Source organism: Ranitomeya imitator, chromosome 5, assembly GCF_032444005.1.
Source record: "Ranitomeya imitator isolate aRanImi1 chromosome 5, aRanImi1.pri, whole genome shotgun sequence".
NCBI classification, from domain to species: Eukaryota; Metazoa; Chordata; class Amphibia; order Anura; family Dendrobatidae; genus Ranitomeya; species Ranitomeya imitator.
Genome location: NC_091286.1, coordinates 558,546,683 through 558,690,861, shown reverse-complemented (window position 1 = coordinate 558,690,861; position 144,179 = coordinate 558,546,683). Strand labels below are relative to the sequence as shown.

Here is a 144,179-nt window from a genome sequence, read left to right as displayed (position 1 = left end):
GTGGTGGACCCCAAGGCCCACAGGAGAGGAGAGAACAGCTAGGCCGCGAGGCAGCCGCAGTTACCGAACCCCAACAGTCCTACAGGGGGAGCTGGGCCTACTGGCACTACAGAACCAGCCTTGACTACCAGTTCACGCAGCCCACATAGGAAGCTCCTAAACTGGAGGCACCCTGGAGTTGGCTAACTCGACCGCCCCACGACGGGGCAAGCATAGGCGTCTCAGTGAAGTTGACACAACCCGGAAACAGCTGACGGTGCTGAAACCAGGCTTGGCACGAGGGAGTACCTGTGACAAGAACACTGCCGAGAACCAGCTGGCGGTGCTGGAACCCGGATGCGTTGCCCCAGTGTGCAAGAGCCAATGGCACGACCGAGGACCAGCTGACGGTGCTGGAACCCGGTTACTAAGCTGTAGGTGCCCGCGCTTAAAAGCACTACCAAGGACCGCCTGGCGTTGGCGGAACTCGGCTACCCAGGAGGAGGCACCTAAGCCAAAGGCTCGGCCCGGAACCAGCTGACGGTGCTGGAACCAGGTGGTGGACCCCAAGGCCCACAGGAGAGGAGAGAACAGCTAGGCCGCGAGGCAGCCGCAGTTACCGAACCCCAACAGTCCTACAGGGGGAGCTGGGCCTACTGGCACTACAGAACCAGCCTTGACTACCAGTTCACGCAGCCCACATAGGAAGCTCCTAAACTGGAGGCACCCTGGAGTTGGCTAACTCGACCGCCCCACGACGGGGCAAGCATAGGCGTCTCAGTGAAGTTGACACAACCCGGAAACAGCTGACGGTGCTGAAACCAGGCTTGGCACGAGGGAGTACCTGTGACAAAAACACTGCCGAGAACCAGCTGGCGGTGCTGGAACCCAGATGCGTTGCCCCAGTGTGCAAGAGCCAATGGCACGACCGAGGACCAGCTGACGGTGCTGGAACCCGGTTACTAAGCTGTAGGTGCCCGCGCTTAAAAGCACTACCAAGGACCGCCTAACGTTGGCGGAACTCGGCTACCCAGGAGGAGGCACCTAAGCCAAAGGCTCGGCCCGGAACCAGCTGACGGTGCTGGAACCAGGTGGTGGACCCCAAGGCCCACAGGAGAGGAGAGAACAGCTAGGCCGCGAGGCAGCCGCAGTTACCGAACCCCAACAGTCCTACAGGGGGAGCTGGGCCTACTGGCACTACAGAACCAGCCTTGACTACCAGTTCACGCAGCCCACATAGGAAGCTCCTAAACTGGAGGCACCCTGGAGTTGGCTAACTCGACCGCCCCACGACGGGGCAAGCATAGGCGTCTCAGTGAAGTTGACACAACCCGGAAACAGCTGACGGTGCTGAAACCAGGCTTGGCACGAGGGAGTACCTGTGACAAGAACACTGCCGAGAACCAGCTGGCGGTGCTGGAACCCAGATGCGTTGCCCCAGTGTGCAAGAGCCAATGGCACGACCGAGGACCAGCTGACGGTGCTGGAACCCGGTTACTAAGCTGTAGGTGCCCGCGCTTAAAAGCACTACCAAGGACCGCCTGGCGTTGGCGGAACTCGGCTACCCAGGAGGAGGCACCTAAGCCAAAGGCTCGGCCCGGAACCAGCTGACGGTGCTGGAACCAGGTGGTGGACCCCAAGGCCCACAGGAGAGGAGAGAACAGCTAGGCCGCGAGGCAGCCGCAGTTACCGAACCCCAACAGTCCTACAGGGGGAGCTGGGCCTACTGGCACTACAGAACCAGCCTTGACTACCAGTTCACGCAGCCCACATAGGAAGCTCCTAAACTGGAGGCACCCTGGAGTTGGCTAACTCGACCGCCCCACGACGGGGCAAGCATAGGCGTCTCAGTGAAGTTGACACAACCCGGAAACAGCTGACGGTGCTGAAACCAGGCTTGGCACGAGGGAGTACCTGTGACAAAAACACTGCCGAGAACCAGCTGGCGGTGCTGGAACCCAGATGCGTTGCCCCAGTGTGCAAGAGCCAATGGCACGACCGAGGACCAGCTGACGGTGCTGGAACCCGGTTACTAAGCTGTAGGTGCCCGCGCTTAAAAGCACTACCAAGGACCGCCTAACGTTGGCGGAACTCGGCTACCCAGGAGGAGGCACCTAAGCCAAAGGCTCGGCCCGGAACCAGCTGACGGTGCTGGAACCAGGTGGTGGACCCCAAGGCCCACAGGAGAGGAGAGAACAGCTAGGCCGCGAGGCAGCCGCAGTTACCGAACCCCAACAGTCCTACAGGGGGAGCTGGGCCTACTGGCACTACAGAACCAGCCTTGACTACCAGTTCACGCAGCCCACATAGGAAGCTCCTAAACTGGAGGCACCCTGGAGTTGGCTAACTCGACCGCCCCACGACGGGGCAAGCATAGGCGTCTCAGTGAAGTTGACACAACCCGGAAACAGCTGACGGTGCTGAAACCAGGCTTGGCACGAGGGAGTACCTGTGACAAAAACACTGCCGAGAACCAGCTGGCGGTGCTGGAACCCAGATGCGTTGCCCCAGTGTGCAAGAGCCAATGGCACGACCGAGGACCAGCTGACGGTGCTGGAACCCGGTTACTAAGCTGTAGGTGCCCGCGCTTAAAAGCACTACCAAGGACCGCCTAACGTTGGCGGAACTCGGCTACCCAGGAGGAGGCACCTAAGCCAAAGGCTCGGCCCGGAACCAGCTGACGGTGCTGGAACCAGGTGGTGGACCCCAAGGCCCACAGGAGAGGAGAGAACAGCTAGGCCGCGAGGCAGCCGCAGTTACCGAACCCCAACAGTCCTACAGGGGGAGCTGGGCCTACTGGCACTACAGAACCAGCCTTGACTACCAGTTCACGCAGCCCACATAGGAAGCTCCTAAACTGGAGGCACCCTGGAGTTGGCTAACTCGACCGCCCCACGACGGGGCAAGCATAGGCGTCTCAGTGAAGTTGACACAACCCGGAAACAGCTGACGGTGCTGAAACCAGGCTTGGCACGAGGGAGTACCTGTGACAAGAACACTGCCGAGAACCAGCTGGCGGTGCTGGAACCCGGATGCGTTGCCTTGCCTATTAAAGATTGTCTTCCTAGAGCCCCAACTAGCGGTGTTGGAGCAAAGGGTAAGCAGGGGGAGATGAGTGTAGGCCGAAGCCTGCACTGGAGGCAGCTTTGTGTCTGCGTTGCGTTTGCAGGACACTTTGCCGGCTACACACTGGGGGAACAGCTGGCGTTGCTGAACCCCACTAACACAATGGCGTGTGTTTTTATCTGTGCAGCTAGCACTTGCGGGCAAAAACTTGCGATGTTAGAGCCCGTGTTGAAGCAGGAGGAGGAGGAGAGGAGCAGAGTGTAGGCCGAAGCCTAGTTGAACCAATTTCAAAGGAAACCTTTAACCCCCCCCTCAGGTGTTACAAAGTACAAGAGACACACCTTGTGCAGTATTAATGCTGCACAAGTGAAAGGTTGCTCTATTAATTTGTCTACTTGCACACGCTGAATGAAAGACATACACAATTTACCCCATTCTACAGTCAAACTGTAGTGGATGCGTGACTTGGTTTTTTGATGAGACGCAGCACAGGTGTCCAAAATAACGCCTTGGTGCTTGGCGCAGCTTCCTGAGCGTTGTTATTTGCTGTACAGGAGTCTGCGCTCTTGTGTTATCCCTTGGCAATGCCCTGTTAGCGCTGCCCATCTTATGACCTCATTTCATGTTGGCCGGTGCGGTTAACGATGGCCATAAATCCCAGACCCACAGTGTCTTTTCATAAAGCCACACTGCGGTGCTGGGATTCGTGGCCTTGAGCAGTAAATATTTTGGCCGCTCACACACGTCCTTACACCTGCTTCAGACTGGGCGGCCTCTGCTGATCCCTTCTCGCATGCCGCGGCCATGAGGCTGCACAGTCTGAAGAAGGCGGAAGGAGATGAGTTAAGACAGGCGAAGATATGCACTGCTCGTGCCCATCAATCACACCCTCGCAGTCAAAATAATTAAGACAACGAGGAGCATTTTATTCAGGCAGGGCGGACGAACAGGCGCAAGTAGCCAACCAATGATGTCAGAAGACGGGAAGCGCTACCAAGGGGGGTGCTGCGTATCATTAGAAAGGAAAGTCACACCTCAGGGACAGTGGAATGGTCTCAAAGAGACACATTTTGTACGTGTTGAGTTCCACGTGGGCAAGGAGAAAACGTCAGCCACCTTGTACAAATGCAGCAGTACTGCTGTACAAGGTGGCTGTTATACATAGAAACACCTGGGGGTGGTGGCCAGGCTCCCTTCAATTTCAGTTCATGTGCCTGCGTGGCGTTTGCAGGTCACGTTGCAAGCTGCACAGCAGGGGAACAGCTGGCGGTGCTGAACCCCACTAACACATTGGCTGGTGTTTTTCTCTGTGCAGCTAGCATGTCCGGGCATAAACTGGCGTTGTTTGAGCCCAGGGTCAGCAGGAGGAGGAGAGGAGCAAAGTGTAGGCCGAAGCCTGCACTGGTGGCAGCTTTTGTTCTGTTGTGCCAGCGTGGCTTGTGCTGGACACGTTGCCGACTACACAGCAGGGGAACAGCTGGCGGTGCTGAACCCCACTAACACATTGGCTGGTGTTTTTCTCTGTGCAGCTAGCATTTCCGGGCAAAAACTAGCGGTGTTTGAGCCCAGGGTCAGCAGGAGGAGTAGAGGAGCAGAGTGTTGGCCAAAGCCTAGTTGAACCAATTTCAAAGGTTACCTTTAACCCCCCCTCAGGTGTTGCAAGGTACAAGAGCCACACCTTGAACAGCATTATTGATGCACAAGTCAAAGGTTGCTCTATTTAATTTTGCTCCTTGCACACGCTGAATTAAACACGTACACTATTTAGCCCATTATACTGTCAAACAGTAGTGGAGGCGTGACTACTAGTCTTTTTAAGGAGACGCAGCACAGGTGTCAAAATTTGCACCTAGGTACTGGGCGCAGATTCCTGAGCGTTGTTATTTGCTGTACAGGAGTCTGCGCTCTTGTGTTATCCCTTGGCAATACCCTGTTAGTGCAGTCCGTCTCATGACCTCATTTCATGTTGGCCGGTGCGGTTAACGATGGCCATAAATCCCAGACCCACAGTGGCTTTTCCTAAAGTCACACTGCGGTGCTGGGATTCGTGGCCTTGTGCAGTAAATATGTTCGCCGCTCACACATGTCCTTACACCTGCTTCAGACTGGGCGGCCTCAGCTGATCCCTTATCGCATGCCGCGGCCATGAGGCCGCACAGTCAGAAGAAGGCGGAAGGAGGGGAGTGAAAACAGGGGAACATATGCACTGCTCGTGCCCATCAATCACACCCTCGCAGTCAAAATATATGAGACAACGGGGGGCGTTGTGTCGGGCAGGGGGGACGCACAGGCACAGCCAGCCAACCAATGATGTCAGGAGACGGGCAGCGCTAACAATGGGGGTGCTGCGTGTCATTAAAAAGGAAAGTCACACCTCAGGGACATTGTAATGGTCTGTAATGAGACACATTTTGTACTTGTTGAGTTCCACGTGTGCAAGGAGAAAAAGTCAGCCACCTTGTACAAATGCAGCAGTACTGCTGTACAAGGTGGCTGTTATACATAGAAACACCTGGGGGGGTGGGGGGCAGGCTCCCTTCAATTTCAGTTCATGTGCCTGCGTGGCGTTTGCAGGTCACGTTGCAAGCTACACAGCAGGGGAACAGCTGGCGTTGCTGAACCCCACTGACACATTGACTGGTGTTTTTCTCTGTGCACATTGCATGTCCGGGCAAAAACTAGCGGTGTTAGAGCCCAGGGTCAGCAGGAGGAGGAGGAGAGGAGCAAAGTGTAGGCCGAAGCCTGCACTGGTGGCAGCTTTTGGTCGGTTGTGCCAGCGTGGCTTGTGCTGGACACGATGCCGGCTACACAGCGGGGGAACAGCTGGCGGTGCTGAACCCCACTAACACATTGGCTGGTGTTTTTCTCTGTGCAGCTAGCATGTCCGGGCAGAAACTGGCGTTGTTTGAGCCCAGGGTCAGCAGGAGGAGGAGAGGAGCAAAGTGTAGGCCGAAGCCTGCACTGGTGGCAGCTTTTGTTCTGTTGTGCCAGCGTGGCTTGTGCTGGACACGTTGCCGACTACACAGCAGGGGAACAGCTGGCGGTGCTGAACCCCACTAACACATTGGCTGGTGTTTTTCTCTGTGCAGCTAGCATTTCCGGGCAAAAACTAGCGGTGTTTGAGCCCAGGGTCAGCAGGAGGAGTAGAGGAGCAGAGTGTAGGCCGAAGCCTAGTTGAACCAATTTCAAAGGTTACCTTTAACCCCCCCCTCAGGTGTTGCAAGGTACAAGAGCCACACCTTGAACAGCATTAATGATGCACAAGTCAAAGGTTGCTCTATTTAATTTTGCTCCTTGCACACGCTGAATTAAACACGTACACTATTTAGCCCATTATACTGTCAAACAGTTGTGGAGGCGTGACTTGTCTTTTTAAGGAGACGCAGCACAGGTGTCAAAATTTGCACCTAGGTACTGGGCGCAGATTCCTGAGCGTTGTTATTTGCTGTACAGGAGTCTGCGCTCTTGTGTTATCCCTTGGCAATACCCTGTTAGTGCAGGCCGTCTCATGACCTCATTTCATGTTGGCCGGTGCGGTTAACGATGGCCATAAATCCCAGACCCACAGTGGCTTTTCCTAAAGTCACACTGCGGTGCTGGGATTCGTGGCCTTGTGCAGTAAATATGTTCGCCGCTCACACATGTCCTTACACCTGCTTCAGACTGGGCGGCCTCAGCTGATCCCTTATCGCATGCCGCGGCCATGAGGCCGCACAGTCAGAAGAAGGCGGAAGGAGGGGAGTGAAAACAGGGGAACATATGCACTGCTCGTGCCCATCAATCACACCCTCGCAGTCAAAATATATGAGACAACGGGGGGCGTTGTGTCGGGCAGGGGGGACGCACAGGCACAGCCAGCCAACCAATGATGTCAGGAGACGGGCAGCGCTAACAATGGGGGTGCTGCGTGTCATTAAAAAGGAAAGTCACACCTCAGGGACATTGTAATGGTCTGTAATGAGACACATTTTGTACTTGTTGAGTTCCACGTGTGCAAGGAGAAAAAGTCAGCCACCTTGTACAAATGCAGCAGTACTGCTGTACAAGGTGGCTGTTATACATAGAAACACCTGGGGGGGTGGGGGGCAGGCTCCCTTCAATTTCAGTTCATGTGCCTGCGTGGCGTTTGCAGGTCACGTTGCAAGCTACACAGCAGGGGAACAGCTGGCGTTGCTGAACCCCACTGACACATTGACTGGTGTTTTTCTCTGTGCACATTGCATGTCCGGGCAAAAACTAGCGGTGTTAGAGCCCAGGGTCAGCAGGAGGAGGAGGAGAGGAGCAAAGTGTAGGCCGAAGCCTGCACTGGTGGCAGCTTTTGGTCGGTTGTGCCAGCGTGGCTTGTGCTGGACACGATGCCGGCTACACAGCGGGGGAACAGCTGGCGGTGCTGAACCCCACTAACACATTGGCTGGTGTTTTTCTCTGTGCAGCTAGCATGTCCGGGCAGAAACTGGCGTTGTTTGAGCCCAGGGTCAGCAGGAGGAGGAGAGGAGCAAAGTGTAGGCCGAAGCCTGCACTGGTGGCAGCTTTTGTTCTGTTGTGCCAGCGTGGCTTGTGCTGGACACGTTGCCGACTACACAGCAGGGGAACAGCTGGCGGTGCTGAACCCCACTAACACATTGGCTGGTGTTTTTCTCTGTGCAGCTAGCATTTCCGGGCAAAAACTAGCGGTGTTTGAGCCCAGGGTCAGCAGGAGGAGTAGAGGAGCAGAGTGTAGGCCGAAGCCTAGTTGAACCAATTTCAAAGGTTACCTTTAACCCCCCCCTCAGGTGTTGCAAGGTACAAGAGCCACACCTTGAACAGCATTAATGATGCACAAGTCAAAGGTTGCTCTATTTAATTTTGCTCCTTGCACACGCTGAATTAAACACGTACACTATTTAGCCCATTATACTGTCAAACAGTTGTGGAGGCGTGACTTGTCTTTTTAAGGAGACGCAGCACAGGTGTCAAAATTTGCACCTAGGTACTGGGCGCAGATTCCTGAGCGTTGTTATTTGCTGTACAGGAGTCTGCGCTCTTGTGTTATCCCTTGGCAATACCCTGTTAGTGCAGGCCGTCTCATGACCTCATTTCATGTTGGCCGGTGCGGTTAACGATGGCCATAAATCCCAGACCCACAGTGGCTTTTCCTAAAGTCACACTGCGGTGCTGGGATTCGTGGCCTTGTGCAGTAAATATGTTCGCCGCTCACACATGTCCTTACACCTGCTTCAGACTGGGCGGCCTCAGCTGATCCCTTATCGCATGCCGCGGCCATGAGGCCGCACAGTCAGAAGAAGGCGGAAGGAGGGGAGTGAAAACAGGGGAACATATGCACTGCTCGTGCCCATCAATCACACCCTCGCAGTCAAAATATATGAGACAACGGGGGGCGTTGTGTCGGGCAGGGGGGACGCACAGGCACAGCCAGCCAACCAATGATGTCAGGAGACGGGCAGCGCTAACAATGGGGGTGCTGCGTGTCATTAAAAAGGAAAGTCACACCTCAGGGACATTGTAATGGTCTGTAATGAGACACATTTTGTACTTGTTGAGTTCCACGTGTGCAAGGAGAAAAAGTCAGCCACCTTGTACAAATGCAGCAGTACTGCTGTACAAGGTGGCTGTTATACATAGAAACACCTGGGGGGGTGGGGGGCAGGCTCCCTTCAATTTCAGTTCATGTGCCTGCGTGGCGTTTGCAGGTCACGTTGCAAGCTACACAGCAGGGGAACAGCTGGCGTTGCTGAACCCCACTGACACATTGACTGGTGTTTTTCTCTGTGCACATTGCATGTCCGGGCAAAAACTAGCGGTGTTAGAGCCCAGGGTCAGCAGGAGGAGGAGGAGAGGAGCAAAGTGTAGGCCGAAGCCTGCACTGGTGGCAGCTTTTGGTCGGTTGTGCCAGCGTGGCTTGTGCTGGACACGATGCCGGCTACACAGCGGGGGAACAGCTGGCGGTGCTGAACCCCACTAACACATTGGCTGGTGTTTTTCTCTGTGCAGCTAGCATGTCCGGGCAGAAACTGGCGTTGTTTGAGCCCAGGGTCAGCAGGAGGAGGAGAGGAGCAAAGTGTAGGCCGAAGCCTGCACTGGTGGCAGCTTTTGTTCTGTTGTGCCAGCGTGGCTTGTGCTGGACACGTTGCCGACTACACAGCAGGGGAACAGCTGGCGGTGCTGAACCCCACTAACACATTGGCTGGTGTTTTTCTCTGTGCAGCTAGCATTTCCGGGCAAAAACTAGCGGTGTTTGAGCCCAGGGTCAGCAGGAGGAGTAGAGGAGCAGAGTGTAGGCCGAAGCCTAGTTGAACCAATTTCAAAGGTTACCTTTAACCCCCCCCTCAGGTGTTGCAAGGTACAAGAGCCACACCTTGAACAGCATTAATGATGCACAAGTCAAAGGTTGCTCTATTTAATTTTGCTCCTTGCACACGCTGAATTAAACACGTACACTATTTAGCCCATTATACTGTCAAACAGTTGTGGAGGCGTGACTTGTCTTTTTAAGGAGACGCAGCACAGGTGTCAAAATTTGCACCTAGGTACTGGGCGCAGATTCCTGAGCGTTGTTATTTGCTGTACAGGAGTCTGCGCTATTGTGATCCCTTGGCCATGCGCTGTGAGCGCTTCCTGTCTTCTGACCTCATTTCATGTCGGCCGTTGCGGTTAGCGATGGACATGAATCCCAGACCCACAGTGTGTTTTTAAAAAATCACACTGCGGTGCTGGGATTTGTGCCCTGGTGCACTAAATATGTTTGCCGCTCACACATGTCCTTACACCTGCTTCAGACTGGGCGGCCTCATCTGATCCCTTATCGCCTGCCGCGGCCATGAGGACACCCAGTCTGAAGAAGGCGGAAGGAGATGAGTGAACACAGGCAAACATATGCACTGCACATGCCCATCAATCACACCCTCGCTGTCCAAAAAAATAAGACACCGAGGGCCGTTGTTTCGAGCAGGGGAGATGCACAGGCGCAGCCAGCTAACCAATGATGTCAAAAGACGGGAAGCGCTAACAAGGGTGGTGCTGCGTGTCATTACAAAGGAAAGTCACACCTCAGGGACATTGTAATGGTCTCTAATGAGACACATTTTGTACGTGTTGAGTTCCACGTGGGCAAGGAGAAAAAGTCAGCCACCTCGTACAAATGCAGCAGTACTGCTGTACAAGGTGGCTGATATACATAGAAACACCTGTGGGTGGGGGGCAGGCTCCCTTCAATTTCAGTTCATGTGCCTGCGTGGCGTTTGCAGGTCACGTTGCAAGCTACACAGCAGGGGAACAGCTGGCGTTGCTGAACCCCACTGACACATTGACTGGTGTTTTTCTCTGTGCACATTGCATGTCCGGGCAAAAACTAGCGGTGTTAGAGCCCAGGGTCAGCAGGAGGAGGAGGAGAGGAGCAAAGTGTAGGCCGAAGCCTGCACTGGTGGCAGCTTTTGGTCGGTTGTGCCAGCGTGGCTTGTGCTGGACACGATGCCGACTACACAGCAGGGGAACAGCTGGCGGTGCTGAAACCCACTAACACATTGGCTGGTGTTTTTCTCTGTGCAGCTAGCATTTCCGGGCAAAAACTAGCGGTGTTTGAGCCCAGGGTCAGCAGGAGGAGTAGAGGAGCAGAGTGTAGGCCGAAGCCTAGTTGAACCAATTTCAAAGGTTACCTTTAACCCCCCCCTCAGGTGTTGCAAGGTACAAGAGCCACACCTTGAACAGCATTAATGATGCACAAGTCAAAGGTTGCTCTATTTAATTTTGCTCCTTGCACACGCTGAATTAAACACGTACACTATTTAGCCCATTATACTGTCAAACAGTTGTGGAGGCGTGACTTGTCTTTTTAACGAGACGCAGCACAGGTGTCAAAATTTGCACCTAGGTACTGGGCGCAGATTCCTGAGCGTTGTTATTTGCTGTACAGGAGTCTGCGCTATTGTGATCCCTTGGCCATGCGCTGTGAGCGCTTCCTGTCTTCTGACCTCATTTCATGTCGGCCGTTGCGGTTAGCGATGGACATGAATCCCAGACCCACAGTGTGTTTTCAAAAAATCACACTGCGTGGCTGGGATTCGTGGCCTTGTGCAGTAAATATGTTTGCCGCTCACACATGTCCTTACACCTGCTTCAGACTGGGCGGCCTCATCTGATCCCTTATCGCCTGCCGCGGCCATGAGGACACCCAGTCTGAAGAAGGCGGAAGGAGATGAGTGAACACAGGCAAACATATGCACTGCACATGCCCATCAATCACACCCTCGCTGTCCAAAAAAATAAGACACCGAGGGCCGTTGTTTCGAGCAGGGGAGATGCACAGGCGCAGCCAGCTAACCAATGATGTCAAAAGACGGGAAGCGCTAACAAGGGTGGTGCTGCGTGTCATTACAAAGGAAAGTCACACCTCAGGGACATTGTAATGGTCTCTAATGAGACACATTTTGTACGTGTTGAGTTCCACGTGGGCAAGGAGAAAAAGTCAGCCACCTCGTACAAATGCAGCAGTACTGCTGTACAAGGTGGCTGATATACATAGAAACACCTGTGGGTGGGGGGCAGGCTCCCTTCAATTTCAGTTCATGTGCCTGCGTGGCGTTTGCAGGTCACGTTGCAAGCTACACAGCAGGGGAACAGCTGGCGTTGCTGAACCCCACTGACACATTGACTGGTGTTTTTCTCTGTGCACATTGCATGTCCGGGCAAAAACTAGCGGTGTTAGAGCCCAGGGTCAGCAGGAGGAGGAGGAGAGGAGCAAAGTGTAGGCCGAAGCCTGCACTGGTGGCAGCTTTTGGTCGGTTGTGCCAGCGTGGCTTGTGCTGGACACGATGCCGACTACACAGCAGGGGAACAGCTGGCGGTGCTGAACCCCACTAACACATTGGCTGGTGTTTTTCTCTGTGCAGCTAGCATTTCCGGGCAAAAACTAGCGGTGTTTGAGCCCAGGGTCAGCAGGAGGAGTAGAGGAGCAGAGTGTAGGCCGAAGCCTAGTTGAACCAATTTCAAAGGTTACCTTTAACCCCCCCCTCAGGTGTTGCAAGGTACAAGAGCCACACCTTGTGCAGCATTAATGCTGCACAAGTAAAAGGTTGCTCTATTTGTTTTGCTCCTTGCACACGCTGACTAAAACACGTACACTATTTAGCCCATTATACTGTCAAACAGTTGTGGAGGCGTGACTTGTCTTTTTAACGAGACGCAGCACAGGTGTAAAAATTTGCACCTAGGTACTGGGCGCAGATTCCTGAGCGTTGTTATTTGCTGTACAGGAGTCTGCGCTATTGTGATCCCTTGGCCATGCGCTGTGAGCGCTTCCTGTCTTCTGACCTCATTTCATGTCGGCCGTTGCGGTTAGCGATGGACATGAATCCCAGACCCACAGTGTGTTTTCAAAAAATCACACTGCGTGGCTGGGATTCGTGGCCTTGTGCAGTAAATAGGTTTGCCGCTTACACATGTCCTTACACCTGCTCCAGACTGGGCGGCCTCAGCTGATCCCTTATCGCCTACCACGGCCAGGAGGCCGCACAGTCTGAAGAAGGCGGAAGGAGATGAGTTAAGACAGGCGAACATATGCACTGCTCGTGCCCATAAACCACACCCTCGCTGACAAAATAAATATGACAACGAGGGGCGTTGTTTCTAGCAGGGCGGATGCACAGGCGCAGCCAGCTAACCATGATGACAAAAGACGGGAAACGCTACCAAGGGGGGTGCTGCGTATCATTACAAAGGAAAGTCACACCTCAGGGACAGTGGAATGGTCTCAATGAGACACATTTTGTACGTGTTGAGTTCCACGTGGGCAAGGAGAAAAAGTCAGCCACCTTGTACAAATGCAGCAGTACTGCTGTACTAGGTGGCTGTTATACATAGAAACACCTGGGGGGGTGGGGCCAGGTTCCCTTTAATTTCAGTTCATGTGCCTGCGTGGCGTTTGCAGGTCACGTTGCCGGCTACACAGCAGGGGAACAGCTGGCGTTGCTGAACCCCACTAACACATTGGCTGGTGTTTTTCTCTGTGCAGCTAGCACTTCCGGGCAAAAACTAGCGGTGTTTGAGCCCAGGGTCAGCAGGAGGAGGAGAGGAGCAGAGTGTAGGCCGAAGCCTGCACTGGTGGCAGCTTTTGTTCTGTTGTGCCAGCGTGGCTTGTGCTGGACACGTTGCCGACTACACAGCAGGGGAACAGCTGGCGGTGCTGAACCCCACTGACACATCACCTAGTCTTTTTTTCTGTGTAGACAACACTTCCAGGTGGCAACTGACAGTGTTGAAACCCAGGGAATCAAAGAGGAGCAGAGTGTAGGCCGAAGCCTGCAGTGGAGCAAGTTGAAAGGGAACCTTTAACCCCCCCCCCCAGGCATTTGTTGCTGAAAGAGCCATCTTGTACAGCAGTAATACTGCACATGGAAAATGGTGGCTCCGAAAATTATGCTCCTTGCAAACGCTGAAGTACACACTCATATAATGTGTCCCCTCACACCGTCAAACCATCCCGGAAGTGGGACTTTCCTTTGTAATGTGACACAGCACAGCCGTCATTCCAACCCCCTTGGTGCCGGGCACCACCTCCTCAACGTTGTTTGGTTCTGTCACGGAGCCCGCACTGTAATGTTATCCCTTGGCCATGCACAGTTAGCGGTGCCCGTCTTCTGACATCATGTAGGTGTCAGGCTGGCAGTGCCTGTGCGTCCAAGCTGCCCGAGATCCAACCTTGCAGTGTCATCTAATGTAGTCCCACTGCGGGCCAGGGATCCATGGGCATGCGCAGTGCATATCATCGCCTCTCACTCACCTCCTTCCTGCTTCTTCAGACTGTGCGGCGTCACGGCCGTGGCATGCTATTAGGGATCAGCTGACGCCGCCTAGTCTGAAGAAGCGTGAAGAAGGGGAGTGAGAGGCTAGTATATGCACTGCGCATGGCCATGGATACCAGGCCCACTGTGGGATCACATTAGACGACACTGCGAGGTGTGATTTCGGGCAGCGTGGACGCACAGGCGCAGCCAGGACGACAACAAATGATGTCAGAGGACGGGCAGCGCAAACTGTGCATGGCCAAGGGATAACATAACAGCGCAGGGTCCATGACGGAATCAAACAACGCTAAGGAGGCAGCGCACGGTGCCAAGGGGGTAGCAATGACGGCTGTGCTGCGTCACATTACAAAGGAAAGTCCCACCTCCGGGACGGTTGGACGGTGTGAGGGGACACATTACATGAGTGTGTAGTTCAGCGTTTGCAAGGAGCATAATTTCAAGAGCGACCTTTCCCTTGTGCAGTATTAGTGCTGCACATGGTGGCTCTTTCAGTAACAAACGCCTAGGGGGGGGGGGGGACAGGTCCCCTTACATTTTAGTTGTGCCAGCGTGGCGGTCGCATGACACGTTGCCGGATACACAGCTGGGGATCAGCTGACGTTACTGAACCCCAATAACAGAGGAGCGACTGTTGACTGTGCACACAGCACTTCCAGGCACCAACTGGCGGTGTTAGAGCCCAGGGACAGCAGGAGGAGCAGATTGGAGGTATTGCCGCACACACAGCTGGGGATCAGCTGACGTTACTGAACCCCAATAACAGAGGAGCGACTGTTGACTGTGCACACAGCACTTCCAGGCACCAACTGGCGGTGTTAGAGCCCAGGGACAGCAGGAGGAGCAGAGGAACAGAGTGTAGGCCGAAGCCTGATTGGAGCAAGTTGAAAGGAAACCTTTAACCCCCCCCCCCAAGACGTTTGTAGCTGAAAGAGCCATGTTGTGCAGCACTAAGGATGCAAAAGGAAAAGGTTGCTCTTTTAATTATGCTCCTTGCAAACACCGAAGTAAACACTAAAAATGTGTCCCTTTATACCGTTAAACCGTTCCGGAGGTGCGAATTTCCTTCGTAATGGGACACAGCACAGCTGTCATTCCTATCCCCTTGATGCCGTGCGCTGCCTCCTCAGCGTTGTTTTAAGCTGCCACGGAGCCTGCGCTGTTCTGTTAGCCCTTGGCCATGCCCAATTAGCGCTGCCTGTCTTCTGACATAATTTGGTGTCAGGCTGTCAGTGCCTGTGCGTCCACGCTGCTCCAGATCCCACCTCGCAGTCTCATCTAACGTAATCCCACTGCGGGCCTTGGAACCATGGGCATGCACAGTGCATAACCTCGACTCTCACTCCCCTCCTTCCCTCTTCTTCAGACTGTGCGGTGTCACGGCCGTGGCATGCTAGGGATCAGCTGACGGCGCACAGTCTAAAGAAGGCGGAGGGAAATGAGCGAGAGCCCGAGGGGAAGATATGCACTGCGCATGCCCATGGATCCCAGGCCCGCAGTGTGACTCAATCAGAAGACACTGCGAGGCGGGATCTCGGGCACCGCGGCCGCACAGGCGCAGCCAGCCTGACACCAAATTATGTCAGAAGACAGGCAGCACAAATAGGGCATGCCCAAGGGATAACAGAACAGCGCAGGCTCCGTGACAGCTTAAAACAACGCTGAGGAGGCAGCGCATGGCACCAAGGGGGTAGGAATGACGGCTGTGCTGCGTCACATTACGAAGGAAAGTCCCAGCTCCGGGACGGTATAACGGTATCAGTGAACACATTTTATAAGTGTTAAGTTCTGCGTGTGCAAAGAGCTAAAAAAAAAGAGCTACCTTTTCCTTGTGCAGCATTACTGCTGCACAAGATGGCTCTTTCAGTAACAAACGACGGGGGGGGGGGGGGACAGGTTCCCTTACATTTAGGTTGTTGTGCCAGCGTGGCGGTCGCAGGACACATTGCCGGCTACACAGCTGGGGATCAGCTGACGTTACTGAAACCCAATAACACTGGGTCGTATGTTTTTACTGTGCAGCCTGCACTTCTGAGCCGCAACTGGCGGTGTTGGAGCCCAGGAATAGCAGTTCAGGTGGTAGAAAGATGAACACAGCAGGAGACCTGGATGACACCCAATTACTTAATCAGGCAGAGGAGTGGCAAATTCCTGCGAGATCCAGGCCTGGTTCATTTTCAGGAAAGTAAGCCGGTCAACGTTATCGGAGGATAGTCGCATGCGACGGTCTGTTAGTACACCACCTGCGGCACTAAAGACACGTTCCGATAAGACACTAGCCGCAGGGCAAGCCAGCACCTCCAATGCATACTGGCTTAGCTCTGGCCATGTATCCAGCTTAGAGACCCAAAACTTGAACGGGGAAGAGCCGTCTGGGAGTACAGTAAGAGGGCAAGCCATGTAGTCTGTCACCATCTGACGGAACCGTTGCCTCCTGCTGACTGGAGCCGCCGGTGATGGTGTAGACATTTGGGGCGGGCACACAAAAGTGTGCCAGAGTTGTGCCATACTGGGCTTGCCTTGGGCAGAGGCACTGCTTCTGCTCCCTCTTTGGGCAGAGCCTCCCCCACTGCCTCGACGCACTGAGCTGCTTTGTAAAGCACTAGCAGCACTCCTCTCAGTTGGACAGGAGAAGATGATGGAATTCACCAGTGTGTCGTGGTACTCCCGCAATTTACGCTCCCGGGTCAACGCAGGGATGAGGTTTTGGACGTTGTCCCGGTAGCGAGGATCGAGGAGGGTGAACACCCAATAATCAGGCATGTTGAGAATGTGGTCGATGCGGCGGTCGTTTCTCAGGCACTGCAGCATGAAATCCACCATGTGCTGCAGAGTGCCAACCGGCCCAGAAACGCTGTCCCCTGCTTGAGACATGATCTCTGCCCGCTCGTCATCACCCCACCCTCGCTGTACACACTGACCACTGGACAATTGTGTCGCTCCCTCCTCTGGACGGAGCTCTTCCTCCTCCATTGACTCCTCCTCATCCTCCTCACAAATTGGCCCCTGCGTACCCCTTTGTGAGGAACCACGTGGCGCTGACTCTCCAGAAGCTGATGGAAAAGGTGACTCCTCATCCTCCACCTCTTCCACCACATCATCCCTTAACCCTTGCAAAGTTTGCTGAAGCAGGCAGATAAGGGGGACAGTCATGCTGACTAGTGCATCATCTGCACTTGCCATCCGCGTGGAATAATCAAAAGGACGCAAAACCTGGCAGACGTCCTTCATAGTGGCCCACTCTGTGGTTGTGAAGTCTGATCGGCGCTGACTGCGACTTCTTTGCGCCTGATGCAGCTGGTACTCCATAACTGCTTGCTGCTGCTCACACAACCGCTCCAACATATGTAACGTGGAATTCCACCGGGTAGGTAGGTCACATATGATGCGGTGTTCCGGAAGGCGGAATCGGCGCTGCAGAGCAGCAATGCGGGATCTGGCCAAGCTGGAACGCCGCAAGTGAGCACACTCTAGGCGGACCTTGTGCAGCAGGGCATCAAGATCCGGATAGTCCCTCAGAAAACTCTGCACAACCAAATTGAGCACATGTGCCAGACATGGGATGTGAGTGAGGTTGCCAAGGGCCAAAGCTGCCACCAGATTTCGGCCATTGTCACACACTACCATGCCTGGCTGGAGATTCGCTGGCAGTAACCACACATCGCTCTCCTGCTTTATGGCATTCCAGAGCTCCTGCGCTGTGTGGCTTCGATGCCCCAATGAAACTAGTTTCAAGACGGCCTGCTGACGTTTGGCCACGGCTGTGCTCATGTCGGTCATAGGTAAACGTTCACGGGTCCATGTGGGGGTGGACTGTGACGGATCCTGCAGAGAGGAATCAGAGGAACTGGTGTAAGAGGAGGAGTCGATGCGTACAGACTGGATTCCTGCAATCCTTGGAGTGGGCAGGACACGTCCTGCGCCACTCGCACGATCTGTACCTGGCTCAACAACATTAACCCAATGGGCAGTGAGGGAAACATATCGCCCCTGTCCATGCTGACTGGTCCACGCATCGGTGGTGAGGTGGACCTTGCTACTGACGGCGTTCAGTAGCGCATGTTTTATGTTTGCCTCAACATGCCTGTGCAGGGCAGGGACAGCCTGCCTGCTGAAGTAAAAGCGGCTGGGCACCTTGTACTGTGGGACTGCCAATGCCATCAAGTCACGGAAGCTGTCAGTCTCCACCAGCCTGAACGAGAGCATTTCCAGGGACAACAGTTTGGCAATGCCTGCATTCAGAGCCTGTGCTCGGGGGTGGTTGGCCGAGAATGCCCGCCTTTTCTCCCATGCCTGTACTACCGATGGCTGTAGAGTAGACTGGGAGTGTGAGGATGACTGGGAAGGTGGTGCTGTGGGTGGAATTACACAAGGTCTCTGGGAGGAAGCCAAACCAGCTGTGCGTGAGCTGGAGGAAGAGGCAACACGAGCTGAAGAGGTGGTAGCTGCCGCTGTTGGTTGGCCTACATCTTCAGTGTGTTTCTGTAACTCCACCGCGTGCCTGGTCCGCACATGTTTCCACATATTTGTGGTATTGAGGTTGCTGACATTTTTCCCTCTTTTTACTTTATGATGACACAGCTTGCATTTGACAAAACAAATGTCATCTGCAACTGTGTCAAAAAAGGACCAGGCACTGCAAGTCTTGGGAGCGCCCTTTTTGGCTTTGGAAAGAGACAGGCTCCTAACGGGTGCCAAAGTGGAGGCTACAGGCTCCGCAGTCTTCCCCCTCCCTCTCCCTCTTTGGCCCGTAAGAGGAAGCTCTTCCTCTGAGCTGCTCCCACCACCTTCCTGTTCCTCACGCCACGATGGGTCAAGGACCTCATCATCTCCACTACCCTCTGCCACCAACTGCTCCTCCTGGGTAGTCTCAGCAGCACAGTACGCACGAGAAAGCGGCACCTGAGTTTCATCATCAGATGCGTACTGCGCTGTGGTCACCGGAGGCACTGGCCCACCTGCCTCTTCAGAGTCAGAGAGATAAAGCTTTTGGGCATCACTGCACACTGCCTCTTCTTCCATTTCTCCAATGCTGCTTGGCTGGCCCCCTGTTTCCAAGCCAAGAGATTCAGAGAACAGAAGTAGAGACGGCTCCTGTCCTGGGCTCTCTGACTGCCTGGCCAATTTGGCAGGTGGTGAAGAGACAGATGGCTGCTCTCCAGTGCTCTGTGCCTGAGAGGATGTGGCACTAACTGAAGTCGATGCCGAGGCGTTAGCTGCCATCCACCCGACAACGGCTTCAATTTGGTCTTCACGCAGCAGCGGTGCACGGCGCTCTCCGACAAAGCTGCGCATGAAGGACTGTTCCCTGCTGAAACTGAGTGACGACGAGTCACCGGCGCCCGCAGCAGGCACAGAATCACCACGTCCTCTCCCTGCTCCTCTCCCTGCTCCGCGCCCACGCCCACGTGCCTTACTCCCTGCCCTCTTCATCTTGGTTGACAGATAAAGATAAGCAGAAAAGTACTAAGGCCTTAGTGTGCTTATTCCTGTAATGCTCCTCCTAACAGGTGTAAGAAACACTAATGTTGTAAATTGTGGACTAAACTTTATTATTTTTCAAATGTGGCCTACACAAGTGTAAGTTGTGTTTGGTGAACTTAACCTTTTTTTTGGTGCAGATCGGGCTACAGAGCTAGTTTAAATCACACGGAGACCGTGCAGACAGCCGTAAACGGCGCTGCAAGGCCAAGAAACCCTCCTCTAGGTTATCCTATATAGTGTTTTTCCACTATTTAGCTGGATACAAGTGGAAAGACACTAATAGGAATTTTTTTTTTCAAATTTTAAACTGGCTGCACTATTTGAAAAAAAGGAAATTGTTTTTCAAGGTATGAGGCAGTAACGCACCCTGAGCTGAATCCAACCGGCTATGGCTGCACACAGACTACAGGGCGAGCTGCGCTCACACAGAGACCGTGCAGACAGCCGTAAACGGCGCTGCAAGGCCCCCAAAAAAACCTCTAGGTTATCCTATGTAGTGTTTTTCCACAATTGAGCTGGAGACTGGTGGAAAGACACTAATAGGAATTTTTTTTTTTTTCAAATTTTAAACAGGCTGCACTATTTGAAAAAAAGGAAAATTTTTCTCAAGGTATGAGCCAGTAACGAACCCTGAGCTGAATCCAACCGGCTATGGCTGCACACAGACTACAGGGCGAGCTGGGCTCACACGGAGACCGTGCAGACAGCCGTAAACGGCGCTGCAAGGCCAAAAAACCCTCCTCTAGGTTATCCTATATAGTGTTTTTCCACTATTTAGCTGGATACGAGTGGAAAGACACTAATAGGAATTTTTTTTTTCAAATTTTAAACAGGCTGCACTATTTGAAAAAAAGGAAAATTTTTCTCAAGGTATGAGCCAGTAACGAACCCTGAGCTGAATCCAACCGGCTATGGCTGCACACAGACTACAGGGCGAGCTGGGCTCACACGGAGACCGTGCAGACAGCCGTAAACGGCGCTGCAAGGCCCAAAAACCCCCCTCTAGGTTATCCTATGTAGTGTTTTTCCACAATAGAGCTGGAGACTGGTGGAAAAACACTAATAGGAAATTTGAGAAAAAATGTGCAGCAGGCTGCACTAAGAGCAAAAAAGAACAACTGTGTGAGGCAGTGTGAACCCCCCCTGAGCTGAATACAACCGGGTATATGGCTGCACACAGACTACAGAGTGAGCTGCACACACACACACACACAGAGACCTTGCAGAACGCTGTTAAAACAGCGCTGCAAGGCAAGAGCAAGGTGAACAGTGAAGAACACACAGCGTTTTGCTAAATTAGCCTTTGGAAAGGAAAATAAAGCAATTAGCTAGCTCAACTGGCCCTCAGTTAGAACACAGCGTCCTGTCCCTAACTGAAATCACAGCAGAGTGAGCGCAAAATGGCGGCAGCGCTTTTTTATAGTGCAGAGTGACATCATTTCAGCAGCCAATCCCAGCCTTGCCAGTACTTACATGCCCACCATGCTAAACAGGATGTGCCCACACTTTCATTCATTCCTCATTGGCTGCTGCGTTCAATTTGAATTCTGGGAACTTCCGATTCCGGTATCCGATACGCGGGAAGTATCGGAATTCAGTATCGGAATTCCGATACCGCAAATATCGGCCGATACCCGATACTTGCGGTATCGGAATGCTCAACACTAGTGCCTGGATTATACTTACACTATGCACATTTGGGGCAGTTTTGCAGATACAGATTGCCTATTCCTGAATACTAATGCTCCCCAGATTCTGTCCTTGAAGGATTGCAGGTAGTTCGTTCAGTGGGAGCTTCAGTCCTAATTGTTACAAATGACTTCTACGATGAAATGTTACCTTGGGGCATCGCTTCCTGTTTACATTGTACAAGGTAGTACTAAATACCGCCACTTACGTCCATTAAACATTTCATTGATATTCTACCCTCATACCCATTAAAATTGCACAGTAGTGAAAAAAAAAAACTTAAGGAAACTGTCCAGACCTGTGTTTTATTGACCCGAATTGTTGAGCGCTCATTGTTTTACAGCCCATGTGAGGAAGAAGGTTACACAAATGGCAGGTTATTTCTAAATATCTTATGGAGCTCGGCCTTCGTTTCATGTGTTTTATTTGTGATTTTCACATATGGAAAAATAAATAAATTAGAAAGCTTCTCATATTCACCGAGCAGCACGGTGGCTCAGTGGTTAGCACCGCAGCGCTGGGGTCCTGGGTTCTAATCCCACCAAGGACAATATCTGTACAGAGTTTGTGTGTTCTCCCCATGTTTGTGTGGGTTTCCTCCGGGTTCTCCGGTTTACTCCCACACTCCAAAGACATACTGATAGGGAATGTAGATTGTGAGCCCCGATGGGGACAGTGATGATAATGTGTGTAAACTGCTGTGGAATTAATGGATCGACAAAAGCAAGTAATAAGTATAAATACAATATATATTCATTACAATGTTAAGCACAGACACCACATGGATTGTACCCTGACACCTTCCATCTGCTGTCCATGATTACTGTAGACTTGTATGAGTAATTTTGTTCCGTGACTTCAATCAAAAATGGACGTCTCTATGATTTTTCTATAGATTAAAAAAAGAAAGCAGGGACATGTGAACAGCTCCTTATATTATTATGATTATTTGCTCTAAACATGGAAAACAATTATTCAACATGTAAGTGATACACACACGTCTAAGGTAACGTTCACATTTGCGTTGCTGGGCGCAGCGTCGGTGATGCAACCAACAACGCATGTACACAACGCAGCGTTTTGCCACGCATGCGTTGTCATAAGATCGTACAGAGCAGGAATTTCGGCGCAGGGAAAATGCTACAAGTAGCGTCCTCTGCGCCCTGTCTGTGCGTCAATATGACATATGCGTCGTAAAACGCAATACAACGCAACGTTCCCCTATGTAAAGTAAAAACAGTCTGTTCCCTTCTCCTGTGCCGGCGTCAGGTCTTCTGGGGCTTGTGTGACTTTCTTATGCCACGTTATCGCTTTACTCTTGCTTCCATAAGACGTAAGTGCAGTCTGAGAGCAGCAGCCACTTTCACCTCTTCCGGATGTCCGTTTCATCAGAAGGAAGTGAGCATGACGCGGCCTCTGGTTCTGTGATATAAAAAAGTCTTGTGTGTCCCGGGCACCAACGTCACTAGGACCGCCCAACCACCGGAGGTGAATATTGCCCGTATTTATTTGACACATAGCAGTTGAGAAGGGGTTGTCTGACCAGTAGATAACCCCTTTAAGACCTTAACTATTAAATTCCTGTTGGCAGGTTTTAAGGCCACCTAACCCTGACTTCTTCCAAGTGTGATCACTGACAAACTATTACATATTTGTTTTGCGCAAAACACGAGCGTAACCCCTGTAATATATAAGGTAATAATGTATTTAATTTTTAACAGCCTACTTTTGCTGTGAATCACTCTTTTAATGAGAACGCGCTCACCCACGACACCTACGTTCTGAACCACCCTTAATGTTTTACAGCCCAAATTATATTTAACAGTGTTGTGTGAGCGGGGCCAGAAAGTCACCCACGGATCAATAGGACCGGATCTGGAAGAAAAGACTTTCTGGATAAAAAAAAAAGAATGTCCTGATTCTATGCATTGATATTGATAAGAGTTCTCCGTCTTTTCACTCATTAATTGAAATAATAGAATGAAACATGAAATAATACAAGTGCTTGTAATGAAATAGTGTAAAACATAATGTAAATATTTAAATCTTTTTTTTACTTTTGATCATAACAATAAATTACTATGACAGATGTCACCTTAAGGGATCTCCCCATTAGTTATGCCAGCAATTGCCTTGTTGGACAGTCTAGGGCTAGGACTTTTCTATGTGAGAGGGATAATCCGCCGCTGATTATGATCGTCTCTGGTGGGAATCTCTGTAATAGAGCATGAATTATTATTTTACATCAAGTTTCCGGAATATATTGTCTTTTAGGCTTGGTTCACTCTGGGTTCCATTTTTAAAGGTAAATATAGGAGACATGGAATATATTTTGCAATAAATCTGGAAAATTATTTTTATATTATTATTAACCTTATTAATGTATAAATAAAGAGATTTACGGTAATTTATAAAAGATGAATCGAGTTCCCCTTCTATTTCTTTAAACTTGGAAGAATATGCCATTTCAGGATAGCATATAGACTATCATATATGGACAGGACCTGTAACTTTTAATAGATAATATACTTGTCCAACAATATTCAAAAATCGGAAATTTTAGTAATTTCACTCCAAAAATAAAACAGAAGCCACACAGCTCACTAATGTGGATAATATAATGAAATATTGTAGTACAAGGGGGTTATTCTCTCTAAATTTAGGCCATTTTTGGAATAAATTCAATTTAAAATGTGATTGGGATGATCAATGGATAAATGTCTGAGGATGTGATTGAGATTGAAATTGTTTCTTTTGGACATGTATGCGGTGTCGGTCTACATTTCTCCCTCCGCTGGGTCAATAACAGTGATGATATTGTCTTGAGAATTTGACTGCTTTCCTAGTTTGGTGCTTTTGAGTTGTTTTTTTTCCACAATTTTTCCTTATTTCTTACATTGCTCACTAGGTGGCGCTCTTGCTTCATGTAGTGAGAGCTCTGCATTTCTAGAAAGTCCCATGACACTGTTTAAATCATTGTTCAGCTTGCAGCTCGCCACATGAAGGTAGAAAAGGCTTTAAATTGCCACTTTCTGCACCGCAAACACTGTTAACAACCAAATTCATTAACAGAGCCATCCATTTTTCACTGACAATTGCACTGCGCTCGCCGAGTAGCCTGGAGCCATGCACACTGCTGCTTGTATGGAGATGATGTGGAATATGCAAACGAATATGCTGTACAGGGCTTACGCCGTATTGTCATGGAGTGATTGAGCCACGTACACTGCGCCATCCACACCACGGTACGAGGCTTCCACTACCGGCATCACAAGAGTTAAACACGGGCGCTCAACGATGGCCTACTAGAAATAAGCGACAATGTAAATGTGCTGAATACATTGCATGGAAACCTGTCATAGTTTTAATATCTGGAAATGATGTTTTGCAGATTATATAGGCCATCTCCCAGTTCTTGTACTGGTGGCTTCATTTCGAGGACGATACCGCGCATTCTACTGTCACGTTACTGTCTGTGCAATTAATGTGGACTTTATATACATCCATTGTATAGAAATACTATATAGGGGTGGTCCGGATGCCAGAGCTGGCATAAATTTGGGCGCCACAGGGATGGTTACATTTGATGCAAAATTTTTAACAGAGGAATTAAAAAAAAGGAAAAAAAGCAGTACGAATAAGGAGTGGCGCCACTATCTGTGGCAGAGCACATGCACCGGACTTTTGGCCGTGACAGGGCACCACTTTGAGCTGTATCGGTGACGACATGATGCTCGTTGCCCCCCGCTCTCCACCCTGGCTCACAAGACGTCAGAGTCACACCGGCCATGTCACTGTATTGTCCAAGTCTCAGTGGTTTGTATTCGATGAGTATAAGCTTAATGTTTGTGAGGGTGGTGGCACAAAAATGGCCTTACTACTTTTAGAGGGAACATCAATAATCAATCTAGGGGGCATGACTTTAATGAGACATGGTTTTAAGGGGGCAATATCACTGGCTTAGGGGGCTCAATACTTGCTTTGCCATTGGCGCTGACCACGCATGCTAAGCCAATGCCGGCCCGCTGTTTATGACGGCGATAGCTACTGTGATCATCTGAGATCGGCAGAAAAGGTTCAATGTAAATTTTTGTTTTCCTCCATCACACAAGCAATATTTAGGGAGAAAAACCGGTCCGGACATAGCAAAAAAACGTGAAAAAATGTTTATTCCATGCCAAGGGTACTCAAAGTTCCGGCTCAAATAATGAGACTTTCTCAAGTGCTTCAAGAACAAGGAACAGATGCCTACAACCTCCTTAATCACTGGATGGGAAATAAGTCCACAAGCCCTAATAGGAGAAGTGGGGGGTAAGGGGAGACCCCTACGAGAATGGCTGCCATGTCCTCATTCATGGGCCCGGTGGTCATGTTCTGCTGACAGCTACAAGCCTAAATAGTTAATGGGCAAATCGTGGTGATCGCTCCCCAGAACCATCTGCCTCACAGTGAGTGTGCCGTCCTAGCTGCCTGTGTGGCATCTGTAATGAGCGTCCTGCGCGCCATAATGACACACTGTACGTGCTGTGTTTAATAATTACCTGAGAACTTTCCCATACCTTCATAACAATGGGATAATTATAAGTGTGCACGATGTAGATGAACCCATCATTACAAGATACACATCTCTAAACACGATAATATATCATAACTGTAGTTATATATTTATTAAATCCATACACTAGTATTAGAGAATGGAAACCTCAGCACCGTGCGGGGGAGGGGAGAGGCGTAACGAAAATTCAATATTACTATCTTGACAGCGCTGATTTCTTACTCTGAACTGTTATTTTTTATATAATATTTATATCAATTCATTATTATAGTCTATTATTATAGCGCCATCCAGTGTCACTGGCCCTTCCAGCACTTCGAGACCATCCATGTTTCACGGTCTAGGTACGGACCGCCATGTAAGGACTGGCTGCAGGATGCCAGACCCCAACGCAGCAGGCTTATAGGCATACATGCCAGTCCGCACATCGCTGTTCGTCCTCGGCTGTGACACGCAAATGTGTGAACCCTGCCTAATGCAAACAAGATACCATCGGCAGGGCTAGATCATAGCAAGTGAAGAACTGTACAATTGTCAATGAGCTGCGGTATTATTTAGGCGCTAGATAGTGGTATTATCTGGGCTTTATTAATCAGCTATGTCACTGGATGGCTATAGAACGCAGGCACTGTATGATGGCATCACTTACATAATATAGAGCACTAGTATTGTGGCAGTATAATGTAATCACTCTATGGCACCACTATAGGAGATATTTGTTAATATCTGATGGTAATACTTTCATAATATATAGCACTATTATTTTTGCAGTCTTGCGGCAATATAATGTATTATTATAGGGGATATTTGACAATGTGCGATGGTATTTTCGACAATACACAGTACTATGATTTTTGCAGTCTTGTGGCAGTATAATATAGGCACTCTATGTCAGCATTATTTGTGTTATTTGACACTGTATTACTGAGACAATATTTTGCAGCAATATGGCGGTATTATGTATGTACTTTGTGGCAGCATTATTTGCGTTATTTGACACTGTATTACTGAGACAATATTTTGCAGCATTATGGCGGCATTATGTATTTACTCTGTGGCAGAATTATTTGCGTTATTTGACACTGTATTACTGAGACAATATTTTGCAGCATTATGGCGGCATTATGTATGTACTCTGTGGCAGCATTATTTGCGTTATTTGACACAGTATTACTGAGACAATATTTTGCAGCATTATGGCGGTATTATGTATGTACTCTATGGCAGCATTATCAGGGTTTTATGGCATTGTATGATGGTATTATTTATGACAATATATAGCACTATTATTTATGCAGTTCTATTGCAGTATTTTAGTGTCCATTTCCACCCTCAATCAAAGTGATTTGTTGTGGCCTAGGCAGGATTTACATAGACATTTGCAATCTCCAACTTTAGTCCTGCTGACGGATCTTTGATGCTGCTGTGGTTTCCATTCTGAGCAGGAAGATTATTCGGCTTTTTTTATTTTACCTTTATAACCGTATCTTAATTGAAGCTGAGGTTTGGAATAAAGGACAAGATGTGGAAGGAGAGGGGTCATGGAAAGCGACGGGTTTACATTTCCTATGGTGCAGTGCAGTTCTGCATCAGAGGCTGAAATAAGTGAGATGCTGCAGATTCAGATCCAAGGGGGATTATGTTTTAATAGCAAAATGATTGCTCGCAGAAAAGGCGAGGAGTGAGGCAGGAAGCACTGAGGTGCTGTGTGCATGCCTGTAATACTTCACATGAGTGGGGAGCGAGGCTGTGTGAAGAGCAAGGTGAATGACTGAGGACATAGGAAATGGCTGCACTTGGGTGACGTGCTGGGGCAATGCTACAACCTGGGGAAGCACAGGTGTGAACGGCATGGCACATTGCTGGTTTATCCTACACTTCCCCTAGCACTGCGGAGCTATCACGCTAATGTCTAGACACCTGGGGTGGGGGGTCATCTACAAAGACCCCATACACAGAAAAGGTTTTCTGTGTTCGGCTCCAAAAACTGCAATAAGTATTGGCACAAGAACGTGTAGTGTGATCCCAGCCCAGGGGCAGGTCACCGGTCACCGCAGATCTGACGGATAGTTCCACAGAAGAAATCTGAGGTTTCTGCCACAAATCTGCATGAGATTCCTAACCAAAATCCATGCAGAAATTGTTGTTGCATGTGAAACAGTTGTGTAAAATGATAACGTGCTGATTTTAGTATGAATTTAGATAGTAAAGTAGACTATAGATATGAAAATGAGCTATCGACACAGTGGAGCAGTGTCTCTACATCGTACACACTACTATATGTACAGCTCTGAGACCACTGCAAAATGTTCAGTTTGTCTGATTTTTCCCTTTATAGGTATATTTTGAGTAAAATGTAAATTGTTCTTTTATTCTATAAACTTCTGACAACATGTCTCCAAAGTTCCAAGCAATAAATTTTGTAATTTTTTTGTTTTAACTCAGGAAGGGTTCAGAAATCAATATTTTGTGGAATAACCATGATTTTTAATCACAGCTTTCATGCGTCTTGGCATGCTTTCCACCAGTCTTTCACACTGCTCCTTGTGCAATAATGTAAGCAGTTCTTCTTTGTTTGACGGCTTGTGACAATCCATCATCCTCTTGATTACATTCCAGAGGTTTTCAGTGGGGTTCAGGGCTGGAGATTGGGCTGCACATGACAGGGTTTTGATGTGGTGGTCTCTTAATTTTTGCCAGAGCTGTATATATACACACATGCTACTGTTAACGACCACTTTATAAATATTAATCTTGTCATTAATATTTTTAGAGCACCGTTGATCCATGGTGCTATACATGTGGAAAGTGGTTACATAAAAATACAGCTATGAATTACAGTACAATGAAATAAAAATGGCAGACTATAGGTACACAAAAATTACTATATATTCTCTCCACACACGGTACTACATATCATATTTCCTCGAACTACTAGTATACACAGTACTATCTATGTACACCCACTATATATGCACACAGAGTATTATATACACACAGTGCTAATATATATATATATATATATATATATATATTTTTTTTTTTTTTTATATATACATGTACACACAGACAGACTGTGCCTACACTGTGACCTGGAGGCCCTGGAGGCACCAAATACTCAGCAGTGAGGGACACTCACTTCAGGAGACTATCCGATCTCTTCCCGGATTTCAGCTCCATGAAGGAGAAAGAGAAAACATGTATCCTGCTGGGGGAAGAAGAGAGCGCGGTGGAGATAGCAGCGCAGTATGTGAGCACGTGCCATATAGGCTGCAAGAAAGACAACCATGGTATGCCATGGACTTCCTTAGCCCCCACCCTGTGCCCCATCCATCCTTCCCACAGTCCTCGCCCTTTATCCTCCACAGTCCCTACTGTACTCATGCTTTGGCAAAACTAATATTTGGTCCTGCCAATAAAGTTTCTTTGAATTACAGTACAGACCAAAAGTTTGGACACACCTTCTCATTTAAAGATTTTTCTGTATTTTCATGACTATGAAAATTGTACATTCACACTGAAGGCATCAAAACTATGAATTAACACATGTGGCATTATATACTTAACAAAAAAGTGTGAAACAAGTGAAATTATGTCTTATTTTCTAGGTTCTTCAAAATAGCCACCTTTTGCTTTGATGACTGCTTTGCACACTCTTGGCATTCTCTTGATGAGCTTCAAGAAGTAGTCACCGAGAGTGGTTTTCACTTCACAGGTGTGCCCTATCAGGTTTAATAAGTGGGATTTCTTGCCTTATAAATGGGGTTGGGACCATCAGTTGTATTGAGCAGAAGTCTGGTGCACGTGTTCACATTAGGAGTGCTGGTTGTTGTTTTTTTCTTCTCTATTTGATGTATGGATGCGGCTGCATCCCCACTGATCGTGCACTCCTCCCATTGACCTTGCAGGTGGTGGTAATCAACTCTACCTGCCCATAAATTGTAGGTTTAGCCCAGAGTGACATGTTTTGTCCAGAGTTGTAGGCTGGTGGCCCAAAAGTGGCATGTATGATAGAGTAGGACCCATCAGAGGGAGATCACCTTGCCGTGGTTGATGGGCACACATGAATTGGCCAATTTATGCGCTAAGAATGTTCATTTTATCTATAACTGTAAGTTTTATGCAAAAAAAATTTTTGAAATTTTTTTTTATGAAAAAATATTTGTGAGAAGTATAATTCGTATTGAATATTTGTCTGTGTTTTCACATGGCCTTGATTCATGTACATGTGCTGCTGTGTTCTTCTTTATCTATCTATCTATCTATCTATCTATCTATCTAATCTATCTATCTATCTATCCAGTACAGACCAAAAGTTTGGACACACCTTCTCATTTAAAGATTTTGCTGTATTTTCATGACTATTGCTGTATTCTTCAAAGTAGCCACCTTTTGCTTTGATGACTGCTTTGCACACTCTTGGCATTCTCTTGATTCTTGATAAGCTTCAAGAGGTAGTCACCAGGAATGGTTTTCACTTCACAGGTGTGCCCTGTCAGGTTTAATAAGTGGGATTTCTTGCCTCATAAATGGGGTTGGAACCATCAGTTGTGTTGAGCAGAAGTCTGGTGGATACACAGCTGATAGTCCTACTGAATAGACTGTTAGAATTTGTATTATGGCAGGAAAAAAGCAGCTAAATAAAGAAAAACGAGTGGCCATCATTACTTTAAGAAATGAAGGTCAGTCAGGCTGAAAAATTGGGCAAACTTTGAAAGTATCCCCACGTGCAGTGGCAAAAACCATAAAGCACTGCAAAGAAACTGGCTCACACGAAGACCACCCCAGGGAAGGAAGACCAAGAGACACCTCTGCTTCTGAGGATAAGTTTATCCGAGTCACCAGCCTCAGAAATCGCAGGTTAACAGCAGCTCAGATGAAAGACCAGGTCAATGCCACACAGAGATCTAGCAGCAGACACATCTCTACAACAACTGTTAAGAGGAGACTTTGTGCAGCAGGCCTTCATGGTAAAATAGCTGCTAGGAAACCACTGCTAAGGACAGGCAACAAGCAGAAGAGACTTGTTTGGGTTAAAGAACACAAGGAATGGACATTAGACCAGTGGGAATCTGTGCTTTGGTCTGATGAGTCCAAATTTGAGATTTTTGGTTCCAACCACCGTGTCTTTGTGCGACACAGAAAAGGTGAACAGATGGACTCTACATGCCTGGTTCCCACCATGAAGCGTGGAGGAGGACGTGTGATGTTTGCTGGTGACACTGTTGGGGGTTTATTCAAAATTTAAGGCATACTGAACCAGCATGGCTACCACAGCATCTTGCAGCGGCATGCTATTCCATCCGGTTTGCGTTTAGTTGGACCATCATTTATTTTTCAACAGGACAATGACCCCAAGCACACCTCCAGGGTGTGTAAGTGCTATTTGACCAAGAAGGAGAGTGATGGGGTGCTACGCCAGATGACATGGCCTCCACATTCACCAGACCTGAACCCAATCAAGATGGTTTGGGGTGAGCTGGACCGCAGAGTGAAGGCAAAAGTGCCATCAAGTGCTAAGCATCTCTGGGAACTCCTTCAAGATTGTTGGAAGACCATTCCCGGTGAATACCTCTGGAAGCTCATCAAGAGAATGGCAAGAGTGTGCAAAGCAGTCATCAAAGCAAAAGGTGGCTACTTTGAAGAACCTAGAATATAAGACACTAGATGGTGGCTCGATTCTAATGCATCGGGTATTCTAGAATACGCATGTCCACGTAGTATATTGTCCAGCCACGTAGTATATAGTCCAGCCACGTAGTATATTGCCCAGCGACGTATTATATTGCCCAGTGACGTAGTATATTGCCCAGCCACGTAGTATATTGTCCAGCCACGTAGTATATTGCCCATCGACGTAGTATATTGCCCAGTGACATAGTATATTGCCCAGTGACGTAGTATATTGCCCAGTCACGTAGTATATTGCCCAGTGACGTAGTATATTGCCCAGCCACGTAGCATATTGCCCAGCCACGTAGTATATTGCCCAGCCACGTAATATATTGCCCAGCCACATAATATATTGCCCAGTCACGTAGTATATTGCCCAGTCACGTAGTATATTGCCCATTTACGTAGTATATTGCCAAGCCACGTAGTATACAGCACAGAGCCACCTAGTATATTGTCCAGCCACGTAGTCTACAGCAGAGAGCCACGTAATATATTGCACAGCGACGTAGTATAATGCCCAGCCTTGTAGTATACAGCACAGAGCCACGTAGAATATTGGCCAGTGACATAGTATATTACCGAGCCACGTATGTCATAGGTTAAAAAAATAAAAAATAAACATACTCACCTAACAATCCGAGGGCCCCTTGTAGTTGAACATACTCACCATTCTGGTCGCTGCTCCTCAGTGTCCCGTCTCTCCGCTTCCTGGGATCCAACGGCGCTGTGCAGATGGGCGCGCGGCTGCCGCCATCTTGCGTTCCCAGGATGCTTTGTGAAATTACCCATATGACTTAGCGGTCTCGTGAGACCGCTAGGTCTTATGGGTAATTTCGCAAAGCATCGCTGGGAAAGGAAGATGGCGGCAGGCGCGAGCGGCTTAGCGGACAACGAGGGTAAGTATAGCAGGTTTTTTGTTTTTGTACTATTTTTAACATTACTTTCTTTTACTATTGATGCCGCATAGGCAGCATCAATAGTAAATGGTTGGGGACACATAGGGTTAATAGCTATTCCGTTACCGCCGGAATTAACCCTGTGTTAGCGGTGACCGGAGGGGACTATGGAGCGGGCGGCGGGGACACTGAGTGCGGGGAGTAAGCAGTGGAGCGCCGGGGACGCTGACTGCGGGGAGCGGAGCACCAGGGACACACTGTGGGGAGCGGAGCGCCGGGGACACTGACTATGGGGAGCGGAGCGCCGGGGACACTGACTATGGGGAGCAGAGCGCCGGGGACACTGACTGCGGGGAGCGGAGCACCGGGGACACTGACTGCGGGGAGCGGAGCGCCGGGGACACTGACTGCGGGGAGCGGAGCATCGGGGACACTGACTATGGGGAGCGGAGCGCCGGGGACACTGACTGCGGGGAGCGGAGCACCGGGAACACTGAGCATGGAGCGGGCGCCGGCCACTGACTGCCGGAAGTATAGAGTGGCCATTTTCTTCCGGACTGTGCCCGTCGCTGATTGGTCGTGGGTGTTTTGCGGCGACCAATCAGTGACTTGGATTTCCATGATAGACAGAGGCCGCGACCAATGAATATCCGTGACAGGACAGACAGACAGACTGAAGTACCCCTTAGACAATTATGTATATAGATATTTTCAGTTGTTTCACACTTTTTTGTTAAGTATATAATTCCACATGTGTTAATTCATAGTTTTGATACCTTCAGTGTGAATGTACAATTTTCAGTCATGAAAATACAGAAAAAATTTTAAATGAGGTGTGTCCAAACTTTTGGTCTGTAATGTATATATATATATATATATTATATATACTGTACATATACACAGAGTACTCTATATGTATATACTGTACATGTACACACGGTACTCTATATACTGTACATGTACATACGGTACTCTCTCTATATACTGTACATGTACACACAGTACTATATATATATATACTGTACATATACACACAGTACTATATATACTGTACATGTACACACAGTACTATATATATATATATACTGTACATATACACACGGTACTCTCTATATATACTGTACACACAGTACTATATATATACTTGTATATAAATATATATATACTGTACATATACACACGGTACTCTCTATATATACTGTACATGTACACACAGTACTATATATAAACTTGTATATATATATATACTGTACATATACACACGGTACTCTCTATATATACTGTACATGTACACACAGTACTCTATATACTGTACATATACACACGGTACTCTCTCTATATACTGTACATGTACACACAGTACTATATATATATACTGTACATATACACACAGTACTATATATACTGTACATGTACACACAGTACTATATATATATATATATACTGTACATATACACACGGTACTCTCTATATATACTGTACACACAGTACTATATATATACTTGTATATAAATATATATATACTGTACATATACACACGGTACTCTCTATATATACTGTACATGTACACACAGTACTATATATATACTTGCAGGGGTGTAACTACAACAGGTGCAGAGGTTGCAATCGCACCCGGGCCCTGGAGCCTAGGGGGCCCTAAAACTCCTTTTGGCCTATAGAAAAAGAATATTGCTGTTATAGATTTAAACTATTTGAGGGCCCTGTTGGAGCTTTTGCATTGGGGCCCATGAGTTTCAAGTTACGCCACTGTATACTTGTATATATTTATATACTGTACATATACACACGGTACTCTCTATATATATTGTACACACAGTACTATATATATACTTGTATATAAATATATACATACTGTACATATACACACGGTACTCTCTATATATACTGTACATGTACACACAGTACTATATATATAATTGTATATATATATACTGTACATATACACACGGTACTCTCTATATATACTGTACACACAGTACTATATATATACTTGTATATAAATATATATATACTGTACATATACACACGGTACTCTCTATATATACTGTACATGTACATACAGTACTATATATATACTTGTATATATATATATATACTGTACATATACACACGGTACTCTATATATACTGTACAAGTACACACAGTACTATATATATACTTGTATATATATATATATATATACTGTACATATACACACGGTACTCTCTATATATACTGTACAAGTACACACAGTACTATACATATACTTGTATATATATATACTGTACATATACACACGGTACTCTCTATATATACTGTACACACAGTACTATATATATACTTATATATATATACTGTACATATACACACTATATGTATATACATGTACACACAGTAGGATTACACAGCGCGCTCTGCACCGCGCTCCTAGTCTGTCCCTGTCTCCCTCAGTCTGACGGGCCAGTCCACTGAGTCCAGGTAAATGGGGCGGGGTTTGGTATTCCGTCTCCTTTTTCCCCGCCCCCGTCACTGTAATTGGCTGGAGGAGGGTTGAGTGAAGGAAAAGCCCCGAGGCCCCGCCCCCCTGGCGATGTCTTGCAGCCGCACTAAAACTTGAAGCCTTTATTCCACTGGGATACTGCAGGGAAGCGGAGCGGGCGCAGAGTGCAGTCCCATCATCCTCATCATCATCCTCATCCTCCTCCTCCGGCCACAGCTCCAGCAGCCGCCATGGCTGGGATTATTGTACACTGCTTCTTGTCTTCTCTGCTCTTTGGCTTCACTTGTGCAGTTACAGGATCTAGGATCTATCCAGCCAGTGAAGGTAAGCCCGGGATCTCTGCCGATCACTACTGCTCCGCGGATCCTCTGTGCACGGAGCTTTTGGGTCAGGAATCCTGGGGACCCTGAGAAAGTGGATTTATGGAGATCTCACGGATCTACAGAAGTTTCTCCCGGACGAGGAGCTCCGTGCAAGGACAAAGTTTCCCGCGATGGCTCCGGTGGATGCACGAGAAGTTGGATGTCGCCCTGATCTGGATCGTCAGCCGCACTCCTGGGTGCCGAGACAGCTCTGCGCCGTGTGCAAGGGCAAACTAGATGTGTATGCGGATTACTGGAGGGATAGCCTGCTCACATAGATGTGGATGCGGATTACTGGAGGGATAGCCTGCTCACATAGATGTGGATGCGGATTACTGGAGGGATAGCCTGCTCACATAGATGTGGATGCGGATTACTGGAGGGATAGCCTGCTCACATAGATGTGGATGCGGATTACTGGAGGGATAGCCTGCTCACATAGATGTGGATGCGGATTACTGGAGGGATAGCCTGCTCACATAGATGTGGATGCGGATTACTGGAGGGATAGCCTGCTCACATAGATGTGTATGCGGATTACTGGAGGAATAGCCTGCTCACATAGATGTGGATGCGGATTACTGGAGGGATAGCCTGCTCACATAGATGTGGATGCGGATTACTGGAGGGATAGCCTGCTCACATAGATGTGGATGCGGATTACTGGAGGGATAGCCTGCTCACATAGATGTGGATGCGGATTACTGGAGGGATAGCCTGCTCACATAGATGTGGATGCGGATTACTGGAGGGATAGCCTGCTCACATAGATGTGGATGCGGATTACTGGAGGGATAGCCTGCTCACATAGATGTGGATGCGGATTACTGGAGGGATAGCCTGCTCACATAGATGTGGATGCGGATTACTGGAGGGATAGCCTGCTCACATAGATGTGTATGCGGATTACTGGAGGGATAGCCTGCTCACATAGATGTGGATGCGGATTACTGGAGGGATAGCCTGCTCACATAGATGTGGATGCGGATTACTGGAGGGATAGCCTGCTCACATAGATGTGGATGCGGATTACTGGAGGGATAGCCTGCTCACATAGATGTGGATGCGGATTACTGGAGGGATAGCCTGCTCACATAGATGTGGATGCGGATTACTGGAGGGATAGCCTGCTCACATAGATGTGGATGCGGATTACTGGAGGGATAGCCTGCTCACATAGATGTGGATGCGGATTACTGGAGGGATAGCCTGCTCACATAGATGTGGATGCGGATTACTGGAGGGATAGCCTGCTCACATAGATGTGGATGCGGATTACTGGAGGGATAGCCTGCTCACATAGATGTGGATGCGGATTACTGGAGGGATAGCCTGCTCACATAGATGTGTATGCGATTTACTGGAGGGATAGCCTGCTCACATAGATGTGGATGCGGATTACTGGAGGGATAGCCTGCTCACATAGATGTGGATGCGGATTACTGGAGGGATAGCCTGCTCACATAGATGTGGATGCGGATTACTGGAGGGATAGCCTGCTCACATAGATGTGGATGCGATTTACTGGAGGGATAGCCTGCTCACATAGATGTGGATGCGGATTACTGGAGGGATAGCCTGCTCACATAGATGTGTATGCGATTTACTGGAGGGATAGCCTGCTCACATAGATGTGGATGCGGATTACTGGAGGGATAGCCTGCTCACATAGATGTGGATGCGGATTACTGGAGGGATAGCCTGCTCACATAGATGTGGATGCGGATTACTGGAGGGATAGCCTGCTCACATAGATGTGTATGCGGATTACTGGAGGGATAGCCTGCTCACATAGATGTGTATGCGGATTACTGGAGGGATAGCCTGCTCACATAGATGTGGATGCGGATTACTGGAGGGATAGCCTGCTCACATAGATGTGGATGCTATGTGTATGGAGATTATTACACTGCACTGATTATACGTGGCTGTGCGCATTCAGATTATTACACTGCGCTATGTATATACAGATTAGAGGTATAGGCTGCAGAGATTACATGTGGATTACTATGTGTGTGTATATGTATATATATATATAGATTACTAAAGGTATAGGATGCACAGATTACATGTGGGTTACTATGTATATATATGTATATATACAGATTACTAGAGGTGTAGGCGGCACAGATTATATGTGGATTACTATGTGTATATATATATATGTATATATATATATATATATATATATATATATATATATATATACAGATTACTAGAGGTATAGGCTGCACAGATTATATGTGGATTACTATGTGTGTATATATACAGATTACTAGAGGTATTGGCGGCACAGATTACATGTGGATGGCTATGTGTGTACAGATTATATGTGGCTGTGCATATTCAGATTATTAGACTGCACTATGTATATATACAGATTACTAGAGGTCTTCACTGCACAGATTAAATGTGAATTACTATACTATATACAGATTACTAGAGGTATAGGTGGCACAGCTTCTATGTGCATTGCTATGTATGTATGCAGATTACCACACTACACCATGTATATACCTGGATTACTATGTATATATGCAGATTACCAGGCTGCACCGTGTCTATGTAGATTACTACCTGACTATGTGGATTGCTAGATCCCAGGGATGTTCAGACGTGGTGATGTAAAGATGCGCTTTGGAAGACTATATAGATGACTAGTGGATCTATTCTGAGAATTCGACATGTTCTTGTGGATGAAGAGATCTAAATGTGGAAAACTGGATTACTAGAGAGAGAGAGTAGGATGTGTTTCCACTACATTGTATGGGACACTGATGTCTGTGTATGCAGAATACTAGCCTGTGTCCTATATTACAGTAGATGATCAGCAGATGACTGTGTGACCCTAGAAGATGTGTGCAGTGTGTGCTACATAGCTGGTGGAATAATAGAGGCATATATGTATTATGGGGGGAAATCTAGAATACATATAATAATTTGTGATACTGGAAATATCTGTAAATATCTGTATATTGGGGTACTGTGATATATCACTGGATTACCAGATTATTAGGCTGCATGGTGTTAATGTGGATTACTCGATTATTAGGATGTATAATGTTTATTTGGATTACTAGATAATTGGGATGAAGGATGTGTATGTGGATTATTAGATTGAATTATGCCTATTTAGATTACTGGATTTGGTGGTACTCGATGTCTGTGGAGTATGGGGTCTTTCTGCAGGGCATGAGATGCATTTGGTTATATATAATTGTATATAACCAGGGCTGTGTACTGTGTGCAGGCTGCAATACCCGGGCACTGCCCACCCTGTGCCCAGGGGAATCCAGTGTGAGTGCGGTCAGTGGGGTGCCAGCTCCCTGTATTCTCCCCGGGTGGTGCGCCTTCTGCAAAGCCAGATTAGTTAGTTAATGTGGATGCATGAAATCATACAAGTAGATAGAGAGAGCTCTGTTAGTAGATTGAGGGTATATAGCTTTATATTGGGGTGTATCTGGGGGTATATAGCTTTATATTGGGGTGTATCTTGGGGTATATAGCTTTATATTAGGGTGTATCTGGGGGTATATAGCTTTATATTGGGGTGTATCTTGGGGTATATAGCTTTATATTAGGGTGTATCTGGGGGTATATAGCTTTATATTGGGGTGTATCTGGGGGTATATAGCTTTATGCTATGGTGTATCTGGGGGTATATAGCTTAATGTTAGGGTGTATCTGGGGGTATATAGCTTTATATTAGGGTGTATCTGGGGGTATATAGCTTTATATTGGGGTGTATTTGGAGGTATATAGCTTTATGTTATGGTGTATCTGGGGGTATATAGCTTTATATTGGGGTGTATCTGGGGGTATATAGCTATATATTAGGGTGTATCTGGGGGTATATAGCTTTATATTGGGGTGTATCTTGGGGTATATAGCTTTATATTAGGGTGTATCTGGGGGTATATAGCTTTATATTGGGGTGTATCTTGGGGTATATAGCTTTATATTAGGGTGTATCTGGGGGTATATAGCTTTATATTGGGGTGTATCTGGGGGTATATAGCTTTATGCTATGGTGTATCTGGGGGTATATAGCTTAATGTTAGGGTGTATCTGGGGGTATATAGCTTTATATTAGGGTGTATCTGGGGGTATATAGCTTTATATTGGGGTGTATTTGGAGGTATATAGCTTTATGTTATGGTGTATCTGGGGGTATATAGCTTTATATTGGGGTGTATCTGGGGGTATATAGCTATATATTAGGGTGTATCTGGGGGTATATAGCTTTATATTGGGGTGTATTTGGGGGTATATAGCTTTATGCTATGGTGTATCTGGGGGTATATAGCTTTATATTGGGGTGTATCTTGGGGTATATAGCTTTATATTAGGGTGTATCTGGGGGTATATAGCTTTATATTGGGGTGTATCTGGGGGTATATAGCTTTATGCTATGGTGTATCTGGGGGTATATAGCTTTATATTGGGGTGTATCTGGGGGTATATAGCTTTATGCTATGGTGTATCTGGGGGTATATAGCTTAATGTTAGGGTGTATCTGGGGGTATATAGCTTTATTTTAGGGTGTATCTGGGGTATATAGCTTTATGCTAGGGTGTATCTGGGGTATATAGCTTTATTTTAGGGTGTATCTGGGGTATATAGCTTTATGCTATGGTGTATCTGGGGGTATATAGCTTTATATTAGGGTGTATCTGGGGTATATAGCTTTATATTGGGGTGTATCTGGGGGTATATAGCTTTATATTAGGGTGTATCTGGGGGTATATAGCTTTATTTTGGGGTATAAAATTGGGGTATTTAGCTGTATATTATGGTTTATCTGGGGATATATTATCTTTATATTGGACTGTATTAGGGTCATATAGCTTTTTATTGGACTGTATCTGGGGCATATATCTTTATATTGGAGTTTTATCTGGGGGGTATATAGCTTTATATTGGGGTTTATCTCTGGGTATATTGCTTTATATTGGGGTGTATCTGGGGCATATAACTTTACATTAGGATGTATCTGGGGGTATATAGCTTTATAATAGGCTGTATCTGGGCATATAGCCTTATATTAGGGTGTATCTAGGGCATACAGCTTTGCACTCGGGTGTATCTAGGGCATATAACTTTGCATTTGGGACATATGGCTTTGTTCTGGGGCAAATAGCTTTATATTGTGTCTATCTGGGGGCAAATAGCTTTTTATTAGGGTGCATCTAGGGCATATATCTTTATAATAGGGTGTATCTAGGGCACATAGCTTTGTACTGGGGTGTATCTGGGGGCACATAGCCTTATATTAGGGTGAATCTGGGGCATATAGCTTTGTACTAAGGTGTTTCTAGGGCATAAAGCTTTGCATTGGGTACATATAGCTTTGTACTGGGTTGTATCTTGGGTATATAGCTTTATATTGTGTCTATCTGGGGTATATAGCTTTGTACTGGGTTGTATCTGGGGCATATAGCTTTATTTTGGAGTGTATCTGGGGCATATAGCTTTATTTTGGAGTGTATCTGGGGCATATAGCTTTATTTTGGGGTGTATCTAGGGCATACAGCTTTGTACTGGGGTGTATCTAGGGCATACAGCTTTGTGCTGGGGTGTATTTGGGGACATGCAGCGGTGTATCGGGGCCGTGTGCTCACATACAGCTGTGTGTTGCATTATTGCGCTGTGGTGATTATATCCCAGCACTCATCCTCCAGGGTCGGCACACGGGGCAGTGAGTGGCTCCATTCCTCTACTGTCCGGTATGGCGGGAGCCTCCTGCTCTCACTGTCCTCTCTGTACTTGGTCATAGAATGTTTGGGGCTTTGTAAAAGGTGTAAATGACCTTGTATCTCATTTATATAGAAACTCCAAAGATGCGTCTGTGGTTATCTGTGTGTAATCGTCTATGTCCGTCCTCACATTCTGTAATGGTTGGTGATGATGTATTACAGGCCTCTGTGTCTTCACATAGTGCTGGTATTAGGTGGCGTCTGCTTTTTGTGAGATGTGGAGCTTTGTGCCCATGGTGAACTTGGCAGCCATAAAGTTGCACTGGAGGCGGTGTGAATGCCGGTCACGTCTGCTTTCTCTTTCCCCTTATTCCCTCTTTTTTGTATAAAATGAGGCTCATTGTTCTCATTGTATGTCCATTTACCTTATAAGAATCTAGATGGATGGAGGTTTCAGGGCGGCTGAGCAAGAGCGGGGTCTGAAGAAAGGTCCTGGAGATAGAGGACTGTAATGCTGAAGAATAATAGACAATGAATATCTATGGGTCATATTACTGCCTTGTGAGGACTCTGCTTCTATCTATCTATCTATCTATCTATCTATCTATCTATCTATCTATCTATCTATCTATCTATCATCTATCTATCTATCATCTATCTATTATATACCTATTATCTATTTATCTATCTATTATCTATTTATCTACTATATATTATCTATCTATCTATTATATATCTATTATCTACTATCTATCTATTATCTATCTTTTGTCTACTATCTATCTATCTAGTATCTATCGATAGATCTATCTATTATCTATTTATCTACTATATATTATCTATTTATCTATCTAATATCTATCTATCTATCTATCTATCTATCTATCTATCTATCTATCTATCTATCTATCTATCTATCTATCTATCTATCTATCTATCTATCTATCTATCCTTCCATTCCAATAGTAGCTAAATGCCAGAATTGTCAGCAGTGATAATTGTATTTCATCTGAGATACACAATTCTCATTAATTTCTTGCAGATCCATATTCTATACATTTCTCCATATGGCCAGAAATAAATAAGTCTTTCTATATTTTTTAACAAAGGAACATTTTTATTATAGAAATGAGTTGAGTAGCTGACTGTGTGCACACATTATATTAGTACGTCTAATATATATATATATATATATATACATAGATAGATTTATGTATTTGGACTTGTAAGTTGAAAAACATGGTATATATTGATATAGAAACTAGAATGATTGCAGTGCTACCAGAAGCAGAGGTGCAGTACCATATAATATTCCAAGATGGAGCACGTAGACTATTGTAAGCCCTAATATTCCAAGATGGAGCTTCCAGATTTAACCATTTCTGCGCACTCTCCCAACATGGAGTTCCTAGACTGTTGTGCATGCTTCCTTGTCGATGTCACTCACAAGTGTCCACGCTCTTCTCTTTGCAGTTACCCTCCTGGACTCCAGGTCTGTGCAGGGAGAACTTGGCTGGATAGCTAGTCCTTTAGAAGGAGGGGTAAGTCCTTGATTTTGTACAGTTCGGAGAAGGTAATGGGATGATTGACCCTTTGTGATTCACATGGGCTCATTTCGGGCTGATTATACAGAGTGGCCTATTACCTCTGCAGTTCTCCATATCAATTACCTTTTTCTGGGCCTGAAACTCTATATTTTAGTGGGATAACTATCACCGACAAATGAAGCATTTTTTTTAAAATGAGTGAATACTAAGATGATATTGGATCACCTGCCAGAATAGGAAGCAGTATATGGTTATCCATGCCAGGAATGTCTTTCATGTTATTTCTGTTCCACCATTAGACGGTGATGGATGTTAATGTTCCAGATTGGTCAATATTATAACTATCACATGTTGTATAATATTAACCCTCCTTGGATTCTGAACTTGACTTGTGATGGTGCATAAATGACAGATATACGAGAATTAAATGTGAATAGATGTCTTTCCATAAGTCATCCATAGGGGAGATGGGTCTAGTGCATATACGGCCCCTATAGCTGGTCTACTGTCTCACGTCTCCGGTTGATGCAATGGTCGGAGGAGATTTCAGGGCCCAGGATGACTGACAGGCAGCTGGCATCAGATCCAGCATATATTTGCTTGCCGATTGTTGGAGGCTTTACATTTCCGTAGCCCATGGGGCTTTTGTTCAGAAGCAGCCTGTCCTTTTCCCACACGAGCCATGCTGGAGATCGGCGAGACTGAATCCCATACATTTCACGTTTCTCCTCCATCTGATGGTTGTTCATTATGACCTTGTGGAACATCAACATTTATCTCCTGAATCTTCTAAACCCTAACATTATTCTGCGGCCTAATAATGGCAAATCCCTTCAAGGGATGGATCACTCGTCATGCACCATATTAGTAGATTGTCCAGTCTTGGTCCTTGGCCTCCACATCATTGATAGAAGAGCGTCCTTCAAGATTGTTCTGTGCCTAGAATACACTGTAAACCTGTATATTTTTGACTCTCTGTTTTATCCATTTTACATCTCTGCATCAGTTAGGGTTTTTATTTAGTTTTTTTTTGCCAGATATTCCAGCCCTGCATTATAAATAGACGTTTAATCTTGGCAGTAACCTATAACTTGACATAATCTGAATGTCTTGCGTTATTGGTAATATCCAGACTGTCAGGGCTACTGTAATAGTTAAGTGATGCTGATTTCACTTGCCACTCTCCTGTCTCCCTGAGGATATGACAATTTCCTCCAAACCCCGCATACGTACTCTGGCTATTTATATACTGCTAGTGAAAAATTTAATAGTACATGGACAGTCAGACATCCTTTTTAGTTCTTTCCCAGTCTTCGCTCAGGTTCTCCAGTGAGAGAATGAATACAATTTTATACCAAAGTTTTCTTAAATATTATAGTTTTTTTGGGGGGTGAACATGGGGATTTTTCACAGGACCTGTTTTCCATAAGGAAGACTGAGACAATAGAATTCGAGTTCGGATCCAAGGGTTCATTTTTTAATGTTAAGCTTGAGATCTGTGACGAATGGGTTCAGTTAGTATTAGATTTTCTTTTTTTTAAATCAACCCGCTCTTTATTTTTTGTGTCCAACAGAGGGTGCTAGAAAGGGGTTCTATGGTTTGACTACGGTTTCTTATTAGTTGTTCTGCCAATGATATATAATAGAAAACAGGGTTTCTAATGACTAATTTTATTGCAGTGGGAAGAGGTAAGCATTATGGATGAGAAGAACACGCCTATCCGAACTTATCAAGTTTGCAATGTAATGGAGCCAAGCCAGAATAACTGGTTAAGGACTGACTGGATCCCGAGAAGTGGGGCACAGAGAGTCTATGTTGAGATTAAGTTCACTTTAAGAGACTGTAATAGCTTGCCCGGAGTGATGGGCACATGCAAAGAGACCTTCAATTTGTACTATTATGAATCCAACAATGATAAGGAACGCTATATCCGCGAAACCCAATATATGAAAATTGACACGATTGCAGCCGACGAGAGCTTCACTCAGGTGGACATTGGAGACAGAATTATGAAGCTCAACACGGAGGTCAGAGACGTGGGTCCACTAAGTATGGAGGGCTTCTACCTGGCTTTCCAGGATGTGGGAGCATGCATTGCTCTTGTGTCAGTTCGTGTTTTCTACAAGAAATGTCCATTGACTGTTCGAAACTTGGCCCAGTTCCCTGACACCATCACAGGGGCTGACACCTCTTCACTGGTGGAAGTGCGGGGTTCTTGTGTCAATAACTCAGAAGAGAAAGAAGTGCCTAAGATGTATTGTGGAGCTGACGGAGAGTGGCTGGTTCCTATTGGGAACTGCCTATGTAATGCTGGGTATGAGGAGCGCAACGGAGGGTGTCAAGGTAAGAAACTCATCTGTATGTTTCCATCTGGTATTAAATGGTGTAATTGAATCTGACATAAGACGAATAGAAACAAGCCATTAATTAGCAGATCCCCTGGGAGGGCTGTTGACAGAAGGGTTGTACGCACAAGGCCAAGAGGTCCAGGTGGCAAGGGCTGGCACGGAAGGTAGAATGAACACATGGCATGGCAGAAGGAAGGGAGATACAGTCAAGTACTGGCTGAGTGCATATGACTATGAATGAACCATTGTCCTATCCAAAAAGTATATAATTTGGCTGGATGAGCTAAATTCTAACTATAACCACCTTGTAATACACCATTAAGTCTTAAGGAACATAGTTGATATATTAAAAGGACTTACTTAGGCCTTAATAACTAAGAAATTCACCCAATTATCCCCGTGTACATGATGCATCTTAAATATCCATGTTGTTATGTTGATCATATCTTTGTCTTGGGTTAAAAAATTGGGATCAAGGTCTGGATTTTTTTTTTGGCATTTGAGTTGTCCAAGAGAACAATCGATTGTCTTACCGCGGATTCTCTTCTGTTGGATCCATTGTGTGTGGCACATTGGTTGGTGTTGCCCAATGTGTACTGTGGGGTGTTAGTTTATCTGATGATATAAAAAAAATATATACTTGACAAATGATAATTTTTTTCAACCAAAAAAATACATTGGTCTGCTAATGAAATAGGTTTTTCTAAGAAGCCACAGGTTGCCTGAGATCCGTTTAATTGGAAGAACTGTGAACTGCTTTTAAGTCTTGCCACCCTTTTGTAGCCCAGAGTGCCATAATCCCAGCACAGGTCCTTAAGCAAATTACTTAGGGTTCAGTTCTCTTGTAAAGCATTTATGGCACCAGTCTTTAATTGATTCAGGCTTCAAACCCTGTGCCTGATGATGTTGTGTGGAAACCTCTGATTAGGAGAAGATCATTAGCAGGCCAAATAGAAAACTCAAAGTGCACATAGACCTATCCACAGATAGTAGATATGCATAGATACATTTTATGCTCCATACTGCTATATGTATCTCATTGTTTATGGCCTGAGCTTTGTCGGTAATATTGCGTTTGATGGCTGCAGCATCTGGCATGCCGGACACCATTTGGCTGACTTTGTATCATGCCCCTACTCGCTCCATGATGTCAGGGCACTGTGCCTGTTATTAAATTATCTGCATTCATTCCATCTCTCGGGGATTTCCATCTTCTATGTCCAGTTTGGTCATAGATCTTATACAGATGAAAGCTATGGGCGTAATTTTTTAGAAAATTAATTGTCCCAGTGAGAGGATAAGAAAGATACACCAGCCTGGAGGTTGTGACCCCTGCTAGCAGGTTTTCCCTTTACTGTCCATAGGAGGTTGGACACAAGCAGACTGAAGACAAGAAGGAGGTCCTGGGGTCATTCAATCCCTCATCTATCTTTCTCCTGTCATTCCCCGAGTCACAGCCAAAGATTGATTGAAATCTTCAGTTTGACAAAGGCCGCTGGCTCTCCGTGGTGGACATGGGGTCAGGGGCAGAGAATCTCAGATCTGAAGGCTGTTGAAAACTACTTCATTGGTTTAGGGGCATCAGAAACACATTGATCCTGGGTCAAGTAGTCAAATACACGCTCCCTTGTCTACAGTTACCTGATTAAGTCTAAGATATAATGTTTGTTGTAGGCCTGAAGCTATTCAGATATATTTATGATCTTCCACCGTCCTTGTAAAATCTGTCCTCATATCTGGCCATCCCTGATCTTATCCGTGATGTTGAGTGAAAGCAATGACACGTTGTGATTCTATCTGCGCGGAAAGATAAGTAGCAACAAGACGAAAGCACTTGGCCTGTAACCTGAGACATTTCTGATTTTTGAAGTCTATTTGCCCCTTGCATACATGTGGTTTATTCTGGACATATTTTTCTGCAGATCATCTTTTTTTTAGTCACACCTGCTGTAAATGTATGGGTGTGACCACCACAGGCTCCAGGTCGTTAGCAGAACTCATCAAATGTAACATTATCTGACAGTGATTGGCAGATAAAAATCTCATGTGTATGGCCCGCTTTACATATGGATGCAGCTTCGCTTCAGTCTCACATAGGAAGTTGCTCATAGTATGACATTAGCCCTTTTTATGTTCTTATATGAGACGATGTCCATTCTAAAGGGTTCATTATTATTATTGCTACACAGGAATTTTCATTGGATTTTTTTTTTTGTAGTTTAAACTGAGTCTCCCCCCACCAATTCTCGAACAGTTTTTTTTATTTCTTCTGCACTCCCTCATTCTGAAGCTATGCCCCCAGTAATAAAGAGGCAAATTTTCCCTACAGCCAACTGGGCGTATACCACAGAAGTCCCTCGTGGGTGTGGCTGTGTATTGATTGGGCGGTATCAGAGTTCTGTGGTATGAGCCCTCGCGGGCAGGGTCCTCTCTCCTCCTGTACCAGTTGTTACCTGTATTGTTTAAGAATATTGTACTTGTTTTTATTATGTATACCCCTCCTCACATGTAAAGTGCCATGGAATAAATGGCACTATAATAATAAATAATAATAATAATAATAATACATCCATTTGGTTGAAAGAAAAATTTACACCATTATTATTGGGGCAAAATCTAAGAAATGAGTTGGAGCTTAAAAGCTGGCATATGAGTAATGTTTAAGAGCATGTTCACACCCGTGGCCATTTCAAAGACAAAACCTCCCAAAAAAACAAAATGAGCATATACCCTGTACTAAGTAAATACTAATAGTACATATAAACATAAACAATATAGGGCACCTTGTCTACACTATTTCGATGAAAAAAGCCTAAAAACCCCCTTTCTGACCTAGGCATTTCATCAAAATAGCTTCCCATGAACAGTACGGGCCCCTGTCCTGCTCTGCCCTTATCTACATTGAGATCAGCTGATGCAGGGTGAGGGTTTGATACTAGAGACAGGATAGGCCTGCCCCGGTTGGGTACACCTTGTCGCGGTTGGATGGCTTTTCCACTTTTTTGATCCAAATAGTGTTGACTGGGTGCACCATGCTGTTTACATGGACAGTGTGGTGGCTCAGTGGTTAGCACTGCGGCCTTGCAGCGCTGGGGTCCTGGGTTCAAATCCCACCAAGGACAACATCTGCAAGGAGTTTGTCTGTTCTCCCCGTGTTTGCGTGGGTTTCCTCCTGGTTCTCCGGTTTCCTCCCACATTCCAAAGACATACTGATAGGGAATCTAGATTGTGAGCCCCATCGGGGACAGTGATGATAATATGTGCAAAACTGTAAATATGTTAGCGCTATATAAAAATAAATATTATTATTACATGTACTATTGCTATTTACTGAAGGGTTTATGTTAATTTTGTTTTTTTCTTGGGCTTTGTTATTATTATCGGCGGTCATAACTTTGGAACGGATGGACACAAAAGAAAGAGTAAAACTGTTCCAGAATCAGATTAGCGACAACAATTGGAGTAGAGACTGTTTAAATAAAAAAAATAAATCCAGTGGAAGGTCGTCGACGTGTAGTAAGGACTCATTTCAGTGGAGCAGCAGGTGAATAATACTCAGCTTTGCAAACGATAACTTGTCTAACTACATGTTGATATCATGAATATTCACGAGTCTCATCACCCATACCAAATATACTGTCTAGGAAACCATTTCTATGTGTTATCTTTTTTTCCCTTTTGTGCCTTCTGTCCTACTGAATGGAGACAGTCAGCTGTCCGCAGAGCTTCTCCCATTCTTCTATGGCATGGCAATGGTTTTCCATTTACATATTGTATATGATTCTTTGTCTATGTTCCCGAATGGGGATATACATAGTTTTTATAGGATTGAGGCCTAACCCCCCTAAGTATTGAGGCCCCGCCTGATTGGCATCAAATGCAAATAGATTCCATTGACAAGTTCAGAACGAGGGGGGGGTGGGGGGGTGTATGGAAGTTTGCCTCTGCTCTTTTTAAATCTGTGGCTTCCACCCCCTGAGAGAATGTAAGGCGGTCCACAATAGGCTTTTCCCCTGTGTCTTTATGTTTAGTTTTATAGAGCAGCAAGCCATTGGTATGGGAGATTTTTTTGTTGGAAAGGAGGGAGGTTTGTAGGGGTTTACATTTATTCGCTTTTTAATAAGGGGCGAACCACAGGATAAACAGTAATTAGGACACCAAGCAGGCTCGCTGAGCCGATCTAAGTTTTTTATTCCTGTCAGCATGAAGTCTAAGCGGTTTGCTGGTGGAAAATTGGGTAGAAAGAGGTTTTCTTCGACGGCGCCATAGTTGGATCTTAAGTCTAAGGAACTATAAACCGTACCCGGGGAGCGAGAGCTAACCCTTGCTGTGTATAGCTCCTTCTCCAGGCTCGGTGAACCCTAACGTCTAAACGCAGAGGAGCGAAATTATTCCATCAAGTCATTTAGGAGAACGCAGCACTATGGAGAATATTGTGAACCGGGGGAATGCCTCGACTTGGCTTGGTCTCCTCTTAGGATAGCTACCAACCGCTGGAAAACATAGTCATCGCGTATACAAAAAAAAAGGGAATAGGTTGTAACAGACGTATGAATAGTCCAAGTCGTGATTTTCCAGCGGCGTACTTTGCCTCGGCAGTGACCCTCGTCTGTAAGTCCCTAAAGAAGCCATTCAGGCTTGTGCCAAAAGAAAACAAATTATCTTCCGCAATTGTATTAGCGGGTGGTGCTGCGAACATAATGAATTTTCCAACGTGTTTTCCTGTGGAGGGAGAATAACAAAAATCTGGGGTGAGTTATATTACGAGCTTTCAGCAGTTTTGCTTTGTGGCTGCATTATGAGGGATTTCCCAGTGTCCCATAGGTGCCCCCGAGCCCAATCCTCCCCTCCTTCCATAGCCTGTTTCCAGTTTTGCTCTATGCCTGAACAGCGCAGGAGTAAAGAAAAAACACCCAGAATTCATCTACTATAGAAAATCCGTCTCCTTTTCGGAGTGTGCCAGCAATGGGCCACAACAAGAGCGGGACCATTGCAAATAAATTAGCATGTCAATGCCTGCCTTGAATCAATACTCTTTCTGTTTTTCTGTGCCCCTTTTTTTTTATCACCCCCATCTGCTTTGTGTTTTTGGCACTCTCCTTTCGGTGCCGTGCCACCTTCACCCTCGGTGCAGATTTCTGGCACTGGTTATAGGAAGAAATAGCCCAGATGATCCGTCTGTGCTCGGAAAAGAGGATGTCATTTTATTAGAGCTCCACGGAGCAGAAGCAGAGGCTGCGGTAATAACGGGGGAGACGGTGCTGAAAAAGCCTCATTAACCCTTTTAGACAAGGATTACATTTTATCTAGAAATCGCGGCTCAGGAAGTCGCCATTGGCAGGGTTACAACCTCATGTCACAAGTGATGCAATTTCCCTTAGCCTACAAATCTTCTTTTAAAAGTGAGGGTTTTTTTAATACTAGCTTTAGGCTGTGTTCACTCGTTGCGTTTTTTCAGTGTTTTTTTTTTTTTTGCAAATTTGAAGCCTAGGAGATTTAAGAAATCTCATACACACATTAGTTTTATTTTTCTGATTATTTTGGAAAACTGCAAAGTGTCACTTCTTTCAGGTATCAGATTTTCCTGTCATTCTTTATGCTTTTTTTTTTTCGGGGGGGGGGGCACTAAACCCCTTGCAGCGCTGGGGTCCTGGGTTCAAATCCCACCAAGGATAACATCTGCAAGGAGTTTGTCTGTTCTCCCCATGTTCGGTGGGTTTCCTCCAGGTTCTCCGGTTTCCTCCCACACTCCAAAGACATACTTATAGGGAATCTAGATTGTGAGCCCCAACGGGGTCAGTGATGATAATGTGTGCAAAACTGTAAAGCGCTGCGGAATTTGTTGGCGCTATATAAATAAAGATTATTATTATTTTATCAACATGCACAAAAGACAACAAAAATGTAGTAAGAAAACTTAGCAAAACCTGCTTTTTGTAAGCAACTTCTTTACTGCGAAGAGAGCAGGTTTTGCCTGCTGAAAAAAAACAAAACACAGCAACGTGTGAACATAGCCTTAATAGCAAAACTTCATCTTAGGCCGGTTTCACACGTCAGTGGCTCCGGTACGTGAGGTGACAGTTTCCTCACGTACCGGAGACACTGACTCACGTAGACACATTAAAATCAATGTGTCATTGCACATGTCAGCGTGTTGTCACGGACCGTGTGTCTGTTTGCAAAACACGGAGACATGTCAGTGTTCGTGGAAGCGCACGGATCACACGGACCCATTAAAGTCAATGGGTGCGTGTAAACACGTACCGCACACGGATGTTGTCCGTGTGCGTTTTTCCTGTCATAGGGTTAAAATTGTAAAAATTGTTGCAAGACACGGACACACGTACAGCACACGGACCCTAAAAACGTACTCACACGGATCCCACACGGATGGCTTATGTGAGCACATGGACACACGGATAACTCCGGTACCGGAATTATCTGGACGTGTGAGACTGGCCTTAAGGACTTATTTTTCCAGAAGGTGAAACAGTCAAACACAGATCCCGGCCGTGCCCTCCGCCCCACCGTGTAATCCTGGGCATTGCTTGTCCCATAGGTAATAGGCTGCGGTCAGGACTAGTCATTGCGCTGATCCTCACACAATACATAAAGTGTCCGGTGATTCACAGCCCTGGATCCTGGGTGGAGCGTGGGTCCGGCCTGCGCCACCTCTGACGCTGGCCCCAGCTCTTCATGTTGTGTAGGACCTGCATGTTCTCCTAATCTTCCCCTCCTGCATGCTAAGTACATGTTTGTGCTGTAGTAAAACAAAAACCACTTCCTTCCTCGGTATTTGTCCGATTCTTCCTATTACTGCTACTTGCTGATAAGAATTCATTGCTATTTTCACCTTTCAACTCCCTAAGGGAGTCCAAGCAATTCATTAATATCTGCCGACTCTTTATGGAGGACCATGGGAACTGTAACGCGCCAGTAGTCGTCCTGTTTAACAATTGTTGCTGTTAGAAGCAGAAGAAAACACAATTTACTTACATATTAAACAGTGTATATGTCAGTGATCTACATATTTATTTATTATATATATGTATCTTTTTCCATCATTATTATTTTATAGCTTTTTTTATATACGTAATGAGCTATCTTAGCTGTTTAACTATTAACATTGCGCTACGTAAATGTCCAGTTACCAATCTATCTTTCTAGAAATGTATTATACTCGATAAGGCTATGTTCGCGTGTAGCGCTGTTGCTGCATTATTTTTTTTTTCTGCAGCCAAAACCCCGATCTCTTAGCAAGAAAAATGCTGCTTACAAAACACCCCTTTTTCTGGTATTTTCAAGCCTTTTTGATGCATTGTTTGTGCAGCCTTTTTTGGGTGCTATGTCTGCGGTACATAGTTTCTCTGCGCATTCCGTTTTCTTGTATTCTGCTGTCATAAATCAACTGAAAAGAGCTCAGAAAAAGACAGATAAATGAGTTACAAACCTAGAGCTCGCTGATGGATTTTCAGTTAACTCATTCCGCAGCCCTCAGTGTGCCTGCGGAAGGCAAATGGTGCTACATTTTTTATGAAACCTGTAAATGTTTTGTTAGCCCCAAATACAGGCAAATATTAAGAAAAAAATCACAAGGTTTCACAGCCCTTATAGCCGATGTCAAGATTTTTAATCAGGGCGTAGGATGCGGACCAGTCCTGTACTGTAGAATTCATTCATTGATGCCTTGTTTTCTACTATCTTCTTGAATGTGTTAATGTTATGTTTAGTAAACAAAGCGCCAATTTGCATTTGTAATGTGCAGGTTGTGTAAATAGGATCACAAGCTTTCATGCCCTCGGGTCCCTCTGAGCAGTTGGGGTCCCTTCGAAGGGATGTCAGTTCAGTGGTGTTTGTTACTGTTCACACCTGAAATTGTTGGATATCCTAGACACACATTACCCTAAATAGGAAGTCCTGCAGTGTGATATTTCACTGTACACTGTAAAACAGTTATGGGCACAGTACACACATCTACTTGTCACCTTGGATGACCCCCATGTATATTTGTTTGCCCGGGAAGGAAGTCGGACTGAGGTGTCAGAGGGACATGACCATGTTGTTTGGGCCCTGACACATAGCTCAGATCTGTAGATTGGGGAACATAATGGTCATCACTGTGAAATGAGAACAGATACCAAGTTACAATACCAGTCCAGAAAATACACAAAGCTACAAAGTAGCTGATTACCGTATGTTGTTATTATGTTACTGTTATTATTATGTTATAGCCAAATTCTGATGTACATTATCGCTGGTAGAGAACTTATACCCTCACAAATCAAATGTATCTATATATGTATACATATATATGTGTGTATCTATCCGTAACACTACCACCTAAGCATGGATAAATGGATAACTGCAACACTACAGAAAAATGCGAAGAACCACCAAGCAGTCATAGAATCCAAAATTGTAGCAACTTTATTGAATATATAACAATAAAAACATGTAATATCAGACAACCGGACATGCAGGGCTAAAAGATGGCAACAGAATGTTACCAGCATCAAAAACAGCCCAAGGTTGGGTGTATCACTGAATGGGGGTATACATGTACAAAAATATATAGAATACAAAATATAATACCGTCCATAGACTCATGGAACAGATGTAACCGTTAAGGATAACTAGTGAATGATGATAAAGTTATATGCTCCATGGCTGCAGTGCTGATAAGTAAGTCAGTAATACAGCTATGTGAATATTCTTCTGCCCAATGATGACAGAAGTATTCTAAGAGTGATACCTTTATTGGCTAACCAGAAAGTAATACAGCAAACTTCCATGTATACACACTACCTGATAAAGATGGTAAGTAGCGCAGGGACACCCATCCACCCCGACGCGCGTTTCGGTAATGGTACCTTCCTCAAGGGGCCATGGAGCATATAACTTTATCATTATTCACTAGTTATCCTAAATGGTTACATCTGTTCCAACCTTGGGCTGTTTTTGATGCTGGTGACATTCTGTTGCCATCTTTTAGCCCTGCATGTCCGGTTGTCTGATATGACATGTTTTTATTGTTATATATTCAATAAAGTTGTTACAGTTTTGGATTCTATGACTGCTTGGTGGTTCTTCGCATTTTTATGTTGTGCAACCAATGTAAGAAACCTGACGCCAGATCCATCGGTCCTAATGATTATTTCCAGCATCCTCATGTGGAAAGAATTTAGCCATGAAGACACCTTAGAGATGTCCGCTCATCAGGTGCTCTAGATACTATGCCTGGCTGCTTGTTAATGGGTTATAAGGGTTGTCCACGCACCCTCCCAGAACTCCCTCAGCTGTTGGAACAAGAGGACGATTTATTGCTGGTGAACGACTGCTTCTTGTTTTTCTACATTTGTAATAACCTCCTAATGAGCAGTATAAAGGAAATGTACCGCTGCGGCTTCTCCATTGTTTACACTGCTCCATACACACACGTAATGTTGCACATATAGCAGCACTCTGCTGGGCATTGCAGCTTTTTTTCAATGTTTATCCAAACACAACTTCTACTTTGTGTACAGTCCCCTCAAATAGCTGATTGTCGGGCTGCAGAGAGTCAGATACCCATACCCACCAATCGAATACTGATGGCCTGTCCAAAAAATTCAGGTAACAGAAAAATACCTTCAAGAGTATTAAAATAGTTCAATTTCTCCTCTCTTGTGCCACCTATATGTGGCAATCCTGTAGGTCACTGGCCAGCCCCCTAAAGAGAACATTGCCTTGACTTCTAGCGCAGTCTCCACAGCCAGTGTCCGTACCTTTTGTGAGTAAAACCTCAGACCTGTAGACCAAACAGTTCACCGGTTCACCATGAAGGGTATGTGCACACGTTCAGTTTTTTTCGCGTTTTTTTCATGGTAAAAACGCGATAAAAACGCATTAGAAAAGCGCCTACATATGCATCCTATCATTTAGAATGCATTCTGCAATTTTTGTGCACATGATGCGTTTTCTTCCGCAAAAAAAAACGCATTGCGGTAAAAAAAAGCAGCATGTTCATTAATTTTGCGGATTTTCTGCGTTTTTCCCGCTATTCATTTGGAAAAAACGCAAGAAAAAAACGCATAAAAAACGCACAAAAAATGCATCAAAACCGCGAAAAAAAAAACGCATTCGGATTTCTGGCAGAAATGTCAGGCTTTTTTCAGGAAAATTTCTGCCAGAAATCCTGACGTGTGCACATACCCTGAAGTTGACTTGTACACTGCGCAGGAACACATGGGCTACTTGCACAGTGAACAAGTCTGTATGATCATGTTCACACACCACCAAGAAACCTGAAGACACAAAAGAGAATAGTAAAACCAAAAACACTCAGTTTGAAAAAATGTTGCAGTAATCCGCAAGTGCTAGTAAAAGATGTAAAAAACAGGGTATTTGGTTGATACGTTTTTTGCAAAAAATGTATACTAAGCTGCTCTACCAATCTTCACGGTATACCCATATCTGAGCAGTCCTAACTAATGTATGCAATCCCTATCTGATGTATTTAAAAACCTGATCATCTGTATATAACCTGTGTGAACAGGGTTCAGAGAGGAAAAATCCATGTGTGCATACAGGGTAGAACAGCTTTTGTGCAGATAGCCCAAGAGGAGTGGTGGAACTCCCCAGTCTTGTAGACACAAGAGAACAATTTTGGAAACAGGAACACATGGGCTACTTGCACAGTGAACAAGTCTGTATGATCATGTTCACACACCACCAAGAAACCTGAAGACACAAAAGAGAATAGTAAAACCAAAAACACTCAGTTTGAAAAAATGTTGCAGTAATCCGCAAGTGCTAGTAAAAGATGTAAAAAACAGGGTATTTGGTTGATACGTTTTTTGCAAAAAATGTATACTAAGCTGCTCTACCAATCTTCACGGTATACCCTTATCAGAGCAGTCCTAACTAATGTATGCAATCCCTATCTGATGTATTTAAAAACCTGATCATCTGTATATAACCTGTGTGAACAGGGTTCAGAGAGGAAAAATCCATGTGTGCATACAGGGTAGAACAGCTTTTGTGCAGATAGCCCAAGAGGAGTGGTGGAACTCCCCAGTCTTGTAGACACAAGAGAACAATTATGGAAACAGGAACACATGGGCTACTTGCACAGTGAACAAGTCTGTATGATCATGTTCACACACCACCAAGAAACCTGAAGACACAAAAGAGAATAGTAAAACCAAAAACACTCAGTTTGAAAAAATGTTGCAGTAATCCGCAAGTGCTAGTTATAAGATGTAAAAAACAGGGTATTTGGTTGATACGTTTTTTGCAAAAAATGTATACACTGCGCAGTTGACAGGTATATTATGCGGTTGACTAGTAGACCACACAGTTAACCAGTACACCGTGCAGTTGACCGGTACACCGTGCAATTGACCTGTACACTATGCAGTTGACCAGCAGACGGAACAGTTGACTGATACATCGTGTAGTTGATTGGTATATTATGCAGTTGACTAGTAGACCACACAGTTAACCAGTACACCGTGCAGTTGACCGGTACACCGTGCAATTGACCTGTACACTATGCAGTTGACCAGCAGACGGAACAGTTGACTGATACATCGTGTAGTTGATTGGTATATTATGCAGTTGACTAGTAGACCACACAGTTAACCAGTATACCGTGCAGTTGACCGGTACACCGTGCAATTGACCTGTACACTATGCAGTTGACCAGCAGACGGAACAGTTGACTGATACATCGTGTAGTTGATTGGTATATTATGCAGTTGACTAGTAGACCACACAGTTGACCAGTAGACGGAGCAGTTGACAGGTACATCATGCAGTTGATCGGTATACTATGCATTTGACTAGTAGACTGAACAGGTCACTGGTACACCATGCAGTTGAGCAGTAGACCAAACAGTTAACCAAACTATTATGCAGTTCACCAGTACATTAAGCATTTAGCCAGTACAACACAGGGTTGACTGGTTCACTGCACAGTTGACCAGTACTCAATGCAGTTGACCAGTACACTGCACAGCTGACCAGTAGATGATGCAGTTGACCAGAGCACAATAAAGTTGACCAGTCCACTACAGAGCTGACCAGTACACTAAACAGTGAACCAGTACATGATGCAGTTGACCAGTACATGGTGCCGTTGACCAGCACACAATGCAGCTGAAGCAAGACCCCTATTACAGTCTAATGTTTATCTACACACATCAATGCTTTGTAGCCTCATAGCTGTGTGATATGGCTTCTGTCCCCTTTGATTGGTATTGGTTCTCTCATGTCCTTGGAGAGACTGCAACATTAAATCCTCCCAGGGTTCCCTGCCCCCTTGTAACATGGCTGAGAAACTGCTTCTTCATTATCTGCCTGGCTGTACAAAGGTTGATTTATAAAGCATCCAGCACTAAGAGGACCCTGCGCTCATTAATAACTCAGGGAATCGAGGGATAACATCTCCTACCAGCCCTCTCTGCATAGAGATGAGCTTCCAGGGTTTCTGGAATTCACCTGTGTGTTGTGTTGGCATTTTTCCCAATTTCATGAAAAAGGAAATCCCTAACAAGTCATTTCTGAAGCGAAGCTGATGAAAAAAGCCAATCCACAATGATGAGGGAGCTCCTGATAGCTTAATAGGTTGAGATGTAATCAATACAGAGGAGAGTAAAATTACAGCTTCTTCATATCTTCAGCGCAGCTACATTTCTTAGAAATATAATGAATTCGGAATTTCATGCCTGATCGATTTGATAACAAATGGAAAAAAAAGTAAATATTCTATAAAACAGCTGCTCCCGTCCAATATATCTGGTGAAAAGTAAGCAGGAAATATTGAGCCACGTACCTGTCTACCCGATGGTTTGGTCATCTGGTGGGTCTGGAAGTGATTGTGGCCCTAATGCATAAACATGACCATGTAACGGAAGTCAATCAGAGCAATGATTTGTTTCTTATGAGAAAAGCCTCAATTATTTCCAAAGGTCATCTACATATTTCTCATCTGTGTATGGGAAATGGGATATTTTCATTGCAAGCCCTACAGGTCCTGATGGACATATTCCTTATTAGGATGGGGTTACTAGTGGTAGATATTAATTTGCTTTCCTTTAAAGCCATTAACTTTGATTGGAAAAAATAATTACATAAGGTAAGCTTTACACATAGGTCTTCGCAATACGTAGGGTCAATTCCATAATCATCGAGATCCGGCAAAGGCTTATTTTCCATAGTAATTGCATCATCTCGCGCTTGCAAACTTACAGTCTGGCTGTAATTGTAATATCAAGGGACGTTTCATTTTTCGGTGTTATTAGTTCTGAAATTATACTGAGTATGTCATACCTGTGTCCTGGATCTGTATCCGGAATATACGGCGGACACACTAAGTTCACGCATGGCAGATTTTATGGCCATTAAAGTAGCACAGTAGTGGATGAGATCCACTAAAGTAGTAAAGTAGTTACATAGGGGACTTGGCCTAGTTTATTTTATTAATGGCTGAAAAATCAATTTTTTTTTAATCCATATGCAAATTAGCTGATTTCGGTGCACCCTTGGGGGCACTCCCCCTGATTTATTCGCTTGCCAATACTATAACCTATAGAAATGCTAGTGGAGAGCAATGGTAAAGCAAATATTAAAATATAATATTTTATTACTTAGTAAATAAGGCTGGACACAGACAAAAATAAAATACAAAAAAACATAATGACAAAAGACCTCGAAAACCATGAGAAGTGAAGGGACACGGCACATGTAAGACGAAAAATGCATGAATAAATAGTGGACATGGAAAGTATGGTACTGAATAATTCAAAGAATGTTTGAATCATAAGTGAACACCATGATGGAAAAGGAATACTGACAAAAAATAAACTGCAATATATGGCAAAGTAAAACTAGTGCTTATGCGTTATTTACCATACGTAAAGTGCCAATAGTGGTGTGCAAAAATGCTAAATTTGTGCAATTTGAATAGCAGGACCAATAAATTCAATAGTTTAGAACACAATCCATGATGTTGAACAAAATAATAAAAAAAAAAAGCGTTCTGTGTGTCCTCACCCTCCAACGCGCGTTTTCCAAACACTTGCTCAGGGACTTAGCCCCTATAAAAAAGGTTCTAACAGTATATATTTTAGTGTAATAATGGCTGAAAAAATCAACTTTTAATCCATATGATCCCTTGATCCTGATTGATAGCATTCTCTTGCCCAGAGAAAGCACTACCTGAGTTTAGTGTACATCCCTGTGTTTTGATGTTATGATGTCAGGAGCCCCATGTAAGAGATGTCCTCTACCCTGTCTTTCTCGCTGAAGCTACACTGCTTGGATTCAGTCTTCATCCCTGCGCGGACGCACTGACACTGCAGGACGCACACAAGGTCAATGTGGGTGCTTGCTCTATGCAAGTAAGCACTGTTAGGCAGGAGTTCTAAAACTGCAAATTTGGGTGATGTTATGCCATGGGTGAACCAAAGCTCCATAATTTGCAAAGCGATTAAAAAACGATATTTCAGCCACAATACACTAAAGAAAGTGAAATATGCTTTTTAGGAAGTCGCCATAATTACAGTTTAAGCAGTTTATTTGGCATTTTGGGAGTGACAGACCCCCTTTAAGAAATCTCACGCACAAGTTACTGAACAAATCAGCACACAAAATGACCTGTGGCAAAATTTGCCAAAAATCAAATTGCTTTCTGTTGATTTTCACCATGGATTTCACTCCAAATTCAATTTTTGTGGACGAACCTAATGGTGGTCTTACTTATCAGGCCTCCTCGGGTTATTAACACATTCTCAGGCATTTCTCCTTGTCCTTTACTTAAAGGACAGAAGAGACTTGTGACGATGAGGTTACGATTTTAAGAGTTCGAGGTTTGGTGGAAGAAATAGTGGAGGTATTTCATTGCCTCCATAAAAATGTCAGCAGTAGTCACAGCCCCTTGAAGATGCCCTGCATTTCTTTGTCTTTTCCTTTCCTGGGAGACCACCCATTTGGGCCAGTTGTTGCATTTGGTGGGCAGGAAATGTTATAATCCATCATGGCTACCGTGACTCTCCATGTATAGTCTAATGCAAATACAAAAATAGCAGAGAGCAGAAAAAAAAGAGGTCAGGGCTAATAATATGTTCACAACACACCAAGGTGGGCCGCACAGAACGTTTACTGCCTCCCCTAAATAATAAGCACAATACTTATAACAAAAGTGTCCTCCCCTCATTTAATTTCTTTCATAGATATGTTGGGAAAGGCCAGGGGAAATATATCAAATTAGGGTTGTGCGTCCCACACACAGTGCAAGTAAAAGGGGGCGAAGAAAACTTATGCCCACGTTTTGTCCAGCTGCCGATCTTCGGTTTATGGCTGCTCTCGGTAGACAATATTGGTGTGACTAAAGCTGAATCCCTTCCCGAGGAGGCTCTAGCTCCTCAAACGATGATTTACAGATAGAAAATTCAGTAGCGCTAAACCTGGAGAGAGATTTTTTTTGTTTTTTTTTTAACAGAACTGGAAAACTTTGTTCTGCCAACACTTTGCTCACAACAGCTGATTCCTCCGACTTTGACGATTGTATTTCTTGAACAGATTGCTAAGTGATGGCTGTTCAGTTTGTTAGGATGGGTTTCTGTGCTTAGCTATACGGCAAGCTGCTGCGGTACTTGAAATATAAGCGAACATGCTTTCAGGAGACAATAATGGCCAAAACGTCTTTTGTATGTTTTTTTTCTATCTCATAATTCCAAGTACTGCAAGCCATTTTCTGTACATAGGATAGATGATAATTTTGGTCAGTAGGGATATGGCCACCGGGGGGGCGAACACTATACTGAGAACAGTGTTCTGAAATGCCCCATCGGATCTCCATTTTCCCCGAAGTCATATAGACAATGAACACAGCGTTGGCGCACATGCAGTGCTGCAACCAGTGTCGGACTGGAGTGTCAAGGACCCACCAGTAAATACCTCCAGGCCCCCACTTTTCAGCTACATGCAAATGTGACATTATCCTCAATCAGAAATTTATATAACAATGAACCGGGTAGATTGTAAAATAAATAAGATGCCGCCTTTGTACAATTTTCAAGTATATTGTGCCAAGTACTGCTCATATAAGAGGGTGGTGGCCACTCCTGCACAGCGGCCCACCAGAGGATTCTCCTGTGGGCCAGTCCAAGCCTGACTACCACTCCTTTCTTACTGGACAGTTCAGAGCCTTGTTCTAGGGATGGGCCAAGTTATGGGATATGTGATGACTTTTGAAATTGAGAGCCACTTCTTAATAGTAATAAGGCTAATACGGGTAGCAGTGGTGGCTCAATGGTTAGCACTGTTGCTTTGCAGCATTTTGGTCCTGGGTTCAAATCCCACCAAGGACAACATCTACAGGGAGTTTGTATGTTCTCCCCGTGTTTGTGTGGGTTTCCTCCCGCACTCCAAAGACATGCCGATAGGGAATTTAGTTTGTGAGCCCCAATGGGGACACTGTAAAGTGTTGTGGAATATGATGGGGCTATACAGGCAAGCATAATAGTAACAATATGTATTGTATGGGAGACGTGGGTGCTTTGCTAGGTATTTTGGTAAATTCTCGGTTTCGCATTCTATGTAGTTTAGTGGCAAACCAGGTGAGAGAGTTAATGACGGCCATATTGGGTGTAACCAACTTTTCTATTGGATTGGAATACTAAAATCTCACAAGTACAGAACAATTGAAAGGATGTATATTTGCAGGGTTATGTGCTATTACATGTATTATTCATATGGAACTCATTCAATTAGAATTCCGTACTAGATAACACAATAGTAAAATAATTATAACGCTAGCATGACTAGGAGTGAGCGCCCTGCCCTAACAAGCTCTCCGTGTGACATGACTTACATTCATTGCTTTGGTATGCTTCTTCTACATCATATAATACACCTGTCAGATCTTGGGTTATGGGAAAATTAAAGGATAAATGCTTACTATTTACAGAGAAGACAGGGCAAAAAGCTGTTCTTCTCTCCAGGGGTGAGGTACAGAAGAAAGGGCTTTAAATAACAGGATTAACAGTTGTCACTCAGCAGTTAACCAATTAATTAGCTCGGGGCATGGACAACCAGGCGACTGGCACTCTTTTGCTTTCTGCATAAGGGCACCCTCTTACTGAGCTTTTTAACTGCTTACATAAAAAAAGAAATCAGATTGCATTCTTGAAGGAGTTAAGGCCCCTTCACATTTAGCGACGCTGCAGCGATACCGACAACGATCCGAATCGCTGCAGCGTCGCTGTTTGGTCGCTGGAGAGCTGTCACACAGACAGCTCTCCAGCGACCAACGATGCCGGTAACCAGGGTAAACATCGGGTAACTAAGCGCAGGGCCGCGCTTAGTAACCCGATGTTTACCCTGGTTACCATGCTAAAAGTAAAAAAAAACAAACAGTACATACTTACCTACAGCCGTCTGTCCTCCAGCGCTGCGCTCTGCTTCTCTGCTCTCCTCCTGTACTGCCTGGCAGCCGGAAAGCAGAGCGGTGACGTCACCGCTCTGCTTTCCGGCTGACCGACGCTCACAGCCAGAGCAGGAGGAGAGCAGAGCACAGCGCTGGAGGACAGACAGCGGTAGGTTAGTATGTACTGTTTGTTTTTTTACTTTTAGGATGGTAACCAGGGTAAACATCGGGTTACTAAGCGCGGCCCTGCGCTTAGTTACCCGATGTTTACCCTGGTTACCAGCAAAGACATCGCTGAATCGGTGTCACACACGCCGATTCAGCGATGTCTACGGGGAGTCCAGCGACGAAATAAAGTTCTGGACTTTCTTCCCCGACCAGCGATCTCCCAGCAGGGGCCTGATCGCTGCTGCCTGTCACACTGGACGATATCGCTAGCGAGGACGCTGCAACGTCACGGATCGCTAGCGATATCGTCTAGTGTGACAGTACCTTTATTCAGCGACCAACGATCTCCCAGCAGGGGCCTGATCGTTGGTCGCTGTCACACATAACGATTTCATTAACGATATCGTTGCTACGTCACAAATAGCAACGATATCGTTAACAATATCGTTATGTGTGAAGGTACCTTTATTCGGTTTGTAATTTTCATTTTCTTGATCATGGTGACAGCCTGTTTCTGTCTGGAATATTCCATTATCGCGCTGGGTTTCGTAAAGTATAGTCACAAGTCAGTGACATGACTGTTTTTCCAGCTCCGAAAAATATGCATTTTAACTTGTGAATACATGTATATAATTTGTATATATCAATGTGTGCATAATGCATAGATCCTGTGTTGCGGCTCGTGCTTGACAGCAATCTCCGAAGTCACCATATTTCCTGTATCCCTAATATATCATATGTTACATTAAAATGATGGAAACTTTATTCTGGTCAGCAACACATTATTTCCATTCTTCTTATGGAATAGAAGTACTGTAAATGGATTTTAAAGAAAGCAACACTTGGAGTTTTCTGAGGAATCATCATGGTCATGAATGGTATTACTTTCTGGAAGGACATTGATTGTGGCTCTAAAAAAAAGTTCCCGTAACCCTTTTCAAGGCACTGCTAATCTAAGTCTTTCACACCCGCTAAATGTGCATCGTGAAGCGGGGAGCTTTGCCCCACAATCAAATACAAGAAACCTTCTGGAAGCAATTTTTGACTTTTAGAGATTTCGGCAGCACCCAGGAGATTTTCCACCTCTTCCTGGAATCTGGAGGTCTTCCCTTTTATCTGGGAGTCTCACAGATGTTCCGGGAGAGTTGGCAAGTATGCATGTATTATCTTGCTTATGGCTACAATTTTTCACAATGCACCAAAACATATTTGACTAGTGGATATTTCTCTTTTTTTGGATCCTGTCACTATTGACACCCTTGTTGGAAACTGACCTTAGCATTATTGAGATATCTTTGGAGATAAATAGATGGATGGATGTTTTGGGGTCCATCAGTCCAAGGGATTGAAGGGTCACTCTCTGAGGTGGAGATGTGAGGGTGCATCCTGATTAGGCTGATCTATTCGGACAGGGTTGTGTATCCGAGAATCCTTCTGTTGTGTTTAAGAATTTTTTTCTCACCATTCTTGGTCCTAAACCTTAACCCGCTGGTGCTTCTGTGTTATCTGGGTTGTGGCTCTGCTATTGTGGGCTAATGAAAAAGAAGGGAAGAAAACTCATCAAAGCCATGCCAAAGATATTGAATTTGTGGCTTGTATTGAACATGTGAACTAAGCTGGGGACAAAGAGGATGGACCTAAAGCTCTGGCAATAACCCTTTTCCTCCTCCTCGTTCCCCTCACAATCTTACCCTGCAAAGCCCTTAGCAGAAAAGCATAAGGACAAAACAGAGGAAAGAGAATTAAGCACGCACCAAAGACTTTAATTTGTGGCACTGAGAATAGGGATTTGGTGTGAGAATGTATTAACAAGACACAAGGAGGCACACAATAGCGTCACATACACACTTAATGAGTGTCTCTGGCCAAGCAGGTTGTATCTGCCATTGGTTTTATTAAATGTACATAGATTGGGAATATTGTTAATTATTAGCCTTAAACATTCAGGATTCTGTGATTTGAAACAGTATATACAGACTATTTTAGCATGATGAACCTACCAGGGTACTGATTGTCATCCATCTTCCTTAAAAGAGATTTGGTCTCTGTTCATATTTACATCGTAGGAACAGAAAAACTAAATATAAACCAGAGTCGGATTCATCACATGACGGATGAAAACAGCCCCCAATAGATCTAACTGACCTGAGTTTGACTGATTTTAGTTTGGATCTGACGAAAATGTGTCAGAAAAAAATATTGGAAAATATGAATCTTTGATGGAGAATGCAGAATGTGGACTGATCCTACAAACTTTTGTCTAGATTTTTTTTATTAATAGGGATATTTTTTAAGGTGGTAGTTTTGTACAATGAAATTTCTCTCTTTTTTTAGAAGGGTCACTCAACAATAAGCCGATTAAATAGCATCCAAGTAATAATAATCTTTATTTTTATATAGCGCTAACATATTCCGCAGCGCTTTACAGCTTTGCACACATTATCATCACTGTCCCCAATGGGGCTCACAATCTAAATTCCCTATCAGTATGTCTTTGGAATGTGGGAGGAAACCGGAGTGCCCGGAGGAAACCCACGCAAACACGGAGAGAACATACAAACTCTTTGCAGATGTTGTCCTTGGTGGGGTTTGAACCCAGGACTCCAGCGCTGCAAGGCTGCAGTGCTAACCACTGCGCCACCGTGCCGCCAGTAATGCAACCAAAAATGCACTCAGGCATATTTTCTGAATGCGGTCCGGACCTGCCGATATCAGTGGGATCAGCCAACCATCGAATGTGTATGGGAACTTTCCCACTGTCCTCAGATCATGTCAGGAGACTTAAGGATTGGGCAGTTTAGTCGCTGTTTAGGTCGCTGTAGAGACGTCAAACACGGCAACACCAGAACGATGCAGGAGCGATCCTGTGACTTAACGGCGACTCACTTATGGTTCTCGCTGGTTGTTAGCTCCAAGTAAAACATTGCTGGCATCGTTGCTTTTGATGTCAAACGACGATACACGCCAACCTGACGACGAAGTAAAGTTCTGGACTTCTAGCTCCGACCAGCGATATCACAGCAGGATCCAGATCGCTGCTACGTGTCAAACACAACGAGATCGCTATCCAGGACGCTGCAACGTCACGGATCATTGTCGTTCTCGTTGTAAAGTTGCTCAGTGTGAAGGTACCTTAAGACTTCAGTCACCTCATCCTTCTGGTTGGCAGGTGGATAAGCTAATTCTGGCATCGGCTGTGTCATAGAGACCAGAGGAATGCTCAGCAGAGCCGATCGCTTCTGTAAACGAGAGAGTCGAGAGAGATACGGTAGTTGTCAGCTGAGCGATGATTCTGCCAACGGCTATCTAAAGTGTATGGTCAGCTTTTGAGCACCTCTCTTTGATAAATTTCTGACCAATTGGGTCAATATCGATCTAAATTGGTGTGTGTAATTGGTCAAGTTAAACTGATTAAAAATTGTTTCCCTATAATTGGGCAGTGAAAATCACCCTACAAATGAGTTTCTTAGTTTGCTGAAATAATTGTTAAGCTTGCTTAAAAATCTTCGTTCTTGGCAGCACATCGTCCTTTGTGAACAGGACATGTGCTGCAAAGAACAATGACAATCTGGACTAGTGGCTTTCTTCCCTCCGTTTAATAGATAATGTTGCTGAATAGACAATGGCTCAGAATTTATTAATGGTATTTAAAAATTCCAAATTGCATGTGATAAGAAGATTTCTAAACAAGTCCATGTAGCTTTTAATGTAGCATATGTAAAATATTTGTAAAGAAATACAATAGTAATAATAATAGTAGTAATGATATCATGGTTTTACACTGATGGCATCAGTATCAGACACAGACAGAAGAGGACCCCTGCACCAGAGCAAAATATGGGGCCCTATGCAGTCCAACAGCTCTTCATAATGCACATTAGTGAAAGTGGGCCTTTTCACCTCTTGGGCTCCTGTGTGGCCACATTGTCCCCTGGGTGGCATGATTTAGTTATGATGTCATAGTTTAGTACTGATTGCATGGTTTATTACTAATGGTATGGTTTAATAATGATGTCAAGGTTTAGTAATGATGTCATATATTAGTAATGATGTCATAGTTTAGTGCTAACTTTATAGTTTAGTAATGATGTCATGATTTAGTAATGATGTCATGGTTAGAAATTATGCCATATATTAGTACTGATGGCATGGTTTACTATTGATGTTATAGTTTAGTAATGATTTCATAGTTTAGTAATGATGAAATGGTTTAGTACTGATTGCATGGTTTAGTAATGATGTCATAGTTTAGTACTGATTACCTGGTTTACTAATTATGTCATAGTTTAGTAATGATTTCATAGCTTAGTAATGATGTCATAGTCATAGTTTAGTATTGATAGCATGGTTTACTAATCATGTTCTAGATTAGTACTGATGGCATGGTTTAGTACTGATGGCATGGTTTGGTACTGATGTCATGGTTTAGTAATGATGTCATGGTTTAATACTGATGTCATGCTTTGGTACGGATGTCATAGTTTAGTACTGATGGCATGGTTTGGTACTGATGTCATAGTTTAGTACTGATGGCATGGTTTGGTACGGATGTCATAGTTTAATAATGATGTCATGGTTTAGTACTTATGTCATGGTTTGGTATGGATGTCATAGTTTAGTACTGATGGCATGGTTTGGTACGGATGTCATAGTACTGATGGCATGGTTTGGTATGGATGTCATAGTTTAGTACCGATGGCATGGTTTGGTATGGATGTCATAGTTTAGTACTGATGGCATGGTTTGGTACGGATGTCATAGTTTAATAATGATGTCATGGTTTAGTACTGATGTCATGGTTTAGTACTTATGTCATGGTTTGGTACGGATGTCATAGTACCGATGGTGTGGTTTGGTACGGATGTCATAGTTTAGTACTGATGGCATGGTTTGGTACGGATGTCATAGTTTAGTACCGATGGTGTGGTTTGGTACGGATGTCATAGTTTAGTACTGATGGCATGGTTTGGTACGGATGTCATAGTTTAGTACCGATGGTGTGGTTTGGTACGGATGTCATAGTTTAGTACTGATGGCATGGTTTGGTACGGATGTCATAGTTTAATACTGATGGCATGGTTTGGTACGGATGTCATAGTTTAGTACCGATGATGTGGTTTGGTACGGATGTCATAGTTTAGTACTGATGGCATGGTTTGGTACGGATGTCATAGTTTAATACTGATGGCATGGTTTGGTACGGATGTCATAGTTTATTACTGATGGCATGGTTTGGTATGGATGTCATAGTTTAGTACTGTTGGCATGGTTTGGTATGGATGTCATAATTTAGTACTGATGTCATAGTTTAATACTGATGGTATGGTTTGGTATGGATGTCATAGTTTAATACTGATGGCATAGTTTGGTACGGATGTCTTAGTTTAGTACTGTTGGCATGGTTTGGTACAGATATCATAGTTTAGTACTGTTGGCATGGTTTGGTACTGATGTCATAGTTTAGTACTGATGGCATGGTTTGGTATGGATGTCATAGTTTAGTACTGATGGCATGGTTTGGTACTGATGTCATAGTTTAGTACTGATGGCATGGTTTGGTACGGATGTCATAGTTTAATACTGATGGCATGGTTTGGTATGGATGTCATAGTTTAGTACTGTTGGTATGGTTTGGTATGGATGTCATAATTTAGTACTGATGTCATAGTTTAATACTGATGGTATGGTTTGGTATGGATGTCATAGTTTAATACTGATGGCATGGTTTGGTACGGATGTCTTAGTTTAGTACTGTTGGCATGGTTTGGTACAGATATCATAGTTTAGTACTGTTGGCATGGTTTGGTACTGATGTCATAGTTTAGTACTGATGGCATGGTTTGGTATGGATGTCATAGTTTAGTACTGATGGCATGGTTTGGTACTGATGTCATAGTTTAGTACTGATGGCATGGTTTGGTATGGATGTCATAGTTTAGTACTGTTGGCATGATTTGGTATGGATGTCATAGTTTAGTACTGATGGCATGGTTTGGTACAGATATGGTTTAGCACTGATGGCATGGTTTGGTATGGATGTCATAGTTTAGTACTGATGGCATGGTTTGGTACAGATATCATAGTTTAGCACTGATGGCATGGTTTGGTATGGATGTCATAGTTTAGTACTGATGGCATGGTTTGGTACAGATATCATAGTTTAGCACTGATGGCATGGTTTGGTACAGATATCATAGTTTAGCACTGATGGCATGGTTTGGTACAGATGTCATAGTTTAGTACTGATGGCATGGTTTGGTACAGATATCATAGTTTAGCACTGATGGCATGGTTTGGTATGGATGTCATAGTTTAGTACTGTTGGCATGATTTGGTATGGATGTCATAGTTTAGTACTGTTGGCATGGTTTGGTACGGATGTCTTAGTTTAATACTGATGGTATGGTTTGGTATGGATGTCATAGTTTAATACTGATGGTATCGTTTGGTATGGATGTCATAGTTTAATACTGATGGTATGGTTTGGTATGGATGTCATAGTTTAGTACTGATGTCATAGTTTAATACTGATGGCATGGTTTGGTATGGATGTCATAATTTAGTACTGATGTCATAGTTTAATACTGATGGCATGGTTTGGTACGGATGTCTTAGTTTAGTACTGTTGGCATGGTTTGGTACTGATGTCTTAGTTTAGTACTGATGGCATGGTTTGGTATGGATGTCATAGTTTAGTACTGATGGCATGGTTTGGTACGGATGTCATAGTTTAGTACTGATGGCATGGTTTGGTACTGATGTCTTAGTTTAGTACTGATGGCATGGTTTGGTACAGATGTCATAGTTTAGTACTGATGGCATGGTTTGGTACAGATATCATAGTTTAGCACTGATGGCATGGTTTGGTACAGATATCATAGTTTAGCACTGATGGCATGGTTTGGTACGGATGTCATAGTTTAGTACTGATGGCATGGTTTGGTACTGATGTCATAGTTTAGTACTGATGGCATGGTTTGGTACAGATATCATAGTTTAGCACTGATGGCATGGTTTGGTACAGATATCATAGTTTAGCACTGATGGCATGGTTTGGTACAGATATCATAGTTTAGCACTGATGGCATGGTTTGGTACGGATGTCATAGTTTAGTACTGATGGCATGGTTTGGTACTGATGTCTTAGTTTAGTACTGATGGCATGGTTTGGTACAGATGTCATAGTTTAGTACTGATGGCATGGTTTGGTACGGATGTCATAGTTTAGTACTGATGGCATGGTTTGGTACTGATGTCTTAGTTTAGTACTGATGGCATGGTTTGGTACTGATGTCTTAGTTTAGTACTGATGGCATGGTTTGGTACAGATGTCATAGTTTAGTACTGATGGCATGGTTTGGTACTGATGTCTTAGTTTAGTACTGATGGCATGGTTTGGTACAGATGTCATAGTTTAGTACTGATGGCATGGTTTGGTACGGATGTCATAGTTTAGTACTGATGGCATGGTTTGGTACTGATGTCTTAGTTTAGTACTGATGGCATGGTTTGGTACTGATGTCTTAGTTTAGTACTGATGGCATGGTTTGGTACAGATGTCATAGTTTAGTACTGATGGCATGGTTTGGTACAGATGTCTTAGTTTAGTACTGATGGCATGGTTTGGTACAGATGTCATAGTTTAGTACTGATGGCATGGTTTGGTACTGATGTCTTAGTTTAGTACTGATGGCATGGTTTGGTACAGATATCATAGTTTAGCACTGATGGCATGGTTTGGTACAGATATCATAGTTTAGCACTGATGGCATGGTTTGGTACAGATATCATAGTTTAGCACTGATGGCATGGTTTCAAATACATTTCTGAAGAGAGCACCCCTTACATTTTATTATCGGCACAAAGGCTGGATTTTAGAGAGCCGGCCATGTTATAGAATGAAGCATATTCATTTCACTGGGAGCATTTTGTTCCTCCTGAACATGCAATGCAGCGGTAAATACACAGAGGCTGACTGTGTTCATTCAGCCGTATGTAAAATGTTGTCAAGTCCAAAGGAGAAAAGTGAGGCCTCCTCGCACACAGTGGCTGGCTGTACACAAGCTGTCTTTGTTTATCTGTGACGGTTGAGTGACAGGCAGTTTCCACTGGGTTTGGATTCTGTGTGCAGGGGATGAGGCCGTGTTTGATGTGGGGATCAGGCCCTGACCTGAGCCTATCTGTCTGCCAAGCTGTGGTTTGTGATTCGTATCAATCTCTCCCAGGGGTCTATTCTCAAGTGAAACTAATCAAACACCTAGAAAGTCATCAGGCCGATGTAACACAGTAAGCAAAGTTTACTCCATGTCCTGGGAAAGAGATCTGTGACCGAGAATGTAAACAATCGATAATAGCCATATTACACCGCTATGGCAGAAAAAATGGCTGCAACTAGCAAAGTAGCCACAGAACATGGTTATGTAGCTGATCCCATGGTATAAATCTGTATTGCATCCTTACTCATTGATGATTTTCGTTTGTAATATTTTATTATTCTTGTTATTATTTATTAAAGCACCTCTAATGCCAGGATGCTGTACATGTGCAAAGGGTTAAAAAACATTATATATGTGTTTTAAGTACAGCAACAGTGACAGACTGGTACAGAAGGGAGAGGTCTCTGCCCTCACGGGTTTACAATATGCAGGTATGCAGGGTAAGGGTGCAGACAGATTCGCACGAGGATCACATCGCAATCCTCTGACTGGCCGGTGGCTCTCATGACCTGAGCGTGATAGCTTCATAGAAATACATCACTCAGGTCAGGTGAGCCGATGGCCAGTCCAAGGATTGCGATGTGATCCTCGCGCGAGTAATACGGCCATCTGTGTGCCCCCCTGATGGTGAAGGAGACAGTTGGCCCGGTGGTTAGAGCCTCACCAGGTGTAGTGGTAAAAACTAGACATAAAACTGTTAGGCCATGTTCTCACATAATGTAAATGCCGGGGAAGGGAATTTGCAGAAAATCTGCTGCGTTTAAGGCCACGTTAATTATGTGGTGAGTTTTTTACCTCAGTATTTGTAAGCCAAAACCAGGAGTGGGTGATAAATACAGAAGTGGTGCACATGTTTCTATTATACTTTTCCTCTGATTGTTCCACTCCTGGTTTTGGCTTATGAATACTGAGGTAAAAAAAATCACCAAATACTCAATGTGTGCACATGACCTAAAACAGTCCAAACATGGCTGACTAGATTTCATGAAAACCCGTCTTTACTGCGTGCTGAACTTTTTGGGTATGTTCTATCCCTATAAGCTTCTACGTGACACCTGGAAAAATGCATGTAAGAACCGTAGATTTTTTTAAGGTCAGAATCCCAGTGTCTGCACTAAAAATACATAAAAAATATTGCTTCAAATCTGCACTAAAAAGCATGAAAAAAAGAAAAAATTATGGAAAAATGCAACAAAAAAGCAAGCAAAAGCATAACAATCAGAATAGATTGGTTCGGACACATGCAGAAAAAAACTCAGCAGATAAAAGCAACGTTTTTGCATGTAGGAACATGGCCTTATGTAATCACTTAATGCCCAAATGGAGCATCCTAAGGCAATGTTCAGGCCGAGATTATTCAGGCAATCAAAAACGATAAACTAGAAACCGCTTCAGGAAAACACTTTTTTGGGGGGAATTTTTCTTTCCTAAAGTGAGTTTGAAGGTTTTTTTTCTCTGTACCCTTTTTTTTTTTTTGCAGCCTTTTGATTTGATATTGCCTAGTTTGGAGCGGTTATTATCTACTCCAAAATCCTTCTCATAAAACCTCTTCAAAGACTCTTGTAAAACTCTTCTGATTTCTTCCATGGGAACCGCACGTTACTGTTCTTATGAGAAGGTTTTTGACCGTTTTTTTTTCCAGAAAAAGTTTTCAAAACCAGCTTTGAAGCGGCTAATGATGGAATATACGGTACTTCAAATTCGATGCTGTCAAATCAAAAGCCTGCAAAAAAATCTCTTTAAAGCCAGCCCTTTTAGGAATTGACAGACTCCGCCAAAGGCTCAACAAAGAGGAATGTTTTGTGCATAGGTTTTGGCTTAAAAAACTTGTCAATCTTAACGTCTCAAAAATTCAGTGTGAACATAGTCTAAGAGTTAACTAAGAAATTGCCACTATATCTCTACCATTGCCAACTTACAACACGGTGGTCACTTTTCTTCTCGCGGGAACAACTATTTTGTTAGATGCATGTATTTTTTTCAATAAGCTTAAAAATCACTTAATTTTTATAATATAATAAGAGATTAAAAATTGTGCTAGACAATGTTTTTTTCACAGTCATTGTTGTTTTTCCCCCCACAGCTTGTAAAGTTGGCTACTACAAGGCCCTCCTGTCGGATAAAGCGTGCTCAAAGTGTCCTCCACACAGCTTTGCACTTCGAGAAGGCTCTACCTCCTGCACCTGTGATCGAGGCTATTTTCGAGCCGACAGTGACCCTGCCTCCATGCCTTGCACTCGTAAGTTACTTGATGCCACAGTCTTTCAGTGAAATCTAAATCCCCTTCTTGTTTCTGTCTCTGCTTGCAGTCACTCTCTAAACCCTGCTGTTTGTCATCTTGATATATGCTTCCTAAATCTTTTGTACTGTACAATCCATACAGGATAGCATTTACTTGACAGCAGCTGTCACAAGTACAGGGGCATTCGTGAAGGTGCCACCCATTGTGCAGCCTGGGTTTATGTTGCACTAAAAGAAGCTCAGATCCATGGTTCCCACAGCCTTGCTGACCTCCCAGCCTAGGCTCTCCGTGAAGTGACTCATTGTCATCTACGATCACTTGTGATCACGTATCCAATACTAGCAAATCCGACCAAAATATCTCATTTTTAAAAATCTTATTGTGTTGTATTTTTTTTTTTTAATTACTAGCTATGGCAGCTGAATTTTACCAATAGCCTGTAAGGAGCCCAAGTAGTGTATGGCCTTTTTCAGGCAGACATATTATACCATATTTAACTGTTCAACTTCTAGATGTAACAAATCCCCAAACTTACAGTACCTTAGGTACAATTTACTCTGAGGTCTAAGATCAAGTTCACATGAGGGCTCAATCAGATGCCAGTTTTACATGTATGAGTTCTATCCATGCCTTTCACGGATAAAATGTTTATCTATTGCATCAGTGTATTTTTGTGGACTTAGAGGTCTGCATGAAATCACATAGACATGTCCGATTTTGATCCAAGTCTTGGATCAATCTCATCAATGCAAGTCTATGGCTCCATGAAGAAAATCTGACCGCAGATGGATGCCGCCCATGTGCTTTCCATTTTTCACAGACTGTTTGATAGGAGAAGCTTAAGAAGCCAACATTTCTTTTTAGACAAGAAAAACAGATGATATTTTGATGGTAAAAACTGACACAGTGACCAAACACTGATGAAAATCAGATCAAAATCATTGATGAAACCCACCGTGTTTCACCACTAAGGTGTCATCAGAGGAATGAGGCCTCATTCCCCTGATGATGCCTGAGTGGTGAAACATGTTGGGGAGGCTAGTAGCTGCTCAATTTTAACAATGTATACCAAATAGGATAATGTAAGTAGGATAGAGTTTTGCAATACAATTGGGATAAATACCGCACTAAATCCAAGCTAATCAGCATTCATCGATGAACTTATCAAAAGTTAAAGTATATTCGTAGCTGAGGTCACCCCCATCATGGTTATATGTGTTTTTAATATTAGGGTCTATTCGGTTATTCCCTTTAATATACGAATTAAAAGATATGTTTTAAATAAGGTGTTTAGTTAGAGTATTTTTTGCTTAGATCGGTGCACTCTAGAGCGCTCTCTAGAATGTAGGCATTGTATTAAAGTGTAGCAATCTCTGAAAAACCATTCTAAATAAATTAAAAGCAGGGGGCAACTATTAATAAAGCCACACAAGCTTAAAAATTCAATTTTTTTTATTAGACTGCTAAAAGTAGCTGTGTTATATCCAATTTCTGGTAACTACCCGATAGCTCAGACCAGAATGAACAAAGAAGATGATCCTGTCAAGTCAGGCTTGGCTGTTGATGTGGAGAGATACAGTGAACCTGTTCACACCTTATTCTAAGCAAGTACCATAAACACAACTTTTGCAGATTTATAGAGAACCACCCACATTTTTGACTGTTCCTGTTTAATTTACATAGAAAAAAACTGCGGTACACAATCACTTGCAGGCAATTATTTGCCTGGAATGAAGTGTATGACTCCATCATAAAATCCATGCCCTCTAGGTTTCCACCAGCACGCTTCCGCAGTCTTTCATTCATATCTTTTTTTTTCTTTAAATAATCAGATTTGCTGCTTGGCCTGTTATTTCCTCAAGTAACTATATTGTTTTTAAATTGCCATTTCAGCCCTATTAATCTCGGTCGCTTCCTCTAATGCATCTTGACAGTTATCCGCGTAATGAACCCTAATGAAATGACTGGTGGAACCTGCCTGTGAATTTCACCGCTGCCGCCGGGAGCTGGCTTGTTGAAATGTAAGGGCAGAATGAGAAGCCTGACCAACCTTCGCTCGCTCCCAAGGTCAAGGATGAAAGCGTAGCATTTCTTCACTGGGTTGTGCATGGTGAACATCTCTCAGCGGGGTTTATTCATGCTGAGTGTTTTTTTTTTTCACTTGCTGGAAGTATCTGCAGTGCAGCGTTTTCATCATTCCTCAGAATCAGAAGAGTTAAAGCTGTTATCCTATAAGCTTATCTCCATTTTGGGTTTTTTAACCTTCATCTGAATTTGATCTTTTCGCTGGCTCCAAAGCACGTGCGGAACAGCACAAAAGCAATTATCGGGGAATCTGCAGTGCCTGATATTTTCTCCAGGGGTGCTGGCATAACGGATTCAGAGAGCGCTGCAGCAAAATTCTAGCAAGAGCGATGGTTAGCCTTGACAAAACACTGAGGGTTGTTCTGCTCATATCGATGGATGGTCTGCAGCAAGCCACCAGATGAAAAGCTTTGTGTTTGTGCAAGATGATAAAGATCAGATCCTAAGTATGAATTCTTGTATATGTTTGCCAAGAATAAGAAATCATTCATATTTTTTAGGACGTGCTAACCTGGAACAGAGTGGCTAATAGCTTGGTCATCGTTCCCCTAATGCTACGTTTGAGGAACAGGTAGCAGCATTGTTCTAGACGACTGCTTGACAAGGCTAACGAGGGACAGAGGTTGTGTCTTTCTCGGTTTGGTTATTATTAGAAATCCGGCACAGTAGTTCCTTTTCTGTCATCACTATGAGTACAACACTTGAATGGATGAACACAATTAATTAGCTTGGCAGACTACTAGTGGCACATCTGTCTTAGGTTCCCGTGTTCCCAAAAGTACAAGCAACACAGCGCAATTTAGTCTGAGAGAACCAGCTGCTTCATTGTGAGCCACGCTGACCTTAAGGGAGTTTATGGTGTCATTGGTTTAATAGGAATCTCTTTTGTAAAAGTTTAGACTCCACAATTGTATTAGAAGCTCCACTCCAGCCCTACTTGAGAGATCTGCTAGCCTCTAGAGAACACTGGATTAATTGCAGGTTGAAATGTCTTGAAACACATACCAGTGCTTCATAGATTCTTTGTATAGCGTCTTTGAAATCTTCCAAAATACGCTCTTTTGTTTCTGCCACTAGATATCTCAGGATGGTGTAAACTAGAAAAAATTTAATTGGCCATGATCTGATGAAGAGGTAGAGGAAACTAAAAAAATATCCATTAAATGGCATCTGTTTTCAAAATATACTTTTTGTCGATGGCCTCCAAGTAGTATTTTTGGGGGCAAAATACCTCATTGAAGCTGGCAAGTAAATCCGTAACAGTATACGTTGTCTAGGTGTTGGTAGCCAGTCAGACACATTTAGTCATCACTAGAAAGCAGCCAAAAATTGGTGCCAATAGTGAACTTCTAAGCACTTTGGTCATTTAGCTCCTGGTATTTGTCCAAAATTTAAAGCGTCTAGTAAAGAGATTGATCATGTGGATAAAATCAACATTTGTTCACAGGTAATTAAGCTTGACATTGCATTGTATTACATAACATAAGCTAAAGGTTCCATCTTGGTTCTTTCTCTCTTTAAACATAGCCAGACTGGTTCCACGGTCCTCCATTTGGGGTCATTAATCACTTCCTAGGCTTGGGACATTACATCTCAGGTTATATTATCTGAAGAAAGAGAGCCGGGATCTTGTTTTTACATCTGTCACATGCTGCTACTTTACTTATCAATCCGCAACTACTTTCCTGCCTTCTTGAAACCAAGACTGAAAGTCTTCTGATTGCCTTCTGCACTGAGCGATGAATCCTTCCCAATCACCCATGTCCAAATGTTAATTTACCAGCCTGTAAATCTTACTTGGATAATTTAAAGTGTTTTATACACACCCCAGGTTGTCCTGAGACTCGTAAACAATTTCCATTAATGCACATTACTATTGACTGTATCTGGGCTTCAGGGATTTCTGCCCTCTGCTTAATCCTAAGTATCTGGCTGTAAAAGTGCAAAGTTGCAATTGCTCCTCTTGCATTTGCTCCAAGCTCATTAGCTGGTACTATAATTTTGACAATTTTGCTCAGATACTTCCCCAAGAAAGTGATTTTAAATGATTGTAATCTCTTCAACCTAAACAGCTCTTTCTAATCAATGCTCATCATTACACAATATTTTGAGCAAGAAATTAATTATTTCGCTCCAGGCATATTTGGATCCTGAATGACAGTCCGTTGCCATCAAGGGAAAGAAAACAATAACACTGAAAAACTGTGCTTTGCTTCTCTTTGTCATTGCCTATTCTAACACCTAATCCGAGGCCACAACACACCCTCTCTAGTCCAAACTCGCCTAGCATAGAAACAAAAACTGTAATTTACAGGACTGTGTCAGAGTCTTTATGAGGAAATTGACAGGCTCTACAATAACAAAATTCGACTTTAGAATTGACTGTAAACAGAAACTGAACGATAGAAATAAATTTAGGAGGAGTAGACTTAATACCAGCGATTCTGCTTGTCTCATTGAAAGACCATGATGCAGGCCTTCAAGGTCACTTGATGAAAAATGGAAAGGTCAGCCTGGTCTTGGCGTGATTAGTGTGAAGATAGAAATCTAAAGGGATTAGAAAATCACAGATCTAGGGAAATTAGTTTTAATTATCCAAGTCCAACATTTTGTATGGTCTCTACCATCTAATAGGTTCATTCCAATGTGAAAAGAATCTACTACTAAATTCGTGTGACACAAAAACAAAAATGATCATTGTTAGTAAGACAATGGACGTAGCGTATCTGTCTGTAATGAGAACGGTTGTAGAAAGGAAGTCAACTGGCAGCTTTTCGTATAGGTTTTTCTAATATAAGATTCCAAACATATTCTAAACATGTATATTAATAAAAGCCTCCTCTGCTGCGTTGTATGTAGATGGAAAAAGATGAGCCTCCGACATTTCTTTTCTTGGAAAACAAGTGTGAAAAAAATATCATCTTTGTAGATTGCCTGAAATCACCCTGCCAGGAAAGGCACTTCTGTTTTTACTCATTTTCATGGATAACGTCAAGGTTTTATTCTCCATTTGCCTGTCTCCTCCTTGATGTTCTGCTGAACTGTCACCCCCTCCTCTACACAGACCATCTCCATTCATGTTGGAAGGGGAGGGTGAGGGTCTCTTTCTGACCCATCTCTCTCTTCAGACCTGCCAGCATCTGCGTGCCTAGTTTTCCGCTTGGCTGGCCCTGTGTTCAGAAGCTGCCTGGGCCTCGTCCCACATACCAATTACTGACTTTTTGCTTTCTGAGGATCTTGATTCAATGTGGCACATTTTCCCACGTGAAAGTGGACATAGCCGTTTGGAAAGGTGCCCTTTGGTGTTAAAAATTGGGAAAGTAGTGCCATGGTGTTAGAGATGACGAGTCTTCATTTTAACTATGTAGTATAACAGTTTGTATTGGAGCATTGAATGAGGCATGCGTTGTTTTAGGCTTATACTTTCTGTGTGTAGATGGTTCCTGTTCAATGCACCATGCCTAATCTCATCTTTGGGATGTTTGATATCTGCTTTTTTATTTTAGGACCACCATCAGCTCCTCAAAACCTAATTTCCAATGTCAATGAGACCTCAGTAAATTTGGAGTGGACGGCTCCTCAGAATACAGGTGGACGGCATGATGTCTCCTTCAATGTAGTTTGTAAGAGGTGCGGTGCTGACCTTACTCGATGTCGGCCGTGTGGTAGTGGAGTTCACTATAGCCCCCAGCAGAATGGTTTGAAGACATCCAAAGTCTCCATCACTGACCTTCAGGCTCACACTAATTATACATTTGAAATATGGGCTGTGAATGGCGTCTCCAAACAGAACCCTACCCCGGACCAGGCGGTGTCTGTTACCGTTACGACCAACCAAGCCGGTAAGTGATTGCCCTAAGTAAATACATTTGATAAGTTAGCAGTGTAATAAAGACTTGTATGGCAATCAACCAGTGATTAATATATTGACAGTAGGATGGAGCGGTTCAGAGCTTAGTACGTGCTCCACTAATGGGCAAGGTGTGTAACATTCAACCCCCCCACCCCATCATTAAACAAGGCGGTTTAGATATTCTCACTGTCCTATTGTCATAGATGCCGTGTGAAGAAGCTGGAACATTAGGCAGTCACCAGCTTGCTCCATGTGAAAGTCCGCAGTTGCTTTTAATTTTAATATGCAAAAGAAGCATGCTGATTTGAATATGCAAATATTTCATAATTCATTGTTTTTTTATTTCCATGGACAGTGCGACCATCAGGAATCTTATTTTTCTTGATCAAATTGTGACAGCTTCAAAGTCTGATTGGTGTTGCTCTCTGACAGTAACTCCGCAGGGAAGGGCAACGTGGGGGGATTTCCATTTATATAACAGTTTGGGAGATCACAATGCTGTCCCTCAATACATTTTTTAAAAGGGAACTTTTCGCTTGATTTGTGGCCATTAACACTAGCATGGCATTATGCTGCTGTGGTTTTGCTCTCCAAATACGCCTATGTCAAAGTCAACCATCTCGGCATTAGTTACAAAAAGAACTTATAAATTCCAATGAGTTGAGTCCAAGTCTCCCATCCAGGGCCAACAGTAGCAGGCGCATTGTGCAGATAAAGCAGAGGACAGTACATTCTGCTTTGCTGTGCATGCGCAGTGACATTTTGGCAATATATACAATAATGTGATGCCCAACATTGCTGGACTAAGCGTAGGTCAGTTCACTCAGGCTAGGTTCACACGACAGTATAAAAAATCATTCAAAGTTGCATCCAGAAAAGTGGTACAATTTTTTTCTTACTAGTCATCCATGTACAATTTGTTCTTTGACTCAGCAGCTATTAATCTTTTACAGGACCGTTTACTTTTTCCCACCATACAGAATTGTAATGTATCCGTAAAAATCGGATGCCGCTCTGATGGTCCGTATGGCATCCAATTTTTATCAGATTTCGGAGTGAAATGGCAGCATGATGCGATTTTTTTTCTCACTCTGAAAATGGCTGAAAAAAGAAACGCAGATCCGCACTGCCTCGTTGAATAACATTTGTCCGAGTGCAATCCCTTTTTTTTTCGGATCCCGAGTTTTACGCTTGTGTGCGCGAACCCTAATGGATGAGTCTCCGATCTTCGGAGGAAAATTGTGCATGCTACGATAGCCAAAAATACAGTTGTGTGAATGACCCTAGGAAACCTCAAGTGCAGCTGATTCTGAGAGGTTTCATTTAAGATTGTTTCCATTTAAAGTTGGATGAACAATGATTGTTTATAGTGAGTGATTGCAAATCTGTGCCCCCAACTCTCACAAGCCACTTATAGCTCTATATCTCTAGGACCCCCCTCTTGTACTAAGTCCCAGGTGTGTCTGCACACCCCCCGCTATTCCGCCTCTGATTACAATGACAGTCAATATTTTTTTGGTTATGCAGTAGTAAAAGTCACCGTCGGTTTAATGACAATACAATTACAAAGTTAAACTATGCGTTTCCATAAAGATGATTTGTGTGTTTAGATAGGGCTGGGGAGTCGGCCTGCACAAATAGTGGAGTGAAATAGTGGATTGTGATCACAATCCATCACCCATGAAATGTAGGAAAGTAAACCAGATGAGGACGGCAAAGAAAGACTCTCTGTTGCGCCCCTCAGTTTACGAGGGGGGCCTCTCTGCTGAATACTATTTCTTTTTCAGGTCTCCGCAGTCTTGGCTTTGCCAACAGACATAAACAAAACACGTTTGGGATCAGTTACCCAAACGAGTCACCTCTTGCTCTTTCCCTCCATCACATCACAGCTTGCTGGACACAGGATACGCCAATTAGCACCGAAAGTGTGTAAATAAATTGAACAAGCCCTTTTCCTTAGAGAGGCGACAGATAGTTTTAAACAGCTGTCGGCTGCTCAATGCAAGACCTTCTTAAGAAATATGCCAAACACAGTGATCGTTGCATTGTTTCTATGGTGGCTTGTGAAATTACAAAACTGTATAATGACACAGACAATCACCGCGCTAATTGCCAGCCTTTCCAGAGCACTTTTTAGCGTCCCCAGATGCACCCAGTGGTGTACATTCATTGGCGCCGGGCCTCTGTTCAGCTGCTGCATTGTGCGTAATGATGCGGCATCACCGGTTTCGGCAAGATCTAGCGATAGGAAATGAATGTTATAACAGACGTACAAAAATGTATTTCCCAAGTTATGTCATTTGCTTGCTTTATATGATACTGTAGTGGAATGCTTGTGTGTAAGGAACATGGCGGCATGCAGAATCTCTATGGCTGCCATGATCACGCAGTGTGCCGTCGTATAATAACCGAGTACTAGACCTTATTACAGACATATTCTCCGATAGAAGAAAACTTCCTAATTGTGTGATCATCTCATGACACCAAGTAATGTCACTGAAACCCCATAATGTCATGACGGCAGCGTACCATAATGTGTACGAGGGTGTCCGAACTCTCCCCCTGATGTTATTGGCATGTTGGGTTTTATAACTGATCCTTTTGTTCTCATGTGTGATAAGCCACTACCAGAGACTTCTTGCCATTATCTATTAAAAACACATGCGCACTCAGTTGAGCGGAGTCTGCATGTGTAGTAGGGAATCAGCACGGATAGTTGTATGGCCAGATATAACCTATATCTATATGAATACTTGCTATATAAAATTGTTGAGCTGAGAAAAAAAAATTGCAGGACCCTGGTCCAGCAGCCATGTTAGCAGTCTGTGGCTGCCGGACCAGAACACTGTGAGCCTCTTACCACCTGCAGCATTCCTGTCACCTCTTCTGATTAGTAACCTGCCACAATGTCATGCGTGCATCGCGCTGTAATGTAATGATGTCACAGAGGCCTACTAATCAGAAGAGGAGAAGGGAACATTGCAGGTGGTAAGGGGTTCACAGTGCTATTGTTCGGTGGCCAAATGCTACCAATGCAGCCACTGTTTCAGGGACCTGGAAATATTTTTGCTCAACACTACTGTTTATTTATTTTACTGAAAGGCTTGTCCGGCCTTAGGCCACAAGTCTGCAGTCACTATATGGCTATATGACATCTATAAGGCTCCTCCGGTGGCAGCGCAGGGAGCAGGTGGTATGTATTTGCTGTTTTCTGACCAAATTCTGACTAGACTCTGTCCAGCCTCATTCAATAAACTTGCATTGAGCGAAGCTGACCCCATCTAGTCGGCACGTTACTGTGAGTATACACATCGTATACGTGTGGTCACAAGCCCACTGCTCCCAGTGCCAGTATTGGAGAATGTTCACAGCACACAGTGTGCATGAGGTGAGGATTCACAAGTCTGCAGTCACATAGCCTAAAGCCGGACAGACCCTTTAATTCAACACCCCAGACAGACTTACCGTAATTATCTTTTTCTCCACTGGGGCTCACAATCTAGATTCAATATCAGTATGTCTTTGTGGAGTGTAGGAGGAAACTGGAGAACCCGGAGGAAACCCACGCAATAATGAGGAGAACAAACAAGCTCCCTGCAGACATTTTCCTTGGTGGGATTTGAACCCAAGACCCCATCACTGAACCTTCGGTTACATCTGGCCGTATAGCTTAGCATTCCACCGACAAGTGACCACCATTATCTATATATATAATTGTCTAAGGGTTTTTCCATCTGTCTGTCTGTCTGTCTTTCTGTCTGTCTGTCCTGGAAATCCCGCCTCTCTGATTGGTCGAGGCCACCAGGCCTCGACCAATCAGCGACGGGCACAGCATCGACGTAGAAATCCCGCGTCTCTAATTGGTCGAGGCCACTAGGCCTCGACCAATCAGAGACGGGCACAGTATCGACGCAGAAATACCGCGTCTCTGATTGGTCGAGGCCGCCAGGCCTCGACCAATCAGCAACGGGCACAGTATCGACATAGATGTCATAATGGTTGCCATGGCGACGATGATGTCATAAAGGTTGCCTCGACCAATCAGCGACGGGCACAGCGACGATGATGTCATAATGGTGGTTGCGATGATGATGTCATAAAGGTTGCCTCGACCAATCAGCAACGGGCACAGCGACGATGATGTCATAATGGTTGCCATGGCGACGATGATGTCATAAAGGTTGCCTCGACCAATCAGCAACGGGCACAGTCTGCCGCGAATTCTGGAATCATCATTGTCCATATACTACGGGGACATGCATATTCTAGAATACCCGATGCGTTAGAATCGGGCCACAATCTAGTAGTTGATAAACCAAGTTACTGCAAATATTTTTGATTAGCTCTAATAAATATCATGTGAACCCAATGCGCAATAATCAGACAGTCTACAATCACAGTGTAAGCTACCTTCTCTGTAGAAGCCACTATCTGGTTAATAGATAGTAACACCTACAAGGATAAACCCCAGCATCACGTACCGCTGAACCGTGGCTCCCGCCCGCTCATTGTTTACCAACACTGCCATATTGGGGGTGATGTGCTGAAGATGTAATCACTGGCTGCTGTGATCGCTGCTTCCCGTGTTATAAACAGTCTGCACCGCTAATGAGTAAGACATGATACAGAAAGGCTCCAGAATATAGGACATCTGCCCCGCTCTATTTAGTCACATAGACGAAGCTTACCAGTTTTCTTCCAGCGCCAAGAAACATTTGCGTTTCATAATTATACTTTATCGGCTGCTTTTGAAGTAGCGAGACGTATCTTTCACAATACATTACACTTTTTTTTCCCAGTGTCCTAGTTTTGTTGCTAATAACTTGCAGCTGATGGGGTTTACAGTGTATTGGCAAGAATGGGGTTAACCAGCAACATTCCCAGAGCTTCGCAGTAATTACATTGGCTTACTATTATCTGTGACTGGTATGTTCGGGGGGGGGCTTCTCAAAAATGAAAACTGGTGTAATGAAGATATATGCTGCTAATGGCTGCGGACTTTCGCGTACCCCGTGATGAGGTATTCAGCAGTGGGGATACTTCCTGCTCTAATATTAATGATGGCATTAGCCAGACCACCATTGTTGGCTTGTCAAAAGCAAATGCTTTCACCTGCTCGGCTCGAAAGGGAAAGAGCCGTTTTGTACAGCACGAGAAATAGCCCTGACCCCTGCAGTTTGCAGTGTCCCTGAAGTTAGCGCTTCAATATTTTGGGCTATGGAGCTAGAAAATTGCAGCTGTCCTCCCACATTTGTCCTTGGTAACAGGAGGAGAATTGGGGGTTTCAGGGGAGGAAGGTTAGAGAAAAGAATTATGTTTCAGTTTAACGTATAAGTGGTAATTTAGTCTTTCAGCAGTTATTATGGTGCATGGCCACATTCCAGAAATCTCTAGTGGAGGCAATTTTTTTTTTATATTTCTGGCTCAAAAGAAATTGAACACAATCATTATAACTATTCTTAAAGGAGTTGTCCAGTTACTTTAACAAAAAAACAAACATTGAAAATGCAGTGAAATATTAACCCTGCTGTTCTGTTGGTCAAAAATGACCGACTTTGAACTTCAATATTCTTTAAAATATTCAAGATGTGGCTCTGAAACCCGTGGCCGACCAACCCATCCTCATTTAAGTCAATCAACCACAAGTTTCAGAACCGCATCTTGAACACCCCAAAAAATACCAAAGTTCAAAATAGGTCTCCCCAGACCGAACAGAACAGCAGGGTTAAAACAAGTAATTCTTCCCTTACCGATCCCAGAACTACAGTTCCTTGGTTCCTTGCTGGCCTCTGTGCTTCCTGCTCAGTCTGGACAGGCATGTGACCTCTGGATCCAATCACTGGTTGTAATAGTGAGGGGCTGGTCACCTCGGTAGTCAGTGATTGGCTGCCACCATCTCTTGTCTATCTGGACTGAGCAGAAGCTAGGATGGGAGTGACGGTAAGGTAAGTGATTGGAAAGATGAGTATTACCTATTTTATTAATTTATAGCATACTTATACTTTTTCCTATTAAATTGGCTATTTTTTTTTAGTTTAGTTTAGTAAAGGAGAAATTATTTTATCTTATGTAATAGTTTAAGAAACCAATGGTTTACTAATGTTTTTTCGAAGGATCATGCAATGTGACTGATCATTTCTGAAGATCCATCCCACCAGCAGCCATAATGTCTTCAGATGTTTGTCACCAAGCCCTTTAACATACCAAGTGCCAGTGCTTAGCACAGCACTTAACTTCTATTTCCCAATATGCTCTGCCTCTTTTCACTCTCCAGAAACTTTCTTTTCCCTCCCTGGAGACAAATCTGTTCCTGCGATGCTACATGATTGATTGGGGAAACAGAGGGGGCACAAAGCTGGTGTTTGAGTAATGTTAAGAAATCAGGAGGACACAAGACTAATCAAACACACAGGCTGGGCTTGTGTTTTAACAAGATGATGGATTGCACTTCTGTGTTTTCCTGTCCTGCTCCTCAACATCTACTTTACTTTAATAACTTTTTTCAAGGCCTACACTACAATGTGTAACTATTCCCTTTACTTTAATTAATTGCTTCCTCCTGCACGTGTTTAAAAAATACATGCCTTGCGGTTATCTTCCCAACTTTTCAGAGAACGATAAAAAGATATTTCTTGAAAGTAGATATTTTAGATATACTTTAAAACGTGACTCTTTTGAATAAAGTTTTATTTTTTTTTTCAAGTTGAAATTTTTTTTCTCATTTTTGTAATAGTAGATCAAAAAGGGATATTAAAATATGACGTCAAAACGTATATCGTCCAAAAGAATATGGTTAGTCAGTTTAACAAGATATGATACATGATAACCCGTCATTAAGACAGAATATAGGATGTCGGATTGAGAAAAAGAGAAAAGTGGAAAGGAATTCGGGGAAGGAAGGCTGGAAATGCTAAACTTGACCCCCATTTTTGTACAGAGTCTGTTCCCTGAATTATTCTTGGAACTGCTTCCATGGAAAACCTAAAGGGAACCTATCACAATGATAATGCAGTTCAATCTGAAGACGCCATGATATAGAGCAGGGGGAGCGGAGCAGATTGATATATAGTATAGGGATGAAAGATTCAGTACAATCTGAGTTTTATTAATTTAAACCTGGGCCCTTTCTGGGATTTTGAGTCCGGTGGGCAGTCCTATCAGTGATTGACAGCTCTCTCTGCAATCACACTTGTGCACAGAAAACTGTCAATCACTGATAGGATGGCCCACTGAACTCAAAATCTCAGAAATAGCAGAGAATTTAATGATTAACTGAATCTTTTTTCACAAAATTATGCATCAATTTTCTCAGCTTCCCCTGCTCTATAACATGGTGCCTGCAGATTGAACTGCATTTTCATGGTGACCGGTTCCCTTTAATTACTTTCTTGCTTTATAGAGACAATAGAAGAAGAATATGTGATGAAAAAGCTCCTAAAATAGAGAGCAAGAGAGAAAAATCTGGGTAAGCAGGGCGCCGACAGCCATATTTAAAATCGGGCCGTTGGCGACTGCAAATTGCGGTCAATACTGGCTATGTGTGCATCTCCATTGTTTCTACGCATTGTGGAGAGGTGACTTAGATACCTTTCACTGCCTGCATTAATCTTTAAAATGGACCAAAGAAGCGCATCGGTCATATTCACTGGCTATAAAGGGTCTGTGTGCTCTACATAAACCATTTATATGCTTGTCTGAATGAGCACTGAACTCTGCCCCATTGTATGTGATTGTGTAATTTCTTTAAAGCATCACTGAAGTGTGTTTTTTATGTTTCCGCACCAGTGTGGTGCCACTAACCTAAGTTTCCTGACCCTTGTCTCATACTTACCAACTACCATCTTCAACTCTTCCCGGTGGCGCCCTGTCCCGTGCTGCCATCTTGTGAGTTGTACTTTTGACTGACCAAATGTCAAAGGTAATGGTCTCAAGCTCTCGGTGTAAGTCTATGAGGCCTCGTTCTGGCTCTCATAGACTTACATTGAGTTGGGACATCCGATTGCCCTGCAAACATTAGAGCAACTCGGCAGATCACAAACTGTTGGAGACCGACTGAAGCGGTGCTAACAGATGGAGATGGCGGCTGGTGAGTATAAGACTAGGGACAGGGAACTTAGATTAGTGGCACCACTCTGGCTCTGCTATAAAAATAAACGCTGGAGTGGTGCTTTAAATTCCATGCACATCATTGTACAGTATTACTTTGCAGTGAAATTAGATCACAACCTGTTTGTTTAATGCAATAGGAGGATATTAAGGGTTAAATACACCTCAAAGGAAATTTGTATTGTGGATAGGTTGTTTGGAGTCAAAAATAACAAAGCAAGACAAGAAGTGACTGCACAAACTTTACTTTGAGGAATGTGGCTGAAAAACCAAACTAAATCTACCAGTGAAATGGAGAGTGAAGGCGCTTAGGAAAGAATTACATAATGTGGTACAGACATGTAGACACAGTAGCACAGGCAGCGGCATAAACATAGGTGGCACAGAGCGTGTGCGATTATGTGTTTGGTTATGGATTTGTCCTTTTTATTAAGAAATAATGAAAAACCTAGTCTGGACAAACCTGGGATATACCTGAATGGATGAAAGGCATGCTTCATTAGCGCTAGGAATTTCCAGTAGAAGGAGGTACCATGTTTTCTGTTCCTTGGCTATTCTCCTGGGCCAGAAACAGCTAGGACGGCCTCTTGTAGCATCTTTAGATTTTACTGTTTTGCCACTTTTTTAAGTTTAGCATGTGAACATGTTTCTAAAGCTTCTTTCACACTAGCGTCGGAATCTCCCCGTCGCAATGCGTCGGGGAGAGATTCCGACGCTAGCGTTTAACGCATTGCACAATGGAGGCAGCGGATGCATTTCTCCGGCGCATCCGCTGCCCCATTGTAAGGTGCGGGGAGGTGGGGGCGGAGTTCCGGCCGCGCATGCGCGATCGGAAAAAGCGGTCCGTCAGGAGCAAAAAACGTTACATGTAGCGTTTTTTGCTCCCAACAGTCCGCCAAAGCACGACGCATCCATCGCTCGACGGATGCGACGTGTGGCAATCCGTCGCAAATGCGTCGTCAATACAAGTCTATGGGGAGTAAAAAGACACAGTAGTGACACCTTATTAATATGTGTGATAAATTAAAAATAATATATATTCTTTTCAATATGAGCAAAGGGTCACCATCAGTGCCACGATTATAGTGGAAAACCACTAGAGAGACAAGAAAAGCTCTAAACCCGAAAGTTGAACCAATGAGAAAGTGACAGGGAATGAAGTATAAAAGTCAATTTTTATTAGATAGCAATAGTGACAATGAAAAATATTTAAAAAAATATATAGATATAATCCAAAAAAATAGTATATATGTGCACAATTCAAGCTGCACATGACAAGGTAGGCCAAATCATGATAATATGATAAGATGATGTGCACCCCATCTTGCTGCTGGTGGCCTGGGAACATTCCCTTCATTCATTGTGAGTAACTGGCATCCCTATAGCATTTGCACATAGCACTTTGTATCGGATTGTTTCTTTCTGCATATTGCACAAAAAGCTCCCTTGGTGGCAATTAGTTTACTGCACTTAGCACTTTATTGTTGATATATTTCTACCATGATTTAATATATAAAATATATATTTTTTTTTACATGATTTTTGTTTGAGGAGTTCTCTTTTGTTTTTTTGCATAGTATATGCCATTTAGTACACACCTGTTTTTCACCCCTTGTGTGCATATGCCACAGATTGCCATTTTACTCTGTGATATATTATCATGATTTGGCCTACCTTGTCATGTGCAGCTTGAATTGTGCACATATATACTATTTTTTTGGATTATATCTATATATTTTTTTAAATATTTTTAATTGTCACTATTGCTATCTAATAAAAATTGACTTTTATACTTCATTCCCTGTCACTTTCTCATTGGTTCAACTTTCGGGTTTAGAGCTTTTCAAGTCTATGGGGAAAAAACGCATCCTGCAAGCACTTTTGCAGGATGCGTTTTTTCTGCAACACGACGCATTGTGACGGATTGCAGAAAACGCTAGTGTGAAAGTAGCCTAAGTTGTCCCATGTTTTTACTAAAGCCACAATGACAATCGGTACGTTTCCGTTACAAAGGTTATTTATTCCCTTATACTCTTTCTATTGTCAACAGAAGGTATATTTTACTGTCAGATATTATTAACAAACTCTCATTAAACATGGATGCCCGTTTTGCTGTGAATTCATGTGTTCTGATTTGGGAGAGGGGAGAAAGCTGCTGCCAGACATCTACGGCAATGAGTTATCTCCCCTGAAAACAAAAAAGTGGACATGTCAAAGTTCAACTTTACCCCTGACATCTGTAGGGCTCCATATTATATTACATGGTGTGCCAGTTATGCCAATATCCTCAGGTTTGGCCAACACTACACTAATGTATCTGGCCTGATCATCTTCTTTCGAGTGTCTGGCTAACACTGACGATCAGACATGGCATGTGGAACGTTGTTTGATTTGGAGTCACCGTTGATAGCCTGCCTTGTATGTCTAGGTCAGGTTACCGATTCCTGTCAGTGAAGCTGTTCCTCTTGTAGTTGCCTTGAGGCTGTAGAAGGTTTATTGTAGCTGTTTGCTTCCTTCTAAGCATTTCTTGTCCTCATTTGTGACTTCAGTGCTGAGCCCGGGCCTGTTGTAACACACAGTCCTTTGGAAACATTTTAGGACACCTGGGAGAAGGGTAGGGGTCATGTGTAATTGTACTGCCAGTGGGGATTTCAACCCGCACATGGGTGCTACAAGTAAAACTGGAATTAGGTGTTTAATTATCCTGTCTACGGAAGTCAATGTCAGACCTGGATGTGAAATCCTAGTGAAACACACAAACTGGAGCTTTGAACTCCATCATGTATGTTTGGTGCTATCACTGCAGACCCTAACCCTTTACTGCAGGGTAAATGGCTCAACAGCTGAATTACCCCAATAAAAGGCGCAGACCTGCTATTCTGAGCTCTTCAAAGACTCCAGAATGGTGCCCACTTTAGATTTGTTACTTGCAGTTTGCCTACAAGCTATTTTCTCTGTTTGAGACTTGAGAAATATAAAAAATCTCATTATGAGGTGCTGCTGAGTGATAGCTCTACTCAGAAGAAATGACGATAAAAGTATTGTCATAGGATGTAATGGGAAACACCACCCGATTAGCTTCATACAAACGTAAATGCATCTAATCATAAACAATGGCTTTTCTGTGTGACGTAGGTGACAGAAATACAGGATCCTCCTAGGAGGTGAATAGGGTTGGTGTGTGCATGCCATGAATTTCCATTGAACATAATAAAACTGGTTGATGGATTCATTGGCCAAGTCTTCTTGGTGTCCTTGATGGTGTCACTTTAACTTCCGGCTCCTCATCACAAATAATAGCCTAATTTGTCATGGGCAGTGACCTATTGTCATACTACAGGCTTAGCAGAAGAAGCATATAACAATAAAATGCTCTGTTGCTAATGCCGACCATTAATTTGCGTTAGTGTCTTATTTATTAGGCCTCACGTTGCTGATGTCACCTGGGTGTCGGGATTAGCTGCAGATTCAGGAGACCTTGTAACTATTGAGTCAGCCCTGATGTCACACACCTAATCTTAATCTTTACTTTTTATTAAATCTTGTGAATTCACAAAAACTGATTTAGCTTCTTATAGGTTCCCATCTTTCTGTACGTGCCAATTAAAAAAAAAAGGAATAGACCACATCCGTAATTTCACAAGGGAGGAACCCAGTGAGCACGCGAGGATAAGCTTTCTTAATTAATATCATCCTGCCTATACGGTAAATCTGGATGGTTATTTTCAGAAACAGGGATTGCCGTTTTATTTTAGTAACAGGGTGGCACACAGTTGGATATGCGTAATTAGTGCCCTTCTATAACTACAGTATCTGATTCCTGCAACCAGCGGTTTAATAGAAATGGTTTTAATAAAAAATCTGATATTTGCTTTTTTTCAGCTCCTTCGACTGTGACCCAGATTCAGCCTAGGGAAATAACCAGACACAGCGTGGCCCTAACCTGGCCAGAACCGGACCGGGCCAATGGGGTGATATTAGAGTACGAAGTCAAGTACTATGAGAAGGTAATATAACCATTCATTTCATAGTGCTGTAAATGTGAAGAGGGTTACAAGTATATTAAATACAGATTACATACACTGGCAGCACGGTGGCTCAGTGGTTAGCACTGTTGCTTTGCAGCTCTGGGATCGTTGGTTCAAATCATACCAAGTACAATATCTGTACGGAGTTTGTATGTTTTCGATGTGTTTGCGTGGGTTTCCTCTGGGTTCTCCGGTTTACTCCCTCACTCCAAAGACCTACTGATAGGGAATCTAGATTGTGAGCCCCAATGGGGACAGTGATGATGATGTACGTGAAACATTGTGGAATTAATTGAGCTATATAAGTGAGTAAAATAAATACAATTAATATATATTACGTACGTAAAATAAAGTAAGCAAACTGACCAAGTGGTACAGAGGAGGAGAGGTCCCTGCCCTCATGGGCAAGAATCTATAGGGTAATGGGGAAGGAGACAGTAGGTCAGGGGGTTATATATGCATATCTTGGTGTCATCAATGCCTACTTTATTTAACTAAATATATGGACCATTCACTTTATTAAAAACTTGTGTTTACCCACAGGACCAAAATGATCGCAGTTATCGCATTGTAAAGACTGGGTCCCGTAGTGCGGATATTAAAGGCCTTAACCCACTCACTGCATATGTATTCCATGTCCGGGCCCGAACTGCAGCAGGTTACGGCGAGTTCAGTGGACCATTCGAATTCACCACAAATACAGGTGAAACGCCTTTACTATCTTTTGAGATATAGTGAAATGCTATCTATTAGGGTGCATGTGCACTGGTCGATTATTGGAAATGAGCTTTCCGAATCCTAGTAAATGCTCTAATTGCCCTACTTTAATGAGTAATTTGCTTGTTTTTCGGGTAAAGTTTACTCAATGAGCTTGTCCGGCCTTGGGGTACAAGTCTGCAGTCATTCTTTGTGATTGTAGACCTGTGAATCCTCACTTTGTACATTTGCACACAATCACATACTTGCGGTCACATGACCGCCCGCTACTGGTATCGGCACTGGAAAATCCTAATGGCGCGCAGTGCGCATGCTACAAGGATTCACACATCTGCAGTCACATAAATTGACTGCAGACTTGTACCCTGGACACTGTAAGTTCTGGACTTTCTTCCCCGACCAGCGACAGCACAGCAGGGGCCTGATCGCTGCTGCCTGTCACACTGGACGATATCGCTAGCGAGGACGCTGCAACGTCACGGATCGCTAGCGATATCGTCTAGTGTGACGGTACCTTAAGGCTGGACAACCCTATTAGAAATCATTGTTCTCAGCAGCACATCATCTTATGTAAACAGGACATGCACTGCTAAGATCAGTGATATTCTATGTGCACAGAACAATCGTATTAACCTTCATTTAGTGCTAGCAGAAGTGCATGGATGTTTAAACATGTAATTATACAGTCGCCGATTGGGACGTCAGTTATATTTTAATGCCAGTATGAATTCAGATTATAGCCTTTTGCCATAGACCATAGAAAGAAAGTATATGGGCTCCATAACTGAAGGATAAACTGTATCCTCGGCATGAATTTTAGCAGGTCTCGCCTTTGCGGCTTTGAATTCATTCTAATGCATTGTGTTTCCTTTGCTATTTTTAGTGCCATCTCCAATGATCGGTGAAGGAACCAGTCCTACTGTGCTGCTGGTGTCCGTGGCAGGCAGCATTGTCCTCGTGGTCATTCTCATCGCTGCCTTTGTCATCAGCAGAAGGTATGGGGTCGGATTTGCCAATTTCAGCCTTTAAAATGAATAGTAAAATAAAACATTGTAAACCACCGCTAAATTATTCATAGACTGCTGTGTTGGGAAAATCTTCAGAGATTATGATGAAAACAGTAAGTCTCAAAACTACAACAAAACAATCTTCTGCTTCATTTTTTATTCTATTTGCTTGTATGCTTTCCCAGTGAAAACACCATTACTTTTTTGCTTTTCCCAATGAAAACAACATTACTCCTCCCTATTGGGATCCGGATGTACGGAAGAGTCAGAGCAATAATTAGAGAAGAAAAATTAGATAATTAAAGAAAGCAACAGATATTAGCAAAGTAGTGTTACAGTCTGGTAGGTGAACCGGTTGGACGAGAACTCAGCTTTTACTTTACACGTTTTATTGTATTCATATTTTTGATTCATAGGGAAAGGAAGTTTTTTTCAGAAAGTATGTTAGGCATTTTTAGGGTTCGGAAAATGCCTATTTTTGCTTTTGTCTTTCTCTTTTGTCAGTATTTTCCTTTTCTGGGTGGAGTTCAGACCTGAAACAAAGACATATTCTGTGATTAGCATCTAAACATAGCATTCTCAGTACAAACCCCTACCAAGATCTTTGATCTCCCCAGCACGAGAGCAGCAGCAAAAGCACCCTGCAGTTTAAGCATGATGTCTGCAGCAGGAGTCCCGCTTCAAATGGAAAATTAATTCCACTAATTCCCGAGATCTCGATTTTATGTTATTTGAGCATCTACCAGTATGCCGCCACTCTATCCAAATGTTTTGTTTTTTTAAAAGGGATGTGTAGGTGGCACGTCTGTGTTTGAGGGCTGCGAGGCGACAAAAAGCTACTGATGCCGCGTAATCAGAAAATCATTCGGAGACCCTCTACCTGGGTTGTACTTCATCAGGTCTCCCGCGGTTTATCATTCTCGGAGGCTGTCAGTATGGCCACTATTAATGTCTCTGGAGAGGGTGGGCTTGGGTCGATAGAAGGCCATCGGTGATTGGCTCTCAATGGATCACTTTATAGAAAAATGAAACGCCGACCCTTTGGACTTTCATTGATTCTTCTGTAGTGTCAGCCATAAAGCTGTCTTAGGGAACGCAGCCAAGGAGACTTGAAGCTGACAGGCTAACGGCTCCTAATGGGGATTCAAACTGCTTTTTTCCTTTTTGCAATTGAACAAATAGAAAGATGTGTCGGCTATGTGGGTTGAAAAATGTTCAAGTGCCTTCTTTTCTTTGTCGGAAGTCATCAAGCTTATCAAGGATGCATTTTTAGCTATATGATCTGATCTGTTAAATGCAAGACTATAAACAAAGGGGCAGGTCCTGAATCCAATCCTCAATCGCAGATGTCATAGTGAAATGACAGGAATGTACATCTGAATGCACGAGAAGCATACCAATGACATTCATGGTATAATGGAGGAAACGGCTCGGAATGCAGCCTAGTGTGGACTAGAAAGGACTATTCATAGGATCCTTTCTGTCCCACTGAGCCACGGTCAGCCATGGTCACATAGTTAGGGAAATATGCATTGAAGGGGCCTGTCTTTCTGTCTTTCTATGCAACTTTGGCTATTGCTGATTTCTGGTCCGAATTCCTTCAACTGGAAGTTACAGGAACTTTCGTCGTGTCTCTAAGCAAGTTGCTAGTGCCGCGTCCTTACCAAGCTGGACTGTTCTGATATTCCTGTGCACTTTAATGAGGTTATGTAAGCAATTGACAGCGAGGAAGGCAGATGGTGTCTCTGTAGTTTCAGAGCAGCTTGGCACCTCTGTACAGGGCTTCAGTCTCTTCATTTCCAATGCTTCTTTTTGAAGGGTGTTTTTGGAAGCGGCTTTCATCGAGCAGGCTTCCATTAGGTTGGAAGTGAGTCAGCCTGTTTTATGCCTTACATTTAACCAAATATTTGCTGAAAAGTAATACTTGTCTAATCAGTCTCCAAGATGAGTATTCTTCCCGCAGCATCATATAATGTATCAGTAGGGTGTGGATATCTTCTATCTTGATATGGACAGAATTGGATGGGTATCACGTGTGCAGTTGTTTTGTCTCCGTTGACTCTGTGCCATCAATATCAGTCATTGAAGGTCTGATCCAGGCTGACTTGGCTGATACACACACCTATTCTCATTGTCCACATATCTGATATTTGAGGAAGACATCTCACACTAGGTTGCAGTTCCACAATGCAGGCGCTGTCCAGTCTCTGGAGAAATCCTATGGGAAAAGTTAACTCTTGTTTGACGCTCTCACCTGTAGTGATTTGTGGAGGAGGGGAGGAACTGACCACCTCTCCTCCATTGTGGACTTGAAATCCTATCATCCCTTCTCACCATGACTTTTGTTCTTTTCATTTCATTTAACACTGACCATGTAACATCAGCTTTTCCCATGAATTGCTTCATTTTTTTTCTGATGGAGACCTATATTAGACTTTGCCATGAAGGGACAATGCTATCCATCAGTGTCCCCGATAGTACATAGGGAATGAAAGGTTGCACAGGTGACCAGTTATGCATGGGGAGAGATTTTATGGCAAAGCTATCATTAAATGCTCAAAGCCTTCAATTAGTATTTATCAGTAATCCTGTGTTCTTTAGACAAAGCCCCCATAGATACAACATAACCAGTGATTGCCATAATCACCTGTCTTCATATAATCCAAGTTCTACCTAAATTTTTGTCTAAATGTTACCCTCACAGATAGAAACAGTGCAGAATATTAGACAAGTAATCTAGTTTATAAATCCATGTATTTTCTCCAACTTCACTATGTTTATTCCTGTACAAGTGCAATTTGTATGTGTGCAAAATAGCAAATCAATGGCCCACATTTGTGGGAGTATTTTGTAGTACAGGATCCCAAAAAATTCTGATTCTGAAAGGAAACTAAGGGTTTTTGTCAAATCCGTTGGGGTGTACTCATTTATGCTGAGTGATGTGTATATATATATATATATATATATATATATATATATATATATACTATCAAATAGAGTAGCGTAGCTCTAGGTGTTTTGGGAAAAGTCTCCAAGAGCTTTTTACTGTACTTTTAAACAAGAAAAATATAAATAAAATAATATAAAAAGCTTCTAGTTTACATAAATCATTCTGTAATATAAAATTGTCCTCCTCTGTATTGATTACCCTGCAGAGTTTAGTGTCATCTGCAAATATTGAAATTCTACTCTGAATGCCCCCTACAAGGTCATTAATAAATATGTTAAAAAGAAGAGGGCCCAATACTGACCCCTGTGGTACCCCCACTGCTAACCGCTACCCAGTCCGAGTGTGCTCCATTAATAACCACCCTTTGTTTCCTATCCCTGAGCCAGCTCTTAACCCACTTACACATATTTTCCCGTATCCCCATTATTCTCATTTTATGTATCAATCTTTCAGCACCAGGTCTCCTGTGGTTCGCTGACATTGTTATGCCATGTGAGCACTGCAGCCAATCAGCGGACACCATTTGGCTGATTGGTTGCAGGGCTCACTTGGCATACAATGTCACTGGAGCCCCGAGAACCCTGGCATTGATATTGCTGGATCAGCGCAGGTGTCGAAGTGAGTGTATGGTATTTTTAATATACAAGGTGGGAGTTCTTCGTTTATATAAGGGTAGTTCAGGTAGTGGACATCCACTTTAATAAAGTTTTATCTGGACTTTTAATGGTGCCATATTGATACAAATAAAATACAGATAATTCCACCTGTGAAAAGTAAGATTATATTGATACATGTAGTGGTAAGTAACGTATTATGTACATGGTTCTGATGGTTTCCTTCTTTATACCCTCAGGCGGAGCAAATACAGCAAAGCTAAACAAGAAGCCGATGAGGAGAAGCATTTAAATCAAGGTAATGGTTGTTCTATGGAACAAATTGCAGTATCATATATCACATATAATGTATGGCATGACCGTTTACAGTATGTTTTCTTGTTTCATTACATTTTTTTTTTGCTTTGTTTCATTCAGAATATGGAATTGACCTTCTGAGTTACTTTCCAGGAGTGAAAACCTACGTAGACCCATTTACGTATGAAGACCCCAACCAGGCAGTGCGGGAATTTGCTAAAGAAATTGATGCTTCTTGTATCAAGATTGAGAAAGTAATTGGCGTAGGTGAGTACACACATTAAACCCTATGTTGTCAAGGCTGTCAACGTTGTTCTCCATATGGTAAATGTAAACCCCCTTTCCTTGCCTACAGGTGAGTTTGGGGAAGTTTGCAGCGGTCGTCTTAAAGTTCCAGGAAAAAGGGAAATCTATGTGGCCATCAAAACATTGAAAGCTGGGTACACGGACAAGCAAAGACGAGACTTCCTCAGTGAGGCCAGTATAATGGGCCAGTTTGATCATCCAAACATCATTCATCTCGAAGGTGTCGTCACCAAATGTAAGTGTTATGTAACCTCACTATTCTGTACTAGGCCTCATTCAGATGTCCGTTTTTTCGCATACGAGAAGATTGAATCGATAACTTAGCTGAGAGCTTCATCACAGTCTGGAATGAGTGTCATCTGATTTTTTCATACTTGGAGAAGTTAAAAAAGCAAACACTCTCTCCACTTTCTCCTTTCTGACAGTCAGTGAAAATCGGACCACACAATTTTTTCACCAACCCATTGACTTGCATTGCCGATTTTGATACGACCCGATCCGGGTCAAAATCAGACATGTCTCTGATATTTTCTGCAAACCACTTGGTCCAATAAAAAAATTGGACATGTGAATGGCCTCATAAACTATCCCCAAACCACGGAGAGCACTCGTACACAAAAAACGGACTTCTGAATGAGGCGTTAATTATACAGATGAAAAGATGCTGCGATGCTTGATGTGAGAATACACAACCAACTTCTGAGATTGAGCCTCCAGTTAGTGTCGAGTATTAGAGAGCAGATAGCATTCATTGTAGACAGGAGACGTGATCGGGATCACTGTTTTTCCTGCAGGTAATACAGCAGGGATGATATATTCTTTAACTTGCCATGCAGTTGTCTTCTCCAATATTAATGGATATGTGTCCTGTAGATCTTTCAATTTTTCATGAATATTCATAAGAGTAATAGATCATCCCACCATGGATATAAAATCTTGCTGTGAAATGACAGATGGCACTGCTACTGCATTACCTAAAGAAGGACTCGGCTATCCATCTTAATGCTAGAGGAGTAAACAGGCTTTGGAAGTGATACCGAGAGTGCTGCCGGCAGGACATCTCACAGGGCAGTGTGAGGCTAGGACTGGTCAACGTATAGGCAGATGGCTACAGCTATTCTCATTTTTGGATAGAAGAACGAAAACATGATCTGTAGCTTAACCTTCCTTGGCACTACTTACTGTAACACTGATCCCATCAGTGGCAATGGACGGCACATCTAAGGGAAAGCAGCTTTCATTAAATCTCATTACAGTCATCTGCTGTGGCAAAACCCTTTGAAAGTGCTCGGCACTGCTTTCAAATGCCTTCTTGATTTCCAGCCCAATAGCTGTGTAATGCAGACGGTACAACCCAATTCTTCCTAGCCGCTAATGGGTTATATGGACTTTTTTTGCTTCCCATCTGTTATTTCCACCTTGCTTTATCCCTAATACCAGTGCTTTGGCTCCGGTGGGATGGCGGCATGTTGTAGTTATGTGCACGAATAACAAACGGAGTGTCTAATTTTAGTATTATTCATTGCGAGGTGTGAATGTTGTGCGATGCTGGTCCTAGCTTTTCCCGTACTTTCCAAGCTGCTGATTTAGATTCCAGCAGTGTCTTATTATCATCTCTGTGACTTATGAAACCATAAAATCTGAATAAAGTCCTCACATGCGCAGCATTAAAATATGCTGCTGCTCTAATAGCTGCAAGAGGGGAGAAAAAAAATAAGTGTGCTGCGTGAAAAATAGTTCTCAGACAGAAAAGTGCTTACATTTCCATACACATTTAGATGGTAATTATGCAAAGATTCAGACACCCACTATGAACCTGCCGCCAGATTCATGTTTCATAGACTAGGTCAGAAACACTATGAAATAAGACTAGTACTGACGGAAAAATAATTCACCTGAATGTCCTTGTGTGTAGGATGTTCATTATATAATATTTGATAATTAGTGTTATATTTGTGTTTTAGGCAAACCGGTCATGATCATCACAGAATACATGGAGAATGGCTCCTTGGATGCCTTCCTTCGGGTAAGTTGGAGAACCTTGCAGCAGTTTACAAAGCGGGTTGACTTTCTCTTTTGGCATGGGTGATACTGGTATATACCAGTGCTGCATTTGACACATCACCTATATTCTTTACATCCCAGGCCACATTACCCAACCACCACCAGTTGACTGTTTTTTAGTATCTCGTAGCATCTGTAATTAAGGTCCAAGAAAACCATAAACTGAGTTGTAATTACATTGAGTTCCTCACAAGCCAGACAATTTTTATGACACATTCTGGTAAAAGTCATTGTTTTTTAGGGACCTGTTTTTTGTTTCTTGTTACTACTTGCCAAATCTTGGCTCAAGACTGACCTTGACTAAGACATCTTAAGAGCGGCAAGGCTGTAGCTCCAGCTCAGCACTGAATTAATGACAAGCAAGTCACAAGCATGTGATTAAACTCCCATTAAAGTCTGCACTTCAAAAAGTTACACCCCATGAAGTTTTAACCCATTATTTATGAGAAAACCAATCATTAAATACTTTGGCCTTTTACAAGAAAATGGCATTGAGTCCATATTCCCTGTTGTGTCTACAGTTCTGTGTAATAAATACATGCAATAAAGGTCCATTATGAACAACAACTCTGAATATTGTACATTGTTTCTTATACAGATGTATGCTAATAGCCTCTTATTGCACCAACACACGTGAGCTGCTCTTACGCCCAAAGCTATCGTTCTCAATTCCCTAATACATATGAAAGATTTTCTCAGCCATGTGTTTATGAGGTTTAATAGGAAGAGGGGAGATAACCACTGACAGACCGTTCTTGGGGCGGCTTTTCTTCCCTGATAACTCTCACTGGGTGACAGAAACTTTGGCTTCTTGAGTCAATGTAAGGAAGAATCATCATTGACTTATACATTGACTTGACTTCTCCATGTTGCCTCAAAGGTGTCACACTGAACCAGACTCTACTCTACACTGATGGGAGGCAAAACGCCAGGAACAGGCTGCCTTGTAGATCAGTTCCAGGCTTCTCATTCATCACTGGTCATGTTGCAAGGCTTATTCAATGGGTTGGACTTTGAATTATAGGGTAGCCACCTCCCCTAAGTCAAACTTATGTGTTAGCTTCTTTTACTCTGAGAGAAAGCTAATGTGCATACTTTTCTCCCATGAAGCATTACTTGTCAGACTTCATATTCAGCTTCTCTCTCTTTAATGAGAATCAGTTGTTTCCCAACACCCTCCTGAGGACAAAAGTATCAGGCATCTGAATACAAATTGTTCATTCCTGCTTTTCCCCAACATCCTCTGTCAGTAGAGAGTAAGGGTACCGTCACACAGTGGCATTTTGATCGTTACGATCTCGCTGTGTCTGACACGCTACTGCGATCAGGGACCCCGCTGAGAATCGTACGTCGTAGCAGATCGTTTGAAACTTTCTTTCGTCGCTGGATCTCCCGCTGACATCGCTGGATCGGCGTGTGTGACGCCGATTCAGCGATGTCTTGACTGGTAACCAGGGTAAACATCGGGTTACTAAGCGCAGGGCCGCGCTTAGTAACCCGATGTTTACCCTGGTTACAGCGTAAACGTAAAAAAAACAAACACTACATACTTACCTTCCGTGTCTGTCCTCCGGCGCTGTGCTTCTCTGCACTGGCTGTGAGCGCCGGCCAGCCGGAAAGCACAGCGGTGACGTCACCGCTCTGCTTTACGGCTGACCGGCGCTGACAGTGCAGAGGAAAGCACAGCGCCGGAGGACAGACACGGAATGTAAGTATGTAGTGTTTGGTTTTTTTACGTTTACGCTGGTAACCAGGGTAAACATCGGGTTACTAAGCACGGCCCTGCGCTTAGTAACCCGATGTTTGCCCTGGTTACCCGGGGACTTCGGGATCGTTGGTCGCTGGAGAGCTGTCTGTGTGACAGCTCTCCAGCGACCACACAGCGACGCTGCAGCGATCGACATCGTTGTCGTATCGCTGCAGCGTCGTTTCAGTGTGACGGTACCCTTAGAGGAACCCTATACACATCAGATGTGTAAAATTAATGTGCTTGACCCACTTGTGTGTGTATGGGAACCTTAAAGGTAACTGCTCACGTGAAAAAAAAACTATATTAACATACAGATGTGGAGTTAATCTGCAGGTTAATAGTGTTCTGAACCTGCCTGGTGCCGTCACTTAGAGCCACGCTGCCGGGAGGAAATCAACTTTATTGCTCCCAGCAGCATTATGGGATTCAGTAATGGAAGTGGCGCCGGTGCGGGTTCAGTCACTGCCCTGTGTGTAGAGAACGGCAGCTATAACCTCACCCCTAGCATTGATTGACTGCATCCTCATCACTAGAGTCAGCTGTCAGTCAGTACAGGGCGCACAAATTGGTGACTGAACCCGCGAGTGTGCTGCCCTTGTGACTGAATACCGAACACTGCCAGGAGGAATAAAGTAAATTTCCTCCCGGCAGCAGGGGTCTACGTGCCGGTGATGGGTAGGTTAATAACGCTATTTACCTGCAGATTAACTCCATATCTGCAGGTTAATAGCATTTTTTTTCACGTGACAAAAGGGTTAACCCTATAAAAAGTATGCACTCTTATGTGGGAGATATATTATTATTATTATTTAATATTATAGCGCCATTTATTCCATGGCGCTTTACATGTGATATATCAGTAATTACTTCTTTTTCGTTCAGAAGAATGATGGCAGGTTCACAGTGATCCAGCTGGTAGGAATGCTCCGTGGTATTGGTTCTGGCATGAAGTATCTCTCAGATATGAGCTATGTACACAGGGACCTGGCTGCTCGCAACATCCTTGTCAATAGCAACCTAGTGTGTAAGGTCTCGGACTTCGGAATGTCTCGCGTTCTGGAGGATGATCCAGAGGCCGCCTATACCACCAGGGTAAGTCAGAAATCGAGAAGCAGATTAGGCCTCTATTGCATTGCACTGTACAATCCGATTTAGCATATGGTCACAGTTGGAGGCTGTGGGCAGAAGCAGAAGAAGCGGAGTCTTATGTATTACTTTCACTTGCCACCAAAGCTGGAGCGAGCAGATCTCTGTAGAATTACTGGCAAGGCGTCTAACCTCACATATCTCAATGTGCAAAGCCTTGTTACTGCTCCGCATTCCTCAGTCTCCGTGTCTTGCAGTTTATATAAACAGCTTGGAGCCTAACAATAAAAGTATCCGAGCAGGAGGGGGATACGGGACGACGGGAACACACTTTGTGCATTACCACAACAATTAGGTGTATCAGTGGCAGGATCTGAGCCAAGTGAATCGAGGAGAGATTAAAATCAAGAAGTTTCTTTACAGATTTATCCAAGCACTGAGGCCGGCTGCGGAAGCCAAGCCCTTGTTGGCTTTTCCATTAATTGAAGTCATACCAGCACGGCTCTGGTTGCAGATGATGTGTAACACCTTCACTGCTGGTGCGTTACATAAATCACAGGCCTGGCTTGAATATATTCTGTTAATGAATGGCAGGGTGACAGCTTGATGACCACAGGCCATATCTGTCACTTGCAGTCACCTTGCTGTAAGACAGACAGGATGAGCTATTGATTAAGGCTGCTGCTGACAGTATGGGTTGAGGTAAGAAATACATTACGAGACATTTCTATCTTCATTAGTCCATTCTAAGAGGATGGAAAAATATGGTAGTTGTCTGTGAGTATTAACAGCTTGTCAAATAAATGTACTGTGATGTAGGCCGAATGTATGTGAAATGCGGGCATATATAAAAAGCTGTAAAGATTTTCGTGGAATTATGAAAATCATAGAATCTATAGACTTTTGTTAATGATGTGCAAATCATTTAAAAAAAATAGAAACAACATTTTCAAAACATCTAGATTTATTCAGTATTGAGCCTGGGTGCCACACACAGAAATACCCACATTTACACACCTTGGTTGCTATCCTTTAAGTTATTATTGGTTGTCTGAGGAATGTTCTACTAGGTTAATGCACTTGGGCAGCAAATCATCAAGATCCACTTCTGGCAGTTCCCTTTACAATTGTCGACCGATGGCATCCCAGATGTGCTACATGGAAGACGAGTCCAGAGACGCTGCAGGCCATGATGGCACGTTGAGGCCACACAAGCTGTTCTCAGTAGCATAAGCAACATGTGGTTGAAAAACAGCTTCTGATATACTTGATACAGTTGATAGCAGCCATGGTGTATGCGTGCATTTTATTCTGGATGTTTTCATAATTCTGGCTGTTTTGAAAATGTTGCTAACACTTATCCATCATTTGCACATCACCAACATGTTTATCCAATTTTCCTTGGTGTTGCAATTTTAATGCTGAGGCGTGTATACTTTATACATATGTATATACATATATATGCCTAGATGGATAGTCAGTATCGGACGTGTGAAAAAAACATGATGCAAGGTATGTAAGCTTTCAAAAAGTTGGGATTTTGTAGTATTATATATATATATATATGTATATATATATATATATATATATGTATATATATATATATATATATATATATATATATATAAAATCTGTACATCTGTATTTCGTATTTAATATGTTGTGTATAGACCTACTGTTCAGACAAGAAACTAGCAAGTTTGGGCCATACAAAATGCATATGGTGATTATTGATTTGCACAAAAAGTATAAATGATGGCACTATGGACTAAATTTAGTATTTTGTGTATTTTACAGGGAGGCAAGATCCCCATCCGATGGACAGCACCTGAAGCCATTGCCTATAGGAAATTTACATCTTCTAGTGACGTGTGGAGTTACGGAATCGTCATGTGGGAGGTCATGTCTTACGGAGAGAGACCTTACTGGGATATGTCAAATCAAGATGTAAGCAGCATTGCTCACAATGGTCTACATTTAATAGTATTTTCTGTGTTGATTCTTTGGTACTTTGTATAGGAATGGCAGATGAAAGTTTCACCCTTGATACCGGCCTGACTCACGGGTTGAGTCCTTCTCTTATAATGAGCCATTCCCAGTGGTGATGTCACAGCAGGATCCCGGTTATATAGTGATATGACATCAATGTATAAATCCTGGGCTATAGACAGTATAAGACATATAACAGCAATGGTCTATGTGTCATTACCCACTCACCACTGGGAGAAGCGGCTTGTAAAGCACAACGAGCTTAGTGTAATTATCTCTTGAGCCAATTAAATGACTGTCTCTAAGGAACATTAAAAAAAATAATTCTCTAAATGGCCTTTCTTAAATTATGCATATCTTTTTTAAGTGTACCATCTGTAAAGCCTCATAAGGATCGTATTCAGACAGCTGTCTCTAGATGACCCACTGAAACCTAAGAATAGGGACATGGAAATAGCCAACATTGTATGTTCTCATACACAACAACAAGGAAGAAGATTGTTGTTTTTTTCCTTGATGTTTCCTTGAGTATTGCATTCATTGTGCGATCCCATAGTATATATCTGGAATATGCATTGTGTACAATTTCCCTCTATTCTGCAGTTATTTATATCCCATTCACTCATATCAAGACGTTGTCTCCTTGGTAGAGCCTTCAGACACTGTCCAGGTGCATCTGGAAATATGATGCGCTCATGTCTCCTGGCAGGGGAGGTAGCCAAGGATATATAATAAGGGGGTCATCTGGTCAGCACATCCTGAAACATAAGCTAGAAAGTGATATTCTCCAGATAATTTAAGCCTTTCTCTTAGACCGATACTATTTTTTTTTCCGTCAAATATTCTTTTTGACATCAGCTTTCCGTCATCTAATCATCTCGCAGCTAAGTTTACTGATATCTAATATAATTATGAGTTTTTAATTTCGATTTCTGGCAATTTCCTTTTTGAAGGTCATCAAAGCCATAGAAGAAGGATATCGCCTCCCTCCTCCCATGGACTGCCCCATTCCCCTCCATCAGCTCATGCTGGACTGCTGGCAGAAGGAACGCAGCGACCGGCCCAAATTTGGACAGATAGTCAGCATGCTTGACAAACTCATCCGAAACCCAAATAGTTTAAAAAGGACCGGACTGGAAGGTTCAAGGTTAGTAAAGATCCTATAATTAAAATACCTTACCCTTTGATGACCCGATGCAGTATCAATTGGTTAAATGTCCCCATGGGGTGAATCAATATCCAGCAATCTGTTAGATTATTAGTTAAGTCTAACAGGAGTGAATCCCCCCACCTCACGGCCCTGAATCAGTCTCCGATCAGTTTACATTTGTAACTGCAATGGTCAGATTTTTAAGTATCTGTGTTTATGGATATTGATCGGATACTTTAGAAAGCCAAATGATTCCCTTGGGCTGCAATGAAGAAGCTCAGACTAAAAAAATTTATTGGAGCTTTTGGTTAAAAGAAAGCAATTCCGTGTTGCTTTCAGCGTCTAACTTCTGCCTGCAGCTCTATACAGATTTACAGGGGTTAACTATAGGGGAAGAGAAAAAAAAAACGATAAAAAGTATTTTTTGGTAAAAGCATTTCTGAAACCTGATCCACTAATCGGAGCATAGCAAGGCCTTTCCTTAACGTGAGCAATTAGCTCTGTGCTCGACAGTCAGGGACGGTTCCTCACTATGCCGCTGATGAAAACTTGGGGAGGTTTGCCTGTGTGACTTGTGATTTTTCAGAATACGATGAGTTCTGAATTTTCATTATTCCTAGTCTTATCTAAAAAAAAAAAAAACTTTATTTTCCTTCTCGGTATAAGTAAAAAACCCACAGTAGTTGCTTGGGCTTATAGAGCGTCAACTGCAGGATATGTTACTAATCAGGCCAAGGAATCTGCTAAAGCAATTACCCCAAAACATCCAGCACAGAGGGAACTGGGGAGAATTACATTCCTCAAACCCAACTTCAAAGACCCCCTTATTCTACCCAGTTCCATCATATAGCCTATTCAGGAACATTTTGATTAAAGTGCAGATTATCTCTCCTGCGAGCTAAGGCTTTGTCTGCTCTTAGAGAACTTGTTGAGGATCTTGATGATTGGGCAGTTTCATTATAAGTAATGTAAGTAGACGATGGCTGATTAGATAATAATTCATATCGAAAACGCAGAGTGGGAATTTGTAGACGACGCCAGACTCATGACAGCAGTAGTGAGGAGCCATAGACAGCAAATCACTGACCATAAACCATCCATTGGGGCTTCCATTATATATCACATAGTGCTCACCTACAGTGTGCACCATCCATCTTCATTTCACACATATATGCTATGTACATATAGATTGCAGTGTCCAAAAGCTACTCATAATGGCTTTCAATAAAATTGGTTAGATATAGTCTGTCTGTGTATTTCGACGTCGGGGGGAAAACGTGATTCTTAAAAGGGTTGTCTGGGATCTAAAAAAAAAATAGAATGTAGGAATGTGAAAAATTGGAAAAAAAAAATGGAATACTCGCCTGCTGATTTCTCTGTCTCTACAGCCTCACCAATCTGGTGATCCTCACCGCTCGTTTGCTTGTCCTGCAGTTGTGACTTGATGCTCAGGTGCATATGACCGCTGCTACCAATCACATGCTATCGTTCGCACTGTCGGTGCTAACGATAGCATGGTTAGCACGAGACTTCTGAGGACAGTGATTTGCTACAACGCTCATGGTCGGCAAGTCATCAGCACTAGGTTTTTTATTATTTATTTTTATATATTGATACACTTCTTGCCTACAATATGCGGATAGTGCAGTCAGTGCGAAATACAGAATTGATATAAAAGTGATGAATAAAAAAAAATTGAGAAATCCAATCTAAGATGGATCAAAGACTTGATAATCAGCAGAAGGAGATTTGTAGGTTGTATGATATATGGCCTCTGTAGCAGAGATGTGGCGACATATTTCTATGTTAATCATCTGATCTGCCCAATGCGCATTGAATTTGTTTGCTGCAATTGATTAATACTTTTTATTTTCACTGGCAGAACAAACACAGCTCTTCTGGACCCCAGCTCGCCTGAATGGTCCCAGGTGGTCTCTGTGGTGGATTGGCTGCAAGCTATTAAAATGGACAGATATAAAGATAACTTTACAGCAGCGGGGTACAACAACCTGGAATCAGTTGTCCACATCAACCAAGAGTAAGTATTTTTCAGAGATTTCTATGTGATTTATGTGGGTTGTGTAGTATCTATGTATTGTTGGGGTTTGTGGTGTAGTACAGATGAGAATAATACCATTATTATTATTAATATAATTTTTTTAATTATTTTTTCATGTAGTGACCTAACTCGGATTGGGATCACTTCTCCCGCACACCAGAACAAGATATTGAGCAGTGTTCAAGGAATGAGGACCCAGATGCAACAGATGCAAGGCAGGATGGTTCCTGTCTGAATTATTAGTGCATCAGGGCAAACATTCTCTCAGAACTCTTGAAAAAATTAGTTTACCTCATCCATGCACTTTAATTAAAGAACTGCACTTTTTTTTATTAGCCTCACCCCGTTGGACAGAGACTTTAATTATCAAAGGCGTGAGGTGAAACCCATTAAAAAAAAAAAAACAGAAAAAAAAACAACAACACAAAAATGTCGTCATTTGTGCCACACTTACAGTAGATCATACATCAGGAAGCTACAGACAACCATTGAAAGTGGACTGGGCACTCTCATGTTGCTTGATACATACGTTATACAAGACTTATTTCCGTGGATTGTTTTTTGCGTGTCACATGGACATCTTTTCGGAATGGGTGCAAACATTTTTGTTTTATTTTCCGTGTGAGTGGACAACTGGAATTACTATGTGATCGTTTGCTGGAGATGCAGACCTCTTTTGGAAGCTGGGTGTCATTGGCATTCGTAAGGATCCTGTGGCTTTTAAGTCATCTGCTAACTCAGAGGATATATCCGGGTTCCTTGTTAAGGATGGAAGTGTGTTTCTACCACCTAATGGCTGCCACGTAGAGAAGCATATGAAGGTATGTTTTCAATTCCTTTGGTGTAGTATTGCTGGACCATCTGCACCATGGCTGTTTTGCATGAACTACTGAAAGCACCATCTTGCCCCAAGGATTTAGTTTGCAGGGAGCACAGCTAAGCAAAGAATCTGACTTCTCTCTCCAGCTGTATCATGTTTCCCTCAGATATCATGGACTGTTTTAATTTTCGGGGGAAGGCTTTTATTTTATGATAACAATCATTTGGGAAAGTTGGTGGAGGAAATCATCAGTAGTTTGATTATGGTCGTCCTAGATCGCATTTGTAGTCATAATTGAATTACATGAAGGAATTTATTCAGAATTCCCTGCTGTATATGAAAGAAACTCACAATTTGCTATTTTTTTTCTTAGAAAACTGAACTCAACGTCCTTCATTCGTCCACGGCACCGTTTCAGTGAAGACAGAACGTGGCTACAAGCTGTAGATGAGTCTGTGGATCTCCCGTCTTATTAGCTGCTTTTTCTCCAGCAAAATACATTTCCAAACCGTCCGACAGGTCTTCCTGTGCACTCCGCGCCCAGCTACGGTCAGCCTCTCAACAAGCTGGGCGATGGAGGCCAGCTGATGTTTACTAAGGATGCCATGTGTTCACGCCGGGATATTGTACTTGCCTTAGCTAATGGTATTACTGAGGCCACTCAGAATTATCCATTTTATTTTCTTCAGTAAAAGGGAATGGAGGAACTTCAGATGAGATTTTCTAACACTGCAAAGCAAAGAGTAAGAAGATCATTTGTGGCATAAAGCATCCTGGACAAACAGCAGGTCGACATGGAGCAAATTATAAGCCAAACTAACCTTTACAAAGGACCCAACTTGGGATGGGCTAAGGGACAATTTTGCATTATGGGTTATCCCATAAGGTAATGAAGGATGGTGTACTCCGGTCAAGGCCTGCTACTCATCTGTAACAGCCTCTGTAATGTAATATGACTTTACTTTCTACATAAAAAAATATGCAATTTATCTGTTTCAGCATCGTACTGGTACCAGTGACAACCAGACAGAGCTGCCAATTAAGTTTATATATATAATAGGCCAAAATCAATTTTATATATATAAACTTATGTTTTTTTTTTTGTGCTTAACCCGTTGTCTTTGTCCTTCACCTATGTGCTGTACAGACTGGCCACAATGGAGAACTAGGAATGTCAGGCAGTCCAGAGGCCTGCAGAACATCTTTAGTGAGTTTTATCACCAAATCCTATTCGATTCCCTACAGAGATTTCCTTCCTCCATATGTGAGCTCCTAAAACCAATGACGTTAAGAGCATTATTGGAAGTGATGCTACTAAAGAAGGTGCCATTGGCCATAAGGGGTTTCTTCCATTCTGTAACACCGACATTAAATAGTCCTTGCAACACGTGTGGTTAAGTCTAAAACATTGAGTTATATCGCTGGCTTGGAGAACTCCCTTTGGAGGATCATCGGAGGGCATTAGAAGTAGTCCGATATCTCAACAGAATGATACTCAGTGTTTTAACCCCCTCACAGCTCCTTGGATGGCACTTTGTGGCATTGCTGCAAGTGAGGAGTGATATGCATAAGAATCAGTATTTTGTGTTACTGCCAAAAACTATATGTAATTTCAAGAGTTTAGCAATACCCAAATTCTAATGGGATTTTTTTAAAACTTCCATGCTTGTAATTGAGCCCTATGATGCTTCAGGCCCAGTTATGATAGAGAATATTATGGAAAGATCCAGTTTATTATTACCAGTATTTTTCACTTGTACCTAACCCAACGAACATTAACCTGAAAATACAAAAAAAAAGCAAAAAGGGACATTTATGAGTTTTTTGTCACTGCAAATGAGGGAAATTAATTTAGCTTCTACTAAAAAAATGGAAAAAAAAATAAAAAAAAAATATTCTAACAGAGCATATTTTTTTCTTGGTTCACACATTGTTTAGACTTGTTATGTTTTCCAATTTTGTTTAATTTGTAATTTTTTTTTTTTTTGCCTTTGTTTTGGCAAAGGGGAGAGTAACTGGTTCCTCTTCCCTGAAACTTAGGTACGCATAACTTATCTTCTTTATTTATGGTCTTTTTATACCTAGTTTGTAAAATTGTAAAATAGCAAAGTTAATGCAAATGTTTGCATTCTGGACAAAATAAAATAAAAAATAAAGTAGTTACTGAATACATGTGTGTGTATAACTCGTCTTTTCATCATAAACAGTGATTACGTAGGTAGCACCTACAACTACAAACGTAACACGTAGGAAAAAAGTGCATTTCTACGATTTGGAGAGACGTTTATTGGAACACTATGATTTTTCTCAATTTCATATGTAATTCACTTAGGGTTGTCATCCAGGAAACAGCCAATAAATCTGCTTCGTTATACATTGGTATATCACTTCCATACAGAGCTAGATTAAAGCTGGTCATAAATGGGCTTTCTACTACTGTTCAACTCCTACTTAATGGGCCCAGAGAGATGAACAAAAATGTATACCCATTTTCGGACCAACCCCACCCCTGTGTACTAAGCTGTCTCCACCGTTAGTCTCCTGGCATCAAAATATGGCAGGGGTGAAAAAACTAACTTAGACAGAACGTTAATGTTGCAGCCGATCAGCAACTACAGAATTACTTGAGTGTTAACGTCAAGAGGAAGAAAAGCTGAGTATCAAGGCACATCATTGGTCCTGCAGGTATTTTTTTTTTATCTTTCTCTCTTCCGTAGGCTTATTAAGTGTTTTTGCAATAGTGAACAACCCTTTTAAGTGTATGCTCAACTTTAATCTAGCTCCATGTGGAAGCAAGTGATGTTCCACTGCATAACTTAGCAGATGTGGACAACATTTTTAAGAGTTGAGTTGACCAAACCCAGCTGCCCAACTCTTCATTCATCCTCAGGGAAGATAAGCTACCGTCACATTTGTCTGGTAAATGCTAACTCTGATTTCCCCATTAAAAACACAAGAATGCTTGTATGAACTGAGCGCACATGCGTATGCGGAGGTAACAAGGCAAAACAAATATTTGGCTTAAAGGGTTATTGCTATAAGGCTGGGTTCACACTGCGTTGTGTGAACCCGTTTAACGGACTACATTATACCGCGGCATAACGCGGTGTAACGTAGTCTGTTAACGCCGCCATTACAAGCAATGGTGAGCGCATCGCTAGCGCACGCCCACAGGGGGCGTGCGCTAGCGATGTGCCGTCATTGAGTGATGGACCCGAGACGCCGCCAGCAACGTTTCCGGGTCCGTCACTGCTAGCGCGCATGGAGCTAGCAGAAGCTCCATCTGCGCTAGCGCTGTGCAAGCGCCGGCACTTGCGTTAGTGCAGTCCGTTTAACGGATATGTTGAATGGACTGCACTAACGTAGTGTGAATCTAGCCTAACACAGCATGTTATAACTGTTCTTATCTCCACCAATTCCAAGAATGGACCTCTATGCTGCTCCGTGAAAATGCAGCTTTATTTATTTTCTATGTGACAATGCATGGCTTTTTCCAGCCGTCCCATAGATAATAAATGGAGCCAATGCTTTCATTTGCAACCCCTTTTCAATTCCAACAAGACATTTCAGAGATCACTCCCTCCCCAGTGACAGTGTCATATAGTGCTGGCTAATGAAAGCTGTACATAAACCTTGGATAACAGCAGATATTGCAATGTCGACAAGATCCTACAAGTATGCAATGTTTTTAGGGCAACTAGACTGCTCCTTTGACATTGACACAATCCTTGGCCCTGACATCTGTATGGCCCGTTTCCTATGTGCTGCAGTCAATTTCTTAAATTGATGATGTATTGAAACCCCAGGCCAAGCGAACAGGTTGGAGTTGTGCTCTAATTCTATTCAAACTCCTTTTCTTTGATGTATCAACTGCAGGGGAATCCAAGGCAATTGAACCTTTTACCTTCCCTATAACTTGTCATTGGTCACATACATGCATGTTTCAGATAATTACAGTTCAGTACTATTGGAAAGCGAGTGATTCTTCTATGAAAACTGCAAGTTACAACTAGATACATTTTTTACTCCATAATAAAGTTGAGTGGATCATTTCTCTGCCGATTGACTTTGAGTCTAGTTTCCTCAAATTCACAGGTTCCCTAAAATTAGAACAATTTGCAATTTGATTTGTTCGCATTGCAAAAAAAAAAAAGACACACACTGCTGAGAACATGTAGAGTTGGCCAGGGGCAGTAGGATCAGTCTCATGGGCTTGTCACAAAATACAAAGATCCAACAGGGGGTCAGTCAGTGGATGGCACAACAAGCACACAACAGGATGGTATAGGGGAGAGGAAGGCCCTACCAATAGGGAAAGAAGGATGGACACCTCCTGCTCAAACCTGAGCCTGTCCCTGCACTTCCCTAATGCCCTAAGTGAGTCCTTCCCCCCATCGCCATCAGGAACCTCATCCCTTGCTGTCACCTAGCACTGCCCTGGCTAGTGCACTAGCCTCACCACTGCAGATGAAACAACATGGGACAGTTAAAAACACGAGACAGACAAAGAAAAAAACACCACACTTATCTTCCAGACTCCACTGCCAAGCTCCACACAGCAGATGACACAGAGAGAGGACTCCAAACTCCAGAAGTAGCTGACACCAGAGAGCTGCAACTGCATAGCTGGTCTTCATATAATAAATCTATCACCAACAGTCAGCTGATGAATCAGGTGACCATTTAAAGGATGGTGGGAGTGCTCACCACCAACATCAGCCAACCTAGCCACTCTGTAGTTGCAATAGGCTTCCAGCAAGGTAAACTAACATTAACCCCCGCTGGTCCTGAAAGGAAAAAAGCTACATTTAAAATATAGTGGAACTAGAGCTGCCACGCATCCAAAATTGGATCGGGACAGGGCTTCTCACTGTTGTCATGCAACTATGATATCACATAGTCTACCACAGCCAATCAGGACAGACTATCACAGCCACAATAAAAGATGAGGGACAGACAAACAGCGCCATTTTAGAATTTTATAGCCTACGGACAGACAGCGTGCACACATATGGATAGAAAAATGCCTAATCTGATTGTGGTTAACGACTGCAGTGCTGAGGTCGGGGAAAGATTCAAGTGATAGGGAAGTTCCTGACCTGCATAGTCAGTGTGACTGTAAATTGATTGATCTGTGATAATCTGCGGTAACTGCACCTTATTAACAGCATTTTTTTTGTGTTTTTCACACACTGCAAACAAGGGTGGTAATAACAAAAGAGAAACCTCACTAAACGCACAAAAAATCAATAATCTATAAAAATAGAAATAGAGGCGTTCAAAAATAGGACAAAATTAGTAGTTCTACGTCAATAGGCATGAGAACATATACGCAATAAGACGTATATAGAACAAAATAAATTTTATTATACAGAAAAAAGACAATACATCAAGATAAAAATAGCCACTGATAAAAAGTTTTTTGTTATATGTATTATTTCAGACTGTCTTGTTTGGATCTATGGGTGTTTTTACCCAGTATAACATCGCTACTTTCTGCCATTTACTCATTTGTGTAATTTTGTATTTTTGCCCCCTACCCAATGTGGTGCCACTCAGATCTAGTCTGATTTTTTCCAGACACCAGTGGCTATTTTTATCTTGGTGTATTGTCTTTTTTTCTGCATAATAAAATTTATTTTTTTCAATATACGTCTTATTGTGTATATGTTCTCAAACAAGGAGGGTAGTTTAATACCCCTTTCTGTGTCACAAAATGTGCTTACTGGCTTGTGACACAGGCAAGTCATACTTTATTTTTTTTAAAGACAGAAGAAAATTCTCAACATTCCAGAAAATCAGACGTTACTATATTACCTAACAAAGTATTCATGTAAAAAATACATATTTTTTGCACTCTTTCTTGTAATAGTCCAATATTAGACTCGTACATGATACCAGCAAGACAGGCATCTGCTCCTAAAATGGGATAATTTTTGGATTGTTTTTAAAATTAAAGTAGTCTAGAAAATGTGATACTGCAGTGTGTTGTTAAATAGCTGGTTACCAGTGTTTTTCCTTATTCCGATAGTAATGTCCAAGTGACCTTAACCTAAGGCTGTGTTTGTATTAACTCATCCATGATATTTGACTTAAGTTTACATCAAGATCAGGAATGGGTTCCTGCAAAATGACGTAAACTTACATCATGGCGATCATACAGCCACAGTAACTGTGTCCACACGATTGCCACCGGGAGCTCGGCTTAAGTGATACCTGAGCTTCAGCTGCCACAATCAGGGGCAATACCTGCACTGCCCAGTCCATTTAGCCCCATAAATGCCGCAATCAATAGCGATCGCCACCCCGCATCGTGATCTCGGGGGTCGATGGTAGTCATGGCAATCGAAGGTCACTTGACGACCTTCGGGTCTGCCAGTTACAGTGGCCAGCAGCATGGTCGTTCTGTTAGAGTAACATTGACAGGTAAAATGCATTGCAGTGTTGGTGCATTGCAATGTATTATGCAAGTGATCAGAGTAATAAATGTCCCATGGAGGGACTACGTAAAAAAAAAGGAAAGAAAAAAAATTGTAAATTATTTTGATTACATCTAGAGAACAAAAAATATGAAAAAAAATATACCAATAAATATGTATTTTTATGCAAAAGAAAAAGCACACATATTTACTATCTCTATGTCTGTAATAACTCGAACTATAAAACTGTCAAACTATTTTACCCCTTCAGTAAACAATGTAAAAAAAATTAAAAACGTGGTAAAAAAGTATACTTTTTCATCATATCACCAATAAAAAGTGGAATAAAGCATGGCCAAAAGGTCGATTGTAAATAAAAATGGTAAAGCTGAAAATGTAATTTCGGCACCCACAAAGCAAGCCACCATACAGGTCTTGTCAATGGAGAAATAAAAGAGTTATAACTCTCAGAATAAAGTGATTCAAAAACAATTCTTTTTTTCTATAAATTACTTTTTATTCTGTAAAAGCAACAAAAAATAAAAAATTGTTTCAATTTGGTATCGCTATTATTGTACTGACCAGAAGAATAAAGCTGCCTTATCAATTTTACCACATGGTGAATGGCATAAAAAAGAATATTCCTAAATTGCTGTTTTTTATTCATTCTGCCTCCCATAAATTGGAATAGAAAGCAATCAAAAAATGTTATGTGCCCAAAATTGGTAACAACAAAAAAAGGCAACTCATCCCGAAAAAATCAAGCCCTAATATGATTCTGTCTGCAAAAAATATGGAAATTCTAGGCTGCAAAATATGGTGTTGCAAAATCTTTTCTTTTGCAAATAAAAGCATTTTTTAGTGTGTTATAGCAGACATAGTAACATAGTTAGTAAGGCCGAAAAAAGACATTTGTCCATCCAGTTCAGCCTATATTCCATCATAATAAATCCCCAGATCTACGTCCTTCTACAGACCTAATAATTGTATGATACAATATTGTTCTGCTCCAGGAAGACATCCAGGCCTCTCTTGAACCCCTCGACTGAGTTCGCCATCACCACCTCCTCAGGCAAGCAATTCCAGATTCTTACTGCCCTAACAGTAAAGAATCCTCTTCTATGTTGGTGGAAAAACCTTCTCTCCTCCAGACGCAAAGAATGCCCCCTTGTGCCCATCACCTTCCTTGGTATAAACAGATCCTCAGCGAGATATTTGTATTGTCCCCTTATATACTTATACATGGTTATTAGATCGCCCCTCAGTCGTCTTTTTTCTAGACTAAATAATCCTAATTTCACTAATCTATCTGGGTATTGTAGTTCTCCCATCCCCTTTATTAACCCCTTCATGACCGGGGGATTTTTCGTTTTTCCGTGTTCATTTTTCGCTCCCCTCCTTCCCAGAGCCATAACGTTTTTATTTTTCTGTCAATTTGGCCATGTGAGGGCTTATTTTTTGCGGGACGAGTTGTACTTTTGAACGACATCATTGGTTTTAGCATGTCGTGTACTAGAAAACGGGAAAAAAATTCCAAGTGCGGTGAAATTGCAAAAAAAGTGCAATCACACACTTGTTTTTTGTTTGGCTTTTTTGCTAGGTTCACTAAATGCTAAAAATGACCTGCCATTATGATTCTCCAGGTCAGTACGAGTTCATAGACACCAAACATGACTAGGTTATTTTTTATCTAAGTGGTGAAAAAAAATTCCAAACTTTGCTAAAAAAAAAAAAAAAAAAAAAAAAAAAAATTGCGCCATTTTCCGATACTCGTAGCGTCTCCATTTTTCATGATCTGGGGTCGGTTGAGGGCTTATTTTTTGCGTGCCGAGATGACGTTTTTAATGATAGCATTTCGGTGCAGATACGTTCTTTTGATCGCCCGTTATTGCATTTTAATGCAATGTCGCGGCGACCAAAAAAACGTAATTCTGGCGTTTCGAATTTTTTTCCCGCTACGCTGTTTAGCGATCAGGTTAATACTTTTTTTTAATTGATAGATCGGGCGATTCTGAGCGCGGCGATACCAAATATGCGTAGATTTGATATTTTTTTATTGATTTATTTTGATTGGGGCGAAAGGGGGGTGATTTAAACTTTTACGTTTTTTTTATTTTTTTCACATTTTTTTAAACTTTTTTTTTTAACTTTTGCCATGCTTCAATAGCCTCCATGGGAGGCTAGAAGCAGGCACAGCACGATCGCCTCTGCTACATAGCAGCGATCTGCTGATCGCTGCTATGTAGCAGAATTGCACGTGTGCTGTTAGCGCCGACCACAGGGTGGCGCTCACAGCGACGGGCGATCAGTAACCATAGAGGTCTCTAGGACCTCTATGGTTACCATTCAGATGCATCGCCGTCCCCCGATCATGTGACGGGGGTCGGCGATGACGTAATTTCCGGCCGCCCGGCCGGAAGCGGTAGTTAAATGCCGCTGTCTGCGTTTGACAGCGGCATTTAACTAGTTAATAGGTGCGGGCAGATCGCGATTCTGCCCGCACCTATTACAGGCACATGTCAGCTGTTCAAAACAGCTGACATGTCCCGGCTTTGGTGCGGGCTCACCGCGGAGCCCTGCATCAAAGCAGGGGAGCCGGCATCGGACGGTATAGTACGTCCGATGACGGTAAGGGGTTAATTTTGTTGTCCTCCTTTGTACTCTCTCTAGTTCCATTATATCCTTCATGAGCACCGGTGCCCAAAACTGGACACAGTACTCCATGTGCGGTCTAACTAGGGATTTGTACAGAGGCAGTATAATGCTCTCATCATGTGTATCCAGACCTCTTTTAATGCACCCCATGATCCTGTTTGCCTTGGCAGCTGCTGCCTGGCACTGGCTGCTCCAGGTAAGTTTATCATTAACTAGGATCCCCAAGTCCTTCTCCCTGTCAGATTTACCCAGTGGTTTCCCATTCAGTGTGTAATGGTGATATTGATTCCTTCTTCCCATGTGTATAACCTTATATTTATCATTGTTAAACCTCATCTGCCACCTTTCAGCCCAAGTTTCCAACTTATCCAGATCCATCTGTAGCAGAATACTATCTTCTCTTGTATTAACTGCTTTACATAGTTTTGTATCATCTGCAAATATCGATGTTTTACTGTGTAAACCTTCTACCAGATCATTAATGAATATGTTGAAGAGAACAGGTCCCAATACTGACCCCTGCGGTACCCCACTGGTCACAGTGACCCAGTTAGAGACTATACCATTTATAACCACCCTCTGCTTTCTATCACTAAGCCAGTTACTAACCCATTTACACACATTTTCCCCCAGACCAAGCATTCTCATTTTGTGTACCAACCTCTTGTGCGGCACGGTATCAAACGCTTTGGAAAAATCGAGATATACCACGTCCAATGACTCACCGTGGTCCAGCCTATTGCTTACCTCTTCATAAAAATATATAAATCTGGTATTGCTGTAATCGCACCAACCCGAAGAATAAAGTCGTCTAATCACTTATACCGAATGGTGATCCTGCTGTTGATTTGCTGTTGATTTGTTTAATTTGCCTCCCAAAGATCGCAGTAAGGCTCAGCTCACATTTATCCTGCACTGTGCGCTGAGCACTTACACCGGGGTTTCCATATAAACATCTGAAATACGTGACCAGATGGAACCTCGACAGAAAATTCCCTGTAATGAGGCAGATAGAGGCACTGTGACCTTTGTCTGGCCTGTTATCTGGTGGTGACCGTCTTTTTAAGCATGCATAAAAGTGCGGTTGGCCACAGGTTTGTGCACTTCTGAAAAGAAGGAAACCGCTGAACAGAAGCCAGAAGGAGTAACTCTGCTGCCTCATTATAGTGAATGGATCCCTCAGAGGTTTCATTTGAATCACATCATTCGTAGATTTAAATGGAAACCCCAATGTAACTGCTCCAAGCAGAGCGCCGGATAAATATGATCCCAAATGTTATGTTAAATGTTCCCAATAAAAGCTTCAACTCAATCCGCAAAAAAAGCAAGTCCCCACTCAAGTGCGTCATCTGTTAACGGAAATATAAGGGGCTTCGATGTTACTGGCAGCACAGAGGCTCTGGAAAAGCAAAATGGCTCCTCGCCCCCAAAAGAAATCCAGCAAATTTTGTGCTGCCAAATACAAATGACCCCTCCCTTCTGAGCTCCACAGTGTGCCTAAAATGGAGTTAGCTGTCCACATGTTTGGCATTTCTGCAGTGATGACAGTCTGCCTAATTTATGGGTTCATGTCTTCAGAAACAAGAGCTGGTCATAATAAACAATGTACGGGCTGCTTGTTTCTGGAAAACACTCATCAAACATGTCAAAATTGTCACTACACTTGTAGATAAATTCCCAGAGGGTGCAATTTCCAAAATGAGGTCACTTGAGGGGGAATTTTGCTCTTATGGCACTTAGTGGCTCTGTATATGGAGTCTGCAAACTATTCTAAAATAATTTTTTCCTACAAGAGTTAAATAGCGCTCCTGAGTATCACTGTTCAGCTAAGCAGTACTGTACAGCCACATATGGGGTATTGCCACATTCAGCAGAAATTGTGGGACACGTTTTTGTACCATTTTTACCCATTTCCCCATGTAAAAATGCAAAATCTAGGGCTAAAACAGAATTTGTGTTGTAAAAATGTAATTATTATTTCTTCACTGCCCAATGGTATAAAATTCTGTGACACACCTGTGGTGTCAATATGATCACTGTACCCTTAGATGAATTAATTCATAGGTGTAGTTTGTAGTTGTGTAGTTTGTTGTGGGGGAATCTGCTGTTCTGGGGCTCTTATAGTGGGTCATGGCACCCACAAACCATAACAGCAAAATCTGCACTAAAATATGGCACTCCTTCCCTTCCACTGTGCCTAAAAAGCATTTTGCAATTACATTTAGGATATTGGCACACTCAGGAGAAATTGCACAACATACTGTGAGGTCCATTTTACCTAGCTTTCCTTATAAAAATTAAAAAACTTGGGGCGAAAACAACATTTTAGTGGTAAAAATTTAATTATTCTTTCTTCACTGCCCAATGGTATAAAATTCTATGGAGTATGTGAAGGGTTCTAGCAGGAACGCGGGATGCAGTGATGGAGAGGAGGCAGAGCAAGGGTTAACAGGTTTATTTACAGGGGAATATTCCATGCAGGGAGGTAAAGAGTAAAACAGTATAAATGGTAAAGTGAAGTTCAACCATTCAAATAACAACTGTTCTGTCTTCCTCCACGTAGGATGCTGTGTGGATTCCAACATACGGCTAAACCTTCATCCACATCCCAGTAAACAGACTGTGTTGATGCTTAAGTCTTATTTATTAGGGTGATCATAACCAAAACTATAACGTTGAACAACAATGGTGGACAGTATTCATAGTAGATGATCGAATAGTGAATTATGTTGATGTACAAGGTGGATGTTCAGTGAATAATCATAGTGGATGACTGATCATAGTGGATGACTGGTGAAAAACTGTAAAGAATAACAGCATTTCAGTATATGCACATACAGGGTGCAATCACATAAATAACTGGGACATTACAGCAAGAATTATACAGAGAGCATTACACAGTAATTCTAACAGCACTGCCCTATTCTATACAAGAATGCATCTATCTACATGCAGAGTACACCTGAACCTAACTGCAAGCTGCAAAGCACATCTGCCTAACTATATCTGACTATAGGAGCTGCATAAGGCTTAAATACTAACACAAAACATAAGATGCATTAAACCTTTATAAACGTACCGAGATCCGTTAGGACAGGGGTAAGGAAGTAAGCGAGACAGGAGCACGTGTGCCTTTGTTCAGCTCTGAGGAAAAATGGCTACTGAAGCTTGTCTTCACAAGAAGAATGTGGGCGCAACTAACCCATAAGACATTGCTCTTAGGAGGGAAAGGTTGGTAAACAACATGAAAAGTAGGCAACTGATGACCTCCAGTGGCCACAACTTGAATAACATGATAATTAACTTTCAGCACATTAAGATGGGCAGAACACTCCCCGCTTGGCGTCAACAGATGCCACAATTAGGTTCTTTTGGGGAAAATAATAATACAAGCTCGGTAACGGGCCTGAGGAACAGTTTGTTTTCTCCAAGCCTCTACTTTCCGCACTTTCCCATCTTTACTGGGAAGGGTCTTAATGACTAGGCCGAGTGGCCACTCGTTCCGATGTGACTGACTGTCTTTGATGAGTACAACATCGCCAGATTGAATGTTCGGGCGGTTTTTCTGCCACTTTGTCCTGGTTTGCAGAGTGGAGAGATACTGTTTCCTCCATCTATTCCAGAAGACGTTGGACACGCTTTGTACTTGCCTCCATTGTCGTCTGTAGAGGTCTTTGTCATTGAATTCTCCGAGTGGAGCTTTCAGGACACAGGTTTTCTGTGTGAGTAACATTGCAGGAGTCAGGATGGATGGATCTCCAGAATCACTAGAAAGTGCTGTCAGTGGCCTGGCATTCATGATGGCTGAGACCTCTGCCAAGAACGTGGATAAACTCTCTCGTGTAAGTCTGGTGTTAGCTTGCAAGAAGATAGAGTCTAATATTCTGCATGCTATCCCTATCATCCTTTCCCACGCACCTCCCATGTGCGAAGAGTGTGGTGGATTGAAGGTCCAGGTACATCCTTGCTCATCTAGATACCTTTCCACATTAGCGATGTCCAGATTGGAAGGGATTTGGAGTTCTCTTGCCGCTCCGATGAAACTCGTACCTCGGTCAGAACGAATATGCTTCACAGGGCCTCTGATTGCGATGAAGCGTCGAAGTGCGTTTATAAAACTTGATGTGTCCATCGATTCGATTACTTCGATATGAACGGCTCTGACAGACAGACACGTGAATAGAACTGCCCAACACTTTGCTTCCGTAAGTATTTTTCTAGTCCGTCGTGTAGCCACAGACCAAGGACCGAATACATCTAGTCTAACGTTTGTGAAGGGAGGTTCAGAACTGAGTCTGTCGGGTGGAAGATTGGCCATCTTCGGATTTTGGAATGTGCCCCGAAGTTTGCGACACGTAACACAGTCGAAGATGAGTTTGCTCACTCTTCTCTTAGCTCCAACTATCCATAGTCCAGCTGCCCTTAGGTTTCCTTCAGTGAACAAACGGCCTTGGTGTCTCACCAAGACATGATGATGTTGAATCAGCAGGGTTGTTACGTGATGACGTCCAGGAATTATCACTGGGTGCTTCTCTGAAACTTCTACCTCAGCTTCTTGAAGACGACCACCGACTCTCAGCAGCCCTTCTTGATCGACAATTGGATCGAGCTTCCTCAGCCCACTGACCTCAGGAATGGGTTGTCCCTTGTTGAGGCTGTCTATTTCTCTGCCATAGGTTTCTCTTTGTACGGCACGAAGTATTATAACCTTGGCTCTTTCCAGGTCGGGAGCAGTAAACGCAAGCCTGCAGTGATGCCAACCTTTACAACGTCTCTGGCTATCAGGTAGTGCTGACTTGTAGGACTGGGTTACATGAAATAGATAAGCTAATGCTCGAACAAGTGACTTCCAGGTGGAGAACCTGCTGAACCGGTGAGATTCGAGGTGGCAGCTTGAAATCTCTGTATGTAGAGCAGACACTTGAGGTCGGATCTCTTCGTCTGTGTCTGGACCCACTAGTTCGAAAGTTTCAGGCCTGCTGATGTGGGACATCAAACGGTACAAAGAGGTAGGACCTGTGAACCATGAAGTGTCCTTCAGATGACTGGGTGCAACGGATCTAGTCGCGTGGTCCGCAGGATTGTGGTGGATCTTCTTACCCGAAGTACCCGGTTGCTGACGTAGACGTAGAAGCGTCGTGTCTCGTTACAGATGTACCCCAGTACCACCTTGCTATCGGTGTAGTACTCTGCATCCTTGATCTTCAGGCTCATCGCATCTGAGATCAGTTCGGCCAACTCAACTGCGAGGACAGCAGCACAGAGTTCCAGTCTGGGTATCGTGTGTTCACGAAGTGGCGCCAATTTCGTCCGGCTCATAACGAACCCGATATGGCTTTGTCCGCTTACGTCTGTGGATTTGAGATACGCTACTGCTGCAATCGCTTTGACTGATGCATCACAGAAAATACAAAGTGTTTGCGTTTTGACCTCTGTGGATGGCACAGGAGCATACGGTCGTTTCACACGAAGGTTGGTCAGGGCTTCAAGAGACTTCCTCCACTCTGCCCACAGGTCAGCCTTTCCTGCTGGAAGTGGATCATCCCAATCAGTAGTGTCTTGGGTGAAGTCCCTGAGCATCAGCTTCCCTTGGACGGTTACTGGAGCTACGAACCCCAAGGGGTCGTATAAACTATTCACGAAGGAAAGAACTCTGCGCGTGAAGGGTTTCTCATCCTTGCTGATCTGAAAGGTGAAGGTATCTGTCTTCAGGTCCCACAGCAATCCAAGGCTCCGCTGCATGGGAAGGGGGTTGATGCTGAGGTCTAAATCCTTTAGATCGCTGGAATAGTCTTCAGAGGGAAAGGCTTCCATCAACTCTTGGCTGTTGGAAGAAATCTTGTGTAACCTTAGGTTAGACTGAGCGAGCATGTCACGAGTCCTCTTTAGTAGACTGATTGCGGCCTCACTTGTCGGTGTGGACTTCAAACAGTCATCCACGTAAAAATCCTTTTCCACAAAGGACCTGACGTCCGAGCCATACTCTTCTTCACCCTTTTTGGCAGAATGTCGGAGGCCGTAGATTGCGACCGCTGGGGAAGGACTGTTCCCAAAGATGTGTACCCGCATCCGGTACTCTGCGATGTCTTCGTCCGGGTCGTTGTCACGGTACCAGAAGAACCTCAAGTAGTTTCTGTGTTCCTCTTTGACGAGAAAACAGTGGAACATCTGTTGTATGTCAGCCATAAATGCCACTGAATCTCTACGGAAACAGAGTAATACTTCCAGAAGTCTGTTGTTGAGGTCTGGGCCCGACAGTAAGACATCATTCAATGACACGTCTTCGCATTTGGCACTTGAGTCGAATACCACTCTAATCTGACCTGGCTTCTTAGGATGGTACACTCCGAAGATGGGCAGGTACCAGCACTCCTCTCCGTGTCGAAATGCAGGTGCAATCTCTGCGTGGTTGTTCTGGAATATCTTTCCCATGAAGGTAAAGAAATGTTCCTTCATCTCAGGTGACTTCTGAAGCTTGTGTCTTAGGGAGATGAATCTGCTGTAGACCAATTCCTTGTTGTTGGGTAGGCGTCTCCTCTGAGGTCGAAATGGTAGAGGTGCGACCCAACTATTCGACGTATCCTCCATGATGTCCAGGAATATCTTGTCTTCTATAGACATTGCTACCTTGTTGTCTTCCTTCGTCCTGTGGAAGACTGTACATCCTATGTGGTCTTGTTCACCTTCACAGGCGTGGTCTTCGTTGATAGGAACTGAGAAAGGGCAAGGTAGGGGAGTGCTGCTCAGTAGTTCCTTTACCAGCAGACTATTGTGACACGGCTGGAAGAGAGATGGACGTCCATTTTCTAATGTACTGGTAAGCATACTGTTGACTGAGACCGGCTTGTGTGCTCCTCCTAGACAGACATCTCCTACAATGACCCATCCAAGGTCTTGCCTGTGCGCGTATGGAGCATTCCGTGAGCCGTTGATGTATTCTCTAGTCTTGTGGACTCGTAGTATATCTCTTCCCAGAAGTAAAGCTATTGGCGCTTCTGGTTCCAACTCAGGTATCAGGTGGGCTATACGCTTCAGGTGGGGGTGATACGTTGCCACCTCTGGTGAAGGTATCTCAGACCTGTTGTCAGGAATCTGGTTGCACTCCAGGATGGTCGGTAGTGACAGACAGGTCTGACCATCCATGGACTCCACTTTGTATCCGGTTGCTTTCCTCCCCGCCGTCTCGACGGTACCTGAACATGTCCTAAGGGAGTAGGGAGAACCGGGGCCTACAATGTTGAAGTTGTCAAAGAAGATGGACCTGGCTAAAGACCTATTACTTTGGTCATCTAGGATTGCATATATCTTTAGCGCTTTGTCTCTGTGGCCTAATGGATAGACTCGGACAAGGCAGATTTTTGAGCAGGATCTAACTCCCTTGAGTCCCTTACAGATCTCCGTACATTGAGAGGTGACCGCAGGGGTGTCTTCGTCGGTGTTCTTCTGTTTCTCATCGTGCTCCTCTGCTTGTGACAACACTCCTGGAGGTGGTCCAGGATGCAAGGCTGTATTGTGATCCATGCTGCTGCATTCTGCACATTTCACGCTAGCTCCACAGTTCCTGGCGAAGTGAGAGGTTGTAGCACAGCATTTGAAGCAGATGTTGTTTTCCTTGAGGAAACCTTTGCGATCCTCTAAAGTCTTCTCCCTGAAGGCTCTGCACTTTAGTAGAGGATGTGGTTTCCTGTGTAGAGGACACTGCTTACTGACATCCTGAGGTTTGCTCTCTTCCGTAGGGGGCTTAGTTGTCTTGTGTGGAGGACCTGTGGAATCAATATCAGTTTTATGGACTGCCACGGGTGTCTTACTGGGTTTGACACCAGGGGTAGTGGATCATGACAGAGTGAAATCAAAACTAGGGTCATTTCTGATCTTGGCTTGCTGGGTGACAAACTCAACAAATACAGTAAAAGGAGGGAATGGTACGTTATGAATTTGTTTATACCGTGAACCATGTATAATCCACCTTTCTTGAAGATTGTAAGGAAGTTTTTGTACTATTGGATTGACACCCCTAGCAGTGTCTAAGAATGCCAATCCAGCCAAGTGACCTTCCTTCTGGGCGACCTGTAACTCTATCAATAAATCACTCAATTCTCTAAGTCTTTGATAACCCTTGGGCCCTATCTTAGGGAAATCATCAATTCTTTTGAATAAAGCATTCTCTATTACTTCTACGGACCCATAGCATTCGTCAAGTCTTTCCCACACTTTACGTAAACCTATGTGTGGGTATTCTATGTTAATGTCTCTTAGTCTTTTAGCATGCTCGACCGATTCAGTTCCAAGCCACTTTACCAGGAGATCTAACTCCTCACTACTAGAAAGGTCCAGTCCCTGAATGGCGTTCTGGAACGAAGCTCGCCACGACCTGTAGTTTTCGGCTTTGTCAGTGAACTTTACAAGTCCTTTTGTTACCAGTTCTCGGCGGGCAAAGAACTTTGCCAAGTCTATGGTGGCTTGATCAGTGTTGGTACGAGCCGGTATGTTATAGCCATGTCTAGTGTGTGGTGCATCACCATACCTGTGAGACGCTCTTGGCTTCAGACAGTCTGCATATTACCTTTCTGGTGAAGAAGATGTCTCTTTAAGGTGAGGTGGGAGCTGTACCTTCTTCTCAGTGGAATGGTAGCTGTGGTCGACTCCTCTTTGTTGGACGTCTTCTTGTTTGTATTAGTGAAGTTCGGGGTTGGATCGATGATAATCGGCATAGGCTGATCGTTGTAGTCTATCTAGGGTGTTGTCCATGCTGGAGTGTCGATGAACGTACTCTGCGACGCGCTGAGCTGGATCTTGCTGCTCTAGATCTGTTCCAAGAACGTTGCTGCGTCCCTCATAATCAGGATCCTTCATGACTTCCAAGTACTCTGCCTTAGCTATTGCAGCTGCTGCCTCTTTGTCTACCATAAGTCTTTCTAGAGACACTTGCAGGCGCGCACCTTCTGCTTCTTGCTCTGCCCGCAAACGTGCGGTTTCAGCCTGCAAACGTGAATTTTCTGCTTCATGCTCTGCCCGCAAACGTGCATTTTCTGCTTCATGCTCTGCCCGCAAATGTGCATTTTCTGATTCATGCTCTGCTTGTCTCAGCTTTAGATGCATTTCTTTCTCGGCGAAGGAAGACCTCGCTTTGGCTGCTTCAGCTTCAGCACGAGCGACAGCAGCCAGCTCTGCAAATGATGACCTGCTCGAGCTTGCTCGTGACCTCGTCTTGAGTGAGGATGTGCTGTTTCGAGACATTGTGCACTTAGCTGCGTACTGTTGAGTGTTTTGGCGGGAAACTGAGTCTATGTGCGGTGAGCTTCCGCGTGGCGGGAATGATGTAGCTCCTCTTGGCGGGCTGCAGTATAGTCCTGCGGCTGTATGGTGGCTGCTGTGATACCCGAATGCGGAGCAGTGTGGGTGTTAGCGGTCCCGTACAGTCTGATCAACTACAGCCTGCGACCGGCTATCAGTTTCACTGAAGGCAGCTAATCTGTTCTTACTTTACAATCACCGCCTGCGACTGACGGTCTCGTTTTTTTCACTGTTCTGTCTTCCTCCACCTAGGATGCTGTGTGGATTCCAACATACGGCTAAACCTTCATCCACATCCCAGTAAACAGACTGTGTTGATGCTTAAGTCTTATTTATTAGGGTGATGATAACCAAAACTATAACGTTGAACAACCATGGTGGACAGTATTCATAGTAGATGATCGAATAGTGAATGATGTTGATGTACAAGGTGGATGTTCAGTGAATAATCATAGTGGATGACTGGTGAAAAACTGTAAAGAATAACAGCATTTCAGTATATGCACATACAGGGTGCAATCACATAAATAACTGGGACATAACAGCAAGAATTATACAGAGTGCATTACACAGTAATTCTAACAGCACTGCCCTATTCTATACAAGAATGCATCTATCTACATGCAGAGTACACCTGAATCTAACTGCAAGCTGCAAAGCACATCTGCCTAACTATATCTGACTATAGGAGCTGCATAAGGCTTAAATACTAACACAAAACATAAGATGCATTAAACCTTTATAAACGTACCGATATCCGTTAGGACAGGGGTAAGGAAGTAAGCGAGACAGGAGCACGTGTGCCTTTGTTCAGATCTGAGGAAAAATGGCTACTGAAGCTTGTCTTCACAAGAAGAATGTGGGCGGAACTAACCCATAAGACATTGCTCTTAGGAGGGAAAGGTTGGTAAACAACATGAAAAGTAGGCAACTGATGACCTCCAGTGGCCACAACTTGAATAAGATGATAATTAACTTTCTGCACATTAAGATGGGCAGAACAACAACAGTTTGATAGCAAGCGTATCAGGAAGTCCCAAAACTACAGCTCCTCCTGTGAACTCAATAGCGCCGGCATTGGCAGGCACAGTGTCCTTACTAATGGGCTTCAGCACACAACAATACCCCATCTTCTGGTGACAGTGGTCGGTCTCCGGTACCTTCCACTGCCCCTAGTCCATATACAGTACTGGTGAGGGCCACTGTCCGAGCCCAGCGTGGCTCTGCTAACATACGCTGGCAAGATTAGGTCTCTGTCAAGCAGCACGAGCGCGGTACTCACTGTCCTGGAGCGACTGGCACCTGACTTTATGGCGGTCACTGGGCACACACTGCCCGTCTCTCTGGTCCCCACTGTCGACGGCGGGCGACAGCGGTCACTGGTCTGTGTGGCACTGGTGCTCCCTGGACTGAGCACTCCTCTCCTTGGCTGCTGCAGCACCTGGCTTGGCTCTGCTCTGCGGGCACAGCTCTGCAAGACTCTGCTCCGCACAGCTCTCTCTGCTGGCACAGCTCTCCACAGGCAACGGGTGGCTCCTTCTATACGGCCTGTCGCCAAGTCAGTCCTCTCAGGTGGGGAAAGCAGAGCGCGCCACTCACCGTTCTGCGCACTGCTCTTTGTTCTGCTCTCCGCCGGCACCAGACTGCTCTGCTTTGCGTGCTTTCTTTTCTCTTACTTCTTCTCTGTGCGTGCTTCTTTTGCTCTTCCCACCCTCCTGAGGCAATGAAGCGGTGTCTCACTAGAGCTTCCCCCAGGCTGCAGGGGAAGGTCCGCCTCCTCAAAGCTTTCCCCAAGGAACAGAGGATGCAGCCCTTTTAGTTCCGGACCCAGCATGCAGGTACCCGTGGTCGGTCAACCTCCTTACACATATGTGGTGTCAACAAGATCACTGCACCCCTAGATGAATTCATTCAGAGGTGTGTAAAATGTGGTAACTTACAGAGGGTTCTGCTGTTCTGGCACCTCACTGCTCTGCCAATGTGACATGACACACACAAACCATTCCAGTAAAATCTGAACTGTAATAGCCCTACTGAGCTTTGCACTGTGTCTCAAAAGTAATTTTTGACCTCATATGGAGTATTAGTGTACTCAGGAGAAATTGCGTAGCAAGTTGTACAGTTCATTTTCTCCTATTATCTCATTTGCCCAATGTTATACAATTCTGTGAATCGCCCGACGTTTGAAAATGCTCACTATACCCCAAGATGAATTCCTCAAGAGGTGTAATTCCCAAAATGCGGTCACTTGTGTTTTTTCGTTGTTTAGCCACATCAGGTGCTCTTCATCTATTCCAGCCAATTTTGCACTTCAAAAGTCAAATAGTGCTCCTTCCCTTTCGAGCCCTGATGTGCGCCCAAACAGTAGATTTTCACCACACATGGTGTATCTGCGTATTCAGGAGAAATTGCACAATAAAGTGCATGGTCCATTTTCTCCTTTTACCCTTGTGAAAATAGAAAATTTTGGGGAAAAAGCAACATTGTGGGAAAAAATTTATTTTTTCATTTTCACTGATGATCACTTTATTAAATTCTGTGAAGCATCTGCTGGTTCAAGGTGCTCACCACACCTCTAAATAAATTCTTTGAGGGGTATAGTTTCTAAAATAGTGTCACTTGTGGGTTTTGTTTTCATTGTTTAGACACATCAGGTTCTCTGTAAACCCAACATGGCATCTGCTATTTATTCTAACCAATTTTGTACTTCAAAAGTATCGGTGTACGGCTGGAGTCACACTAGCGTATTGCATCTGATGCAATATGCTAATGACCCTCGGCTCCTGCTCTGCTGCGAGAGGGAGCAGTGTCATGTGTCTGTGCTCCGAGCCTCTCACACAGAGAGAATCGGAGCACAGCTGCGGAGGAGGCGGAGAAATTAATTTCTCCATCTCCTCCATTGCTGGGGTCAGCGTATATCGCACAGCAATCGGATGATATGCGAGTGATGTGTGTTGTCTCACTCGCACCCATAGGCTTATATGGGTGCGAGTGAGCCGAGACTCGGCCGAGTGTCTGTGACAATTGCAGCATGCTGCGATTTCACTCGCACACTGAAAAAGGGTGAGGAAAAAAAACCGTGATGTGAGCTGCCCCATAGATGAATACTGGTCCGAGTGCTATGCGATTTTTTATCACATAGCACTCGTCCGTATTATACGGTAGTGTGACTCCGGCCTACTTAGAAGTTTCACAACAAATTATACAGTCCAATTTCTCCTGTTACCCTTGTGAAAATGAAAAATTTGGATTAACTAAACTTTTTGAATGTGGTTTTGAGCACTTTGAGAGGCGTAGTTTTTAAAATTGTGCCGCTTTTGGCTATTTTCTGTGATATGGGACCCTCAAAGTTATTTCAAATGTGTTGTGGTCCCAAAAAAAATCTGTTTTGTAAATTTTGCTGGAAAAATGGAAAATTGCTGATAAAGTTTTAACCCTTCCAACTTCCCATCAAAAAAATGATGTTTTAAAAAGCATGTGATCATTTTTATTTATCTATTTTATGTGGTATAACTATATGGTTTAAGAGCAGAACAATTCTCGTTTGAAAACTGCGACATTTTCACATTTTTTGTGAAATTTTCAATATTTTCATAAGCACGAATTATGTCGACCTATATTTGCCGCTAACATGAAGTACAAAAAGCAATGTGAGAATCACTGGGGTATGTTAAAGCATTCCAGACTTATTACCACACAGAATTTACAATTACCGTATTTTCTGGTGTATAAGACGACTGGGCGTATAAGACGACCCCCAACTTTTCCATATAAAATATGGAATTTGGGATATGCCCGCCGTATAAGACGGGGGTCATCTTATACGCCCAGTTATCTTATACGGCGTATGCGGTGCGTATGGTTCCCAGGGTCTGGAGGAGAGGAGACTCTCCTTCAGGCCCTTGGATCCATATTCATGTAAAAAATAAAGAATAAAAATAAAAAATTATTATTATTATTATACATTTTTATAGCGCCATTTATTCCATGGCGCTTTACATGTGAATACGGGGCAAATATAGACAAATACATTAAACATGAGCAGATAACAAGGCACACGAGTACATAAGGAGGGAGGACCCTGCCCGCGAGGGCTCACAGTCTGCAGGGGGTGGGTGAGGATACACTAGGAGAGGGAAGAGCTGGCTGTACGGCTGTTCAGTAGGTTGAGGATCACTGCAGGCTGTAGGCTTGTCGGAAGAGATGAGTCTTCAGGTTCTTTTTGAAGGTTTCTATGGTAGGCGCAAGTCTGATGTGTTGGGGTAGAGAGTTCCAGAGTATGGGGGAAGCACGGGAGAAGTCTTGGATGCGGTTATGGGAAGAAGAGATGAGAGGGGAGTAGAGAAGGAGGTCTTGGGAGGATCGGAGGTCGCGTGTAGGTAGGTACCGGGAGACCATATCACAGATGTATGGAGGAGACAGGTTGTGGATGGCTTTGTATGTCAGTGTGAGGGTTTTGAACTGGAGTCTCTGGGCGATAGGAAGCCAGTGAAGGGCTTGACACAGGGGAGAGGCTGGGGAATAGCGGGGGGACAGGTGGATTAGTCGGGCAGCGGAGTGTAGGATGGATTGGAGTGGTGCCAGAGTGCTAGAGGGGAGTCCAGAGAGTAGGAGGTTGCAGTAGTCGAGGCGGGAGATGATAAGGGCATGCACTAGCGTTTTTGCAGTGTTGCGGTCAAGGAAAGCACGGATCCGGGAAATATTTTTGAGTTTGAGACGACAGGAGGAGGCAAGGGCTTGGATATGTGGCTTGAAAGAGAGGGCAGAGTCGAGGATCACCCCGAGGCACCGGGCGTGTGGGACTGGGGATAGTGAGCAGCCATTGACATTGATGGATAGGTCTGGTGGAGGGGTAGAGTGAGATGGGGGAAAGATGATGAATTCTGTTTTGTCCATGTTCAGTTGTAGAAAGCGAGCAGAAAAGAAGGCTGAAATGGCAGACAGACAGTGCGGGATTTTGGTAAGCAAGGAGGAGAGGTCAGGTCCGGAGAGGTAGATCTGCGTGTCGTCAGCGTAGAGATGGTACTGCATACCGTGGGATTCTATGAGCTGTCCCAGGCCGAAAGTGTAGATGGAGAAGAGTAGGGGTCCTAGAACAGAGCCTTGAGGAACACCGACTGACAAGGGGCGAAGTGAGGAGGTGGTGTGGGGGAGGGAGACACTGAATGTTCGGTCTGTCAGATATGACGAGATCCAGGAAAGGGCCAAGTCTGTGATGCCAAGGGATGAGAGGATTTGTAGCAAAAGGGAGTGATCTACAGTGTCAAAGGCAGAAGACAAGTCCAGGAGATATGGATATACTCACCCTCTGACGGCCCCTGACTCTCAGCGTTGCAAGCGGCAGCTTCCGTTCCTCAGATTGCATTGAGCGTAGGACCTGCGATGACGTCGCGGTCACGTGAACGGTCGCGTGACCGCAACATCATCGCAGATCCTATGCTCAATGCATTCTTAGGAACGGAGGCTGCCGCTTGCAATGCTGAGAGCCAGGGGCCATCAGAGGGTGAGTATATCCATTTTTTTTTTCTTTATTTTTTACATGAATATGGATCCCAAGGCCCGAAGGAGAGTCTCCTCTCCTTCAGACCAAGGGAACCATCCAGGATCGCTTCCTGCACACGCTGTACCCGGCGTATAAGACGACCCCCGACTTTTGAGACGATTTTCAGGGGTTAAAAAGTCGTCTTATACACCGGAAAATATGGTAATTTACAATTCTGACCAGTGACACTGGTCAGAATTGTAAAATTTGGCATGGTTAGGAAGGTGAAAACAGGTCGGCAGTGAAGGGGCTAAACAGCTCAAAAAGGTCTCAGTACAGTTCTTGTAGACTTCCGAGTGTTAAGCTGAGATCAGACTACTGTATGAAAAATTATCCAATTCTCATCCAAAAATTATCCGATTTTCATCCAGAAAACTCAGAAGTATTGTCATGTGTCTGTCATCCGTGTGCATATTTTATGTCCATTCGACATTCATTTTTATACATCAACATTTAAAAATGTACTTGATTAAATGTTTAGTGAAAAATCTGATGCAATAAAGATCATATATTTGGGATCTGTTTTTTTTGCGCACCTATAGAATTGTATAGGTTAGTTGCATCTGAGATAAAGAAGGGATGCTGCCATTTTTTCAAATGGACACTCGGTCAGTGTGAAAAAGCTGTCATCTGAGCAGCCCTATGAATTACATTGGTCAGTGTGCTGTCTGATTTTGACTCTATACAGCATTTGTTCTTGCAATACACTCGTATGAATGAGTCCTTATTCACGTACTATCCTGGCAATTAGAGGCTTTGCCGTATTTTGGTGGAGAATTTGGCTAAGTTTAAATTTCAAAAGATCCGTATATGTTTATTCTCCAGTAAAAACTCTTTAAGAACGAGGTAGTGTACCATTTAATTAACATGCATTTCATAGATCACCATCTGTTACACGACAGTTTGCAATATTAACAGTATACAAACACCACATACAGAAAGCATGCACTACATGAAAGTCAATCACGTGGAACATTGCTATCAACGCTCACATAAATAGGGAAATTGTAAGATGTTCTTGTAGAGGAGAATCATTTCTGATATTGAAATGTAGAGAACACAGAGAAATAATCACGCAATTTGTCTAATCCGCTGCTTGAGCCTGAGCACAGCATGGAGGACCCCCCACCAGCAGCTTGCTGCGCTATCAATGACATTTGTATGAAGGGTTAAATACTCAGATAAATGAAGAAGCTTGAAGAATAAAATGAATGTAATAGATCGTGTGCTCCTCTCATTGTCGTGTTTGTGCAATAGATATTTAGATCAAAGGAACAACAAATCTTTTATATAGTCAACAGTATCTAAATGAAAGGAATATATTAAAGAGGTTGGATGGCTTATGAAAATCCATTTTCATGCATCTTATTCGGGAATTCGGAGTTAATAAGGGGTTGTCTTCCAAGACCTTCATTTCTTGGTCCTGACCAAACAGTGAAAGTGTGATCGTTGCCGAACATACAGGGAGAGGTACATGCCCTCAGTAATGATGAGCGAATATACTCGTTACTCGAGATTTCTCGAGCACGCTCGGGGGTCCTCCGAGTATTTTTTAGTGTAATGATTTACATCTGATAGCCAGCATAAGTACATGTGGGGGTTGCCTGGTTGCTAGGGAATCCCTACATGTACAGTACTTATGCTGGCTAGCATCATTCAGCTGCGGCAAGAAAAACAAATTCTACGAGCACTAAAAAATACTCGGAGGACCCCCGAGCGTGCTCGAGAAATCTCGAGTAATGAGCATATTCGCTCATCACTAGCCCTCAGTGAATACATCCACTTGGACTTAAAGGGGTATTCTCACTTCCAAGATCCTATCCCAATATGTAGTAGGTGTAATAATAATATTAGCAAGGTAGACATTTTGACAGATGAATAGTTCTTATGGTAAAAAATCCTTCCCTCTGGAGATTGAATGTCTCCTGGAGATTGAACCTGTCTTTCCCCAGATGGATGGAGTACCCCCTTTGTTTTTTGAGGGAGTTGTACATGAAACAGCTTTTTACCACATTTTTTGTATGGGCCACTCATTTGTTCTTGTACAAATTAATTACATCCCTGGTCTTCCCAGCATAATACCCTGTAATGGTCAGCAAATGTAGAGGCCATAGATAAAGGGACATGGATGGAAAACAAGAGGGCTCTGATTCATCTAAGGACTAACCAATTGTAATGGAGAGGCCAATTATTGATTTCTGTTGCATTTAAAATATTTGTAAAAACTTTCTGTAGTTTGATACATTATTTATGCCATCTTTCGACTGAGGTCACATCTTGTTTGAGCCCATGTTAGAGGTGTTCGTTTAATGTACTTTTGCTACACATACTACTGTAAAGTCATTAAGTGTGAAATGCCATCCATAGCTCCCATTGGAAAACAATATGTCCAATAAGCATTTTTTTTACAGTGCTCCTCTTTGTAGAAAGCGTACAAGACTAATACCAAAAGGATATACCAAAATAACATTTTATTGGTGTACCGTATTCAGTATACAGCAGCATTCTTAGCTTTACTCACTCATTTGTGTCACAAACCAAAATATATATTGTCCATAAAGTCGTTTTTAGTTTTATATTTCAGACTTTCAATTAATATCATTATTGGTTATTGAAAAATTTGAGTCAATGGCAAATTAATGCTACTGTTAGGTTTTAGATATGTTGCTGGATAGTTTTGATTTTGTGCTATATCCAAGGTCATTGATGCAGTTATACTAGAAATATAATTACAATATTTGTCAAGAAGCCATAATCACAATATTTGTCAAGAAGCAATAGACTGGTGTTTGTCTGCACTAATAGGGCACGCGCTAAGCTGAAACAGGTGCTGCAAAGTGGAAAGGATTAAATACCAGGAGAGATCGTCTACAGATAGCCACAATGAATTATTTATATCATTATTTATATCCTGACAACTTTATATGTTGTGAATGAAGTGCTCCGCCACCTCATTTCCCCGGCATAAGCCAGTCCCACCACCCGACCATGTAATTACATTAACCTTTCGACACGACAAGCTGAGATTTCCCTGTGATTTCCCTGTGAACTGCAATCAATAGTCCAGAGATGCCATCTATTTAATGGGTTACACTTCACTTGAAGATATAATTAGCTCCTCCGGTCTTGTGGGGTTTGTGGTTGTCCATATTCCTTTCCCAATGACCTGTAATACTATTCACTGCTTTATTTTATACTGAGCAGTAACCAATTTGTAGATGGGATGAGGATAACACGTTTACTGTACGAGTTACAAATTTCTTACACTGTAACTAGTGACCCCCCGAATCCCTCACGCCCTTAAGTAGGATGCTTTCTCTATTACCAATGTCATATGTGTCAGTAATGATTTCGGCATTTACATAGTGTAATAAATGGTAGTAATAATTTTTATGTGTGAACTATTAATACACTTTCGAACACCGTTTCTGTTTCAAATCATTGCTAATTTTGAGATTCCTGCTCTATGTTGGTGATTGGGAACAGACTTGTGTAAATCCAAAGTCAGAAAATTTCTGCAGAAAATTTCTTACAATTGTAACCAGTCTAAAATACATTTTATAAGAGGTGCGACAAAGTATTTCATAGGCCACAACCTCAGGATAAGGGCTTATTCAAACATTGGATTTTCCCATTTACAAAAAATCGGCCCCATTATTCTGATCCGACTGATGAGTGTTTGATCAGAGTGTGGCACGAGTGTCATCCGGTTTTCTCTTATGTGGAGAAATGTAACATAAAAAATGCATCCAACTTTTCCTTTCTGACAGTTTGAAAATCAGACCACACTTAGATGTTATCCAAGAGGAAACAGAATTTTTTTTTGGACCTATTGACTTGCGTTACCAATTTTGATCCAACCCTCGGAATAAAATCTGACATGTATCCGCGATTTTCCAAGGACCGCAGAAATGTGTATGGCTCCATAAATTATCACAGATATGAGTGCTATCTGCGAAAATCACAGATAGCTCTTGAAAAATATTTAGAATTGAGAGTCCTCAGTGGTTGATACCTTTTAATGGCTAACTTTAAAGATGGTAACAAATTGCAAGCTTTCGAGACTACATACGTCTCTTCATCAGGCAAAGACTAAAACAAATTCTGAAGAATCACATATTTATGCACAACATAGTGTAGAAAAAAAAGGGAAAAAAACCATGGATAAGCCAGGTGACATGAAGCAGAATTACCATGGGTGATAAACAGTTACGTCCATAAATAATGGGCCAATTCTTAGGGTATGTGTCCACGTTCAGGATTGCATCAGGATTTGGTCAGGATTTTATGTCAGTATTTGTAAGCCAAAACCAGGAGTGGGTGATAAATACAGAAGTGGTGCATATGTTTCTATTATACTTTTCCTCTAATTGTTCCACTCCTGGTTTTGGCTTACAAATACTGACATAAAATCCTGATCAAATCCTGATGCAATCCTGAACGTGGACACATACCCTAAGTGTACTAGATAGCTCTTGTACACAAAAAATGGACATCTTAATGAGTCCTAACTTACAGTATGGCAACAGCCCTCTCTGGGGATTATCCTCTCAGGGCGACGCAGAATCAGGGACACAAGTACCAAATTTACTCTGTTTTATGAGGAACGGTCATTTTAAATGTTTCAGCAACAACTATTTTATGGTCTCGCATTCTCCCTTTAGGCAGGCCCCTCTCTTCCTCAGGCTACAATACAGATCCTCCTTGCTTTAGTCCACAGTTTAGACAGTTTTTCACTCATCCACAGCACTTTGGCATAGTTCTCTCTCACCTCAGGCCCTGCTCCCTGAAGTGACACAACCTTCATGTACAGTTCCTGTGTCTCAAATGCCTCACCTGGTCTTTTCACTTTACACCTTATTTAGGAAGCAGTCAGTCATCTCCCATTTGTGACTAAACCTCTCTGTCTCCTCAGGGCTCAGTTCTTCCATGCCCCCACAGCTCAATTTCTCTGCCACGACGACCCTCCAATAGGCATTTATCTATCCCTGGTTCTTGTCTCACTATGGGAGCAGCTTTATCCTAGAGTGGTCTCTTCCTTTACTCCAAGGCTAAGTGCACACGTTTCAGACGAAGGAACTCTTGGGTCCGAAACGCGCGTCGGGGTGCACATCCTCACACATTTTGGCGGTCCTGGTGATATCCCCCCAGTCTTTGATAGTAAGTAGTATCTGTTCATTCATACATTCATCACTGTCCTGAATGGACAGTACATGGTGTATCTGGCATACCTCATTATAACTAGCACGCTGCACTTTTCTTTTATAGCATTGGCCGTATGTGAGCTTTCACATGTAATATTGTTTACTAGCACAGTGCACTTTCCTATAGGGTCCTCCCACGTTTTAGCCAGTTAGATCTGTATGTGCTAGTCATTCTGTGGACAGACATAGATATATTCTTTTAATATACTCTTTCATTTTTCATATATTGCTTGCCTTTCACTTAGTGGGGTATCCAGATCATATAGTGTTATATCTTATTCCATTTTTTTGACCTGCCCATTTAATTTATAGTTGAGGTTTTTTATGTGCCCAAAAATTAATACAAGTACACATGTATTATATATGTAGATATATATATATATATATTTATATATTCTATGTAATATTTTAATTTTTATTTTTGTCTTGGCTGCTGTTGCACAACAATAAAATTATATATTTTAATATTCCCTGCTATCTTTTGTATCCGTTGGTCTGATCCATATTTGGTGTATGCTTTCTTTGTTCTTGTAGTGGTGTCACTATAAATCTTTGACACAGGTGGTGACTGGGTATAGTAGTGATACTGTGCATAGGGTATACCCACTATTCAGTAGTAATATTGTGTATATATATATACCTGGTGTTTTCTCCTGTGTTTCTTTTATAACGTTTCAGAATTGCAGCGGAAATTTCCACGACAATTCTGCAACTCCTGACCCGGGTATATCGCATGCGGAATTGGCATGCATTTTCCTGCTAAACACTAGCATTTTGCAAGCGTAATTAGCTTGCAGAATGTTAGCATTTTCCAAGCGATCTGTAGCATCGCTTGGAAAACTGATTGACAGGTTGGTCACACTTGTCAAACATGGTGTTTGACTAGTGTGACCAACTTTTTACTATTGATGCTGCCTGCGCAGCATCAATAGTAAAAGATAGAGTGTTAAAAATAATTAAAAAAATAAAAAATCATGATATTCTCACCTTCCGTCATCCCCTGGCAGGCTTCCCGCTCACCGCGATGCTACGGTCCCAGTAATGCTTTGCGGCATGTCCCCAGATGACATACAGAAAAGAAAAGAAGAGCAGCATCCATACCAGGTGATAAATATCCAAAAGAAGATCTTTATTCTGCCATCATGGAGTTACAACGTTTCGGCCGGAGTGGCCTTTGTCGACAATGACAGTGAGACAAAGGCCACTCCGGCCGAAACGTTGTAACTCCATGATGTCAGAATAAAGATCTTCTTTTGGATATTTATCACCTGGTATGGATGCTGCTCTTCTTTTCTTTTCTGCGATTTTTGGTCCGATTGGATCCTTGGACTTTGGAGCGTGCATCCCCCAAACTGAGTGCTGATGGTTGACTCTTTTGTATATGGCCCAGATGACATACAGTCTCGCGAAACCGCTTTGTTATCACAGGTCATTTTCGCAATGCATTACTGGGACCGGAGCGTCGCGAGGAGCAGGAAGCCTGCCGGAGGACGCCGGAAGGTGAGAATATCATGATTTTTTATTTTAATTCTTTATTTTTTAACAATTATATGGTACCCAGGGCCTGGAGGAGAGTCTCCTCTCCTCCATCCTGGGTACCATCCGCACATGATCCGCTTACTTCCCACATGGTGGGCATAGCAACATGCGGGAAGTAAATGGATCAATGCATTCTTATGTCTTGCGGAATCCCCGCGATTCCGCACAAAGAATGAACATGCTGCGTTTTTTTCCGGAATGCGATTCCGCCGCAGAAAAAAATGCAGCATGTGCACAAAAAAATGCAGAATGCATTCTAAAAATAGGATGCTTAATGTGAACGTTTTTTTCGCGTTTTTATAGCAAAAAAGTGCGAAAAAACATGAACGTGTGCACACAGCCTTACAAGAAGGCACAGCATTCTGCTCCCCAGTCAACCACAAAGGTAATATTCCTCTGTAACCTAGTGTGACAAACCATATTCAAATGTATCATCTATCCATTTACAAATCGCTTTCCATATTATTTAGCTTAGCTCCTTCTTGATCCATGTGTCCTCTCTGACTGAACCCATGTGGCAGCACACCTAGGCCAACACACTTTTTTGCCACTCTGACTTCAGACATCCACTGATTTAACCCCTTAACCCCCGGAGCTTTTTTCGGTTTTGCGTTTTTATTTTTCACTCCCCTTCTTCCCAGAGCCATAATTTTTTTATTTTTCCGTCAATATGTCGATGTGAAGTCTTGTTTTTTGCGGCACGAGTTGAACTTTTGAACGACACCACTGGTTTTACCATGTCGTGTGCTAGAAAACAGTAAAAAAGTTCCAAATGCGATGAAATTGCAAAAAAGTGCAATCCCACACTTGTTTTTTGTTTGGCCTTTTTACTAGATTCAATAAATGCTAAAACTGACCTGCCATTATGATTATTCAGCTCATTACAAGTTCATAGACACCAAACATGTCTAGGTTCTTTTTTATCTAAGTGGTAAAAAAAATTGCAAACTTTGTTAAAGGAAAAAAAAATTGCTCAATTTTCCGACACCCTTAGAGTCTCCATTTTTTGCGATCTGTTGTTGGGTGTTGTCTTATTCTTTACATGCCAAGATGACATTTTTAATTATACCATTTTGCTGCAGATACAATTTGTTATTGCATTTTAATGCAATGTTGCGGCGACCAAAAAAACTTAGCTCTGGCGTTTTGACTTTTTTTTATCGCTACTCCGTTTAGCGATCAGGTTAATCCTTTTTTATTGATAGATCGGCAATTCTGAACTCGGCGATACCAAATATGTGTATGTTTGATTTTATTTTTAATATTTTATTTTGAATGGGGTGAAAGGGGGGTGATTTGAACTTTTATATTTTTTTTATTTTTTTTAACTTTTGGCATTCTTCAATAGTCTCCATAGGAGACTAGAAGCTGCCGCAACCCAGTCATTTCTGCTACATAGAGGCGATGATCAGATCACCTCTATATAGCAGATTTACTCACTTTCTATAAGCGCCAACCACTGGGTGGCGCTCACAGCAAACCGACACTGACAATCATAAATGTCTCCAGGAGACCTCCGGTTGTCATGCCAACACACTGGTGACCTGCGATCATGTGACGGGGGTCACCAGTGTGCATATTTCCTGCAGAATTGCCGGAATCAATTGTTAAATGCCACTGCCAGAGTTTGAGAGCGGCATTTAACTGGTTAATAGCCACTGGTGGTTCACGATTCCAGCCACGGCTATTGCGGGCACATGTCAGCTGTTCAAAACAGCTGACATGTCCCAGGAAAGATGTGGGCTCACTGCCGTAGCCCACATCAAAGGGAGGGTGTCAGACATCGGCGTACTATTATGCCTCCACACCATGACCATACCACATATTACCACCACATAGTGACCGAATAATCCCATATACAAGGAACAAATACCGCCACACCATGGCCAGATCACATATTACCACCACATAGTGACTGAATAATACCACATACAAGGGACAAATACTGCCACACCATGACTTGACCATATATTACCAACACATAGTAACCAAATAATACCACATACAAGAGAGAAATATTGTCACACCATGGCCGGACCACATATTACCACCACATAGCGACTGAATAATACCACATACAAGGAATAAATACTGACACACCATGTATATTCCCATACTCCTTATTGAAACACAAGGCTGTGAGTCACTTCAAAAATCAAATAAGTCACATATTCAATTGTGGGATACCACAAAAGAAACAGAAGTGAAGAAGGAAAGAGGATATTTTAATTTTTTTTTTAAAGTACTGACACACCATGGCCAAATCACATATTACCATCAAATAGATCACATATAATAGATCTAGTTTCCCTCAAATTAAAACCTTTTTCCTTTCAGGTCATCGGGGGTTAATGCAGTTTTCCCCCCGGTGGCCGCTGGTGTAATTACATTGCTGCTAGTCTGCTGATGTGGTTGGTGACCACTCCCACCATCCTTCAAAAGGTCACCTGATGCATCAGCTGACTGTTGGTTAGACAGGTCCTATTGGAAACCAACCTGGCTGGAGAAGGAGCTTGCTGAGTGCTGTGGTTCTTCAGCTGAATTTTCATCTGGTACAATCTGGTACCTTACTCTGCTGTGCGGTGCATTGCAGCAGAGAAAGCTAAGTGTGGTGTTATTGTTTCTTTGTCCCTTTGTTTTTTTACCTTACCTTGTGTTGTATTAGTGCAGCAGTGGGACCAGTGCTCTCACCTGCCAGTTCCCTACTTAGGGATAGGTGCAGGGCAAGCGAGGACTTAGGTATCCTGCTTGGTGACAGGTTGAAAAAACCTGTATAGGGAGATCAGGGCACATCCTTAGAAGAGTGCAGGAGGTGTCCATTTCCCCATTCCCTATTGCAGGGCCCACCGTTGTAATAGTGTCCCAGTGTACTCTTGTATGTTTGGTGACCGTCCACTCGTCAGGTCGTGTCACGCCAGGACAATCACTTCATGACATAGTAACTGAATAACACCACTTACAAGGAACAAATACCTCCACACCAAGGTCAGACCACATATTACCACCACAGTGACCGAATACACCAAATACTACAATACTAATCATTAATAAAAAAAAAAAACAATACAAGTTCCATTATACACAGGAGTTGTGTATATACTGTATACAGTGACTCATCAGTGGCATTATACACAGGAGCTCTGTATATAATGTCAGTGTACAGATAATACAATGATCACCAGTTGCATTATACACAGCAACTCTGTATATAGTGTCATTGTACAGGTGATATAGTGATCACCAGTCACATTATACACAGGAGCTCTGTAGATAGTATACAGTGTATAATGTCAGTGCACAGGTAACACACTGACTCACCAGTGGTGTCTCTAGCTAAAGTCCTTCATCTTTGCTTTTCTTTTTCATTCTGCGCAGACCACCATCACTTCTTCCAGCTAGGACTTTTCTCTAGAATAACACATTGCTACCTTGAGTCCCTTTCTTCTATACTACACAGCTGAATACAGACATGCACCCACCATTTATAATTAGTTATTATGCAACCCACTATTCCAAATATAAATTGTAATTCACCACTGTGCCCTTGCTAACAATGAATAGCCACTTTCCCCACCTAATAAATATATATTAGTTAGCACCTGCACTCTTTGTCCCAATTCAATACTAGTCACTGAATCCTCAACGCCCCCACTTTGTACCTCCCCCTCCTCCGATACATTATGTTTGCAAAACCTTTTCGTCCCAATTCATTATGTCATGTATTCTCTCTCTCCCACCCTCATGCTCTATTCATTATCAACTTCACTCCCCACATTCAAAACATCATTTACTCTCACTCACCCTTAATCCACCATTATTAGCTGCCCCACCCCCAATTCATCATTTGTTGTCCCCCCCTCAATTCATCATTTACTGTCCCCATCCCCAATCTCAATATATCATCATTTACTCCCCCCGCCCTCAAAGTTCATCATTATTTGCTCTCCCCAGGTCATCATTTGCTCACACCACCCCAACCTTCAATTCATCATTTGCTCTCCCCAACCCCACCTTCAAGTCAATTGATGTCCCTGCACCCCACCCTCAATTCATAATTTGCTGTTCCCCACCCTCAATTCATCATTTGCCATCCACCTTCAATTCATCATTAGCAGTACCAAATCCCCCACCCTCAATTCATCATTTGCAGGAACACTCGGTCAAGCCGATATTTCCAGTGTACAGTGGTGTCAAAAGAGATAGTTTTCCTTTGTCTAAATGCCTTATGCAGCAAGAGACACTGATATCCATGTCCCTTATACATTAGGGTCGATACTCATACATTAAGTGTACTAATCATGCTCCATCGGCATCTACATTGCAGTGATGGTTGCCCCGTATCCCTCACCTCACTTCATCATTTGCAGTCCCACCTCACCTCATCATTTGATGTCCCCCTTCCCTTCACTTCATCATTTGCAGTCCCTGTCCCCACTCACTTCATCATTTGCAGTCACCCTCGCACCTGACTTCATAATTTTATGTCCCCCTCCCTTCATCATTTGCAGTCCCTCTTCCACCTCAATTCATTATTTGCAGTCCCCCCTCACTTCATCATTTGCAGTCCCCTTCCCCCGCTCTCTTCATCATTTGCAGTCCCCCTCCTACCTCACTTCATCAGTTGCAGACCCCCTCCCCCTCACTTCATCATTTTCAGTCCTCCCTTCTCACTACATCATTTCCAGTTCCCCTCCCCCGCTCACTTCATCATTTGCAGGCCCTCTACCCCCTCACTTCATCATTTGCAGTCCCCCCCTCACTACATAATTTGCAGGCCCCCTCACTACATAATTTACAGGCCCCCTCCCCCCTCACTTCATCATGTGAGGTTCCCCTCCCCCCATTTCATCATTTGCAGTCCCCCTCCTTTCATAATTTGCAGTCCCCCGCTACCTCCCACCTCATCCATTTAATTCATTTTATAAAGAAAATTTTAAAAAATTGTTTTTCATACTAACTTCACTGACGGTCCCCTGCAGATGCAGCTCTGATTCTGGTGTCCCCGTACATGCAGGCGAGTACGTGATGACATCATCGTGTACGCGCCATCACCTGACCAGAGGACTAGAGAAGGAGGAGGGAGCTGGAGCTGGATCTTCACAGCTTCCAGCTATCCAGGTTAGACAGTTCCTTTTTTAAAAGTGTTTTTTTTGTTTTTTTTTGTTTTCGGTAATGTTTGTTTCATTACTTACCACAATCTGTATTACAATAAAAAATAGAAACATTGCAATTTTCACACTGACCACTGGGGCTTTTGTTGACCTTAACTTTCTGTTATGTCAGGAAACAACACATGTACATAGCCACATTGAACCTATATTTTTATAGAAGTATTTAATGAACCTGTACAAAAGTCATTGTAAAGGGAGGGGGAGCAGGATCAGCTATGAAATGGTGGATCTTGTGCTATCAGCTGTGTATTGAGGTGCTATCTGAAATTGTAATCAGCCATTCTGAAAACTGTCCCTGAAAGAACAGGATGCATGAATCTAAAAAAGCCCCAGGGGCAGTTGGAAAATTGCAAGATTACAATTTTTATTTTTTTAATAAGGAACATGAAAAGAAAAGAAAACCTTTGGCAAAAATGCTTTATAATTACCGGTACTTGTAACACTAAAACCTGATTTAAACAATAGGTAATTTTGGGTGAGGGATGGCCAAACATCATGGCACAGCAAAGCTTTTTATGTACAATGTAATTTTTAGGCTCCTAAAAATTAAATAATGCATGTTGAAATCTATGAATCTAATGTGCATAGTGCTGCAGACTAAATCATAACTATAAAATTCTAATATAGAAGACATCAGTCACCTGTGCCCGGCATAGCATATCGGATGTGCAGCATTTGCATCGGCCTCTGTACACATCCTGGACATGGTGAATTTGTATAATATACAGGATACTGTGTTTATTTTATGCAATGTAACTTGTGATTGAAATATATGCAAAGTGATGAGCCCTGGATTTGATTGTTTGCACAATTGTGATGGAAATATGCAAAATAAGCCAAACA

General features: G+C 43.5%; 1 protein-coding gene across 4 annotated transcripts; it reads left to right on the top strand.

Annotated features, from left to right (window-relative positions):
- The first annotated feature begins 34,771 nt into the window (after window positions 1-34,771).
- EPHA4 (EPH receptor A4) lies at window positions 34,772-107,111 on the top strand. 4 transcript variants are annotated; one of them, XM_069727657.1, is made up of 17 exons: window positions 34,772-34,965; window positions 42,173-42,240; window positions 43,927-44,590; window positions 72,473-72,628; window positions 78,223-78,558; window positions 90,558-90,682; window positions 91,247-91,406; window positions 92,304-92,415; window positions 96,231-96,289; window positions 96,442-96,555; window positions 96,644-96,829; window positions 98,559-98,620; window positions 101,291-101,500; window positions 103,292-103,441; window positions 104,437-104,630; window positions 106,516-106,671; window positions 106,813-107,111. In XM_069727657.1, the coding sequence occupies exons 1-17, from the start codon at window positions 34,872-34,874 to the stop codon at window positions 106,925-106,927; spliced, it is 2,961 nt and encodes a 986-aa protein (XP_069583758.1). In that variant the 5' UTR covers window positions 34,772-34,871; the 3' UTR covers window positions 106,928-107,111. The 4 variants fall into 4 exon arrangements, with proteins under 4 accessions (XP_069583758.1, XP_069583756.1, XP_069583759.1 ...); XM_069727655.1 differs by having other exon boundaries at window positions 96,409-96,555; XM_069727658.1 differs by having other exon boundaries at window positions 34,785-34,965; window positions 101,294-101,500.
- The last annotated feature ends 37,068 nt before the right edge of the window (window positions 107,112-144,179 follow it).

What these genes read in the sequence shown, in the direction of transcription:
- EPHA4 (XM_069727655.1), top strand. Translation starts at nt 34,872, where the DNA reads ATGGCTGGGATTATTGTACACTGCTTCTTGTCTTCTCTGCTCTTTGGC. An exon ending in CGTTACGACCAACCAAGCCG is followed by an intron (nt 78,559 to 90,557) that starts GTAAGTGATTGC and finishes GCTTTTTTTCAG; the next exon opens with CTCCTTCGACTGTGACCCAG. An exon ending in GTTGTCCACATCAACCAAGA is followed by an intron (nt 106,672 to 106,812) that starts GTAAGTATTTTT and finishes TTTTTCATGTAG; the next exon opens with TGACCTAACTCGGATTGGGA.